This window comes from Pyxicephalus adspersus, chromosome 3 (genome assembly GCF_032062135.1).
Source record: "Pyxicephalus adspersus chromosome 3, UCB_Pads_2.0, whole genome shotgun sequence".
NCBI lineage: Eukaryota > Metazoa > Chordata > Amphibia > Anura > Pyxicephalidae > Pyxicephalus > Pyxicephalus adspersus.
Window position 1 is genome coordinate 64,248,825 of NC_092860.1, and position 111,539 is coordinate 64,360,363.

General features: G+C 39.8%; 2 protein-coding genes across 5 annotated transcripts; one reads left to right on the forward strand and one right to left on the reverse strand.

The window, feature by feature from the left end:
* Positions 1–34,584: 34,584 nt before the first annotated feature.
* Positions 34,585–47,244, reverse strand: MOB3A (MOB kinase activator 3A). 3 transcript variants are annotated; one of them, XM_072404952.1, is made up of 4 exons: positions 47,125–47,244; positions 41,240–41,739; positions 36,345–36,547; positions 34,585–35,104 (listed from the first exon to the last, which is right to left on the reverse strand). In XM_072404952.1, exons 2-4 carry the CDS (start codon positions 41,655–41,657, stop codon positions 35,075–35,077), a joined length of 651 nt encoding a protein of 216 aa, XP_072261053.1. In that variant the 5' UTR covers positions 41,658–41,739; positions 47,125–47,244; the 3' UTR covers positions 34,585–35,074. The 3 variants fall into 3 exon arrangements, with proteins under 3 accessions (XP_072261053.1, XP_072261054.1, XP_072261052.1); XM_072404953.1 differs by having other exon boundaries at positions 34,585–35,100; positions 47,016–47,171; XM_072404951.1 differs by having other exon boundaries at positions 47,016–47,170.
* Positions 47,245–53,211: 5,967 nt separating this feature from the next.
* Positions 53,212–102,067, forward strand: BTBD2 (BTB domain containing 2). Of its 2 annotated transcripts, none has more exons than XM_072404955.1 (10): positions 53,212–53,316; positions 61,745–61,864; positions 63,255–63,411; positions 69,970–70,075; positions 80,842–80,883; positions 82,464–82,661; positions 84,105–84,297; positions 85,114–85,201; positions 95,345–95,491; positions 99,975–102,067. In XM_072404955.1, the coding sequence occupies exons 2-10, from the start codon at positions 61,782–61,784 to the stop codon at positions 100,134–100,136; spliced, it is 1,176 nt and encodes a 391-aa protein (XP_072261056.1). In that variant the 5' UTR covers positions 53,212–53,316; positions 61,745–61,781; the 3' UTR covers positions 100,137–102,067. The 2 variants fall into 2 exon arrangements, with proteins under 2 accessions (XP_072261056.1, XP_072261055.1); XM_072404954.1 differs by lacking the exon at positions 53,212–53,316 and adding an exon at positions 53,340–53,848.
* Positions 102,068–111,539: the final 9,472 nt, after the last annotated feature.

Here is a 111,539-nt window from a genome sequence, read left to right on the forward strand (position 1 = left end):
CAAGATTTACCCACGGGCGGCTCCTCCGATCAGGCATCGTAAGCTTTTATATAGGCGCCTATGTAGAGGAGTTGAACTCGGTTAACTCTTGCCTAACAGAAAAGAAATAAGTCATTTTAAAATATGCTTTTTCTTAGCGCATATAGATGTTTTAAACATTTGAACAGCACAAACATTTTTTTTTAGGGCTCAGGGTAATATGTGTGCAATTAGAAAGCATGCTTTTTTAGGGGAACAGTGAGTTTCAATGCAAGCTCGCCAGGGTAAAGCTGCCGGGGGGTCCCTGTCTATCAGCTGGAGGGCTTCTCCCTGTCAGCTCAAAACCAAGCTTTCAGCAACCTTCTACTCATTTTTGAGCTCACTCACACAGACTGACTTGAGCTCACTCACCCAGACCGACTTTCTAAGTCTCTCCGCAGAGCTCCCTTACACAGACCGACTGTCTGTATCTCCGCAGAGCTCCTCACACAGCTCCCCTGTCTGTGTCTCTCCAAGCAGAGCTCACTCACACAGTCCACCTGTCTGTGTCTCCAAACAGAGCTCTCTCACACAGATCCCTGTTTGTGTCTCCAAACAGAGCTGAACTCACACAGACCCCTGTCTGTGTCTCCAAACAGAGCTGAACTCACACAGACCCCTGTCTGTGTCTCCAAACAGAGCTGAACTCACACAGACCCCTGTCTGTGTCTCCAAACAAAGCTGAACTACTGACTGAGCTCCTGGCTCTATGTTATATCCCAACCCTCAGTGCTTCTTCATTAATTACCTCACAGGTGAGAGTCTTCCACCTGCTACTTTACACAGGAGAGGAATCTTGGGCAAATTACTTAACATACAAGAGGAATCCTGGGCAAATATATCTCTCTTCCACCTCCAACACTGCCTTGGTGTCACATATCCCCCCCCCCCTTTGCTCAGGTCCATGGGACTGAGCAACTAACACCAACAGACAGTGCACAGGTGACAACGCCTCTGCGTTTCCTTGTCACTGCGTTTCCTTGCCATTTTCTCCCTGTTCGGGTTCATCCACTTCAGAGGGGCATGATCAGTGACTAACCGAAACTTCTGACCCAATAAGTAATATTTGAGTGATTCTAAAGCCCACTTGATGGCCAAACACTCCTCTACCACTGCGTAGTTCCTCTCATGCTTATTTAGTTTCAGACTCAAGTAAAGCACAGGATGCTCCTCTCCATTCATATTCTGTGAAAACACTGCCCCTATTCCTGAGTTAGAAGCCTCTGTCTCTACCACAAATTCTTTTTTTTTTAAAGTCAGAAGTCATCAATACTGGTTGGGAACAAAGAGCCCGCTTTAGAGTATGAAACACCTCCTCTGCTTCATTGTTCCATTTTATCACCACCGACCTGCTTCCCTTGGTGAGATCAGCTATAGCTGCAACATTGGGTATGAAGTATCTATCATACCCAGTAATCTCCAGGAATGCCTTCACTTGTTTCCTATTTACAGTCTGGGGCCAGTTCTGTATGGCTTCAATCTTGGCATTTTGGGGCCTGACTACACTTCTCCCAATGTACCCCAAGTACTTCGCTTCTTCTAGACCAATGCTACATTTCTTGGGGTTCGCAGTCAACCCTGCTCTCCTCAAATCCTCAATCACTGCCTGTACTTTAAGTAGATGTGTCTCCCAGGGCTTTTCAGACAAAACACTCTGTTCTGAGCGACCAGCTGTCTATCTTTCCTTTTCTAGGCAAAACACACAACTAACAGACTTTGTAAGAGCAGTATCAACACCGCTGCTCATTTTGCACACCGCACAGCTCCCAAACACAGTGTTGATGCTTCCATTTACAACAGATTTGGTCATCTCCTCACTGTCATACACTGCTCTCTTGGTCTTATCAACCACTCCAATTATTCGCTTAATTTACTACACTCTTCCCACACCGTTTGGGAAACAGGGACACTTTAATTGGCTTCTTTGGACTGTCTTATCTTCTCCAGGATGTCTGGAATAAGCCCCTTCAATTCATCTATTTCCTTCTGAATTTTCTCAGTGAATTCATTTGCAGCTTTTTCCAACTGCTCTTGAAGTAGAGCCCCTCTTTTCTCTAGGACTTCAGTAGACTGTGTGAAGTGAGATATGGCACTATCGTGCTTGCTACTGTACTGGTAGGCCAAGCCCCGTTACAGAGTGCCAACTTCTTCCTCTTTCTTTTTTGTCCGTTCATTGTCTTCATCATCAGCCTCAACCTCTCCTTCCTTAGCCACCATTGGCTCAGCTTCTTCATCCTGCCCTTCAGGCTGTTCTTTTGTCTCAGGTGAAACAGGGTAGCATCCATAAACTTGGACTTAAATAAAAGGAAACTTTTCCCTAGCCAACACAGGCACACATTCAACAGCTTCCATCTCAGATAACACAGAAGTATCCTTGTCAGTCACTACAGGAATGATTTCTTCAACTTCAATCTCCATTAACACAACAATACTTTCTATAGCCTTTACTGCACATGAGACAGGGACACTTATTTCAGCATCCACTTCTTCACCGGAGACCACTGTAATTGGGACACCACCTCTGGATTCCTCTGGTTTCTCACAAGCTGCATCTGAAAGGCTGACAAGGCTGGCAATTTTCTCTTCTTTAGACTCATCACCATCTTCCCTATTTTCACTCTCTTGCTGCTTGGCCTATTTCTCCCTATCATAAATAATTTTCTGTACTCCTTGAGCCTGTTCCATATGTTCCCTAATAATTGGCATGACTTCTGAAATCCTGTCTTTGTCAATACTTCTACTCCTTGTTTTTTGTCTTTCCCCACTACCTTCCTTACTTGTATTGGAGTTTCTTGATTTTCTAGCAGGTCTTTCCTTTACTTCCATTTTAGGTTAAAGCATAGGTATAGCCTCAAACTTTTTCTTATCACTTTCAATCTCACTGTTCTCTTTCTGTGGAGCTGGGGAAGGACTGGAGCTAACTTTCAAACTAACTGTCTTCTTCATTCTCAGTCTCTGATGCTGACTCATCTAGGTCTCCTGCCATAACAGAAAATGGAAAAGGAGGGGAGCTATCTGCTGATACCTCAACTACCTCCTCTAATGATGAATCCTCTAATGGTTCTGGGCCTATATCAGAGGCTGTCAATATATGCAGTGCACCTCTTTTTAGTTCCAACTTGGACTCCCATAATTTCAAAAAATGTGGAAAATCTTTCCCAAGAATAACCTCATGCGTTAGTGCTGGGACTAATCCAACTTTATGAAGCACTGACCCATAGGGAGTTGTAATATAAGCAAGGGTTGTCTGGCATTCACATTTATCCCCAGGTACACAAGTCACAGTGAACATTTCTGAATTACTGTCAGAGAGGCCTATAAGGCCTGCTTTCACCAGAGTTACTACACTCCCTGAGTCTAGCAGCGCAGTCACACTTTGATCATTCAATTTTTAATTCACACAAATGTTTTTCCACACTGTCTGAACCTGCCGCAGTACTCACCACCTGCGCAAACATAGACATGCGGTTTTTCAGAAAGGCAACATCACATTGCATATGTTCAGTAGTTATACGACAGTTCACTGCAATGTGTCCCAACTCCTTACTAGTGTTGTTGTTTGAATTCCGGTGGTCCTTATGTTCGACCCGAATATGGCTGTTCGAATTCGGGTCGACCCGAATTTTGCTGCATTCGACTAGCAGAATTCGGCACTCCCACAATACACTCAAACACTGGGCACCTCCCCCATGATGCACAGTGCCCTCCAATGACAGCAGGGATGCCCCCTCCATCTTTGTTGTGGCAGACAGCTGATTGGCTGTCTGTCACTGCATGCCACACAGGCAGCCATTGGCCTACATATGGCAAAGGCGTGCCTGCATTTCCCACTCCTGTCAGAGATTTTGCTGATAGCAACACAACCTCTCTGTGCTGCTTGGCTTGCTTTCTTTGTCAAGTGAAAAAAAGTGCTTTACTTTGTTAGACTGTGTCACACTCACACTATTAGTCAGATAGATTGTTGGATTAGACTGTATTTGTGCAGTCCTGAAATCTACTGTACTCAGATAGGAAGAGTGTTTCACTGTTTGCTAGAAAGATAGCTAGATAGATAGATAGAAGGTTAGAAGCTAGAAGGCTAGAGGCTAGAAGGTTAGAAGCTAGAAGGCTAGAAAGATAGATAGATAGATAGATAGATAGATAGATAGATAGATAGATAGATAGATAGATAGTCAGTCAGTGTGTTACATACACGCAGCCAGAGGCAGGGTCCCCTCGCTGACTGCGTGCACAGTATCACCACACTTACATCTAAACACAATCTAGTTATTAGATAAGGTCTAATATGAACACACATCCAACATTAGATGAACGATGACTAGCATCAAGTAGGGTAGCGCAGTGTAGATTAGAGTAGGTCCTGCCCTTAAGAGTCTACCTTGTCGTGGTGGGCAGTCTTATAATCATTTGTCAGGAAATGTGTCACAGAATGGGAGACGCAATCATTTCCCGCCAGTGACTTTAATTTTTGGCCAGATGATTAAACCAAAGGACTCTTGATCATGGCTGACACAAAATAGAATATGTTAAAATGTTAAACATCCAGCAATTTAAAGTAAAAAAATCACATAAATGAATTCTTGTTTACTATGTTTTTTATTTTTTTTTTAAATTTGCTATTCTCCAATCAAATATAAATGGCACAGAATACTGATACTTTGTATTTATTAAGCGCCCCCCTCCCACACCATTCTAATTCTGTCCATATTTCCACACAAAAAGCGTTTTTTGCATAGAAATTCATTTTACATTGTAGGCCTTTAATTCTTATGCATAACTCACCATAATAATTTCAATATTTAGTAAATGTAATAATAAATTTTAAATAAAAAAAATCACACAAATCTGTTTAAAAAACAAGGTAAACCTGTAATATAACTGTACAGTAGAATGTATAATATTTATATAGTATTATATTAGTAATTATCTATATATATAAATATATATATATCATAATAATTAAATATATATTATTTAAAGATTTTTTTATTGGACTCAATACAGCTATTTTGTATTAAATCCAATAAAAAATTATTTGAATTTCCCGCTGCTCCTCCTGCCTGCACCGACTTCACCGGTAATCCCCAGAGAACGTCTCTGCTGGCTGAAGAAAGAAGAAAGCAGGATGCCCGGGGAGTAGAATGGAACAAGTTATGTGTTTTTTTTTTTTTAATGTTTTATGAAACCCCGAGTGTGACTTGGGATTACCGTTTTTTGCAGGTAAAATTCACCCTGAGTCACACTCAGGAATACCATTAGAGGGCTAATTAATCAGTTAAAAATGTAAAAGGAACTAAACTCTGAAAAAAAAGACGCGCAGAAGGCAAAACTGAAGGAATACTATATTATACTGTAAAATAAAGGTTCATGAAAAACAATGTACCTCTTTTAGACATTTAAAACTGGAAAGGAATGAATTGCTCAGTAGGTTAACAGACTGAGCATGGCATTAGAGGTTGAGGCCATCACCCATATGGACAGTGTCGAAGCTGTAGCTATCGGAGACATGAATGGATCAACGAGATTCCAATCCGTACCAACTATGTAGCGAAACCACATGAAAGGGAACGGGCTTGGCGGAATCAATAGGTCAAGAAGACCCTGTTGAGCTTGAGTCTAGTCTGGCATCTAGAGCTGGGTACTGGGCAGTGGGCAGGTGGCAGCAGTAAGAGCCCACTTTGTCTCAGTGCCCACCGCCTCCTCCTACTGCTGCTCTGCCTGTACTCTAAAGCCTGTGTATGGCTTGTAACGGAGCGGTGAAACCTGGTGGCTAATTTTTGGACCAGAGGAACCCCCTCATGTCCCTCTCTGGCTGTACTTGGAGACCGTGTAAAATCCTGGTATGTTCCCTTGGCCGCCCCATAAAATGGCCGTGCCAGCAACAGCAAAAAGACTTCCTTATTTTATTTTTACTTGTACAGTGTTGTGCAGAGATGGGAGAGTCTTGACATGTCTTTTTAAATGTATTTATAGGCTGTAGAAGCTCTCCACCGACCCGAATAACAACCGGAATTTTTCACCCATTGACTTTAATGGAGTTCGAATTCGGCAGTCGACCACCCGAATAATTATGCATTATTTGGCCGAATAGCGTTTGAATCGAATAGCGACCTAGTCGACCAACACTACTCCTTACACCGAAAACATCTTATAGGCCCATTGTTTAGTCCAAAATTATACACCTTGTTATACACCTTGGGCTTTCCTGAGCCCACAGTCTCATTATCTTCTGTTCTTCCCCAGAACAGTCTTACCAGGAACTCTTGGAATCCATGGGGTTGAGGGCTGAGAGTTATTTAGAAAATCCTCAGCTGCAGAGTATCGCTCCACCAGATCCACAAGCTGCACCACTTCCTGCAAGACTGGGCTTTTTTATTCATGGCCTCTCTCAGGGTGGTTAGCTGTGCAGACAGTAAGCGGTTGGCTTCTTGCTGGATTGCATTTGTGCGCTGTTGTTCTCTGGTTGCCTCCTGCTGGGCTGCCGCAGACTGTATCAGGGCCTTTACCGCGTCATCCATTTTCAGACTTTATTGTGTTGCATGCATCCTCCACCACTTGTGAGGGGTTACGCTCAGGATCGCCTTTGATGGGGTCAAAGGACACTTGTCTGGTTCATCCAACTCAGATCATAAACCAAGTTCACAGCCTTGGGCTGGCTTGCAGTCAGGTTTATTGAAAGTTGCAGATAAAATAACAAAAACAGCAAAAGAAAGCCTTGCCTGTCCGGCACTTACTATACATCAGACATCCCTGTCTATCAGCTGGAGGGCTTCTCCCTGTCAGCTCAAAACCAAGCTTTCAGCAACCTTCTACTCACTTTGAGCTCACTCACCCAGACCGACTTTCTGAGTCTCTCCACAGAGCTCCGCAGAGTCCACCTGTCTGTGTCTCCAAACAGAGCTCTCTCACACAGACTCCTGTCTGTGTCTCCAAACAGAGCTGAACTCACACAGACCCCTGTCTGTGTCTCCAAACTGAGCTGAACTACTGACTGAGCTCCTGGCTCTATGTTATATCCCCACCCTCAGTGCTTCTTCATTAGTTACCTCACAGGTGAGAGTCTTCCACCTGCTATTTCACACAGGAGAGGAATCTTGGGCAAATTACTTCACATACAAGAGGAATCCTGGGCAAATATATCTCTCTTCCACCTCCAATTCTGCCTTGGTGTCACAGTATATATACATATAGAAAATACTTTTAACATTAAATCCTCCATCTTTATTTTATTTTTTTAATTAATAGAATATCTGTTTACTGGTGAACAAATCTAAAGGATCATATCAATCAATGATTATGAAATGTCCAATTGCAAAAAAAAAACAAACATCCAATTTTGACAGACTGCGCAAGTGCTAATTGCAAGTGAATTTCTATCACTTGTGCGCTTAAAATTTGAGCATATAGAAGGGTGTTGTTTAACTTGCTTTTTCCTTTTGTCTTTTTTTTTCTTGGAGGGCCAGTTGTTTTGTGTGTAATCCTAATTATTCTATGTTGCTGCATTTGATACTTTGCTTACCCTTTAGCACAATAGCTTCTTTTTTTTTTTAACTTTGAATGTTTTAATGTCCATTTTGCAATTTTGAAGTCAATGTTAATGCTATGTTACTGTGTTTGTGGCCATATTGTTTGATTGCAAAATTCTGCCTTTATTACCACTTTTCAATGTTTGTCCTGCATAAATATTTTCTAGTCCAGTTTTCTAGCCTTGATAGGCCAAAATTGCATATTGGTTTGGTAAGTATTTTTTAAAGCAATATTTGTTGGGCCATTTTTGAACTATTTTGCTTTACATGAAAGTGTGGGTTTACATGTGTTTTGTTTGTTCTTTTTAATTTTTTGTCATTTAGTGTAAATTTTAGTGGTGTTTTTTTTTTTTTTTTGGTTTTGATGTGTTTTTATATTTTATTGTGACCTTTTAGCAAATGTTTCTTTTGAATAAAGTTGTTTGTGAAATGTTGTCGCTTGTTTTTTGGGGGTTTGTTGTTATGTGATCTCCTTTCCAATCTCCCAGGACACACAGTTTAAAAAGACAATTGTGATTGTTTTTAAGTTGTTCCGTTCTCTGAATTATTTGTAAGGCTAAAAGCAGCACATATGTCTTGTTAAAACTCAGTTGTTTGATGCGCATAGTTGTGCACCAAACTTCAGAAGCGTGTAGCTCATAGTTGTGCGCCACGGCGGACCCACTACGTGCGCCTGAACGGTTTTATCAGTTGAAAAAGGCATCGCACTTTTGCACAGTCCTCATTAAGGTAAGCTTGTATTTTTTGTGTATATTGCATGTTTTGCTTCATATGCACTCATGTATGTATAGATATGAGTGCACATAAAGCAAAACATGTATTTATGCATTTAGATGTGTATACATATACATAGAAAAGAGAAATTATAAGAAATGGGCAAGGAGGGCTTTTTGGACCATATAGCTTCAGATTGAAAAGATTGCCTATTTGTTCCTGTGATTTCGGATATCATGGGCTTGGCTACAAGCAACATTCATGGAGGATATTGCTTCTGGTGAAAAGAGGAATCCACCTTTATGTGCTTCTACTACTAAGCTGAGGTGAGTAAGTCAATTATATATAGTGGGTCAAAATCTAAAATGCCATTCAAATCTGCAAAAACACCCTGAAAGGATGGAAAAGCAAGAAAACGTTTGGCACAAAGTGGATTTGGCCCTGGAAGTTTGATATACTAGTACTATTTGTTTTGTGTAAACACCTAAATAAAGCATACACTCCAGTAATTATGAGCATTAGGTTAAGCAACAACACAACATCTGTTCATTTCTAAGAGTGCGAGACCCTGCTTGTGAGCTTGGAAATCAATGTGCTTTGACGTTGTGCTTGGCAACCTGGACCTCCTTCCATCACCATCAGGTGTGTTAGAATGAGTATGCAACTCAGCTGGACAACTAATTGACAACCAGTTTGGACAGCAAGTGGAAGTGTGCTTGTATACAATAGTGCTAAGATCAGGCAGCACAGCACAATGACAACAAACCTATAACACAACTAAAAATGAACAGAAGAGTTGTGTGAGGATAAATCAACATGAATGCAAATGTCAGGCTATAAAACAAAACAAACAAACAAAAAAAAGAGATAAAATTAATGACAATTTATTCAGAAAAGGAATATGTACATAATACATTCAAATACCAATATGGGACAAAAGCAACGAGAGGGGTCAAGTAGAAGTTTGGTGTGGAAACCATGCAGACATTTGTACTCAATACTTGTGGAAAAAATGACAAAACATTGCTGAAGAACTGCTAAACTACAGACACTGGCATTACAAACCAGGCACTTTAACATTGCAGCAACAGATGAAACTAACAATCATGAGGATTACAAAAAATCACATCAATGCATACCATCCAAGCAAACTTACTTACCAACACACACACACAAACCAGTCCAGTTAAAATAGTACTAATGAAAATGCATATGTATTTATATACATTTAAATGTATTTTGACATACACAAGTGAAATCACTAAATGTTCCTTAATACATGTATTATAACATGTTTGCCTATAATCCTTTACTAAAATATTTGATTTCTCTAAAGTCAAACTAAAATGAAATTTTTATCAGGTCACAAATGTTTGTTCACATATTTTTTTACACTCTCCTATTGTGTGATGACATATTTGAAACTGCCACTTAGTATATATCCAGCTTGATAGAAATTAGTTTGCAGTGTTGCAACCGAAAGAAAAAGTAACAAGAAGTGCAACAAATGTAACTATAAATGAAGCAAGTTTGTGATTGAGTAGAATGTAACATAAAGTAACACTTACAAAAAAAACATCAAGCATTAAAGATTCAAACTGACCTGTAAAATGGACTGGAGATGTGCACAGAACAGGGCGCAGGTGTGCCCTAATCAATTGCTATCACCTCATCATTCAGGTTAACATTTCCTTCTGAATCGCTCAGCTGAAAATTAATCACCTTAATTGGCGTATTCGAGATCTTTGCAGGAAACCGGCAGGCAAGTTCACTAGAACTCGGGCCCGACTTGCGCTAATAGAGGTTGTTGACCGGCATGTACATAAGCGCATTTCATTGATGAATCAGGCCAATTGAGTTTAGGTCTGCTTTAAGGAGCAGACTTGCTACAGGAGCACTGTGTGCAGACAAACAGGAACATGTGTTCAGGTGTGTCTTGTACTGCAGACAGAAGTGCTCTGAGTCTGTCAGGTTCTGTGTTTGCTGCAAATCACACACCTGGTGGAGGATATGAATGTTAAGTTGATCTGTTTAGGCTCTGTGTCAAACAGCCATCGTTCAACATAATGGGTATGATTTATAAAGCTCTCCTAGGCTGGAGAGAATACACTTTCATCAGTGAAGCTGGGTGATCCAGCAAACCTGTAATGGATCTGGCCCAGGATTGAAAACATTTGCTAACAAATAGCTTGATTTTAGGAAATCCATTCCAAGTTTGCTCAATTACTCAGCTTCACTGGTGAAAATGTATTCTCTCCAGTCTTGGAGAACTTTAATAAATCAGGGCCAATGTGTGTGTGCAATGCTGACAATTGAAAATGTCTCTCTATGCTAAATACTAGAAATCAAAATTTGATTCGCCTAGTGAAAAGAACCAGTCTTATGGGTAGAAAAAAAAAAAAAAAGGACAAACGAGGTTGTGAGTTTGGACCCCTTGTTTGTGTTACACTTACATTGTCAAGTCAGGTTAAAAAATACATAAGTCAATAAAGTTCAACCGTTAGGAAAATAAACATATCTCAGATATAAAACCCTATGGCCATAGTTGATCCAGAGGAAGACAAAAAACCCTGGTACACTTTGCTCTAACAGGGGAAAAAATTCTTCCTGATTTCATGAGGCAATTGGATGTTTCCTGGATCAATAGTCTCTGTTATCTATACTTTAAAGCTTTAATACCCAGTTATATTCTGTGCTTCTAAAAAAGCATCCAGATTTTTCTTAAAGCAATCTATAGTAGTTGCTGAAGTTCCTGAGGGAGCCTATTCTACATTTTCACAGACCTTATAGTGAGGAATCCCTTCTTTACCCGGAGTTTAAACTTATTTTCCTCCATACACAAAGAGTGCTCTCTTGTTCTTTGTAACGATCTTAAAGTTAATAGTTGGGAAGAGAGTTCTGTATATGGACCATTTGTATATTAAACAACAAGTTTCCATGCAAAACAATATATCGCTTTTGACATAAAAATACTGATATAATTAGACCACCAGGGAGGTTAAAACCATTTGCACATGAAAATCAATGACTACATTGAAAATAGAATGGAAATAAATCAGCATGGAAACTTTTTCAAACCTAGACTTCAGGTGAAGAAGTCATGGAATATAATCTCTTGACAGTTGCGTGGCCAATGCACTATGAGCAGGTTACATAAACAAAAGGTGCTCATTTAAGTAAAAAGCTACTTCTAGACATGAGAAATTGGAGCCAATGGTTCTAAAGGAAATGAAGCCACAAGAAATTCAAGATGGGATTCAGGGTTTGGAGAGTTATGATGATGTTTCAGAAGACATATATATGACTAAATATGAATAAATGTTAATTTTTTTTGTTCAAGAATAAATGTCAATTATTGTTCCTGAAAAAAAAGCATCCCCTGAAAATAAGCTCCAGTGCATTATTTGGAGCCAAAATTAATATGACACTGTCCTATTTTGGGGGAAACAGGGTATTAAGAATTGTATTTATGAATGATTGTTTTCCATTTGATGTTTGTAGTTCAGAAACATTAGTGCATTACCTTACCATTGAAACTTCTTTGAAAGTCTAAGTATATTGAAAATGTATTCATTTCACATTGTGGTGATATTTATTGTTAAAGGGTTTACACATTGTAGACCATCTGGTAATTTGTTGTAAACAAAGGGGATACACTAATATGAAAATTGGGACAACTCAGTATGCCTTATATGGGTGAATGGAACAGAACTGAACATTATGACTTCTTGGTAAATATTAAGGGTAAACCTTTTGAATAACCAACACTATAAATGAGTTGATTGTATTTACTAAATTGTAATTTTTTTGTTTATTTTTTTTCTTTTTTCTCCCGTCTCTTCCTAAAAATACAATAGATGTCATATTATTCATTTATGAAAGTTGATCCTTCTGATAAAGCCAAAGGGTGAAACACATAAAGGATTCAAACTTTAAGGACCTTAAATTCAGAGGCATAAATATATTATGGAAAAAAAATTTCTTGGATAGCCGGATGTAGCGCAATGTTCTTCTTGTAATGCTTTATACAATTTTGATAAAAAATACATTTTATGATTTTTAGCTGGATAGAATAAATTTATGTATGGTCCCTATAAAAATCCAAAATTTTAAAATTAGGTTAGAATTGATAATATAGGGATGTGGTACCTGAAGTTTATTTCCCACTTAACATTAAACCCCTTTCTTTAATAAATGTTGAACTGAAAATGTATGCAAAGACTGAAATTTTAAATTCCTTCCATGATTCAAATTGTTTTTCACTGAAACACACACAATTGTCTTATTGGAACTGTCTTTCCTACTGCCAAGAAGGAAAATTCATATTTTCTTGCTTTCAATAGATGCTGAGAAGGCATTCAAATGCCTGAACTGGAATGACTTACAGTACCCTACAGCAAGAATCCCCTGGTCCATGGTACTCTTTCCAAGGTGGTCCATATTAGTAATCGCACTGACTTGTGATTGCATGAAGCAGGATGTAAAGTATTAACAAATAATGTATTTGTTTTCTGCCAATTATAAATGTTCAGCAAATTCATATGCACAGCTGACTGAACAGTCAAAGTAGACACAGCAAGCCCATTTTTATTAAAAACTGTTTTGAATGTTAGCAATGATGGTCAAATTTGTTCATGTTTCACCTTGATCTGTTTCACTGAAATCTACTTGCTAGGAGGATGCTCCCAAAAGTCCTCAAGAATTGAGCTAAGTTATTTTTACATTTTATTTTTCAGATTGTTTTATGACTAAATTGGTACCAATGAATTGACGCAAATGTTACAACATCACTTCAGGTAAATGAGTATAATTTGGACTGTGAAGAAGAAAGTAAAAGGTTTGCTAAAGGAACACATAGCACACATCTACCAAAACAATTAGGCTACGTACACACGTCAGATGATTCTCATCCGATTCTCGCTTTAGGATGTGGATAGTATCGGATGAGAATCTGATGTGTAGAGCCGTTGCTGTCATTCATGGATCCATACTGGCAGATCCACTAACAACAAATGACTGCGATGCAAATGAAGAGGAGAGAGCGCAGCAGGGTGCCACTCACTCTCCCCCCTCCCCTCTCCATAGAGCTTGTTAATGCATATTTCAGTCCTTTTGGATTGAAGAGAGATTGAAGTTGTTGTAAGCCAATCTCATTTTTTAATGTGAAGAACCTTAAAAAGAGTTAACTGGGGGGGCGTGGCTTGGCGGTCTCAGAGAATGGCTATGTAAGTCCTTAGTTCCGTCGGCACCGGCTTCTTTATTCAGCTTGCGGGCACCCTACTAAACCAGAGATGGGCAAAGCGAAGAAGCTTAAAGTGGGGAGGCTTCCCCCCACCCCTGCACAGCAGCAACCCACTTCTCAGCCCTCGATTAGGGCTTTTATCGGGAACGATCCGGTGGCTTCACAGCCTCAGAAGATGGCGCCGGCCCGTGCGGAGGATTCTTCTGAAACGCGCCAGACTGAGGCAGCAGTGGTCTGAACCGGCATATGGAACGGAGGAAGACAACACAGGAGTGAGTCTTTATCCTTCTTCAGGAGACTCAATCTCCTCAGGGACACACAAGGCTGGGGGGATCTCTTACTCTCCTGAGGGCCCTTATACCCCCATGGATGATACCTTGCCGGCAGCATTTAGACCTTGGGCTGTCCCCTCTCCTATAGGGAGGACAACCCAAGACCCCCATGATTCAAAAATTTCTGGTTCCCCCGGGCTGAGCAGGGAGGAATTCCCCCCTTGGGCCCCCCTTCACAAGCATTTCGTCACTCTGCAGGGAATCCCACTGCTGGATTGTGTACAGCAGTAGCCCCCCCTAAGTGCCATCAGCAAAGGCCCGGTCTAGTGGCTGATGAGCTGAGCCCTCCATGGCAACACTACCTGCAAGTGTTGCCCACCAAAGTGGACTTTCAGCAGCTAATACCAGAAGTACAAGTACAGGGGATGCAACTGCAAGTCTTGGGACTATCACTTGAAAATAAGGGATCTTTATCGTCATTTAGAGCAGCGGTCCCCAACCTTTTTGGCCCCAGGGACCGGTTTCACGGAAGGAAATTTCTCTGAGGACCGGGGGGGGGGGTGCATAGAGAGAAAAGAGAAGACATACTCTGGCGTCTTCTCTTTATTCTCTGTGCACCTCTGCTGCTTCAAAGCGATCACATGACATCTGACAGCCAATCGAGCTGAATGTCATGTGCTCGCATTGCTTGTACACAGACTACTGTGTACATTTACCGGCATCTCATACAAACACCGCTGCGGACCACTTCCGGTCCGCGGATGGTGGTTGGGTGCCGCTTCGTTTTCAATAATGGATCATGTACTCGCGGCCCACTGAAAACACCGCCGCGGACTGGTAGTGGGCCGCGGCCCGGTGGTTGGGGACCGCTGATTTAGAGGATATGGATATTAACCACCTGAGCGTTACACTGAGGTCTAGATTTCTGTACCAAAAGTGATCCACTGTTTTTCATGAAATTTTTTTTTTAAATTGTAGACTTGTAACTTACAGAAATATGTCCGAACAGGGGTTCTAGTAGATAATATGAATATAAAAAATGTATTTACTTTTATTTTTTTTTATTTTTTTGTATTGGATTGGATACCGGAGTTTGTATTCAATTCAATACAAAATGAGCGTTTGAATTTACCAGTTATGTACTTTGTATTAATTTTATATTATTTTGTATTGGACTGGATACGCAAGTTTGTATCCAATGAAATACAAAATATTAAATTTGAATTTCCAAGTTATTTACTTTTTTTTTATTTTTTGTATTGGATTGGATACGCAAGTTTGTATCCAATCAAATACAAAATATAAATTTGAATTTCCAAGTTATTTACTTTTATTTTATTTTTTTTTATTTTTTGTATTGGATTGGATACGCAAGTTTGTATCCAATCAAATACAAAAGATAAATTTGAATTTCCAAGTTATTTACTTTTATTTTATTTTTTGTATTGGATTGGATACAGGAGTTTGTATTCAATCCAATACAAAATGACAGTTTGAATTTACCAATTACAAACTTTGTATTTATTTGAATTATTTTGTATTGGATTGAATACAGGAGTTTGTATTGAATCCAATACAAAATGAATGAATGAGTTTCTATTTGAATTTCCCGCACACGCGCTGACGTCATCACTCACGCAAGGAGGAGCCGTCCGGTTTTTTTTCTCCGCCGGACGGCTTCTCCCTTCAGAGATCATCCGGCGCTGGACGAAGACGGACGTGGACGATCAGCGGGACCAGGTAAGATGCCGGCCGGTATCTTGTGTTCAGCCGGCCGGCGGCCGGCATCTTACTGGTCCCGCTGGCACCCGACGCTGGAGAGGGAGATCGACGGACGACGATGGACGGAGGACGACGCTGGAATAGGAAAACGACGCTGGAATCCTTACCTCCATGGTCCCGCTGGATGTGCACAGCGGGACCATGGAGGTAAGGCTGTGACAAAATTACGGGGTTAACCATCCTAGCAATTTTTTTTTGCCCGACCTTCGTACGGGCATACCGGCTAGGTGGTTAAGGGTCGCAGGAATAACAAATAGGGTCTGTGGCTTTCCAGAGGCTATCCAAAATTCAGATTTGAAGTTGGTGCCACAAGACTTCTAATCGTCTTCTGGGTTGCCCATCTTCACAAGAGATCGGAATACTCGTGGCCTATGGAGCCTTGCGGCAACCTGCTTCGGCCATGAGACCACGGGATGTCTTTTATCACATTGCCGATGCAGCGTTGAAAGATGAAATCATGGCCGCTGCAAGAAATATGCATAATCTAGAGTTTGATGGGGCTCCTTTGCAGCTTTTCCAAAATGTATCTTGGCACACCTTGCAACAAAGGTGCCTTTTACAACCACTTCTTACTACCCTTCAGGATAATCGTATCCCCTACAGATGGAGTTTCCCGTTAAGCCTGACAGCACGCCATGATGGGAATTCTGCTGTCCTACGCTACCCGGAGGACTTGCCTGCTTTTTGTCAGGATTTGGGCATCGCTATGCCTAGGCTTCCGGGATGGGAGCCTGAAGACCCTCTGGCCCCCTTGCCCCCACCTTGGCAGGTGGCTACGTCTAGGAAAAGACTCAGACACAGGGTTCGGTGCCTTCTAAGTGCCTAGTGTGTTGCTATCGTTTCATTTCAGAGATGGATGCTGTAACCAACCAAACAAATATACAAATATATTATCAAACCATAAAGGAAGAGTAAAGCATTACATATAAAAGACAATGACGGAGCATAGCAATACACTTTACTATCCCTGGTGTATAAAAACATCTGACAATATTGTGCAGCCATCAAGTATATTGAACATCCTTAAGAAAACATCTTCCTGAAAAAAAAGATCACATTCAATCTCAGTTCCGTTGGTCACCAGTTTTTAGTAATTAATTGAAGGGAGTAGAAAAGAGAAAAGAAGAAAACGAAGAAATAGAATAGAAAAGGAAATAGGCTAGAGCAAGAGAAATAAGAGGAGGGGAGTGGGGGACTAAAGCAGGGTGGGGGGTTAAGTAAGGTGGGAAGGGGGGGGTTTATGTGGATATGCCCATGAAGCACTAGGAACCTAAACCGGAGGATGGAGTAATCTTATATAGTCTGCCAAACATATACAGTCGTCCCAGTAAAACAAGGAGGTTTAGCCCTTGATTTCATAATCTCTTCCATAAATTGTGTATCGTTCACCCTGGAAATCCATTGCTGTATAGTAGGAGGAGCAGATTGCTTCCATATTGGTGGGATACACGCCTTGGCTGCGTTTAGTAGGTGGCGTAGCAAAGAGGTTAATAGCGTTTCCTCCACAGTGTCGACACATGAATCAGGGCGAGCTCCGGTTTATCGGTGGAGATTTCTGTTAGTCTCAAAATGATCTCTGCCACATCTGACCAGAACGGGGTCAGAGCAGGACAGCTCCAGAAAATGTGTAATAAAGTGCCAGTGTGCTGCCTGCACCTCCAGCAAATCGGATTTGTATGTGGATAAATTTTTGTTAAACAGTCTGGAGTCCTATACCATAGTGTAGCATGCTGTCCTTTTGGTCATTCGTAAATTGAATGTTAAGGTCTCTCTCCCATTTAGTTATGAAAGGTGGGTCCGGGGTAACACGGAACTCCAACTGCAATTTTTATACATATGAAAGCACCCCTCTTAGTGGGTAAGGACGTAAGGATCTGTATCATATACTCCCAATTCACTCGGTTAAACATCTTTTCTGCGTCAGCCGAGAAAATCAAAGAAGGAATTTTGTGTGTGGTGGCATGATGTATCAGATTCAGCGTTCTAGTGGTGTTATCTCTTGCCTTCCTCAAAGGAAGAAACCTGCTTTGGTCTGAGTGTATGAGGTTTTGGAGTATGGGTGCCAATCTACACACTAGGATACTGGAAAACAGCTTGACATCACAGTTCAACAGCGATATCAGTTGGTAACTTGCACAAAATTTAGCATCTTTATCTGGCTTAAGTATAACTGTTATGTGAGCATTGGAAGAGTCGGCCAGTAAGGGGTAGTCTGGTGAGAGCGCATTAATTGCGGTTAGAAAAGGGCATGTAAGCTGAGGCAGAAATTATTTTTCAATATGCCAATGTGAACCCATCGGGGCCCGGAGCCTTTCCTGTGGGTGCTTGTAGTGCAGTATGGCTGATGGGAGCATCAAGTACGCTTAGAGCTTCCTCCGGGATCCTAGAAATGCAAAAGGTATGTAAGTAGTCCTGAACACTCGCAACAACAGAGTCCGACAAGACACAAAAGCACAAGCCCTCATTGTCCTTATTGCTCGTGCCAGTGCCCTCCCACATTTATTGCTATATTCATGGAAGAAGGCCCTACATTTATCAAGCTGAGACATAGCCTTGGAACAGCACTGTAGATTGATTTTCTCTCTCAAGGCCAGTAGCTGGGCCTCCATTTCCGCCTAGTGACCTCGCTTGTGTCTGGACTCTACGGCGTGTAGAACCTGAAATAATTGTGTTAATTGTAACTGACGCTCTTTTTTGAGCCTATGGCCCAGCTGTATCAGTATACCTCGCATATACCACTTGTGTGCCTGCCAAATGGTTAAAGGACTGGATACAGATACCCCATTTCTATCAAAGAAATCTATAATCTCCTTCTCTAAATAGGGACCAAAGTTTTCTGAAGCCAGGAGTGATTCGTTGAGGCGCCAAGTGCCTCTCTTGGAAGAAGAAATGTCTGAGAACAGTGTAATTGAGATCAGGGCATGGTCTGAAAAGGTAATGTTACCTATCTTGGAGTCTTGTACTAGGGGGGTAGTATCATGTTTCACCAGAAGAAAATCTATATGTGAGTAGGTTTTGTTGACCGGGGAATGGAAGGTGTAGTCACGTTCATTAGGGTGCTGTATTCTCCAAACATCCGTAAGCTGTATTCCGATATAGGGAGGGGGAAAGCACCAACAAAGATACATTATGTTAGGTATTGAACAACATATAAATATATCTCTGTTGTGCAAAGACAGTAGACCGTGCGTCCCCTTCAGAGGCGGTATAGAGGCCGATGGTGTTCTAAGTGGCAGCAGACCACAGTGAAGTGGTTATTCCTGCAACAAGATCAGCACCACTGGCAATTCTGATTAGGCCCTCCATCCAAGGGCACTGTCACAGAGACCCCATCCACCATAGGTATACCAGCCAATCAAAAAAAAAAAAAAAAAAAAAAAATATATATATATATATATATATATATATAAAGCGACACTATCGTAAACATTGAACATCAAAATATTTAGTTATATAGAAAAAAGGAGTATGAAATATATTAGCCACAGAAGAACTATTTGGAAAGTGGAAAGGGGGTGGGCGATTTCCTATACTAGTGGCACACGAACCACTATCTAATGATCTCCGGGTGATGCGAGCAGCTGCAGTAAATTCCGGGGGTGATGCCAGCAGGAAATCGCCGCTGGCATCACCCCCGGAATTTACTATTGGTGATCGCATCTGCAGTTAGATGTGATGCATTATGCAGAAATCCTGCATGGTGCATAGCATCTAACTGCAGATGCGAGCAGCAGGGTGGCGGGGATCCTTTTAAATGCCCGGGCGGCATTTAAAAGCAGATTATTCTGTAATGTGCTTTTAAATTTCCCGCCCGGCCACGCCCCCCGACGGAGAGGCGCCCCGGCATTACAGCGGGTTCGTCCGATCGTCGCTGGAGCGCGGGGTTGAGGTAAGGGGGACCACCAAAGTTACCCCGAGTGTGACTCGGGGTTACTGCTTTTTGCTAGTTTTTTCCACCCCGAGTCACACTCGGGATTACCGCCAGAAGGTTAAAAAAATATAGGCATCTTAAACAAAGAAAATAAAATAAAGTGGCAAAGTTGGTCTGTTGGACATCAAATAGATCTTGAGCAGCCCTTTGATAGTGTGAGATATATATAGTTTCAGGCAGCATTATAGATACTGTATGCGCGCTAAGAAGTGCAGTAAACCCCACAGCAGTAAAAGCAAAAATTATCGGATGAAATCCCTTCAAGGGACTTATCCATAGATAAAGAGCAGCAATCCAATTATATACACAATAAGGGGCATTCCAGAGCAGCACAGCCCATTCATGTGGCATATACCTATGCTGTGTAAAAGCATCAACTGCCCCCAAAAGGGAGATATATGGTCAAATAATAGTCAGAGTGACCGCATGCCGCATAGAAATAGTTAGCACCATAGCACTAGCCACAGCCTCAGATAGATCCAGGGAGTCCCGCTGTTCAAAGGTACAGGCAGTCACCTTTCCATGAAGTAGAGAGTTATTCAACAGACATTTGTCAGGAAGACCCAGCATTTCTCCATAGAAAAAAATTGCAGTTAAAATAGCTCAAACAAGCAGGGTCTCAAATATTACGGATCACTTATACAGACCAGCAGACCCACCAGGAAGGAGCCTGTGAGGTACAAGACATAGTGGACATCCTGTTCAAACCAGCGTGACATTTTGAGAATAGTGAGATTCCAAACAGCGTAGTACAATCTAACAGTTCAGTACACAATCATCAGTGTGAAAAACAAAACAAAAAAAACACATGACTCAGGAGGTCTGTAAAATTAGCAATTAGCATAGGGGTGGTAATCAAGCCCCATTAGACATGGGCCCTGATCTGCTCCGTATATCCACTGAATAGTTGCGCATAGACCTCCGGGGAGTATCTCTCCTGCGGTTCCACTGCAGAGAGGCCGCCTCTTCTGTAGGGAGATCCAGCCAGTTTGGTAAAACAATAGGCTCTACCCCAACATGGAAAACAGTGCTGGAAGTTGCGTATGGCGATGAAGTGCAAATGTTTCACTACCCTTCGTGATCAACACATGAAACGGGTGACCCCCATCTATAAAAGGCTCCAGCAGAACGAATCAACTCAAGTAATGGGCCCAGTATGCAGCACATGAGTAAGGTTTGCGCTGAGACATCTGGTAACAATTGTATACTTGCTCCATCAAAATGTACAGGGCTGTGACACCATGCTTTCCTTAGTATTTCCTCTTTCAAATTGTAATAGTGAACACGACATAAAGCATGGTTAGGGAGGTTGGAGTGCCGGTCTTTGACACTGCGTACTATGCGCACACAGTCAAGTTCAATGGCCGTGTCTAGTGGGCGATTAAGAAGCGTGTTAAAGATTGCTGTCACAGTGGCACGTAAATCAGCATTAGCCGTAGCATTCGGGGGGACCTCTGAGGCGCACATTGTTGCAGCGACTACAATTTTCTAAGTCGTCAGTATAGAGCAGCAGGGAGGTAAGTTGTGATTTGACTTCACCTATAGCAGACATAGAAGTTGTACTGTGTTAGTGGAAGTCTCTAATACAGTGACCCTGGATTCAACAACTGCCACCTTCTCCTCCTGTGTCCAGCTCCTTGCAAATGGAACTTTCAAATCTAGAAACCATGGCTCTAAATCACTGAGTTTAGGCAGGGATGTGAACATCTCCTCCAGCTTGGTATGTGTAACATATGCCTGCTGTGCTGAGGTAGCTGGGCCAGGCTCTGAGTGATCATGTTCCTGGGACTCTTCATGGAACAGGGCTGGACTACCTGACAAACTAGGGGATGGCGGTCTTGCCACTTGTTAGGCTCATTCCTGCTGTCCCCTTGCTGGTATTAGGGGGAGAAGGACGCTATATTGGGCACCACGTGCTATATTGGGCACCTGGTGAGCTATTAGAGGGGAAATAGCAGGTAAGAGCGTTGTTCTTACCCGCCCGCTTGGATTCCGGCGTCTTCCTCCAGCGCCGCATGCGGTTTTCAGGTAGAGAGCTAAAGTGTGGAGGCTGCCCAGACTAGATACACAAGATGCAGCGCGAGCTCGGAAAGGAAGCTGCCTCACGCCACCATCGCATAGCCACGCCCCTTGGATGCTGTTTTTTGCTGCCACTTTTTGTTCTTGTTTTGCCTTGACTCATAATGATAGAGGTTATTGCTGTTTTCTTTGTGATTGCACTAATACCGCTCTACTGCATATGTTTACTGCAGCGGAATTTAAACTGGTTTTCCGTGATTGCACTGTAATTGTTCTATTGCTCCTGTTCACTGCAGTAGAATCTATGCTTTCAGGGAATATTTGAATGACAATACTGTTTGTACTTTGTGGATTATCTCAGGGAGTGCTGTAATTTGTCCTTGTATTACTCAGTTAGTTGGTAAATAAACAAATGCAGTAAACAGACAGGGTTTTTTGTGGCACAAAAATTATATTAAACGTGAATTTTTTCCAATACAAATCTGAATCAAAGGATTGGTATTTACAGTTTTGATATGGTACTACCTTGTTCCTGGAGGTTCTGTACCTGTTTGGCTAGACAGAGGTCACCTACTTGGTGATCTAGTCACTTTTCATCATATAGATGAGCGTTGAGCTGAGCAGTGTGTGCAGATAACCCACGAAATGCGAGTGTTTTACACAGCCTTGTTACCTGACGCGTTTCGCCCCCCTTGGGCTTCCTCAAGGGTGATGCTACGCCTAATGCTGCTCAATGTACATACTTGTAGTTTGTCTAGATGATACAATAAGTATTTCATGTTAGTAAATCGGTTAGAAATTACAAAATTTTTGACATATTTTTTCTTCCTTAGGCATAGTAGAAAATCATATATCTAGTATATTTTTTACATCTGGATATTAAGAGATAAATCTATGTGCTGTACATGCAATTATTTTGAAAACATTTGTATGTATGGAATTTGTATGACATATAAGTAAAAACATTTCTGTTGTCATTATAATCAATCATTACAATCAATATCTAGTTTTTAGTGACAATGCAAAATAGCCATAGTAGTCAGTATATTGTGTCACATTCAACATATACATATACATTCTCTTGTCCTGTTATGTCATAGTAGGGGGTATTAAACTGTGCATATTTCAAATTGAATATTCCCTTAGAAAATACTACCAAATAAAAATACACACTAGTAGGACACTTGGTTTGTTTACTACTATTGGCAAAATATGTACATAGAACATGAGTCAAAAGGCAAAACTTTCATGTTCCTTCAGAGGATATGATTATGCTCATAGAATCAAAAGGGGAGATGCTGTCCCACAAGGTTTTTAAGAAAATACCAAATGCCTCCAATATAGAGGGAACTCATTCAGGCTTGCCCCATAATGGGAGGACCTATAATAAGTAAATATGGTAATGAATATCCTAAAAGAGCATTGTTTAAATTATATTATTTTAGTATATTAAGTGTATACAAAAATGTCTTATGCTATGAATCGGAGCAGTGGAGACCCCAACCACAGTCTTTTTAAACTCATGAGAAAAAAAGCATGACAGAGGAGATTCCCGGAGCCGCCTCTATAAAGACAGCGTTCCAGAAGTTCTCCCTGCCATGTGCACACTTCTCACGTGATTGACTTGTCGGGTGTGTACTCGGCTCCAGAGACTCCCTTTCGAGTACACCTTTCATCTGACGTAAGAGAGGGAGGGATCCTCCGCTCTGTATCCTGGCTTATTGGCAGGTCACTATGCATCCCATTGATGCACAGTGATCGGCAAAGCGCGTTTATCCAAAGGAATAAACGCATACAGGGATGTGACATGGTGGGAAGACATTGACAATTTAAAGCTCATCGGTAAAGAATACTGATGCTCCCGTCCCCGCAAGTCAGGATGTATGCAGGGGATCCTCATCCGTTTTTTTTACTCGGCTGTTATTTTGACCTGCTGTTTTGCCTATATTCAATGCTGATTTGCTGGAGGTCATTGTTATTTCCCTATTTGAACTATAACCACTGTATTGCCCTTATATGCTGTAGTGCTTTTTATCCTCTTTTGGATATTTCATACCTGCCCTACAGCCCCTTAGGGGAGTCTTATGCCAGGCCTGATTTAGGTGGGCCTGGTGGGGGATCTTCTCCTGGGGCCAATTTACCACTTAACAGCCGGTGTGGACCGCAATATCTTATAATGTTACACTGGTGGTTTGGTGATTGTTCTGCAGACCGTTGGGTTCCCGATCCCGCTGGGAGTGTTGGTGTTCTTGCCAGGTACAATTGTTGCCTGTCCGCCTTGGAAGAGGCACAGGTACCGGCGGGTGACGAACACCCCCGCCGCCGACTGCTTCAGTTAGGTTTATTGTATATGTTTTTGTGTTTTTTTTTTCTATTTTTTGTTTTAGTGTGTCTCCTTCTCAATTTACCCCTCCATCCCACCCAATCCCCTCCTTTCTCTATAGCAGATGTCAGTCTGCAGAGGTTGTGTTTCTGCAAGAGACACATTTTGATAGTTCGGGCACCTTCAACTTTGCCTCCCAATACTACCCTGGTGCTCATGTGGCTAACTCTCACTCTAAAAAGCGAGCGGGGGTAGCAATTTTGATTAAGGACTCCTTTAAATTCTCCCTTATCCATTCAATTATTGACCTGGAGGGCAGATTCATTATTTTACATGGTACCTTACAAGGTGTCCCTTTACCTATGTGCAATATTTACGCTCCCAATGCGGGACAGCTCGAGTTTCTTACTAAGACGTTGGCCCTCTTACAAGAGTTCACACATACTTATCTGATTGTTGGGGAAGATCTTCTCCCCGACTTAAGCTAGGATGTCCACGTTTATATCCCCTCCACCTCCTGTTGTGCTGCAATGTTCTAATTTTTTTAGGCAGCTTATAAGACGTCGTCAGCTATATGAGGGCTGGAAAATCCAGCACCCAACAAGCAGGCAGTTTACTTTCTACTCCCCTCCTCACCAAACCCATTGACTTTATATTTATTAATTTATCACTATTGAGGAATAGTGTTCCTGCTGATATCCACCCTATTTCATAGTCAGATCATGCCCCGATTACTTTGGAGGTTCTTTTTGCTCCCTCTAAGACTAGAGTCTGTCATTAGATGATGAATGATTTTCTCCTCAAAAACAAGGACACCAAATTGTCCCTTACTACAGGTATACAAAACTACTTTGACGAAAACAAAGATTCAGTAATGCATACTTCCACTGATAGGGGTAAATGTGTGGCCTTGAGCTCCTGCCTTAAAAGGAAATCTAATCTGCAGCGTGCCTTAACAGAATAGGCACTACGGACTGCAGAGAAGCTCACTAGTAGAGTGTCGCTGGGCCTCCTGCGAGAGGTGATCTCCCTCTGCTCCAAAATTAGTGCCTTGGAGCTGAGGTGGGTCAGCTGGATGATGAAGCGAACTAGACAGCTTTATTATCATAAGGGCAACAAGGCAGATATGCATTTGGCAGGCAAACTGAGAAATGCACAAACTAATTCCTCTCCCATGGCCATCAAAGACGATAAGGGGATAATGTTAGCCCTGCAGGTCGTGGGTCCTATCTTTCAGGTAGAGTAACCCCACTACCTGTGTTCCATGCCTGAGTTTCCTTCCTGCTGGAGACTTGCTCTGGTGTTTGAGCTGGCATGGGTGTGTCTCTCTTAAATCTATGAGGTAACACATACACGCCCTTTGTTTTCTACAGCCTATGGCTGGATCTCTGCAAGTATTTAAAGGCACCTCCTACTACAGGAAGTTGCCTGAGCAATCACAAGGTTTTACCCTGTGTAACTCCTAGTGCAAAGGTGTTTCCTCTGTTTGCTTTACTGTGTACCGGACTTTGTTTACTTACCCTTGGCCTGTTTGCCCCCTGACCTCGGATTATGTTTTTGGACCTTTGCCTGATTGCCGCCTGACCCTGACCTCGGATCTTGTTTTTGGACTTTGTCTGATTGCCATCACCCTCTTGGCCACGCAAGCCCCTCGGTGCTTGCACCAAGTACCCTGACCCCTCTGGTCAGCTGCCACTGAACTGGGGGTTGCTCAGCGCGTGCATAACAGATAATAAGGTATGACCCATCCCAAATTGCTTCCTGTTTTTAACAATATTATACCCAGTTATATCATATGGTGCAACAGGCGCAGAGTTCCATGGGTTCAACTTTGCAAGCCAAAATAGATTCCTATTTTCTGAGTTGAATCCCCCCCAATTAACCCCCCCCCCCTAGGGTTCTAATTCTGTCCAAATATCCATGCAAAAAGCATTACATTTTTTTTTGCATGGAAATTTTTTTTACATTGTAAGCTATAATTCTTAGGCATAACTCCCTGAAATATGTCCAAAATTTAATAAAAAACTTTAAATAAAAAAACACAAAAATCTGTTAAAATGTATTTTTTAAAAAATAGGTAAACATGTATTAAAACTGTACAGTAGCTTGTATAATATAATTATATATATATATTATAATAACATTTCTTTGTATTGGACTCAATGCAGCTATTCTGTATTGAATCCAATACAAAATTATTTGAATTTCCCACTGATCCGCCCGCCAGCACCGACTTCCCTGGGAAACCCCGGAGATCGTCTCTGCATTGTGCGGCTGAAGATTGATGAAGACGGACATGTCCCCAGGACCTGGGGAGACCCGCAGGACTCCGGGGGACTACAACAGAGCAAGGTAAGTGTTTTTTTTTTTTTTTAGGTTAAAGCTACCCTGAGTGTGACTCGGGAATACCGTTATTTGCAGGTAAAATCCACCCTGAGTCACACTCGAGAATACCGCTAGGAGGTCAAAGACAGAACATTTGGACCAGCCTAATAACCCCATCACCGAAGAGGAAATCTCGAAGGTTATTTCCCACCTCCCTTCACATAAAGCTCCTGGTCCAGACGGTTTACCGTATTTATATTACAAAACCTTTTTGCCGAACTTACTCCCCCATTTGTTGGATTTGTTCAATGATTTTCTACAGGGTAAACCTATTCCAGCCCTTAATGTCATGCTCCTACATTACTGTAATACCCAAACCCGGTAAGGATCCGATGGATTGTACTAATTATAGGCCCAAAGCATTACTCAATTTGGATCCTAAAATTTATTCTAAGCTTCGGGCAAGTTGACTTTCTAAATTTTTACCGTTCCTTGTACACAGGGACCAAACAGGTTTTATCCCATACCGTCATGCCAGTGATAATACTCAATAAGTAATCAATGTTATAGACATCCTCAACAAACGCCTTTGTTGGCCATTTGTTAATCGTCTTAGTTGGCCATTCATGTTCTCCACACTTACTAAAATGGGGTTCTCAGGACCCTTTGTTAGAGCAATTTGTTCCCTTTACAGTTGCCCTTCAGCCTCCGTCATGTTGTCTCATGCCTCCTCTACACTATTTCCCAATAAAAATTGGACACGACAGGGATGCCCCTTGTGCCCCCTGCTTTTTGCTCTCAGTATTGAGCCACTTGGAGAGAGAATATGTTCCAATCCCAATATTCAGGATGTTCCAGTGAAAGGATCCTCTTACAAAATCTCGCTATACGCGGACGATGTCCTTCTCACATTAACACAGCCCCTTACCACTCTCCCAAATTTGTGGACTCAACGCCTTTAGCGCTGTTTCAGGCTATATGGTAAATTCTTTGAAGACAGAGGCTATGCCTTTACATATACTACCTTTACAAGTTTCAGCATTGCAGGACAGTTATCCTTTTAAGTGGCGGGAGCACTCTCTGGGTCAGGGGTCGGGAACTAATGGCTCGCGAACCAGATGTGGCTCTTTTGATGGCTGAATCTGGCTCGCTGCCAAATCTTTAAAAAAAAGGTATAAGGGGGCGTGGCCTGCACTCCACGAAGAGAAGCTGTGTTCTAAGCCTTAGAATACAGCTTCTCTCCGCAGAGCGCAGGCCACGCCCCCCTGCATCGGTGGCCCACGTGAATGTGATCCGGGTGCACCGTTTTTCATTCCTAAAAGCTGCCCCCTGCTCTGCTGGGTGAGTCCTCATCTTTTGTTTGTGGCCCCATCGAGGTACTAGGCATATTTAAGGCACTTTCCACCAGTGGCCGAAAATTGAGTCCCCGGCTTGGGCCTAACCTGCCTTGATGGCCTGTAAGGGTCCATCCCACCAGCTACACCCGCAATTGGCTACCCTGCCTTCATTACCTCTGCCCTGCCCCACGGACCACTACCTGGGGTGGTATCCTCCTCACCTCAGTCAACTAGCTGGATAGCTAAAAGAAAAAAAGATGAGGAGTATCGTACTTTTCAGCAGGAATGGACAGAGGAATTCGCCTTTGTGGAGAGAGCAGGTTCTGCAGTGTGTCTAATATGCAATGATAAAATTGCATCGATGAAACGGTCAAATATAAAGGGGCACTTCGACACATGCCATTCTACATTTGCATCGAAATATCCTGCAGGGGACAGCAGGAAGCAAGCATGTCAAGAGCTACTGTGCAGAGTGCAAGCTAGTCAGCAGCAACTCCGTGTTTGGACCCAACGAGGTAACTGGAATTCAGCTAGCTTTGCTGGTGCTTTAGCAATTGTGAGAAACAGAAAGCCATTCACAGATGGGGAGTATGCCAAAACATTCATGATTGATGTTGCCAATGAACTTTTTGACGACTTTTCAAGTAAAGACAAGATAATCAAACAAATAAGACATGCCTCTCTGTCGGCAAGAACTGTTCACGATCGTACCATCATGATGGCATATCAAATTGAGGCAACACAAGTTAAGGACATAAATGCAGCATTATTCTTTTCTCGCGCTTTGGATGAGTCAACAGACGTAAGCCATTTATCCCAGTTCAGCATGATTGCAAGGTATGCTGTTGGTGACACACTACGTGAGGAAAGTCTTGCTGTTTTGCCTATAAAAGGGACGACAAGAGGGGAGGATTTATTCAAGTCTTTCACTGAGCTCGCTAAAAAAAAAAATCTACCGATGGATAAACTTATTTCGGTGTGTACTGATGGTGCTCCGTGCATGGTGGGGAAAAACAAAGGATTCGTAGCGCTTCTTCGTGAACATGAAAAGAGACCCATCCTAGGTTTTCACTGCATCCTACATCAGGAGGCGCTTTGTGCTCAGATGTGTGGCGAGCAGCTTGGTGAGATGATGTCGCTGGTCATTCAGGTGGTCAACTTTATTGTTGTCCGAGCTTTAAATGATCGCCAGTTTAAAACACTGCTGGATGAAGTTGGGAATAATTATCCTGGTCTGCTTCTGCACAGCAATGTGCGTTGGTTGTCAAGAGGGAAGGTGCTCAGCCGTTTCGCGGCTTGTCTGAGCGAAATCCGGACTTTTCTTGAAATGAAAAACATCGAGCATCCTGAGTTAGCTAACACTGAGTGGCTCCTGAAGTTCTACTATCTCATGGACATGACTGAACATCTGAACCAGCTCAATGTGAAAATGCAAGGCGTTGGAAATACAGTCTTATCCCTTCAACAAGCAGTGTTTGCATTTGAAAACAAGCTAGAACTCTTCATCGCAGACATTGAAACAGGTCGTTTACTACACTTTGAAAAACTGGGAGAGTTTAAAGATGCATGCACAGCAAGTGACCCTGCTCAACATCTTGATCTTCAGCAGCTAGCGGGCTTCACATATATTCTCCTGCAGTCATTCAAAGCGCGCTTTGGAGAATTTCATGAGCGCACTCGTCTTTTTAAGTTCATCACCCATCCACAGGAGTGTGCAGTGGACAGCACCGATCTGAGTTACATCCCCGGAGCCTCCGTCAGAGATTTTGAGCTACAAGCTGCTGACCTGAAGGCCTCAGATGTGGGTGAATAAGTTCAAGTCACTGAATGAAGATTTGGAAAGACTTGCACGACAGCAAGCAGAGTTGGCGAGCAAACACAAGTGGAGAGAAATTAAAAAACTTCAACCCGCGGACCAGCTGATTGTCAAAACTTGGAACGCGCTTCCTGTCACATACCACACACTGCAGCGTGTGAGTATTGCTGTACTGACAATGTTTGGCTCTGCGTATGCATGTGAGCAGTCTTTCTCACATCTAAAGAACATTAAGACTAACCTACGATCACGTTTAACGGATGGAAGTCTCAACGCCTGCATAAAACTTAACCTCACCACATATCAAACAGACTACAAAGCCATCAGCAAAACCATGATGCACCAGAAGTGCATTATTGGTAAGAAGTACTTTATTGATTCATTAATTATTCATTCATTGGTTAGCAACAGCATAACATAAAATGCACACATTTACTTTTATTTAGTTTTAAACATATTGTATGGCTCTCACGGAATTACATTTTAAAATATGTTATGTTTATGGCTCTCTCAGCCAAAAAGGTTCCTGACCCCTGCCCTAGGTTATCTGGTTACTAAGATTACGGCTACCTATAACCAATTGTATGCTCGTATTTTCCCTCCACTGTTCCAGGAGATATGTAATTATCTGCACAAATGGAAGGGGCACTCATTGTCGCTTTTAGGACATATTGCGTCTGTGAAAATGATGCTTTTGCCCAAGCTCTGGGTTCCTGTCCTGACCCTGAAAACACTGCAAGCTGGTTTTCTGAGTATTATTTGGGTGCAAAGGCGACATAGATTGTCTACATTAGTGGTTTGCACACCCAAAGAATTGGGAAGTCTGGGGGCCCCAGATCTGGTTAAATATTAGGTGGCGACTCATCTTCGGTATTTGCCCTCATGGACTATGTTGTTTCCCCCCAGTGTATGCCGGGAGTTGGAGGAAGCTTGGATTGCCCCACTTCATCCTAATGTGATGTTATGGAGTTCCTATGTTATGGAGCAAATAAGTCTAAGTTTGGTCTCTCCTCTCATGCCTATGTACTTACATCCAATATACACACTCCTGTATTACCCAATAGCCTAGCCAGAAAGATGTGGCAACCAGAGAGAAAAGGCGCTATTCCATATTCTGAATATTTTACACGCGGTGAAGAGACTACTCTCCTTTCTACAGGATAAGTTTGACCTCCCACAAGCCTTCTTTTATGCATACTTGCAGATCAGGCATTATGTCCTTTCCCTTCAACAATCCCCTAGATTTACTGAAATTACTCCTTTGAGAGAATATGCGCTGATGGTCCTCATGCCAAGGGCCTTATTTCTTCCATTTATCGCCTTCTCCATGTGTCTGCACAGGAGGGTTCTGGTACATTTCTTAGTTCTCCCCAGCCTGTTTTTGGGGGGCGGGCCGCCCACCTGCAGTGATTATTCCGCCCAGCACATTTTCAGCAGCTCTGAATGGACACCAGAGAGGCTGCTCTGCTCCCTCCGTTCTCAACTGATAAGAGCTGATTTTTGATTAGAACCGGGCGGAGTAAGGAGAGCACAGCACAGCTATGAGGAGATCAGGACACAGGCTGCCCCTCCCCCTCTAATTGCTGTGCTGAGTCTTTTGGAAAAAAGAAAAAGTAACATCATGCAATGTCTCCGCCCAGTGGCGGAAAACTGTGTCATAATGACTTGAAATTTTCAGGGTCCACAGGGAACACCATTCACAATTTCAGCATCACAGCTTTTACAAATGATGTAATGAATGATATGGGGATCAGAATTGTAAAATCTTGTGAAAATACAACATTGGGGTTGCAGTATAAAAAGCAAGTGCGCCTGGGAGTCCTTAATCAAAAATGCAAATTGGGGACCCCCGGGGCCACTTTCATAGAAAGGAGGCATGGGGGCAAGGGCTCCTAAATTTTCACTTATCTCTCACAAATCTATAACTGTCATACTATGTTACCCGTCTGCCTCTCGTCTGAACAAAGACGAAAATGTAGGTGCAGGGGGTGAGGGCAACACCTTTTGATAACCCCCCCACACTAAAATTTCATTACTATGGCAAACGCACTGCCCATTTCTAACACTGGAAACCCAGTGTTTCTCTGAAATGAGGAGGTGTAGGAAACTGAAAATGTGTGGGGAACATCTGTGGATAACACCCCCTAAAGTTTTATCACAATGGCATCATTAATACATAAAAAACTCTGCCCATCAAAACGAAATTGGGGTTTAGTTACTGGTGGGGTAAATCATGGGGCAGCGTGCTTTGATGGGCAGAGTTTAAGTAATGATGCTATGGGGATGAAAGTTTGGGGAGTGTAAGCCACAAATGTCCCCCACTTGCCCCTTTAATTCTGTTTATCTGCACCTCTCTGTTCTAGAAGCATTAGGGTTCAAGAGAAGGAAGCGGACCGTTTGATGGGCAGAGGTTTTTATGGTATAATGATGCCAGGCTAATTAAATTTTAGGGGTTTATACATCTGCTCCCCACTTGCACCTACATTTTCAGTTTCCTGCACTTCCCCATTCCAGATAAATTGGGGTTCAAAGAACAGAAGCAGAAAGGACAGCATAGTATTACAAATATATCTTGGTAAAAGGTAGGTAACATATTTAGGGCCCCCACCCCAATGCTTCTTGCTATGTAAGTGGCCCCAGGGGTCCTTAATTTGCATTTTCTTATAAAACAGCAACCCAAATGTTCAATTTCCACAAGTTTTTAAACTCATGATCCCCATATTTTGAAATCCTTGAAATTAAAAAAAGAAATGTTGGTTATTAGTGGCTCCCCTGTGTACCCTAAAAATTTTAGGTAATTACAACCAACATTTTAGGAGATCTGAAAGATTTAAAGCAATGAGTTGTTAGGCTGCAGAACATGACAAGCAGACTTTACACACACCGCTATCATACTGTGGGTGGATAAATTTCACAGGAAGTTTTTGTTTTTGGCAGTGATGAGGGGGGCACTGGCTGCCCTGCCCCCATCTGCGATCACCTGCATGATGCTCTTTGTGTTACCTAGGTATAGTGCTAGGAGGTGACATCTGAAAGTAGGCTGAATTCACACTGGCAGTAGGGTCACATTTGCTGTGTTTACCCCTCACTTACCTCTCACCAGGAATCTCTGCAGCCTGAAAAGCCCAGAACTTACCGCCTGTTACCAATCCTAGGTGTCAAGCAGTTGCCAAGTAGTCACTGAGGAGGAGCATTTTTTTACTGCTAATGTGAACTAAGCCTAATTTGTTAAGCCACATTTATCACACACTCAACCACACTGACACAATAGCGGGGGTTACTGGATATCTATGGCATAAATAACTAGGAGCTCCAAATTTTTCCTGTCTAGCCCCGCCCACTTTTTTTTACCACCCGGCTAGTTTCCCCCCACCCAGCTGAAAAAAATTTCTGGGGAGAACACTGCATTTGCATATATGGATACTTGGGAGGCCATTTTGAGCCGTACACTGAACTGAGTGGTCAGAACTTTGGGAGGTGCGGGTCCCAGCGTGGGACTCTGGAGCATGTCTTCTGGTTTTGTCCCATTATACATAGTTATTGTGAGAGTAACCAAGCTAATCAGAGAGGTGACCCAGCAACGGTTTTCCTTTGATCCACTCCACCACCCTTTGGGATTGCCCCTTACGGGTCTCCCCAAACTCACATGTAAGCTCATTACACATATTTTGGTGGCAGCACGTACTTTGATTCAGACCAAGTAGAAATCCATATCGCCTCCCTCTTTAGAGGATTTGCATACTCAGATTCAGGAAGTCCATTTGATGGAATAATATTCTGCTCCGCAGGAATAGTGTTGCTACAGTTGAACGGGTCTAGGAAATCTGGGATGCTTTTTATGCTCGATTACAGGTTTAATGTGTTAATTTGATTTTTGAGCTCCTCTCACTCATCATCTCCTTGGTGGCTCCTTTTCATCCCCCCCCCCCCCCCCCAACTTAGCTAATTGTCATGTTTACAGTTTATGCTTTTTCCCTTGTTAATGTTTTATGTATATTGGATTTTCACTGTTCACCATATTTGCCATAAGCGAATGTATTGATTATGCTAGTGTGCTACTAATATTCATATATGTTATGTATGTTGTTCTATCTGATGTACCAATAAATATAAACAGTATACAGCATGGTTATGTTATTTTATGGTTTTCTGAATGTATATCAAATTTGGGGTTAAAACCCCACTAACTAAAAAAAAAAAAAAAAAAAAAAAAAAAAAAAAAAAGGTAAGTAACTGCAAACAAGTAGACCTGAATTCTGCTAAAAATTCTTTGACATTGTTCCCACAAAAGTGGCTTATTTGGAAAAATAGGACTGCAAGCTTAGAAAAATCAGATTTGAAGCTGTGTAACCAATAAGGTATCACACTACAGTCTAAGGTTGCACAACAGAGTTTAGTGTCAAGACCATTACTTTTTAGTTAATTCTTTGTTATCTACTGGTAATAAAGTTTGGGATTTTTGTATTATTTATGTATTTGCAGTCGACACAACACTATCTTTGGGGAGTAAAACTATGTGAATCAATAAGGCTTTAACACAGACTTTACGCCTTACGAAGGCCTACAAAGCATTTATACAGCTTTCAGCAAGCTTCAAACAGCTTTCAAATTAGGAATGATACAAAGAGATCCTAATGGAAGTGCTGACTTTCACTTTAACAATCAGTTAGCAGACTTTAAGTAGTTAAAGTTTACTGAAGTCTTCCGACAGCTACTTTTTTTTTGTCAGTCAGCCCTCCTATAGAATAAATTTGGAAATGTTAAAAAAAAAATATTTTTTTTTTAAAGGTTTCAAGATGTTTAATGCAGAACTTAACCCATGAGACTTACCTATCCATGTTCCAATGCAGGGTACCTCCCTCCCTCCCAGAGACAATCTTCACCCACTGTGACCCACGTAAGCGGCCATGGTGGGATGATGCAACTCCTATATTTTCATTCCTCCCCTGCACATGCCAAAGAAGCCAGGAGTGCCAGGTTTCTCAGGCAACCAGAGCGCCCGCTGAGCGGCTTACCTTTGTTGTCAGACACAGGGGGGGGGATAAGGCAGGTAAGACATTGCCTGTTCCATTCTGCAAAATTGACCATTAGTTCCACTTTAAAAGCTTCTCAAATGCTTTGGGAAAGCTTGCTGTACAGTCTAGTCTTACATAAACCAAACCCCATGTAAATAAACCCTAATGAAGAAAACCTGGTTGCTTATGGAGCAAGAAACCTATTTTCCTATTAAAATAGGAGTGGAATCAAAAGGAACATAATCTTGCACCATGCACCAGAACTACCACTAAGAAAAACATCATCTTTAATAAGCATTTCAGTTTAAGAACTGGAAAGAACTCGGAAAAGGGTACATAAATGAATAAAAGTAAATAAGAACTACAGGTACTAAAGGTACTGAGTAAATGAATTAAAAAAACAACAACATGTAGGTTAACATGTCAGGTATGAATGGCAGCAAACATGCTAGAAAATAAGTGAAATGTATGTGATGAAGAAACCTGAGAAGTAATTCACACATAGAAGTCCCAAAAATACAGGTGAAAGTACGGTTCAAAAGGAAAATTTGAAATACAAAGTTAAAAAAAATAAAACCTGGGAGTGCACATCAAAAATAGATTTAAAATATCCTATATAAACATTGATTTAAAAGGGCAACAGCCCTATCCAGTGTGACCCATCGTTTTGCAGAAATATAAAACTGCAGCTGTTAACAGGTTTAAAAGGCAACACAAGTGGCAAGAACAGGTGATCGAAAAGGTTGTTCACATCTTAATGACACATCTTCAATGTCATTTCTTTCTGTGTTAGAGGGGAGAAAAAAAAAGAAAAAGAAAAAGTTTTAACTAGGAATAGTCAAGAACAATTGAATCCATGATCTTAAACAACTATGAATAGATCATATACATATGAATATATAATATACAATTGAAACCCATGTACGAATAAAAAGCTTTGCTGCCTCAAAATGCTAGTCTCAGGAGATTTCGGTTCGACTTAAGGAGACAAAGCCCTGCCTCTACCCAAGATGGCCACCTCCACTAAAAGACAAACTGCCAAACAAGGTTGATCTTATCAGAGATCTTGTTGATGGATCCTTTCCTAGGTTTACTTGTGCTGCAATACTAGTTACTACAGTGGCAGTAAAGACTGAAGGGGAAACCTGCAGCCTTCTGGGCTACTTGTACACATGACCAAGATCATCATACATTTGCAGGAAGGCAAATCACCTAATCTCGCACCTGCACAGTGCATGTTTGGGTGACTTTAGTAAGAACCTGAAAGAAAAGATGGCCGCACTCACTGTCAAACACCAGAAAGAACAGAGAAACTTTAAGAAACACTTTAAGGACAAGGACGCTACAGTACATATGTTTGTTTTCTTTTGTGTAGGTATACTTTTAATCTGCTAGGAGTAAAAATTTGTCAATTTGACAAATATGGGTCTTATCTGTAGTGTTATTTTGTCCTAAATGGCTTCCTAGAGTTGCAAGTGTTGTAAATACACAGGGTAAAAAAAAAAAAAAAAAAAAAAAAATCTAGTCCGATTTTTCCTAAATTTTTTTGTTGCATTTTCCTTACTGTATTTTCTAATAATTCATTCTTATATATATTTATATATATATATATATATATANTATATATATCTGAAATAAATATAAACATATCCACCAATTTGGCAAGGTTATGGGATTACTTGCATTAATGTGAAAGTAAATGTTCTCATACCCATGGCAAGTGGGAGAGCCCCAAGTCTCAGTAGTACAGTTAGACATGCAGTTCTGGGCCTATACAGATTTAGGTCAACAGAGATCATAGTAAACTCAAATTAGATTTCCCACTATGTACATGCTAACACGATGCTAAAGAATTGCCTGGATGTGGCTACTGGTGTAACTCATACTTAAAGTAGACAAAGTTGATATTCTGATTATTAGAACAGCTGCAGTGGTTTCTGGACAGCTTTAGCAGATCATCGATTTTAAACAGCATTTTATTTATGCAAAATAGAAAAAAAAAAACATTTAAATTTTGTACTCACCAATGGCTCCAATTCCTTGGTATCAATCAGATTAAATTCTTTTACAAAATAATAAAAATGTTTGTAGCATGTATTTACATGAGCCTCTGCACCCATTTGGATAATTCTGTCAAAGTGATGAATATAGACATGAACAAAGACCCGAAAAAGCCTTGACAGAATTTTTTTCACAATCTGCAAAAAATTTTTTGGAAAGGGAGTACCTGTCAAAAGAATAAAATAAAAATGTAAATGTAATGTAAACATGTTTCCACACTGTATACAGAACCACTCAAATAAAAAAAAACAGGCTATAATACATTTCACATAAATGGATATATCTCCAAGAGGTACATATTTAAATCTATATAAAAACTTTTCTGAGGAAAACCAAAAACAACACAGAACAAATATTTTAGTAAATCCTTGAGATTAACATTGTCAAACACTAATTTGCACATACATTTCTCTATTGCAGTCAGGGAACTAGTGTGTATAGAGAGATTTTTATTTCCCAAGCAAATCTGAAATACGGCATTTTTAGTCAACGTTTGCCTTTTATGGCCAGCAAGAGTAGTGGAACTATTTACAAGTGTATCTCCACCCACTTACAACAAACTTTCAAGTTCAGTCAAGCTCCAAATTGCTCACATTAGTGGAGGAAATCCAAAACAGTGTCCCGTCAAAGCCTAAACTAGCCAGATATAAATTAGCCAAACTAGCATGTTCTCCTGCACATAGATGCTGCCAAGTTTTGATTGAATTGTTTAGGTCCAAAGTCCTAGTGTGTTTTTTGCACATCTGGAGAAGATGTAGCTTTGCTGTTGGTGATAGTTTTTATTAACATCTTATCTTGACTGTCAAGATGTAGATCTTTAACACAGTAAGAAATATTTTGGAGTCTTCAAATCCAAATATATTTTTCAATGGTAGTGATTCCAATGGAATGTTAGAAAACTTCAAATCTGACATTCCTTCAAACTGGAGCCTCTAATGTCTCTCTCAACACAAGCAATATGCAATGTGGAGTCTTTTTTTTTTTTATAACCTTTAGAGAAATATTTGTTGGTTCGCTATTTTGGCAGCAACTTCATTGCAAGTTGTGTACAGGTAGTCCCTGGGTTACATACGAGATAGGGACAGTAGATTTGTTCTTAAGTTGAATGTGTATGTAAGTTGGAACATGTACATTGTTTTATTAAATGCAATTAGGACAGATCTTTGTCTCAACATATTATTAGGGAGCGTGGGGTCAGTTACTGTATAAAATCTTCACTGTGAGATAGTCATAAAGCAAAAAACAAAAAAAAAAAAAAACTTTATGGAGCCCAGACATCCATTAACTTCTGGAGCAAGCTTTGCTTTGATATGCAAAAAGAAACAACTGCAGAGTTCGTCATGGTCATTAAAGAGTTACAAGAGATTGCAGAACAGCAAACGACTTTCTGCAAGTCATGTGAACTGCCCCTCTCCCCCATCAAGCCTCTGTCCTGCACAGGAGCTAGCAGGGAAGCCCCGTTCATATCTAGGAGTTGTCCGTATGTCGGATGTCCTAACTCAGGGACTACCTGTATATTAACATGAAGATTAACTACAAAACCTAAAGGATCCAAAGCAATTCCCTTTTAAAAGAACGTATCTTCTGGTAAAGGCTTTTTCGTATCCGATGAATCCACAGCCACAACCCAGTGCTACAAAAAAAAAAAGTTTTTCCCAAAAAGTTGAACCCTCGTTGGAAATTCTGTACCTTTGTCTTTATCAAACTAGTGCAATGTGACCTACTTATTACTTAGTCAAACCTTTGCTTTCAAGGAAATCCCCTACCGATAGGCACTCCCACTACAATTGATGTTCAAGTACAAAAGGAAGTCCTTTTCCTTTACAAGAATTTCAGATGCCCCCCCCAATATACTATCATATTGGGGATACCTCTTCCACATATTGCCTTAAATTAATTTTGGAAGAAAACTTTCAGGCAGGTTCCCTGTTAGGTAGAACACTAGGCAGGGCTTTTCCCTCTCTCCTGTTTGCTCTGGCAACACATCAACCATCAGAATACGCAGCTGTCTTGATATCATAGGCATACCATGTGGAATGGCGAAACACAATTTTGCCTTATTTGGGGACAAAATTCTAATGTACCTCACCCCTGATATCCAACGCCAATTTATTTAGGATACTGAACAAGTTCACGGAGCAGTCGGGATTACAGGTCAACCACCCCAAATCGATGCACGTGAACATTAACCTCGACCATGCTCTGGTGTCCTAGCTGAAACTGGCTAACGCACAACCCTACTCAGCTGTTCAACTATGGCCCCCTATTCAAGCAGATTTAGCCAGTTGGTCTTCCTCCCCCCGGTCCTGGTTGGGCAGAGTCGAGGTGATAAAAATGAAGGTGCTTCCTAGAGTGCTTTATTTGTTCCACACACTCCCTATCCCCTTACTGCACAGGTATCTAGACCTACTTCAAAAATATGTCATGGAGTTAATTTGGGGCCATAGGGCGAGTCACATAAATCGTATCTAAATGCTTAACCCCCCCCCCCTCCCCCACATTACTATCCAGACAGCGTGGCCTGACACAGGAGTTGCAATCTCAAACCTTATGTGGATCCCCACCCTGAGTAAAGACCCAGAATTACTTGCCCCTCACTATTCTAGGACTGGGATAGACAAACACCGCCCCGAGTTGTGCTCTGCACACTGGCTGCTTGCTCAGCTTTGGGAGAACCTTGAGTTCCCCCCTAGGATGGTCCGTTTAAATGGTGGCTAAATAAAGGCTACTTAAGGTGGGAGACTGACCCTTGGCAGATCAATTTTGAGCTTAGACCACCTGATAAAATCCAAGGAACTGCCCCCTCTTGAGTTTTTCTGCGATGCTCAACTCTGTCCTTTAGTGTGTCCCAAATTGGCTTTAGAACTTCCACCATATACTAAGACTCCCTTTGAAAACTCCGGCAAGACCTTAAATAACTCCATAGGCTAGATATCTATTCTATATTCAGGGCCATCGCCCTCTTCCTCCAAGCTGAACATCTTGGGAAACAGACATGCAGACCTCTTGGGAGCTGGAGGTGTGGGCTGAACTAGCACAAACCATATCCAAGATATCCCACAATAAAAGTGTAATAGAAATGAACTATGAAGTCATGCCACAACGATACCTACCAAGATTACTCAGTTCTTCCCGGCTCCTCCAGCCTCTGTTTTAGAGTATGCGGAGGGGTGGGCAACATGGGCACATCTGGTGGTCATGCCCAGTAAAGCAGGAATACTGGAAGAAAGTCTTCCAGCTAATTTCAAAGATACTACTACCTAAATTGTTAAATAGTTGTGTAATGATATGCCATCAGCGGCAAGAACCTCTCTGGAAAAGCCTAAAAAACTCCAAATATCTTGCATGCTGGGATATCAACAAAACTGAGCTGGATAATGGTGAACAACAAGCACACCTGCACTCTCAAGGACACTCCTCACACTTTTGAGCTAACATGGAAGCCATGGATTGATTACTCTCCCTGACATAAGCTGCGTACACACCTGCAATTTTTCTCGTTGGAAAGGATCTTTCACGATCCTTTCCAACGAGAAAAGACTGCACGATGCATGAACGATGCTGTACATACAGCACCGTTCATGCTCTATGGAGAGGGGAGGGGGAGAGCGACGGAGCGGCACCCTGCTGCGCGCTCTCCCCTTCCCTTTCATTAGGATCGGTCGTCGTCCATCGTCCATGGATCCGCCAGGACGGTCGTCGGACGACGACCGACTGTACACACGGCAGATTTTCGCCCGATAATTGGCCGATACCGATTATCGGGCGAGAAAAATTTGCCGTGTGTACGCAGCTATAGACTCTCATTCCCCCAACACCCCCCCCCCCCACACACACACTTTCATCCATTGTTATCCCCTTCCCCCTCTCTTTTATGCTACCACTGGTTTCTTTGTTCATTTTTTTTCCTGGGTACTTTGCATTTTAAAGTTTTATATCGCCTGTGACCTGTTCAACTGATTATGTTGTAAGTTTTTTTTATGCAACAAGTGTAATTAACCCGTTCCCCCTTCCCCATTTTATTCTTCATTAAAAACGTATTGAATTAAAACTAGTAAGTTTGAGAGTCCCCTGTCCTCCCTGAAAATTTCAAGTCGTTAATAAATGCCCTAAGGGAAAAAAGAAATCTCTAACAAGGATGTTGGCCAGAACTACAAAGGAAAAAGGATTTGTGGGTGTTTGTTTCAGATGATTGCAAAAAAAGCAGTGTGGCCAGGCATTGGAGAAAACAAACAGACAGAATTCCTGATTCCTCTACATAGAATCTATTTAGAAATTTGTGTCCAGTAATAAGAGACTTCATTTACAAAGATACTGATAAGACGGCATGAGTCCCGAGATTAGTATTAAAAAGGGGTTTAGCTGTAGAACAAAAGCTCACTTTGATGATTGCTTTAACTAAATGATGCTTCCTTTTATAGTGGTTTGTGGTTGGGAAACTCTGATTTAAGGGGCAGTTTGTGCAATTTTTCTTAAGAAGCAAATTAACTTCGAAACTTGACCTTCTTCCAACCTGCTTTAGCAGCCCACTATTTTAAGCTAGAAGTGCAATTCAGTTAACTAGTTTTATATAAAATGTCTATTAAAAAATAAATTAGGTGTATTAACACACTGTAACCAATGCAGGTTCGATTCTTTATACTCAATCAAAATGCTAATTAATATAGTTCAAAGCAATTCTCAATTAGTAAAGATAAGAATAATTTAAAACAAAATAAGATAGAGTGATGCTAAATACCTGACCTGCAAAATGAGGTTCTGATTCTATACTTAATATGTAGGATTTTATTAAATTTTTATAGCAAACATGAAAATCAACCCGTCTATGGCCAGCCCAGGGGGAAATGCAACAACTTACCAACATTTGTAGGGAACAGTCCTTCATTGTTTATTTGAACTTCTATCCAATCCATCAAAAGATTCATGTACTCTGGTGCAGACAATGCAGTAGGTTTTCGATATCGGTTTTCATCTTGCCACCTATATTCATATTTTGGACCACCAGACATAACAGGACATACCTGCTCAGTACAGCTGTCACTAATTGTACCATAAATAAGATTGATACGGTTGAAAAAATCCACAACATGAACTGCCACCCAGTCATTTAGGTCTTCTCCATGTGGTAACTGAACAGCCAACTTCAAATCTAGACCTGCATTGAGGGATGCTTGGGCTTTCTTATGCAACTCAAATCGCTGTGTACCTGGCTCAAACTTCCGCTTTGGACGGAATGTTCTGTCTTTGTTAAATACCTGTTTGAGGGGATTTGACATGGCAGTGAAGGACTAACCCCTTTTTGTTGCGTCAGCTTTCCAACAGACAGTTCACAATGACCGAGTACTTATAGCTTCCAAACTGAAAAAAAAAAAAAAATATAGTGGCTGTTAGCCTAACCAACTGTGTGTGTGTATATATGTGTATATATATATATATATATATATATATATATATATATATATAATAAGCATATTACTCCTACATTGCACAATATTACTTGATTTGGTAATTAGGGCCTCGAGTAAGAGGGAGTAAGACACCTGGATGAATGGCTACCATGGCTACCAACAAAAGATAAGTAAAACAGCACATAGGAGTGGATCCTTGTGCCGTTTAATCCTCTATCAGTTTGAGATTTACTTTGAGGGGGTATATAGCAACTATAGCATATAGCAACTATTTTTCAGAATAAGATAATTATCCAAATGTGTGAGCTTCATGTTTAGACAGTCGAAGCCTGGGTGCTTGCATCAACAAGGGTCTAGCCACCACTAACTTAGTACAACTTTACCAAAGCATGACTTATAGGAATCTTGCAAATCCACAATACAGTTTTAATTGCACAGAAATTCAAAGCAATACATGATAATTACATAAACAAATATTTTGAGTACCACCTCCTCCAAGGTTTTATTAGACCTAAGACTTGGGAAGGGAGAGAATACCTAAAACAAATAAATGCAATTATGTTAAAAATAAAAAAAGTAAATACACTTCAGTGTTCTCCCCAGAAATATTTTTTCAGCCAGGTGGGGGGAAGCTGTAGCCAGGTGGTCAAACAGTGGGCAGGTCAAGACATAAAAAATGTAGTGCTCCCAGTTCCAGGTATCCCGTTATTGTGTCCATTTTGTACCTCCCCCTATACGTGTTACAACTTTATTAAGCCTGCCCCCTCCATATGTCCCAGTTTCCTATCTTTTTTGTATTATGCCCCAACTGTCTAGTGCCCATGTATTTTGACCCAACTTCCTAGTGTTCCATGTTTTGTTAAGAGTGTATGTTACAACAAAACAGAACAAGAAAAGCAGGGTTATCTTTAGCGAGTGGATGTATTAAAAAAAACTTGCAAAAAGTGGTAAGGCCAGACAATACATTTCCCCAACTCTTAGTGGCTGTTGTCCATGATCCCTTAGTGGAGTGGACAGGTAAAGTTGTCTTGTTTTGCCTACAAAGCTTCTTCGGGGGATGTGGAGATGGAGAAATATGACTGTCGCTAACTAAATATTACTAAGAAAATGTCATATTACAAAAAATATGTAAGCTGTACAAGAAATCATTTCATGTGTTAGTGTAATATAAATGTGTTTAGTATATGCCCTCCAACATTCAATTTAACCCACAAGGGAAGGTCTAAAGCTAAAAGAAAATTGAGATATATTGCAATGCTATAATACTAATTTTTTTTTACATACAGTATACAAAGATAAGGTTTGATGAGGGTAGAAGGGTTTGTTTATGCGGTTTCTTTTGTACACTTTTTGAATACACCTACTTGCCAAAAAAAACTGCTTTTCTTTTTTTTTCTGTTTTGTTGTAACATATTTTTTTCTGCCCTCTTGGCAGGAATGGCAGAAACCATCCTTTACTTAATCAGCATTGTTAAGAGTGTAATCAATTGTAGTATTGTAATCAATGTAGTGTAACAAGTTAGGCTTGGGCTAGGTACACACGTGCAATTGTTCTCATTCGATAATCAGCTCAGGGTCGATATGGGACGAGAATCTTGCGTGTGTACAGCGCTTGTCGTACATCGTCTGAACGACCGCTTGGCGGATCCACGGATGATCGTAAAAGAAGTGAAGGGAGAGAGAGCGCAGTGAGGTGCCACTTCGTCGTTCTCCCCCTCCCCTCTCTATAGAGCAGAATGGTGCTGTATGTACAGCACTCGTTCATGCATCATGCAGTCGTTAGTCATACGAATATTGCATGTGTGTACATAGCCTTAGTTCACATTAGCAGTAAAAACTGGAATTTATTCATACAATTATTAGCCTTAGTTCACATTAGCAGTAAAAACTGGCATTTAGTCATACAATTATTGCACGTGTGTACATAGCCTTAGTTCACATTAGCAGTAAAAACTGGCATTTACCACTACTAAGTGACTACTGGGCATCTAGGATAGGTAACAGGTGGTAGCTGACAGGCTTTTTTTTTAGGGTCTAACAGTTTTTCAAGCAGCAGTGCTTCCTGACCTGAGGAAGCAGTAGACGGAACCTTACTGCCAGTGTGAATTCAGTCTAACTTCAGCTGTTACCAATAGAGCTATATCAAATAAATTGGAAAATCACAAGTGCCCAGCAGAAAGGCTTTGGGAAGAACTGTGCACTCCATGGAAATTGTTGGCTTTCTCAACGTATTTCAAACAGACAAACATTAGATCGACTTAATATTACTAGCGTAGCATAACATGAGTTAAGGAAAACATTGGACTGTTGAAAGGCAAATCTTTTGACATATCTGTACGGGGGACATGGTCTGCCGCTCTGGCTGGTCCGCACCCTTCTACTGACCCCGCTCGGGGGAGCACCGGCCAGAGCTAAGGGCCACCAAAATTTTCACCGTTGGTATAAAACACAAGCAACAAAACTAAAACGGAATAATACCCTTTGTTAACTGAACACAAGAGCAGGTTCTGACCAGCTAGCTTGATTTACCTGTTCCAGTCCATCTTTTAGCATGCCCTACAGTTTTTTGTTTATGGGAAGGGCATTTTGTTTTTTTTAGCAGCACTGCAGATCTAGCTATAATCTAACATTGCCTGAAATGGCAGAGATATGAAGAGTATATTCTGCTAATGGCTGTCAGTCACAGCACTATTTGCAGGAAAATCTTCCCTTTGCATTACTTACAGAAGTTTTGGAAACCGCGATATCATTCCTAAACTGATAAGGGTCAACCACTTCTCTCAGTTTATGGACTTTGGGTTACTGAGACAGGAGTACTGAGGCAGTTGTAATTTAAAAAGTGTGTACTTAAAAAAGCATTTCTACATGAAATTAGAAAACTGCTAATGTTACCCAACAGTGCAGCAGCTCTGTTACGGTCCATTTTTTGAAGGTGTATTCAAACATTATGCTTACCTAAAGCGGATATGGATATGATGTAGGTGTGCTTAAGAAAACCTCTTTAAACAAAAAATTCCTACTATTAAATGTATTATGGGTAGAATAAAACATAACAGTTATACCAATATAGTGTTCTTTGTATACATTTCAAGGTATTCCAATTATAAAATATTTGGGTCACCTTTGTTGGTGCTACTTCTCTACCATTGTTTTGCCTAGTCATGAGATGCTCCCAGCTCATATTTACATTTGTAGTTGTTTTTTTGCTAAATGTCTACCTCCTAGATTGTAAGCTCTTCTAAACAGGGTCCTCTCATCTCCTGTGTCACTGTCAACACCTATTTAATGTACAGCACTGCATATTATGTTGCCACTTTATAAATACTGTTTGATAATAATTCAGTTGTGATTTGTTGGGCTACCTGAACTTAATACACATTAATGTGTGGCAGAAAAAAATACACTACTACTTTTTGGATCTTGGTATGAAAGGATATTTATTCTCACTTCCTTTGGCAGACTACAAGTACCAAAATCCAACACTTCTGCCCCTGCTTAAAGAGGACCTTCCACCTATTAAAAGCTACAACCCGCTATGCCAAGCAGTGTTCCTGTAGAGGAGGTCAGTTTGAGGAACATCATCATTGGCTTTTTGGCTATTTGTAAGCTTTGCATTGCAATCCCTCCACTGACCAGAAGTGGATATAGTAGAAGGGATTCCCTGAAAACCTGAAAGATTTTTTTAACCTCCCTGGCGGTCTAGTTATGTCAGTATTTTTATGCCAAAACCAGTAGATTGTTTTGAATGGAAATTTATTTTACATTGTAGGCCTGTATTTCTTAGGCATAACTCACCGAAATATATATATATATTATTTACTTTGTATTGAATTTATAGTAATTTTGTATTTAATTCAATACAAAAAAAAAATAATTTGAATTTCCTGCTGCACTCTCTCGCATGCACCAACGTCTCCGGGAACTTCTGGGGAACGTCAGTGCACTCGCTGGGGGAAGATCGGAGGAAGTGGACACGGCCTGAGGATGCAATTCTACGGGCAGGACGCCAATGGGATCAGGTGTTTTTTGTTTTTTAATGTTTTTAGCTATCCTGTGGCTGGGGGTTACCGCTCAGGGGGTTAAGGGTCACCTCATGTTAAAAATGGTTGAGAGGCTCCTGTAGATAATAAACACATATGCTGGTCCACTGGTCCTTGTAAACCAGCTTTGCCTTGCTTGAAGAGAAATTCCCAGCAATTATTTTTTCCATAGTCCCATCTTGGAGTTAGAAACCTTCCTGATATTCACAGCTGGACATATAAAGCATTGCATGTTGTAGTCTGTGCTGAAGCCTCCTGAGATGCAGGACATTGATTTCTCAGGAGGTTTTAGACAGCTAATGTCATCTTAATCTAGGTGAGGAATATGGAAGAAGGAGGGAAGGAGTCATATATGAGCGAAAAGACAAAATTTGGTATAGGTTAATAATACAGGTATAGGTCAGAGGACTATCAGGTCAGTGTGATGCTGACTAGAGCATCAATCCTAATATGTATTCCAGAATAAAGTCTACTAATTTAGGATGCAACACCTTCTTGGTGCAGGCCAAAGAACAGTGGGCAGACATAGCAGTCTCAATGAGTTGGTGACGCTATATGGGGAGGACAGATATTATGATCAGCAAAACACAAAAGTAATTTAGGAGTAAAATGAACAGGGAGCCAGTGGCTGCAACAACCACGTTTAGCATTTACAGACTAATACAACTACAACAGAAAAAAGTACTAAACTAAAATGTATGTCTTCAATAACAGCTTATTTAGATTTTTGCCTACTGCATTAAAGATTGCATCCTCAATGTTAACATGTGAGAGCTCAGTGCAAATGAATTAGCTGGTAACACACCAAAACTTCCAAGAAAATAGACACATGTAATCTTTTCCAAAATAGAACATGGAAGTTTTACTATTGTGGTGCGCTAAATGAGGACATTGAAAATACATGGTAAAGCAGTATGGCAACACAACGCACTTCAGAAGATAAATGTGTTTCAGCCCTTGGGGAACTAATGTCATAGTAAATAATTTACAGTACTCTCAACTGTGCAGTATTAATAACTCAAACTTCACCCACAGCTGTCAAACTAAGTCACAACACACTTCCTGCAACTAGCCTTTGCAATACACACATATTCGAGGCTCTTTGGCCTAGAAATCTACAGTTCCGTATTACAGGGTAAACAACACATTTTTACAAGTAAAGCATCCCTTTCCCCCTCCTCATTACCCCTAGCTGCAGAGATAGCTTTTTCCACATTCAGTCAAACCGTTTAGTCGCAAAGTAAGCTCCTCTGTTCCAAAAGAAACCGACTGTGTTCTATACCAAACCTTCTCACCCAAGCATCTCTCTGTGAAGTTTTGAGGTGTGACTTGAAACTGCTTCCGCCCGAGCTTCCTTTTTTTTCTTTTTTATTCTAATTGAACTCATGAGTCCTACACCTCCCCTCCAGCTCCGCCTCCCGCCTGTACTGTCATCGGATGATTTAAAATGGCAGCAGGAAGCAACGCTATTGATGGGTGCTTGAGCTTCTAGAAGTCTAATACAAGCAGCGGTATACATACGTTTAGAGCTACATGACTACAGTAGATATGAAATCTTGGACTGTTGAATTAAACTGTAAAGCGCCACCCACAATGGGAATTAAGGATAATGTATTTGTATCTATTTTGTTCCCCTGTTTATCCAGCCAAATTTTGTTTCGGTTTGTACAGAGGAGGGTAAAAACCGGTCAGGTTTTTTTTTTCTTTGCTGTCTGCATCATGCTAAAGAGATTTCATTTTCTGTCCTAAAGTTGGAGGAAATGAAAGGAAATCTCTCCAAAGTGAACACAATTTTTAGCGCATAGAGAGGTCACTGAACCAGATGTTACTCTAGAGGATTTTATCTCAACTACTTCTGTGATGACAACTCAAAATGTTGGATTGTCACCAGGCCAAGAAAGAAGTGTGATAATCCCCAGCATAGATACTGGGAGCAAAATAAACTCTGCTTTTGTCTGCTTGTCCTTTGTCAGTACTTGGGCACCATAGCACAAATGATTGGATCCTCATGCTCCTTCTCCTCCCCACGTGTGCCCCATTGTACAGAGACTGAAAGAGGCTTATAACAAGTCAAATTTCAGCACTTACTCCACTTCATTTAAACAATTTACCTTCTGCACACATAAATTAACATACCTTTTATATCTCCCGGGAGTTTGGCTTTATGTTAACCCCATTGAACTGATTTATTGAATTCATATTTTTGGCAATCAACTGACTTCATATTTAAATATAAGACAACAAGAATAGAAGTATGCAGATGTTTTTCAAACAGGATTCGAGTAAAGTTGAGTAAGTGGTAGTGGTTAATAATGAGTAATAAAGTGTGCTGAGGACCGCAGCTGTGGAAACTGTTTTAGATTAAACGTTGCCACATTCCACCTAAAGATAGCTATACTCCCAATTAAATGAGCTCAGATTTGTTCTAGATTTCCTATCTCATAAACTGCCTAAACCTTTCCTAATCCATGCAAGATGATGAACAGACCTCAGAGTTTCTGAATAAGAAAAAAACTGAAAAGGTGACCCTAATAGCCAAAAGCCTGTAGTTCTGATACTAATATGGCTGTAAAGATGTGTGTATTGCTTGGTCCAATGTAGAGCATTGATTGGTAAACAAGAAACTCCAAGAATATATAAAATTTTGGTCTCCACATCTATGGGTGCTTCTGTGACATCCTTGATCACTGCAATCAAGGAGGCCCCAAAAAGTAGATTTTCTAAAAAAAAAACAAAAACAGAAGTGTCACAAGAGAACTTTTTTCAGTGGTACAGGTATAGAGTCATTGTGGGCAATTACCGGTAACTATCTTTAGGAAGGCATCACATATGTATTTAGGTATTAGGACCATTTGATTCCCTGTATCAGTCATTTTCTTATAAAAAACCTCCTGCCCACTAATCCAACCTGGGACACAAAGGTATGGGTACAAATTAACTTGAGAGCAGAACCAGCTGTTAAAAGTAAAAGCTTGAACAATGTTTGTTTTGTTTTTTACTTTTTTGGGGGTTGGTGCCTAAAGGATGCAAAATCAGCCCCTGAAATAACCTTAATTTAAACCTTTTTAAGATCCTGTAGATGGGCCGACCATTTGCTTCTTTAGCCATTCTTTAAAGATTGGGTAAATTGCATAAAAGCATTTGCCAGCAAAAAACACAGTATCATGTGTTCTACTCTCTAGTGAGGAATTATCGAACTTCTGAGTTTAAAAAAAAAAACGTTGGTGAACACATATCTGTGAAAGTACAGCGTGTGCCATTTTCAAATGTGTTTAATCCTGCTATGAGGGTCTGCAGAGTAGCTTTGATCATACTGTCAATAACTTTCCGATGACTAAATCTATCCGCTGACAAGATATCAAGTCTACATGTAGTGGCTGAGACAATTTGATACCTGTCTCTCTGAATTAGCCTTATTAGATAAAATATATATACAAATAAAAAATTATGCAAATTATCAATATCTATTATTAATTAATAATAATCTGCAAATTGTTGACCAGAACAACAACCAGTTGATCGAAAGATGTATCGACTTTAATACAAATCACACAGAACACAAAAATGTAGGGGCATACTTGGATTTTCTGAAAACAAATGCAACATTACTTTGCTCCATAAGGAAAATGTTTTTCAGCAAGAAATAAGGGTGCTGTGACAGTATGTGTTTCAGAACATAGTACTTGTTTCAAAAGATCAGAGGGGCCATATCATCTACTGACAGATTGTTATAGCAGCTAAAAATTCCAAGGACTGGGACAGGTACTTGATTTTTGCAAATTTAACCAATAAACTTAAATGGAACAATTTAAAAAAGAGTTACTGCAGATGACTGGCAAGTCTACACAAGGTAGGAGACTTTATGCTCTTGCCTACAAGAGTGCTGAGTCAACAAGTCACTGCTGTGCAAAATGTTTCAGGTTAAATGTTGTTTCACCTATAATATATCTATACTCCTGAATAAATGCACTCAACTTGTTCCACGTTTGGCAGATTTCTCACCTTGCATTAAGTTATCTTGGATGATGAAAGGATTTTTGGTCATATCTTTTTTGGCCAAGGCTCCTGGGGTTTTCTCTACTATCACCACTGCTCAGCAAGGCTTTGGCTTATGGTATAGGTGCTGGAATGGAAAGAAGTATGTTAAGCTGTCCTCAGACTGAAGTAACTTCATCAGCCTTTACTGGCATTCATTGGGCGTCACACTGTTCTGGGACTTGCCTCTAGTGTTAAAACTACCTAGTGGCACCCTTTTAAAACCAATGAAAGTCTGTAGTCTGTGGAATATAATGATTTCTTGGATTTTCAAGCTTTCTTTGTAGCAGTTACCTCAAAGAGAAGGGTATCAGAAATCATGGCATTGGGGCTTTAAGTGCCCTTCTTTATTGTTAACCCAGCGGGTGTGTTTCTTAAACTTGCTGTTGGAGTCAAGTCCTACCACATAATAATATGATTGGTCCCACCAGATACAGGTACATGTCTTGGATGATGCTACAGGACCACATTAAAGTTATGAAAATTTTTAACCCAAGGGAAATGAGAAAAAAAGCAGCTATTTCTAAAGGTCTTTGCTGAAAAAAGGTAGCCAACTGTGGCAAATAAAGTTGCGTGAATTAGATGCTTGCAAAAATATGAGTGCACATTAGTACATTGGCTTGGCAACAGTTGTGGTTTTCGGATGAAGATGTTTAGCTTTGTACTTGAAAAAGTCACTTCTAAAGCAAGGTTTCCTCCCTGTGATTAGCTGTGATTTGCACACATTTTTTTTCTGGGGGTTAGTGGAGTGAGGAGAGCAGAAGGTGTTTGGGGCTCTGGGACTTCAAAAACTATTCTTCAGCGCATGTAATTTATACATTTTACAACCATTAAATGGCTAACTAGTTCATCTTGTAAGCAGACATCTAAGAGGAGTCAGTCCAAGATACTGCAGGACGTGGCTTTATTTCCATGGGATCATTTTTAAAGCTATGGAGTCTTGTGGCTGTTATTCCTGGTTTGATTCCCTAGATTAATTCCCATGTTACACCTAAATGTTTGTACATGATCACAAATTAAAATTTAGAAAAAAAATTTAAAAATACCACATGGCTTGAGCTGATGAGATATGATTCTCAGAGTATGAGATTATTAAGATATTAATTAAATTAAATTTATATTGGGTTGTTACCAATGTGTAATTTTAATTTGTAATTGGTGTTGGTTCTTGCCTTTGCTCAACATGAATTGTGTGAGCCCCCTCTATGTTGCTTATAATGATCAAGATAAGTGGATAGGAGAGAAAGAAAGAGGTTTGAGGCCCCAATTATTGGTGCAAAAAAATTGAATTGTGTATTTTTCTATTCAAAATTGGTACATTTTTATTGTAATAATAATATTAATAATTATACAATATTGGTTTTATATCATATGTCCTGTGTCCTGTTACAGTAAGAGGGTTTGGCTATTTCTCCTAGACATAAACCTTTCTGTATCAACGATGGTTAGTTGCATATAATAAGAACGGTTAAGGTCACGTAATTCCCGACGCGTTTTGCCAACTTAGCTTCCTCAGGGGTGTTAATTATCACAATTATCTAAATAAATAAGCATACATAACAAGAAAAGTAAATAAGGAAATCGGTTCTTTACAACGGTAATAATATAAGTACATGTATAACCAAGGTGTATGTGTGCAATGTAGATAATCTTTGAACATTTTCCAATAGTACATATGAAGACAAAGTATATGATCCGTTTCATATTATCATAAAATACATAAATTATGGTTGGTTTTTTTGGTCACAGTGGTTTATATTTATAGAGTAATACTGTAGCTAGGTATAAAGTGTGTATAATATATAAATATATATATATATGTTTTATATAAAGTTAACACTTTATATACTGTATTGTGGAGGAGTTGATGTGGAAATGAATCCAGTAGATATGGAAATGTTATGGAGATAAATCTGGTAGTGTGGAAGTAAGTCCAGGGGAAAGTGTAGAAGGCTGGTGTCCCCAGAGATTCGGCTGTGTATACCTTGTAGTGTAAGTATTAGGTTATTAATAACTTGGGAGGGGTAAGAACATGGAAGTTCGGAAAATAACATGGTATACACTTACCATTTGTAGTATATGGGCAGAGTATAAGAATATTAACGTAGAGGGTCACTCAGTTCTATGAACCAATTTTCATCTATAAAGTAAGTTTGTAGGTAAAAATAAGTCGTAGCATACCGGTAAATTAATGTAGGGTGATTATGGTATAAACTCCAATTGCAAGTCTTACCTAAACTTGCCAAGGTAAAGACATCTTGTTCTCAGAACTATATTATTATTGATTCTAGATCATGAGAAGGGTACCTACAGGTAGAATGGTACCATAAGAATACAATGAGGGTCATAGGTGCAATTATGTAATAGTAAATACTGGGAAGGTTTAGTTACCTTAGTAGTTATCCTTGGGTAGAGAGGATATGTGTAGGAATACCTAAAGGTAGAGATCAAAGAAAGGGATGTGAATCCTGCTGAAAGTAAAGGCATAGCTGATGGTGGAACCAAATAAAACTGGAGGTGTGTAATTTACCTTGGGTGGAGGAAGGCATGAAGTATGTAGTCCAATGGTGATGACCAGCAGTGTAAAGGGAGAGAGAGAAGGAAGCCTGCCATAAATGTTTGTTTGGGGCGGGGTTGTATGGAGTGCGGATAGCATGCAGACTCCATACAGAGCAGGGACATGGAGATATCCAGATGATGCTCAGGCTCTGTATGGAGCAGGAGCAGGAGCAGGAGCAAAGGGAGAGGAGTGGGCGTGGCCTGTGCAGCTGCCCCTGAAATCAAGAAAGAAAAATATAGTTCCTATTTAATGTACAGTGCTGCATAATATGTTGAATTCAATTTTGTATGCTACTGTTACAGAAGTAACTTTTTGTCAGGTAAATCATTGCAGGACAGGATATGAGGCTAAATTTCTCTAATGTAGCCCAGGATAGCACTAGAAAACTAACAGGGATTGCAGCCCTTTCCAGCTCTATCCTACACCTTCAAATTTCAGATTTTAAATAGAAGGGGCAAAAAGTAAATATGGTGTGCACAAATGAGAAAAGTTTGTGTGCTTTTATTGGTTACATTGGAAATCTTTGGATATGTAACAAGAAGGAAATTAATAATAAATAATATTGGGGTTCAGTGCAGTTCAAACATCATTTTAATATTTTACAGGCTAGAGACTATAAATTGAATGCGTGCATTACAGATGGTTTATCTACGGACAAATTAAAACATTGACACTTATTACTGCTTTGACAGTCAATGCTGCATAATGAAGAGTAATCGTGAGAAGTTTGTTATTAGCACCAATCAGAGAGCCCTGACCTTGGACATGTGATCCAAGATGGAACCTGGAAGACTAACAGGAACTAAACCAAGAGGCTGCAGTTTTGGAGATCTACGCCGCTACTTGACTCGCCAATCAACAGGCCAGACCATTTACATCTTGCGTAGTCAAGGTCACAAGTTCCACCCATACACTATTTTATGCCTGAGCTTGTCCTGTCACCATAGCGCTTAGGGCCACACCGCCCCATGCGGCGCTGCTACCAGGTTTTATTTGTTGACTGCTATTGGGAACTTCCAAGTATAACCGCCTCCTGCCGCCCACAATAGCCTTCCCCTATCCAAGATGGCGGCAGGTGGGAATAGTGGCCTTTCGTTCCCCGGTGTAGTGAGCAACAGCGCCCCTAGCAATCGCGGTGGGACGGCGTCCTCGTCGTATAACTACAGCGGAGGGGCAGCGATTTCCTCCCCGGGGAACCAAACTGCATCTGCAGCGTCTTCGACCGGGACCTCGCCTCCAGCGGGTCCGCCTCCGCCGCTGCCTGCGGCTGCTGGCCTCCTGCACCGAGAGCCCGTGTATAATTGGCAAGCCACTAAGACCACTGTACGGGAACGTTTCACTTTTCTGTTCAACAACGAAGTGCTAAGTGACGTGCATTTTCTAGTCGGGAAAGGACTCGGCAGTCAGCGGATCCCCGCTCATAGGTATATAATTGGGCACTAAAGTGGTAACCGTTCGCTGTGTTGTATGCACTACGTTGCTGCTGCGTGATGTATCGCCCATCTTTTAATCTGAATTCACACTCCGATAGATTGCAATGTCATTCTAGCACAATGGAAGTCCATGGTGACAGGGTCGTGCAAACTATAGATAAGGAAATTGTAGAGCTTTCTGTTTGCTGCATGTCAGAATTCCAGCTGTGTAAGGTGACACTCGAGGCAAGTTAGGTGTGGGTCATCTCTGAAGTAATGTTATATGGATGCAGGTCATACATGAGGCACTTCACTATATGGCAGAGGTGTTTTTAAAGCTACATCTTTTAATGACTCTTGCAATTGCTAAACTTTCCCTTTCATGCTGATGCTTCAATTCAGGGTAATAATGTATATATTGATACAATGCATGGTAATGCACAGGTGCACAGTGCACCTCAGTACCATTCATTCTAAATAGTAAAATAGTCACTGGATGAATTACACTGTAGTATTTTGCCAACATACATGGAACAAATTCCCAATTTGAGCAGTTTATGCAATTATTTAATCATATCTGCTAAAAAAATTGACATGACATGATTATTATTGATGAAGAACTTTGATTGGTCAGCTTAAAATTTCTTAAGATCCTATATGTATCTGTTGGATTTTTAAGACCTTTACTGTACCTTGTTTTTCACCTGTTGCTTTGTGCGTAGTAATATTTTGGCTGTGGCGATGAAGACAGAATAGGAGCACAGAGCCTTTTGGGATACATAGTTACATAGTAGGTTAAGTTGAAAAAAGACATAAGTCTGTCACGTTCAACCACTAGGAAAATAAACATATCCCAGATATAAAACCCTATAAGACATAGTTGGTCCAGAGGAAGGCAAAAAAAAAAAAAAAACTGGTACAATTTGCTTCAACAGGGGAAAAAATTTTCTTCCTGATTACATGAGGCAATGTGATGTTCCCTGAAACAACAGTCTCTGATTATCTTTACTTTAAATACTAATACCTGGTTATATTCTGTGCTTCTAGAAAGGCATCCAGCTTTTTCTTAAAGCAATCCATAGTAGTTGCTGAAACTACTTCCTGAGGGAGCCGATTCCACATTTTCACAGACCTTACAGTGATGAATCCCTTCCTTATCCGGAGCCTAAACTTCTTTTCCTCTGTAATGTCCTTTGTAATGATCTCTAGGTGAATAATGGGGAAGAGAGTTCTCAATATGGACCATTTAAATATTTATGGAGGATGATCATTTCCCCCCTAAAAGTCCCTTCTCAAGTGAGAATAGATTCAGTTCCGCTAATCTCTACTAATAGCTTAGCTCTTCCATTCCTTTTATTAGTTTAGTTACCCTTCTCTGCACTCTTTCCAATTCCACGATGTTCTTTTTGTAAATTGGTGCCCAAAACTGAACTGCATATTCTGGATGTGGTCTCCTCTTTTAATACAAGAAAGTACTTTACTAGCTTTAGATATTGCATTGCATGCTGTTAGGTCTATGATCTACCATAAACCCCAGATCCTTTTCCATTTCTGACTCCCCCAAATGAATTCCCCCTAGACAGTATGAAGCATGCATGTTGTTATCCACATGCATAACTTGACATTTATCTTTAATAAATGTCATTTGCCGCTTGATCAAATCTGTACATCAATCAGTACATCCAGGTTTGCTTGTAGATTACAGACATCCTGTATGAATTTAGTACTTACATAGTTTGGTGTCATCTGCAAACAGAAATGGTATTTTTAATCCCAAACTCTATATCATTTATAAAGATGTCAAACAGTAAAGGTCCTAATTCTGATCCCTGGGGTACACCACTAATAACCTTAGACCATTCAGAGTATGAATCATTAAATACAACTCTCTGGATGCGGTCTTTAAGCCAGTTATCTATCCATTTACAGATTGACTTTTCTAAACCTTTTGACCCTAACTTTCAAATTAACCGTCTGTGGGATACGGTGTCAAATGCTTTAGCAAAATCCAAGTCAACTGCTATTCCACTGTCTACCCTTTTACTTGCTTCATCATAAAAATAGAGTACTTTTGTTTGACAAATTCTGTCTTTCTTGAAGCCATGCCGACTATCACTTTCAATAATATTTTCCAGCAGAAACTCCTCTATGTTGTTCTTTATCAAACTCTCTAGGACCTTTCCAACTATGAACTTTAAACTAACTGGACTGTAGTTACCTGGTAATGACTTTGCTCCCTTTTTGAAGATAGGAACCATATTGGCCTTGCGGCAACGCATACCATGCCAGTGACTAAAGAGTCCCAAAAAATTAGAAATAATGGATTTGAAATAACCAAGCTCAGCTCTATGAGGACACGTGGATGTAATCCATCAGGTCCTGTTGCTTTGTCAACTTTAATTTTTCCAACTGTTTCTCAATCGTATTAATTTTGAGCCATTGTACTCATTTAAGGCAGTGCCATTGCTATTCTGAATTTGGACTTGAGCTCTGCCATTTTCCTTTGTGTACACAGAGCTAAAAAAGGTGTTTAGTAAATCTGCCTTTTGTTTGCCCCCTGTTACCAACCCAGAGACATCCTTTAGGGGCCTACATGCTCAGATCTGATCTTTTTGCTATTATATTTAAAACATTTTGGGGGGTTTGGCTTACTTTCCTTTGCAATCTGTCTTTCATTTTGAAGTTTTGCACATTTTATCTCCTTTTTACATCTTCTGTTATATTCTTTATAGTTTTCAAACGATGAAGGTGATCCTTCATTTTTATATTTTTGGAATTTCCTTTTCTTGTTCCTTATGGCTTTTTTAACATCAGCTGTGAGATACATTCATCATGGATCCCAGGAGGCTTCTAACTGCTCCTTCTGCCCATGCCTGATCTCACGCATGGGCAGAAGGCACTTTTTCTTCAGTCAGAAAAATGTCGATTTCACGCATGCGCAGAGATTGGCACACTTTTTTTTTCTTTTTTGCATATATGTCACTCAATCTCTGTGCAGTGTGAAATCTCGTGATGTTGAAAGAAGACAGAAGAAGGGCAAAGAAGATGGCGGCACAGAGGAGGTTACCTCTGTCTGGAGGGGTCGATGGATCCCTGATTGTAGGTGATTGAGTTTTGTTTTTTCACTTATATCAGGCGATCTCATGCATGCACAGTAAGATCAAGCCACCTCCCCTATTACAGTGGCTATGTCACCCGATCTTGCACCTGCGCAGTGAGAGATCAGGTGACGTAGCAAGAAGACTAAAGATGGCGCAAAGAAGAATTCTAGGACGGCGCAGGATCAAATCGCGGAAGGTCCTTCGCCATCAAGGGGTTTGGGGGTTTAAAGGTAAGTGTGAGTTTTTTATTTATTTATTTTTCCACTTTAGTTCTGCTCTAAATTTCAAGGAAGTGTTCCTCGCAGCCCTGTCAATTGTCAGACTCCAGAGATGAAAAGAAAAAATTATGCACAAAAATATAAAATGCATAACGCCAAATCAGAATCTACCTATCCTATAAGATTTGTCTCTGTAGAGATTTCCCATAGTTCCATGTCCTAATTGGAAGTGAAGACAAATTCCTCAAATATACATACACATACAGGAGTCCCTACCCTAATTGGACTATAAAAAAAATAAAAGTTTGATGGGGTTGTGCTTTAACAAATGATTATTAAAGGGAAAATTTTCTGTTAGAAATTTGGGGGCTAAACATCCTTCTCAGAAAATGCTAGCTGCCATGGTCACTTGCTAAAATGCTAGCCCAGAGAAAGTATGCAGATAAGAACTTCTGACTCTACATACTTGCCCACTATCACCTCACCCTAACATGCATAATATAAACAATACATAAAATAATAAAACAACCAGACACATGAATGTGGAAAAGTTTTGGCCACGGCCCTTAATTTGGGTTTTAAATAAAATTTACCTTGAAATTTATAACTCATAAACCTTAAACATTGTATAACCAACATTTGTAGACATTGAAGACTTAGGTTTCATAAATAAATAAATCTACCATAAATAAATAGACCTAAATCATGTAAACCACGGCCACTCATAAAGTAGGCAACATTACATAATAGGCCTAAAAACCATTAAAAACCAAACAGAAGGCCATGTTAAATAGTATAAAACAGTGTTCGCCAAACTTTTGGTGGTCCGCGGCTCTGGCCAGTGCGCCCCCGAGCAGGGTCAGGAGAAGGACCTGCCAGACCTGTAGACCATGTTACCCGTACAGAACACAGGCTCAATGAAGTGGGTGCCATTTTCAGATCTGCGTTGGGAGAGTGAGTGGGGATATGTCATCATGATCTCACTATGGGGGTAGTTCCCCTTAAAGTGACACCTGGCTCCCCGCACATGCGCCGTCCAGAGCCAGCAATTTTAGTGGTCCGCGGGGCCAAAAATGTTGGCGACCTCTGGTGTAAAACACTGTCCACCCACAATACCTCCAATAAAGATAAACTGCGGGAAACAAGCTGGCAGCTTGGGATTGTAAGTGGAAAACTGCCACAGGTCCAAACATCTCTGTGTAAAGGCTAGCAGATGTCTTAATTGGATGTTGACTTTTTCAGCCAAAGTGTTTTGAACTTTGCCAAAGAACTTTGTTCAACACAGTCGTCTCTCCACTCAGCTTCTTCCCAGCCAGTCTACCCTGAAAGAAAAAAGTACCACTCTAAAAAACAAATGGGGTGAGATGGGGATAAGACAATCCCATGTGGCTGCTCTTTTATTTTTTCGGCCCTTGCATTTAAATATGCATACTTATTCTGGGTAGATGACTTAGACAGGGGTGCCCACACTTTTTTGGCTTGCGAGCTACTTTTAAAATTACCAAGTCAAAATGATCTACCATCAATAAAAATGCTAAATATATTTTTTTATATACAGTTGGGTCCATAAATATTTAGAGACAACATTTTTTGAATTTTGATTCTACATTACCACAATTAATTTTAAATGAAACAACTCAGATGCAGTTAAACTGCAGACTTTCACTTTTAATTCAGTGGGTTGAACAAAAAGTTTGCTTAAAAATGTGAGGAATTAAAGCCTTTTTTTTTACACAACCACTTCATATCAGGAGCTCAAAAGTAATTGGACGATTGACTCAAAGGCTATTTAATGAGCTGGCGTGGGCAATTCCTTCGTTATGTCATTATCAATTAAACAGATAAAAGGCCTTGAGTTGACTTGAGAGGCAGGGGGGTTGCTTGTATGTGGAAAGTTTTTCTGTGAACAGACAAAATGTGGTCAAAGGAGTTCCCCATGCAGGTAAAACAAGCCATCCTTAAGCTGCAAAAACAGAAAAAACCCATCAGAGAAGTGGCAAAATCTACAGTTTGGTACATCATGAGAAAGAAACAAAGCACTGGTGAACTCAGCAACGCCAAAAGACTTGAACATCCACGGAAGACAACTGGTGGAAGATTGCAGAATCATTTCCATGGTGAAGAGAAACCCCTTCACAACAGCCAACCAAGTGATCAGCACTCTCCAGGAAGTAGGTGTATTGATATACAAGTCTACCATAAAGAGAAGACTGCATGAAAGTATATACAGAGGATGCACTGCAAGGTGCAAGCCACTTATATGTCTCAAGAATAGAAAGGCTAGATTGGACTTTGCTCAAAAACATCTAAAAAAGCCAGCACAGTTCTGGAAAAACATTCTATGGACAAGATCAACCTTTACCAGAATGATGGCAAGAAAAAATTATGGAGAAGGCGTGGAACAGCTCATGATCCAAAGCATACCACATCATTTGTAAAACATGGCGGAGGCGGTGTGATGGCTTGGGCGTGCATGGCTGCCAGTGGCACTGGGACACTAGTGTTTATCCATGATGTTGACACAGGACAGGAGCAGCCGAATGAATTCTGAGGTGTTCAGAGACATACTATCTGCTCAAATCCAGCTAAATGCAGTCAAACTGATTGGGAGGCGTTTCATAATACTAAAGCAACCCAGGAGTTTATTAAAGCAAAGCAGTAGAAAATTCTTGAATGGCCAAGTCGGTCACCTAATCTGAATCCAATTCAGTATGCATTTCACTTGTTGAAGACTAAACTTTGGACAGAAAGGTCCACAAACAAACAGCAACTGAAAGCCGCAGTAAAGGCCTGGCAGAGCATTAAAAAGGAGGAAACCCAGCATCTGGGGATGTCCATGAATTCAGCACTACAGGCTGTCATTGCCAGCAAAGGGTTTTCAACCAAGAATTAGTTCCTCAAATTTTTATGCAGTATTTTTTGTTTAACCCACTGAATTAAAGCTGAAAGTCTGCAGTTCAACTGCATCTTCTGAGTTGTTTCATTTAAAGTTAATTGCCGTAATGTACAGAACCAAAATTAGAAAAAAAGTTCTCTGTCCAAATATTTATGGACTTAACTGTATGTGTACCGAGTACTGAAGCTAATGAGACATTGAATGGCAGAACATTGCACAGACATTGCACTACAAGACTATAGTGACAGGAAAGCTACAGTTCACATGTCATAGGAGAATGATGTGCTGCACATGAAAAGCAGGGCTCCGCGATCCACTCACATTCTTTGCGATCGACCAGTAGATCTTGATCGATGTTTTGGCCACCCCTGTCTTGTTTAGAAGTTTTTTTTTTTTTTATAAAGAAAAGCAAGTTGGCTACCTATTCTTCCGCCTAAATGTTAAGAGGGTACGAATACAATTGTCCTTTAAAATGAAAGCCAGGCAATGCTCATTAAAAAAAAGTTCTTCCTGCCCCACGGAGAGGTGCCATCTTTTTCATTTTTAAGTGGAAGAGCTATAATGTTGACATAAGACTGCGGATGACTTGCTGTACTGGAGAAATGAGTGCCTGATTTCTGCCATTTGGCCATTGATTATTGCACAATGAAGGCTTTACAGGTGGATTCCAGTATGCTTTATTTGCTAATATGCTACAGTAAATTGAACCTTGTGCTTTGTAACCAACATGAACATGACAATGCAACTCTTTTTTTTAAACTTCTTTTCACTATATTTTTTTCATTAAATTTATATTTTTTTGCTCTACTAACAGGAGTTCAAACAATTTTTTTTATAGTTGTATAATAAATTACATTTAATTGGCCAAAGCATTGTGTATAATCAGTAATGGCCTTTTATGTTACATTTTTTTTGCATATCGGTTGTTTGACTTGCATGCATGCACTTAGTTGTGGTTCTACTAGTTTTCTAAGATACTAGTTTTTAAATCGGTGGTCGCCAATCTTTTGGACCTCGCGATCCACGGAATCCAGACCGTGCATGCGCGAGAAGCCGTGTGTCACTCAAAGGGGAAGAAACTTCGCCCAGAGTGATCCACCCCAGCAGGATCCTTCTCCTGACCCCGCTGGGGGGAGCACCGGCCTGAGCCAAGGCCCACCAAAATGTCCCTGCAGACTACTGATTGGCGACCCCTGCTTTAAAGTGACAGAAGTGGGCCATACCTTTACATTATTCGTGTAACTTTTGACTTGCAGCTTCCATCAGAAACCTGTGTGAAAAGGTGACCGCACAGGAACACATCTGGGAGATGAGGGCAGAGTGTTTTTAACCCTTTAACAAGAGGTATCTAAAAATGACCCTTATAAGCAGCGTTACCAGGTATTTTAATCTAAGTTGCAGATTTCTTTAGAGGATAACTGTGCAGCCCTGCTTTTGAAAATATCCTCACCAGGTCCTGTTCTGCCTTCGCAAATGTGGCGCAGCCACATTTTTCCAGTTTACATTGTTAAAATGAAGAGCAGTGGGGATATTTTCAGAAGCACTGCATTGAGGGAATCGCTGTATTAATTTAGGGATTACTTGTCTCTTAAAGCTTATGGGATTTTAGTTTATAGGGTTTATATATAATTCAATAAATGGTTTTAGCTTGGTGTACAAGTTTGCACTATGATTTTTTTTTTCATTCTTTCAGGTTTGTTTTGGCAGTTGGAAGTGCTGTCTTTGATGCTATGTTTAATGGTGGTATGGCCACAACATCCACAGAAATTGAGCTACCAGATGTTGAACCAGCTGCTTTCCTTGCTCTTCTAAAGTAAGTAGTTAATGTTTTTTTATTTGCTAGTTTTTTATTTGCCAGTTATGCTACCTTTAATAATAGGGTATGTTTTGTTATACCAGGGGTCGACAAACTCCGGCCTTTAGGCCAGATACGGCCTAGCCAGTAGTTTGTTCCAGCCTAACGCCCCCCTGGTAGATCCAGCCTAATCCCGGCTGGCAGGGGTTGGCAACCTGCAGCTCCAGAGCCGCATGCAGGGTAAGGGGACATTCCTTCTCCTCCGTATGCATTGAGGAGGAGAGGGATTTACTTTTAGGGTCGTTCCCTCTCTTCTGTATGCATTGCGGAGGAGAGGGTTTTCCCTTTAGGGGCATTCCTGTTGTGGGGCGGAGCCATCAGCACAGTAATCAGGAGAGAGTCCAGCCTAGTGTGCCTTTTTGACCTCCTATAATGGCCTAGTAGTCAAAAAAGGTTGCTGACCCCTGTGTTACACAAATTACTTAACTTCCTCATGGTATGTGAAGAGATTTTTGGTTTGAACCGCCTTGGCGGTATTCCTGAGTGTGGCTCAGGGTGAATTTTACATGCCAAAAGAGGAAAAAAATATCCTACCTGCTCCCCTCAATCCAGTGGCGTCCTCAGGGAAGCTTCTGCATCACATCCCCAGTGTGATCGATGTGATGCGTGAAGTGTCGGTATGCAAGGGAGACGTGGCATGGCGGCAAATTTAAAAGCAGATTACACTGTAATCTGCTTTTAAAACATTGATCACAGTGATCATTATAAAAAAATATATACAAATAATAAATATTAAATCTAAAAGTTTTTTTCTTGTTATTATTGTACCTTTTGTTTGGACAAATTAAAAAAAAGTTTTATTTTTCATTTTTAATAAAGTTTTTTTTTTTATTTATATAATATTATAATTTATGATTTGTGTTTCAAACTTATCATACCCCGGACTTATTTCTAAGAATTACAGGCTTAAAATAATATAGACTGCCAGGGGGGTTAATTGGCCCAGTGTTCCATAATCCAGATGACTGTAAGTGCTTTGCCTGTATAAAGTCAAGGGTATATATGGCCATTACTGACTTCCTACTGAAAATTCTAGGTGCTAGTTATACCCAATATTTTGAATCACTGACGTGGATGAAGTGTGCAGCTAGTGAAGTCAGAGTTCCTGATCTGCCTATTTTTTTTTAACTCAAAAAGCATGGAAGATATTGCATTGCAATGACAGCCAGATAACTAGCATTTTCTGAAGGGCTGCATTAAAGCTTAGATTGTTCAATTAACCACCTTCCCTAAGTTTCTTAACCTCATGTATTGTCATTTTAAAATTGTGCTTGGTTGTAAAGTAACAAAAGCACTTTTTTTTTTTTTGTAACATTCTTCATCCTAATTTAAATACATATTTTTTGAGGTTCCTATATTCTGATGAGGTTCACATTGGGCCAGAGACTGTCATGACTACCCTGTACACAGCCAAGAAGTATGCAGTGCCGGCACTTGAGGCACACTGTGTGGAGTTCCTCAAAAAGAACCTTCGGGCTGATAATGCTTTCATGTTACTTACTCAGGTATGTGGCTGTGGGGCGGGCGGTCAACATAAAATGATTACTGTAAACCTGTCATGAGAACAACCCAGTTGTTTGGTAAACAGCTGGCAAGCTTGTTCAGGAGATCTGCAACAGCTGCCCACACATTTCTCTTATGACATTCAAAACCTGAACTTGTCCTCAACCAAAAACGAATGGTTGATTATTGCCCTTTTTTTTTTTGTGTAGTATAGTGAATGAAGCAGTGCAGTGAAGAAATAAAAGTATAGGTGCAAACGTGTTTTAATTTTACCTGCTTACGACTTAGGAATTACATTTTATATACCACAATGGTCTGGGTCGTAAATGGTGCACCCCAATGTTAGGTTTTTCAACTGTTACTTTTTAATTATTTTTATAAACTAAAAAAAACAAGGTAAATCAAATTGGTTTGTTGGCTTAAGAACTGACCCTCTTGCTGCTTCTTTGCAGCTCTTAGTGGTTTAAAAATGTAACTAAAACAAGCCCCAGTTACTCTCAGTTAAAAAAAAACAAAAACAAAAAAGGTCCACATGTATTGGTGCTAAAAAAAACAGGTTTATTCTTGTTTTTTTTTGTGTACTTTTTGCTGCATATTTTTTCACATATACAAATGGGAATTTGTGGTGGTGCATTGGGGAAATGTGCACAAACGTGTAACAGCATGCAAAATCAATGTCAGATAGGTTTGAAACTTGGTCAGGACATTGAGTCCTGTGCATTGCAAGGCGAGACGCTAGCCATTTCTTGCTGGTCAATTTTTAATTGATGGCAACTGATTCTCTGTTAATGAACAAAGTGCTGGGGAACGCATTTTTTTGTTGAGTTAGATCTTACACTTGTTTTTTACTATTTTTTTGGGTGGTGAATCCAGAAATGACCCCGGGTATTTGCTATCATATCCAGTTTTTACGATATGCGGTACCCTCCATTTTTGTCAAAAAACATACAAATTTTACATACAATGAAAAAAGAATGAAATAATAACTTTGAATGTACTGTATTTAAATTTCTTTTGTTCTGACAAAGGATTTATTGTTACTCTGACTTTTTTTTACAGTAAAACATTTGAAAATTAATCGGGTAAGAGGATAAGGTAGAACTTTACGCTTATAGCTTTTCCTGGAGTGTTCAGTGTTAGGGCAATCCCACCGGATGTTTCAACAATGGTTGGTCATCATATGTACATCCCATCTACCCTGATACCGGCCTTCCATGACCTTCAAATCCTGGTGGAATCATTCACTTTGCTCATCAATGACTTCACCAAGGTTTTCCATGAAGTAAGAAAGATGGCTATGCAGAAAATGCACCTTGATGCTCATATTGCAACCAAGCATTTTGTAGCTCTCCAAGAGTTTCTGAACAATTTCTGTTTAATTTTTTGCTCGTGTGTTTTTAAGAAAGTTCTTGACAATGGCTTTGAATGATAACTCAAGCATTCTTTTCGACTTCTGACATTGTTCTGATGACATGTTTATCTTTGATGAGCTGCTGAATCTGTGGACCATCAAACACACCGGCCTTTATTTTTTCAAATGAGGCTAGGAAATGCCAAAATGAGGTACTTGAAACAGTCTCCAGTTGGCAAAGCTTTAACGAACTGCTTCATCAGACCAAGTTTCATGTGCAGAGGCGATTTTCTAATATTTCTATCAACAAGTGGCACATGTAGAATGTTTGCATCACCTGGTTTTAGGGCAGATCTTGGAGGCCAATTCCTTTCCACCCAATACCTCTCACAACCTCTGCTGTCCCACATGCACAGAAATCTGGGATACTTAGTGTGTCTGCGTTGCTGACCAATAAGGAAGCATAACATTTTAAGTTCAACACAGATGACCCAATTGTGTTGGTGATATTGCAACAACTCAATGTCTCTCTTTGTGTGCATATTCTTCACAAAGAGAAACTGAATGGCCAATCGGGGCTAACCCAAATATATTGCCATTGTGAAGGAGAACACACTTTAAGCTCTGCTTTGAACTATCGATGAATAGTTGCCATTCAGTTGAGTTATAGATTGGAATTCCCAATTCCTCCATTAAACCAGGTATGTTATGGCAATACACAAAGCCACTGTCAGTTCTAAAGTACTGCAGAAATGCAATTTCTCTGGTTCGAAAGTGGGATACCTTTGTTCCTCTTTCATGTAAGTTTTTCTCAGGCAGTCTTGATGCTAGGAGTTCTGAAGCCTTCTTCGATACTCCCAAATCACTCAACTCATGCTGATCAAATCCCTTACAAACAGTCCTCTTCAATTTTAAACTCCATCATTGTCACCTAGTTTATCACCATAATCATGTTCTTCAAGGGTAGTGTAGAGCTAGGAGAGTAGTCTAAAGAAAACACGCACCGGGATTTCAACTAAATGAGCCACTGGGCCTATAGCCGATGGTAGACTAGGATACTCTTATGTTACATTTATTTTTTTTGTTATATCCTGAAGTTTTCACTATACAAAAGTAACAGTCACTGAAATGATCTCCTAGCTCTCGCCAAACCATAGATATACCAAATGGCATCTTATCACGTGTTCCCTTTGTCCACATCCGTAAACCCTCGACACACTGTTTGCACACCTAATGAGGTGCCCAAGACTTATCTTGATCACCAAGTTTAACTTTGAAATATGCCAAATAGGCTTGCTCTACAAATTTGCTAATGTTTACCCTTTGACTGGGAATGGTGAAACTGCCACAGATTTACAAAATGAATCAGGGTTGTTTAGGCACTTACGACGAGAAACAGCAGAGCCAGACATGATCTGAAAGAAAAAAAAAATACGTGTGTAAGTAGAAAAATACATTTTGCTTAATCACTACGTAGAGCAGCATACAACCTCTAATCATACTTTCTTGTGTGTAAATGAATAGCCTATACAAATCCACAGTACAGTAATCGCATTAATAGAGAGAAAAAACCTGACGTGATAAAAGAAAACTAACCATTTTCAGAATCAACATACCTATTTTAGTGAAAACAAGCTTAAAAATTTAAGGCAACAAAAAATTTGTTAAAAATTGTTCACCGGTGTTATCCTTTTCTGACATTTTAAATAGATATATTGCATTTCTCTTAAAGATGTATTGCACACTGTTTGCCTTTACGTTTGTTAATGACTTTATAATAAAGTCATTAACAAACGTAAAAGCTGGATGCACTGTTTTTGCAGAAAAGGTTGTCAAGTGCTTGAATCCTTAAATATGTTGGTCATACAACCTAGAAGTAAAACTGGTTGAATGAATGACTAAGAAACTTCTAGGTGTTCTAGTAGATCATGGGCATAGCAACATGTATTCCATTCTACAGCTTTTGGAGTATGCAAGATTATTTCTTTGTCTACAAAAACCTTTGTTTCCAATGTGCAATTTACTTTTAGACACAAATTCAAATTGGATTTAGTTAAACTAAAAAGAATGCTATAGAAGACCTTATCTATAAAAAAGGTGAGCTTAATCGAATATATTCATCCTTTCTGAAGAAACATCTAAGAAAAGAAAAAATGATGTGTGTGTGTATATATATGTGTCTGTGAGTCATAATAGAAAACAATATACTTACAAACCTTTGGATTTTTCACATGGTGGAGGGAAGCTGAAGCTGGATGGTCAAAAAGTGGGCAGGGCAAGACAAAACAAATTTCTTTTTTCCAGGTGTTTATGCAATAGGTATTCAATAACTCTAAATTTTAGGCAGTATTCTACCTACCCCCTACACATTGTTCCAATTTTCTAATGCTTTCTTAGTATGTCCTACATTTCCATCTTGTGTTATGCCCCATCTCTTCAGTGCCTATGTATTATTTTGCAAGTTGCTAGTCTTCCATGTTTTGTTACCAGTGTAATCACTGTAGTAGTGTAATACTGTGATGAATGTAGCATAGCAGGTTAGGCTTGGTTCACATAAGCAGTAAAAAAAACGGGTAAAAAAGGACACAATGACCACAAACTTGAGGGTCAGTGGAAGATGGAGGAGCTTTTTCTATTGCTGGGAAGTGCTGTGCTCCAACTGGTTTGTCTTGTAACTGGTTTAGAATAGGTAAAGGCTGGAACTGATTACCAAACTTTTCAGACTGCCCCCCTTACCCCTCAAATACAGTTATGGACATGTACAAATCTTTGTCAAACCTTCATCAAAAAAGTGATTTTGATATGATTTTAGAAGCGTGTGAAGAAAAGGATTCCTTGTGTTCCACATATTCACTCTGGCAAAACTATCAGTTTATATGCAATTATGTATCCAATTATGGAGTTGCTGGATAGAAAATATATTTGCAGTGAGAAACATTTTTCATGGGCAAGTTAATGATCATTTTGACTATAAAAGATGTTTACCTGAACGTCCCAATACACCTGGCTCATTAGCATCCTCCGTAGCATCCTTAGTTTCAAAGCCTCCTTTTCAACCTCAAGTATATTAACATAAGGTACAAAACAGAAGCAATGATCAAAATAAATTTAGAAATTGAGGCACTGGCATTGTGCTATATTTGGACACTTCCTGTTGTTTTCCTTCTAATGGTCTGTATTTTGGTGTGTCCTCCCCTTCCCTAAATCATACTTCAGGACTATTTGATTTGGTTACCAAGTATCTACTCAAGGAAAAGGGATGTTTTCTGATTTAGGTCAAGTCAGACCTCTTACCCACGTAAACAACTAACCGTTCTGGAATGTCTGACTCCTGAAGACTTTTTTTCACCAAAAAGAAGACATTGAAGCTTAGTAGTGGACACAAAATGCCAGATTTTTGCATTTCCCCTTAGTCAAAATGGTGTCAAATACCAGTGCCTGGACCTGTGGGAACTAATATAAAAACAAAGTTGCTACTGTTTTGTATCAAATAAAAGGGAATTCAGGCTGTGGGAGTTGCACTGTGTTTCCACTTAAGGCCAAAGTTTGGGATAAACCGTATCTTCCATGTCAAAAAATAAGTTCACTGTCTATTATCTGAATCATGAGATGTGGATGAGATCTTCATTACGTCAGACTGTCATGGAAACCATTATTGCTTCAATTTTAGCTGTTCAGGTCAAGAAAATGTCCCCAGAGGACCCAGAGTCAGTTGAAATTGTCTGAAAGCAAAGGGGAAGGAACGGACACTGCAATGCAGAACATGATTTTTTATCAGTGCAAAATTTGTAAGTGGTCTTTAATGTCACCAAAAAGCCTAGTTTTCATGTCCTCAGCTAATATTGAAAGATTCACCTAATACTGCATTTACTGAGGGTGGATCTTTTGTCACAGAAGTAAAACTACAAATTTTCTACCCTCCAAGCCCTGCCCCAGGGTTTCACTATTTATACTCGCCTTGTGAAAAAAACTGCTGTCCAGGACCCATGATACCTCAGCTGCCCGGTTTGAGGTATACCTGATCCATTTATGCAAAGGTACCCATGCTTACAAAAAAAATAAAAATTCTTACCAAATACAGTCAGAAGTGTACATGTAAGGCAGGCAGAGATATGGACACCTAAGGAAGGACATCACCAAGAAGGAAACCAAAGGAAAACTGTAGGAAAATCTATTTCCCTATGCATTGACATATTCTAAGAAGGGCTGCCTGGATCAGTGTGGGGACATTCCTACTACAAAAACAATCTTCTCCTTTTATTTTTTTTTTTTAATTTTTTTCAAGATTTGGATTTTGGTACAAAGGTGCTTTCATATGGTTCTGTAGGTCAGTGGTCGCCAACCTTTCCAGGTGTCACTCAAAGGGGGATAGGATAAACCTCCCCCATAGTGATGTCATGATGGCAAAACCTCGCCCACTCCCCCATCGCAGATCTGAGCCTGCGATTGGAGAGTGGGGTGGGTTGTCCAGAGACAAACCAGCCTATTTCCCTGTGCCTGGTATTTAGAAACCCAAGTTAATACCTTCCAGGGTGGTGAGCTCCCCTCTCTTTTATATTTTGTTTGTTTGTCATTGTGCTACTATCTGAAGGTGATGGCTCCTGGAAACATTTTAAACCCTCTGAAATGTTCTCCTAGGCATATGTTGGTGAGCAGAGTTTTCAGTTTTTCTTCATTTTTTTTCCTGCTCAGCTGGCAGGCTGTCGGAGGATTGGGAGTTTTTCACTCAAGAAACTCTAATATAACTGACAAGCCTCACCTCTAACTGAAAGTTTGTTACAGTTCAGATCATTAACTAGTTGTTGCTCACAGCAGAGCAAATTCAAGAGGTGCTGGAAATTCAGATTTTGGGTCTGGTATAGTTACTCACCACAGTATGCTGACCAATCTGCATAACCTAGATAGGAAAATATACTGTTCCTGACCCATGTACATTTTGTTTTTGTTTTTTTTTGTTTTTTTTCTAATTGTTTTGCCTTTAGCCAGAAAGGCAGTTACTTTGGACAGGGGAATGGCAGTTACCAAAACTTAAGGAGGTCGAGCCTTTATTGCAAACGGACAGCAGGTTTAGGTTTTTAAAGAAGATTTTGTTTGGCTATGAGCACATCCTTTTAGTTTTAGGTACGAAGGGTAAGGGTTTTAGATTTTACATCTTCAATAAATAGATATTGCATAATGATACGATTTTATTTCCCCCCCCCCCCCACAGGCTCGCCTCTTTGATGAACCTCAACTTGCAAGTCTCTGCTTGGAAAACATTGATAAAAACACTTCTGATGCCCTAAATGCTGAAGGATTTACTGACATTGATTTAGGTAATTTATGTGTGCGCTTTATTAAGCTCTTATTTAACCTGTATAGTGAGAACTGTCTGCTTTTATTGATGACTTCACTTTGAATAACCAAATTAAATTAAGCAATTGAATTTCAGAATAACAGCAAATCAACTAGTATTGTTGGTGAAAATGTAATCCTAGATAGTCTATATTACTTTTTTCTTTACTTCAATATAATATTATGCCATATAAATACTTTTCTATAGAAAACTCACACATACATTATAATTACACATAACCTGAGTTTAGGCTTTGCCACCTTATATACCAGAGTTCCAGATATTTTTTCTTCTAAATACCCTGTGGTATGTTTAAACATTGTCAATATCTCTACCAACTCATCTCTAGTAAACTCATAAACTATGATCTAGTGCAGTTCTTGAAAAATATCAGTCACATGTGACTATCCAAATCAAGGGTAGTGTTTAGCTGAAATTTTAGATCTTTACATCTTGATTTTATAGAGATGTGGGTCTATACGAACTGGGAAATGGGAAGTAGCAAGTCTTTGTTTTTTTCGGGAGTATACAAATACATAAACCTCCAACCCAGTTACAGAATATTCCTGAATACCAAGTATAAAATTGTACTATAGTGTCAAGGGATTCTGCAAGTGCTTAGATAATACTTAAAGAAAAATCGGAGCTAAAACCCTTAACCTGGTGCTTCGGCTCGAGCAGCCCCAGCAATTTCCCTCCATATCACCATTTCCCTAACCTCCTTATCCAAAAAATGAAAATCTATATATTATAATCAAAAGAGTTCCACTACTTTTTTAGAATTGCTGTGTACAATTCTCTGTGAATCCTAGTTATTGTATGAGAGAGGGGTCCCTCCTATTATAAAGTTGGCCAAAAGCCTCCCAGATTTTTTACCAAACTTGAAAAATTCTGCCTCCCTCTAGCCATGAGTGTGTTGATCATATTGTATCCCATGGTGCGTACACGAAGATTCTGTCATTAACTTTTATTGATTATATTGCCTTTGCACCTGCGCACATGATTCCATGATACCATATATCTCTCTTCCTAGAGATGGCATATGTCAATATTTTTCCCCTCCTGTACGGCCTTGGCTGTCTCCCAAAATAATTGATTCAATATTTACTGAAGTACATTTGGATATAACTTTCCAAGACTAAAAAACAATCAGTTGTAGACATTGTATTGTAATTAGCTGAGTAATTTTGAGTGTAAATTCTCACTGTAGAATGATTCACTTCAAATTGTTGGAATATGGCCCTCTAAGATTGTTGGGCAGCAGCAGTTGTTTGTCGAAGACTATTGCATTATAAATATGTCTTTATATTATAATGTCTTTCTTCCTTGCCATTGTGTTTTCATACACTTGAATGCTCCGGACCAGCAAACTGACAAACTTCTGCTTTTATAGAGGTTTTTGATCAATTAATCAAGTACATTAACTACCATGATATTGACTGGAGTAATGGCACTACAGGTACAGCAAAAGGGGGGGGAAATGTATGAATTTAATATAAGATAATTCTATTGTACAGTTTATAGAATCCCCAATTAGAAATTAATATTCTCCTCAAAGAACACAGAACACAAATGGGAATGTTTCAAGTCTGTTCTACACAAACACACTGAAAAACCTATTATAATGGGTAATGTTAAGGAGGCTAAAATTAAGCCCTATGTGTCTTACAGCTAATGTTAAAAAAGCCATAAAGAATAAAAAAAAATGCATTCCATAAATATAAAAATGAAGGATCACCTTCATCATTTGAAAACTATAAAGAATAAACCAAAAGATGTAAAATGCGCAATACTTCAAAATGAAAGACTAATTGCAAAAGAAAGTAAGACAAATCCCCAACATTTTTAAAAATATATTATTAGCAAAAAGATAAGATCTGAGCATGTAGGCCCCATAAGGATGTCTCGGGGTTGGTAAATGGGAGTAAAGGAAAGGCGGATTTACTAAACACCCAATGGCTCAAAATTGATATGATTGAGAAACAGATGGACAAAATTAAGGTTGACAAAGCACCAGGACCTGATGGATTACATCCACATGTCCTGAAAGAGCTAAACTCTGTTATTTCAAAGCCATTGTTTATACACAGGACCCCACAGACAGTTAATAGGCAATTTAGGGTCTATTGGTTTGGAAAATTCAACCTGCAAATAGATGGACATCTGACTTAAAGACTCCATCCAGAGAGTAGTGATTAATGATTCATAAAAAAAGGGGGGAAAGACAGTAGAAATGGGCTTTTTTACGGCACCAGGGACATTAGTAGTATAAAAAATCAATTGTAGGTTTTATTATTATAACCACTAAATCCATAAAAACAGGATAAAACAGCATTTACTAAATAACACACAGTACTAATAACTAGATGTTTTACAAACTTACATAAAGGTCATAAACTTGGGTCTTACCTCGACCCGTTTCGCCCAGATGGGCTTACAAAGGGGATATTGGAGACCCTGAAACTACAATCATGACTAATATGAGTAATATTACGGGGGAGGTAGCAATACAGTAATCTTGTCCAAGTATATTAGAGGTTTTAAAGAGTACTGAGATTAATACTGGAATGTGTACTTACTATTAGTAAAGTATTGCAGATCTGCCAATTCAAGAATAAAAGAAAATATCTCAATGATTGGTTGAGATGAATATACCACTCTTCACTGGGGTGCTCCAGTAGGGAAAAGGTTATATATAAAAATGTCACATATACAAAGTGAAATAGGACAACAATGAGAAATATTAATTTAATAATTAGAACGTAGAAATTCTTTCTTGGGTCTTGGATTTATATTATGAGGGTCTTGAGGGACTTCCTTAGTTCATATAACAATAATTGATGACTCTAATAGATAGAATATAGATTGATAGAAATTAAATTATATGAAGGAGACCCTAGTGTAATATAAGGGTGACATAATTTAGGATACTTACAATTACTAAGTGTGAATTGTTTAGGTTTCATATCTCCTCCAGGAGGTGGGCTCAGGATCCCCTGCCGATTGGCAAGGAATCCTAACAAGGTAGAGAGGAGACAGACGGCAGGTTAAAAAGATGCCGCCACCAGGTCTTTGCTGAGGCGACGGTCTCATGTTTCTTGTAGGACATAGACCGCATTAGGGGAAGCTATAGTAGTCACAAATTCAAAATAGGTCCATGTTTTTAGGGACCCTGGATTTGCAATAGTGTTGACGGATTACCATCATGTTGGATTTCTATAAAAAAAGGTTTGAATGAAATCATATCAATTCAGTCCCGGGGGATTAGTGGCATTCAGTCTGAATCCACTTTGTTTCTTTTTTAGGAAGGGCCTTGTCTATGTCACCACCTCTAATGTTGAGGGACAGTTGTTCCAAGACCGAAAAGGAAATAACTTTATCGAAATTATGGACCAAGTCAACATGGTGGCTTACTGGTGTCGTCATCCTTTCAAAGTTAATCAAATATAGTTGCTCTTATATACGTTTCTTAAGAGCTCTTTTAGTCTTACCAACATAAAATCTGCCGCATAGGCAGAAAATTATGTAAATAATGCCAGTCGATGAGCAGTCTATACGTTGTCTAATTTTATGTACCTGATTATTGGGAAGTATAAAGCTTGTTTGTTCGTTCAGCCTAAAAGATGTCGTAAAAAATGCCACTTTCTACTCTTTCTCCCATGTTTTGACTTTCAAGTCAGTCCATATTTGGGCGTAAAACGCTTCGGCACAAAACCAACTGGCTACCTACATTATACTTGTGTTTTCGATTAATGAGTCATACTCTGAATGATCTAAGGTTATTGGTGGTGTACCATTTCTGTGTTTGCAGATGCCACCAAACTATGTAATGAAATTCAGTCCATACAGGATGTCTATAATCTTCAAGCAGACCTGGATGTACTGTTTGATTGGGCAGCCAAGTGGCAAATGACATTCAACTTGGATAAATGAAAAGTTATGCACTTGGGGTCTAACATGCATGCTTCATACATTTGGGGGAGTCAGAAATGGAAAGGATCTGGGAGTTCTGGTAGATCATAGACTTAATCATGACATGCAATTTGTAAAGCTAGCAAAGTACTTGTTTTTTCAGACTGCTAAACTAATAAAAGGAATGGAGGAGCTCAGCTATGAAGAGAGATTAGCTGAACTGAATCTATTCCCCCAAAGAATCGTTTAAGGGGGATATGATCACCCTTTATAAATATATAAATGGTTCGTTAAGAGAACTCTCTACCCGATTATTCACTTCAAGATCATTATATAGGACAAGAGGGCACTCTTTGCATCTGGAGGAAAGAAGTTTAGGTTTCAGATAAGGTAGGGATTTTTCACTGGAAGTAGTTTTAGCAAGTATAATAAATTGCTTTAGGAAAAAGCTGGATGCTTTTTTAGAAGCACATAATTTAACTGGGTAATAAAGCTTGAATATAAAGGTAAGAGACTGTTGATCCAGGGAACATTCCTCATGGAATTGGTAAGGATTTTTTTCCTTTTTTCTTTTGCCTTTCTATAAAACAACTGTCTATAGGGTTTTTATCTGAAATATCTTTATTTCCCTAGTGGTTGAACTTGATAGACCTGTCTTTTTTTTTTTTTTTTTTTTTTTCAAATTTCAATTTGACTATATAACTATGTAAGTGCATGTGATTAGCAGAACCCGGCTGCTACTTATCCTCTTTATTGCTATAGAAATGGTAAAAGTGTATTTAACTTTTTACCTACTTGTGCTTTTTAATGTAATCTTTAACCTCCTGGGCGGATACCCCGAGCCTAGTTCAGAGTAAAAAAAAACTTGCTGAAAGCGTTTACCCCAAATTAGGCGAGGGGTAGCTCAAAATAGAATCAAGTGTTGCTTACCTGGTGCCGCTGGCATCCTCCAGTGTGCTGTCATTGTATCCTGTCCTCGGGCAGAGTTCTCCAGCACCAATGCCCGTTTCCAGCGTCGTATTCCTGTCTTCTCCTTCCCTCGGTGTACGTGTCCCTTGGCGATTTCAGTTGGCGGTGCATGCGCCGGTCGGCATGGCCGGAAATGTAAAATTTTGTATTGGATTTAATACAAACTCATGTATCCAATCCAAAACAAAATAATACAAAATAAACACAAAGTAAATACACAATTACAGTTTTAAAAATTACCAGGTAATCCCTGGATTGCTAGTGTGTAACACTGTCTGCTGTCTGCTATTACCTTTGCTGATCTTTGCCTAAGTTTGACCATTCTCTGCCTGCCTCCTGCCTTGACCTCTGCTATGGCTATAAGTTCCAGAAGGCCTGTATACACCCAAGATGTGTTGAAACAGTTCTTGGACAGCGAGAGCGATCTGGAGTTACTTGTGGAGTTCACTGATAGTGATGGAATGCCTGAAGACTTCTCATCTAACTCCGAGACCGCGAGTGACAGGGACTCCTTTGGAGGTTAGTGATGTGCACACCTGGTGCGCGATTGACACTCGTCAGCCCCAGCCTCTGCCCCCTAGGTTTCCATTTACTGGGGAGCCTGGCCTGAAGTTGCACTGTGAGCACAACCCCCTGGCCGACCTGGAGCTATTTCTGAATGGCGAAGTCAGACAAACAAACAGATATGCAGCGCAACAGCTGGCTGCTCCACATGCAAGATTGTCCAGAACCAGAAAGTGGGAACCTGTCATCCAAAAGGATATTTGGCTTTTTCTGGGCCTTGTTATTCTCCAGGGAGTGGTGGCAGAAGTATTACTGGTCTACCAACAAACTGCTTGCCACCCGTTTTTTTTGGTATGCCTGGATATCAATTTGGCCTGATCGTGAAATTTTTACATTTTACCCACAATAATGATTTTGATGAGACCACCCATCCTGCCCCCAAGCTCAAAAAAAAATTGGGAGGTTTATTAAATGATTATAAACAACTTCAAAACCTGCTATGTGCCAGAAAGGGACATTAGTGTGAATGAAAGTCTGATGGCATATAAAGGGAGACTGAGCTGGGTGCAGTACCTAGCATCCAAGGGAGCATGGTTTGGGATCAAATCTTTTATGCTGTGCGAATCCGAATCTGGATATATCTTGAACCTTGTCATTTATACAGGCAAAGGCACAAAATGTGACCCCAGATTTAGTTCCTTTGGAGTGGCAACGTCTTCTATCCTATCTCTTTTAGAGCCTTTGCTGAACCAAGGGTATTGTCTTACTACAGACAATTTTTATACGTCCCCTGAGGTTTATGAGTTCCTGATACAAAACAAAATGGATGTATACGGAACTGTTAGGGCTAACTATTGCGAATTGCCGGCCAATTTCACCGCACAAAAGCTAAAGCCTGGGGATCAAGTTGCCTGGCAGAAAGGAAAGATGATGGCTCTCTGATGGCATGATAAGAAGGATGTCTGCATGATGAGCACTGTTCACAACACCGCTGTTCAAACCAGAACAAGAAGTGGGAAAGACGTTCAGAAGCCCCAGGTAGTCATTAACTACAACTGCAAAATGGGGGCTGTTGACAGAGCTGACCAGGCCATGACTTTTATCCAGTTGTCAGAAAGCTACAGAGAAAGTACTATAAAAAAAAAAAAAATGTTTCGCCATCCAGTGGAACAGTGTCTGTGGAATGCGTACATTCTATTCAAAAATCAAAATGACAGGCCTGTACCCCACTCTGAATTCATATGGAAAATCTGTGAAGCTATATGTGTGAAACACCTAACACCAGAAGAGAATGCAACTTGGATGACGTGCTTCATACACGGTGCTCTTCATTTTCCGGAGTACATTCCACCAACCCCAAGAAAGCAAAAGCACACAAGAATGTGTGTGGTGTGCTGCTCCAAGAGAAGGGAGGACGGGAAAAAATCCGGAAGGAAACCTGGCTCTACTGCCCTGAATGTGATGTTGCTGCCCCCTCTTTTAAAATTTACCACACTAGGGAGGTGTTTTAGAAAAATATAGTACTATACAGTATACAGAATTATTGCATTTTCAGTAATTTTGATTTATTTATGCATTCTTGTTTAAGCTGATTTTTGTGTTTTTTATTTATTTTAATACATTTAATTTTTTTTCTTACACGATTGTGTGTTTCTAACTTTCTATATTTAGGATATCTACTAGATCCTTGTTTGTGCATATTTCGATAAGTTACAGGTCTACAATATATTAAAAAAATTTCAGGGAAAAACAGTGTACTGCTTTTGGTACAGAATTCCAGACATCAGTGAAACGCACAGGAGGTTAATAAATTGTGACACAATTGTGTCATGTGATGTCATGTCATGTGTTGCTGCTCATTTAGGTTTTATTGACCTTCTTTTAGAACCTGCTAAACACCAGATGTTTTATATCAGATTTTATAATGTCCTGATGTACAAAAACCTTAAAATTATAAAAGGGATTGCTTTCTTTTTTCATGGTTGTCTCTATACCAAAAGGGAGTTCCTACTTAAATGGTAATCCAAGAAAAGTCCCATCCATAAGGGTTTGGAGCAAGAAAAGCAATTATCCGTTTACTACTATAAAATGTTTATACTCTATAAGGTTTATACTTTTTTTTTTTTTTTTTTTGCTTTTTAACATTTAATTTTTTGGACACTGAGTAACATTTTCAAAAATATTCAAAACCCAAAATTGAAGGCACATTCTAATAGTTATCAGGTTGAAATGTAAATACAAAGTCTGCGCACAAAGAAATGTAAACTGATGGACAAAATACTTGTTTTTTTATGAGCCAGTGTGTAAATTCTCATTCTCTCTCATTTCTAAATTTAGCCAGTGGAAGGGTCAAATGTGTCATACCTCCCAACTCTTAAAGATGGGAAGAGAAACATTCTTTGGCTCCGTATGCAGATACACCTCTGCCAACCACCCTTTTTTTGTGAATCAAAAAAAAAATTATTTGCAAAAAATTTTTAAAGCAGCGTTGAAAACAAAGTAAGCAGGCAGGTTCTTTATTGCGGAAAAGGCAGGCATTTTTCTTCCGCAATAAAATTACCTGCCTGTTCATCTTTTGCAATCTACATTGAGCTGCAGATGCGTAGCTCAGTATACAATCTGAGAATAGCTGGCTACCAGAAATTAGGCATCTTCTGTGTGCATTGACATCATTTAAGGTGACCAGGGATCCCAAAGCCAAAAGAGGATGAGAAAAAGATGCCAGCGAAGGAGAGCGGAAAGGTAAGTCAACAACAAGTGACAACTGAGGAGCTGAAAAGATAGTCTGCCCTCCAAAAAAAAAAAAGACAGCTGGAAGTTGTATGTTTCTACATATTTCCATATGACAGTAAAATTTGGAAGAATAGGTGCTAACCTGTTATTCCAAGCTTTCCTGGATTACAGTAGAAAACGTGTCTTCACTAGGGGGTGGAGCACAGAATGTAGGTGGCGAACAATTGTAAGATCCTATTGTGTTACCTGGTAACTGAAAGACCTGAGAGAGCATTGCAACACAATCTTTTTTTAGAGTTTGATGTTAAAAATTACAAAGTGTTATCCAATCGAACTTATCAGCAATATTGCCTTGTTCAATTTTGGCCTTATTTGAACTTTAAAATATAACTATGGTCTCAATGTCTAAATACTATCTCTAATATGCAACATCCCAGCATTATTCATAACCATTCATTAGCAAAATTATTGCTTAACTTCATTATCTACAAAAAAATCAGTTTTAAAGTACCTATTGGTGTTTTTTTCAGTAAAACTAAAGGGTATGGGTTAACCAGAATTTTTCATGATATCTGTAAGCCTAGTCATTAAGTTCAAATTACATATCTCTACATTCCATACCCACTCCATTACCAATTACTGTGCATGACAGAGCACATCCATAGTTACTGTTGAACTTCCCTGCTAATCTTTGTGCAATGAAGCTGCTTATTCTGCAGAATGCACCATGAAATTCTCCCTGCTTACTACTGCTGGGTGGCAGTACAGATTCAGATAACAAATTAGCGTATTGCACAGCTGATTTTGCCTCACAGTTACAAACACACATCTAAAGGGGGGGGGGGGGGAGTCTTTCATAGAAAGCTAATTTGAGGAGGAGAGGATTCTATGTTATGTCAAACACTCTGTTATCTCAGTTAATTCACTTACGTTAAGGTGTATCTGAAAACACAACTAATGTAATGCACAAATATCTAAAACTATTGAAGATTGAAGAATAAATGAACAGATTCCAATTTGCAGACTTGCAAAATGACATAAAGGTGTCTTCAAAGACGCCAACAAGAGCTAACTCCTTAAACCTAAATTGGGTATCGGTTAGACGGATTCTTTAAACAAAAAAAGCTGTAGTGTATGAAAGTACATACCCCTGTAGAGTAAAATAGATTATTAACAAATTGTTATGTATTGTTTTTTGTTTTGTTTTTTATTCCCAAGGTTACCATTGGATCTGTTGTGCAGTAAAAAAAAATGGTAACAGTAGTACTCCTCATAGTTGATTTTCCGTCTCCCCAGTAAACTTCTCATCAAGCAGCCAGACACACCGTTTTGCTTCTCGGTTCATCGATAGGGGTCTCTGCCACAAGTTACTGTGTTGGTGTACACTTCTCACTCCTTCCCTTGTTGGAGTTTAACAATTTCCAGATTTAAAGTAGAAGAGATAAATGGGGAAATTTGCCAACAAGGAGAAGCTGATGGCCATTATTTGCAAATAAATTTACACAAGGTATAAGCGAATATTCAAAATGTTAAAGCCGAACTCCAGTCCAAGATGACGAGTTAAAAATAGCAAATCATCCCAACTACTACTCAGATAGTTAGGTCCCCTTATTCGAACAGCTAGCACAATGCAACCAACTTTGTTTGCTTTAGTCTTTCATAGATTTGCCTGTCTCTGACTGGAGAATGAAAGTAGAAGCAACACTTTAAAACGCTCTCTTCTATCCATTCCAATAGGTTACTTGTTAACTGGGTGTGATTGTCTTCCTGTGCTGCTTGGTCTCCACGCATTCCAGCCTTAATGTACTGGAACTGCATGTCAATTCAAATTATTGCTTGCACTTAAAAATACTTTTGAATCCTTAATGGAATAGAGATAAGTTGATTTACTATGTAATAGATGGGGATTATCGATCACAAATGTTTACAGCTTCATCAGAATAAACCTGATTAACCTGGAATGCAAACCTGTTTAGTATTTAACACATGGAAGTTAGTGTGTGGAGGCAGAACCCTGGGATGGAGAGCCACGTGTTGAGCTTTCAGTAAGCAGTTTGCTGGGAGATGGCAAAATAAGTTGATTTATTTTAAAACAAAACATGAGTAGAAATTCGTCGAAGCACTGTAAAGAAACCTCCAGCCTAGAATTTCATAATTTTAGATTGAGCTGAGTGGGGGTAGATGCTATAATAGATATTTACTGTCCTAACTGGGGACATTTAATTTCACTTCCTATAAGGAAAGAAAATAACGTGCACCAGGAACATTGTCAAAAACAGATTTTTTTTTTGTAGAACGTGAAAGGGTTAAATATCCTTGAGACCATTGGCTTGGATGATCATCCGATCATCCGTCTGAGAATGAGAAGCCAGTGTACCCTCAATGAACTGTAAATTCAGTTCACTGAATATTTGCAAGTCTTTACCATATGATTATAATATTCTTTGTAATGGCACTCTGCAATTTATTTGAATTCAGAGCTTCTGTTTGAGTATTGTTTTCCTGTGTTTGATGTACACTTGGAATACACTCCAACCAGCAACAAAATCACATTGATTAGTAACCAAAGCAGTTTAGAAGCTGTGTTTTAACCTGCTTTGCCTTATCTTTTTTTTTTTTTTTCTCTAGATGCAACATGTCCTAAGAATGTGTGTTTGGGTTGTAATCCAAGTAGGTCAATTTCAGCTTTTAGTTTCAAGCACTGTGTTCAATTGAATGCAGATTATTTAATTAGAATGCAATTCTAATCAATTATCCTTTTCTCATAAGAAAAAGCAGAAAATAGACTGGGTTTTTTTTCTTTGCAGCAAAAAGAAGCTCTATTGGGAACAAACTTTTAAAGAACATAACAGTCTTGTCTTGTGGTTCATACACTGTGTAATAGTATTTGGTCTTTACCCACTGAATTTCATGTGATAATAGACCAGTCAATTAGACATAGTAATCCCTATAAACAGTAAAAGCAGTAAAACGTCTTGTATCCTGACGCATTTCTCTGATAGGCTTCCTCAGGGGACATATAGAGAATATAGGAAGTTTCCTGCCTTATATGAGCATGGATGTGGCATCTGGTGGGTAAAGCTGCGCATGCGCAGGAGGATACTTTTGACCGCATGCACAGTGGGTGGGAATGAGTTCTTCTTGCCAGCACTTCTCTCCTCATGCCCACAGCTAATTGAGTCGCAATTACAAAAAGATCAGCTACTCAAAAATCCACGCAAAGGTGGCAGATTAATGGGGGAGGGTGCGCTGTCCAGCATACCAAGAGGAGACCGTGGCACACAGTATCGGCGGGAGGCTTTTCACATGATTGGACGCGGTCCCCCGCTAGTTGATGGGGATGGGAGGCAGGGGTAGGAGTAACGTGTAGCGAAGAGACTTTTAGGTGATAGTGTGTGAATAGTGGAAGAGGTGGGAAAGTAAGAATATGCAAGGTATGTGTGGTGGGAGAGGGTGAGCAGGAAAGAGGTGGAGAAGGGTGGGAATATACAAAGTGCATAGTTAAAATAATGTGGGTGCCTAGATTAGTTATAAGTCATGTGTGAGAATATCTGTGGGGTAAAGTGAGAGAAGTGTAAAAAATGATATGAATGGGATTTGGGAAACAGAGTGTAATGGATGATTATGTATGTCATGGAAACATTACAATAAAGTTTCACATAGAATATATGATGATGGTATTACTGTAAATGGATTAATATTTAAAATGCAAAGTGATAATATAAAAATGTACTGAATGACGTGTTGTACTCTGCATCTAACCAATGCTCAGAACTATGCTATTACTGTGTTTTATTGTTTGGTCTGACAAAATGTTCTCTATATACCCCTTGAGGAAGCCTATCGGGATATGGCACGCTCGTGCTTTTACTTGTTACAGGGATTACAATGCCTAGTTAAACTGGTCTATTATCTAATGAAATTCAATGGGTAAAGACCAAATACTATTACAGTGTTTATGTACCACAAGAATATTTTCTTAAAAACGTGTGTTCACAATACAAATTTTTTGACACACTTTTACTTTTACAATATACATTTTATATATTGGGGGCCGGCACCACCAAATATTAACGTGCGGTAGGATTGGGACCGTCTCCTTGAAAATTATCCTTTTCAGTTTAGTGCCTATTTTTAATCTAAATTATGCACATCTTGACTTGAGATGTCTTTTATGTTTGAAACCTATGTGAGATTATTTTTCTCTAAATGCCCTAAAGTGTCTCTCCTCTCTTCTGTTTCTTTTTCAGATACTCTAGTTGCAGTGTTGGAACGGGATACTTTGGGGATCCGCGAAATCAGACTCTTTAATGCAGTAGTTCGTTGGTCTGAGGCAGAGTGCCAGCGGCAACAACAACCAATAACCTCCGAGAACAAACGCAAAGCGCTTGGCAAGGCATTGTCTCTTATCCGTTTCCCACTGATGACTATTGAAGAGTTTGCTGCAGGTATGCTACAGTCATTATTTTGTGACTAGTGATTTAAATGACAACTCTCCCTTTTATAATTAATGACATCCTTTATATTTTATGGATTACTATCTATTCTGAGTGGCTAGGACTGTCTCCACTGCTTCCTAATCCTTGCTGGCAGAGTAATTTAGCATTTCTAGGGGACAAATTGGTACCCAACTGCGCTCATTCTTGCAGAAGGTATTTATTTGTACTTCAATAACTCCATTGATTTCATGAATGTCAATAAACAGAGACATTAAGTGCCAAAGTCCACAAATCGTTGACCAACATTAACAAGTACAGCCCACATGTGGCAAAATAACTCCCACTGCATTAAGGCTGCAGAAAATAAAAATGAAAATCAGTGCAATAAAAATAGTTAAAAGAATACAGGCAGTTCCTGGGATAAGGACATCCGACATACAGACGGCTTCTAGATACAAACGGGGCTTCCCTGCTTGCTGTGTGCAGAACGGAGGCTTGAAGGGGGGAGGGGTCGGTTTGCATGACTAAACACAGCTGAGGTTGTGGGTGAGGTTGTGGGTGATGTTGTGGGGGGGGGGGGGTGAGCTTTTTCTGCAGCCTCTTGTAACTCTTTAATGACCAAGACCAACTCTGCAGTTGTTTATTTTTGAATATCAAACCACAGCTTGATCCACAAGTTAAAACATACCCAAACTGAGAATTTTCACTTTACATAAAAGGGTAGACAACTCTTTTATGTTAAGTAAAAATTCTGATTGTTGTTTTTTTTTTAAGTGCAGCACCGTCCCCTAATTCTCAATAGTCTAGGCCAGAGGTCGGCAAACTCTGGCCTTTAGGCTAGATACAGCCTAGCCAGTAGTTTGTTCCGGCCTAACGCCCCCTGGCCAATCCGGCCTAATGCTGGACGGCAACGCGCTGCTCCGGAGCTGCAGGTTGCCGGCTGGGATTAGGCCGGAACAGATAAAAGAAATCTCCGGACCGATCGACTGCCCTGCGGGATTGAAGGTAAGTGTGATTGATTTTTTTTGTTTTGTTTTTTTTTTTTTGTTTTTGCCTTTTTTGAGTTTACTTCATCCGTAATGAATGTCTGGGCTCCATAAAGATATTTTTTTTTCTTTTTTTTTTTTTTTTTTTGTGATTTGTTTGTGATTTGTGCTTTGTTTGTGATTTACTCACAGTGAGGATTTTATACAGTAACTGGCACCATCCTGCCTAATAATAATATGTTGAGATAAACATCTGTCCTAATTGCATTTAATAAAATATTGTACCTGTTTGGACTTACATACAAATTCAACTTAAGAACAAACCTACAGTCCATATCTCGTATGTAACCCGCGGACTACCTGAAGAAGGCAGTTTTACATATATGCAAACTGTTAGTAACTAAAATAATAATTTTTTTTTTATGTGTGTTATTTTTCTAATTTAATTGAGTTTACTGCTCCCTAGGTCCAGCACAGTCTGGTATTCTCACAGACAGAGAGGTTGTGAGCTTGTTTCTGCATTTTACAGTGAATCCTAAGCCTCGAGTGGAATTTATTGATAGGCCAAGATGTTGCTTACGAGGAAAAGAATGTAATATTAACCGTTTCCAGCAAGTGGAAAGCCGCTGGGGTTACAGTGGCACTAGTGATCGAATAAGGTGTGTTCAGTATAAACTTTTTTTGACAAAATAATGTTGCCTGTTTTTTCCTTTCTCAAAGTCTTCATATGTGAAACAACTACTGTTGGAAGCAGGATCCAAATTAAGACACCTTTACAATTTTAAGAGTATGTATTTTTTTTTTCTGTTAAATTATTTATTATAGTTAATTGTACAAGCGTTCATATTCTGGTCACCGTTGTAATCTGGAAAGGCATTTGTGTAGCGTCTACTGGAAGTATACTTGGTACAGTGTAAAAAAGAAAAATGTAAAGAATGTTTAAAACGTTTACTGTGCTGTGGTTGGAACAAAAATGCCAAAAAACATTTCGCTGGTGACAAATTGTAAAACTACCTATTAATTAAGCTAGTTAAGAAACAGAATGCTGTAACTGCATTGCATATTGGTGCAGAAAATTGATTGAAAAAGTGTGGTTTTCTACTTCTTGTGGGACTTCACTGACACAGGAGGACACATGATTCAGATGGTGTTTTGTCAAATCGGTTTACAGTGGTGGAGGGACCCCAGTCATGAATATGATTGATTGGTTCCCAGGTTTGTAGCCAGAGCACTGACTGGCAGATACAGGGAATACTTCTGTGGATACCACATTTCCCTGTCAGTGTTATTCATGTATGCTTTGGAAAACTAAGTGTAAAACTTCACTATCAAGAACAGAGCTGGAATTTAGGGAGGATTGCAGACTTTTGTATGGTTTCTTAATTTATTAGAAACATTTTAGGTATTCTTGATAATAGAGGTCTTTCTGGTGTCTTAGTTTTGTTGTGGTAACATTTTTCTCTTCTAAATTTCAGGTTTTCAGTTAATAGAAGGATATTTGTTGTTGGTTTTGCATTATATGGCTCAATACATGGTCCCACTGATTATCAAGTTAATATACAGGTATGGTCAAACTCCATATACACATTTTTATTAGGAAATGTAGAAACGATGTGTTAGATCCACCTACTGCTTGTGTATGATGGTATCGCAAATGCCAATCTTGATACAATAGAGCTTCTAAAATTAATTACCTCCTTAATTTGAACAGAAAAACTTTTATGTACAATGAACGTGGCAGGTAAATTCAACCTGATGTTTTTCAAGTGATCACATGTTAAACAGCAGATATTACTTACTTACTTTTTTTTTTTTTTTAAAGAACTTCAGTTTTGTGAGATCTTTCTGAAACTTAGGTCTGCACCCATTCTGCTTTGCCTACTAAAATTCATGCCCTCTATAAAATTTTTGTTTCAATCAAGTTTATTACATTTTTATACCAGAAAAACACAATAAAAATATCCATAAAGGCAGAAGGGAAAACTTTATAGTAAGCCATTCACCTAAAAATGTCCGTTGTACCAGATCCAAGATATTATTTTTATATTTTATATATTATTATTTGATATTAACATCAAAACTTTCAAATGAGAGTACCAGTGCACACGTCATAAATATACAACAAGGTTAAGGCATTAATCTGAAATTATTGACCACATAGGCAGAATATACACAAGACAAGACATAATGACCTGAAAAGACTGCAACTGTGGATGATCATCTATATCGACTTCCTGATGAACATCGCTGGATTAAACGGGGTAGGAACCTTGGAACCAAACAGGTCCTTATTGCGTGGAAAGTCATGGCAGGTAAACAGAGTGGATGATGCCACACCCTCCATAAATGATCACCGGGAAGATCAAGGAGGAGTGAAATGTGGTAACCTTATATACCCAATGGGGGTGTAGACGAAAGCTCGGGTCAAACATCCTGGTGATGTATTGATGTCGATGGAAGGTGCCAATGAGGAGCTAAGAAAAGATCTGGCAAAACTGAATAAGTTCCGATTTTAAGGGTCGAACAGGAGAGGAACAAAAAGGAAATTGGACATCCAGAAGAATCGTGGCGGAAGCGAATAAAAATGGAAAACCCCATCCTTCAGTGATCTTCAGGAGTGGGAACAGGAGGGGGTGTAGAAAATGTCATCAGGAGGTCAGGTACCCTGTTAAGAGATGCAGAAAAAGCCATTCTGGACCGTGGAGTGGATGCAGTTACGTCTCTATGCATGAGGGAAGCTGCAGTCGGCCAATCTGGAAGCACAACATCTGGGAGGTCAAGATCTATCAGGAACTGAGGTAGGTCTGTGGGGTCACAAAAGATGTGGTTCTTTCCACCGTGGTAAACAATCAGATGGGAAAAAATCCCTATCGGTATGGGATGTTCTGTTCGCGCAGCACAGAGTAGTGGCTTGAGAACTCTTCGCTGACCGAGCGTATGCTTAGACAGGTCAGGCAGGAGTTGTAGTTGCCCTCTAGCACACACTTCCACATCCCCAAGTGGGACGTGCTTCACGGGCCTTGTTCATGTTATCTCCTTTAGTACGGGGGCTTCTGGTTCTATGGACCCTATCTGTTTCTATGTCAACATCAGATGGAATGTCCACTAATTTGGCGAATATGGAGGATGCGGCATTAGCCAATTCAGAGGTAGGTACTGTTTCCGGTAGCCATCTGATATGAATATTATTCCTTCTATTGCGATTTTCAGCCTCATGGCGTGATAGAATATCTTCATGACAAACAAGTTGCAAGAAAGCTCTGTGCAAGTATGCTGGAGAACAGCTGTGCTACTGAATACTTGTTGCAGGGCCTGGAACTCAGATTTGAAGCTAGCCTCCAATTTATTTATTGATATTTAACTGATTTAAATTATGCTTGGTAAGTGGAGATGTGCCTTCCAGTCCCATGTGCCCTCTTCTTCACTGGCTGGGTTGCTAGAGCCGCAGCTATCTTCCATAGAGGAGGGGAAGGTAGGGCTTGGAATGAGTGAAGCTGGGCTCCCCTGGATTACTTTGGCTGAAGGGGTGGAGCTGTTCCTGCTGGACGTCTAGGTGGGACGTGGATGTGTGGGCCTGGTTGCGGGTTCCCTCATCCACAGCTTCCTCCATAACATTAGGCCGCAGCTTCAAGGCCTGGTCCGCCATAGCTTAATTTGCAGCCTGGTCCCGTGTGGAGTGGTTATCGGCAGAAAAGAAGCCAGAAATCCTGGATTGCCTCTTGCAGGCTTGCCCTTGGGTGCTGTGGGTGATTTTAGGTCCCATGGGGCTGCAGATGGTAAGAAGAAATGTGCAATTGCTGGTGAATTCCCCGGGCGGGTGCAGGAGCTCTCGGATGGTGCTGCTACTTCCGCCATCAGCCAGCCACACCTTCATCCTCTATTTAATTCAATTATGAAAAATTTATCAGGTGAAGTGATTTTTAGCACAAACCAGTAATTCTCAACAATGGTTCTATGGAACCCTAGATTTGCTCCAAAAGCTTCTGGGAGTTCCTTGACCAATGAGCAGTTTGTGCACATCTGGTCAATTTAGGCACAACTAAACTCATTAGTGAGTGGTGAGCTTCGGCCACAATGGTGCACAGCATACCTGCCAATTATGGCACATACATTGTGCTGTCACCCTGCAGGTTAAGGGCCTGTCATTTACCAACTTACAATCTATCCCTCTGCAGAAGGACACATCCCAGTTTGTCGGCTGTGTTTGGATTAGGTGCCAGAGGTTCTCATCAGGTTGGGTATTCTTGGGGATGTGGATCTGTGTATGTTCTTTTTCATGGTAAGGCTGGGACTACGTGGACTGTTTTTTAAATGCTTTCAAAAATGTGGTAGAAGCGTTTACAGGCGGTTTTTCTTCTGCTTTTTTACACCTATGATGCATTTTGCTGCTATTTGCCGCTAATATAGAAGCGTTTATATCAGTTTTAATTTTAACCCTGGGGAATGAGTACAAGGGTACATCATTTCCTAAAGGGGTTAAACATATCCACATATACCAAGTTTTCCAGCAAATTTGCATTCGGTTTTTGAGTCTGACTAAGCATATTCTCGTTAACCAGGTACCATGTCACTTTCCTCTTCACTTGTGCCACTGTGGGCAGCATGCTGGACCACCAAGGCTTCGCCAGAGTCTGTCTCGTGGCTGTGAACACAGATGGTATAACGTTTAAATTGGTACTTGTAGGTATTTTGAGGACGTAAGAGTAGGAGTGCCCCAAATGGGGATTTCCAAATGCATCGTCCCAAGAGGGTATAGATAATTTGGTAGACTCCTGTCCAGAATCTCTTAATTTTGGGGCATTGCCACCAAATGTGGAACAGGGAGCCCGCCGATCAACAAAAACAGCAACCAGAACAACCTGGGCGGTAGGCTGCTAATCTAGTAGGAACCATGTACCAGCAGAGGCGGAGCCTATAGTTGGCTTCATGAAATGATACATTGGGGGTACCGAGGGCTGCTGCATCCCATATTTGCTGCCATTGTGCCTCATCCAATGTGCGCCCAATGTCCATTTCTCAAATGGAAATGGGTGCGAATACCCAATATTAAGCATGAATCTGTAGATCAGTGAGAAGAACACCTTTATCTAGGGGATATCTTTCACAGATGGAGTGGGGTGATTTTGCAAATTTTAGGGTCCTTTGCACATAGTTCCTGTGTTGTAAATATTGAAAGAATTCAGGTCTGACTTTGAGTGTCAAAGGAGTATACCCTGTTTATTGTTATCAAGTCTTTGATCCTTCCGAATCTTCGAGATCCACCATGCATATCCCTTGAGATATTATTGGTGGAATATTAGTCATCGTAGCTAATGTAATGTGAGGAGATATTAAGTTACCAGAGTCCCAAATCCTTAGGGAATGTTGGGAGATGGGGTCACTGATGTTTTTGCGCAGAGTTGAGGGGTCCAAAGCATTGTCAATAGCTAGGGGCTTAACCAAGGACGCCTCGATAAAGACCCAGAGGGGTGCACATGTAGCGGCATGGTATGCTGCTAAAGAAGCCATTTGAGCCACCTGGTAATAATGGTGAACATTAGGGACTGTGCTAGCCTTTAATGTGTTTTGGGGAAAGTATCCCTTTATTTGATAACGGCTTGCTCTACCGATCTAAGTGGAGAGCTAGGGACTGCCAGAGGGAGCACTCTAAACAAGTACAATAATTTAGGTTAATCCATCATGTTAAGAACAGTTATTCTGCTGAACTAGGAAATTCGGTACTTTGGTATAAGTTTTCACCATGGAAGTGGCCGCAATAAATTTGCGAAGTTGGACATAGTCCTGAATATATCCCTGCCTGATCTCATGAACACTCAATCTGCATTTCCTTATCAGTGGGAGCCTCTTAAGCTGCATACACACCTGCAATTTTTCTCGTTGGAAAGGATCTTTCACGATCCTTTCCAACGAGAAAAGACTGCACGATGCATGAACGATGCTGTACATACAGCACCGTTCATGCTCTATGGAGAGGGGAGGGGGAGAGCGACGGAGCGGCACCCTGCTGCGCGCTCTCCCCCTCCCTTTCATTAGGATCGGTCGTCGTCCATCGTCCATGGATCCGCCAGGACGGTCGTCGGACGATGGACGACGACCGACTGTACACACGGCAGATTTTCGCCCGATAATTGGCCGATACCGATTATCGGGCGAGAAAAATTTGCCGTGTGTACGCAGCATTAGTTTGCCATATCTGGGATTCAAGCTAACAGCCATCTATGAGGCACCCACTGATAAGGGAATGTAGATTGAGTGTGGAGGAGATCAGGCAGGGATATATTCAGGACCTGCGATTTATCATGATTGACAGTTAAACCAGACACCCTAGAAAAGTTGTCTAGTATCTTGGACAAATTTGGTATCGATATTGTGGGGTTGCTGATGAATAAAATAACATCATCCGTGAAAAGGGAAATTTTGTAATGGTAACCCCCTAACTCTAGGCCCCAAATATCTGAACATTCACAGATCGAGATAGCCAGAGGTTTCATGGTGTCAGAGGTGAGCCTGAATAATAGGGGATATCCCTGCCTAGTGCCTCGTTGAATCGGTAAGTAGTCCGAGTGGTAGCTGGCATACTGTGCAAAAGCTTCAGGGTCAGTGTACAGAGCCCTCACCCATTGGTCGAAATGTGGACCAAACCCCCAATAGTGTAGGTGATGTTGTAGGTATGCCCAGGATAGAGTATCAAAAGCCTTCCTAATGTCAGGGGACAGTAAGTCTGAAAAAGAAGAGGCTGAAAAATGTGTTTCCTGGGGACAAATAATGTCATCCTGCTGCGAGTGGAAAGCTCTGAATGCCTTGACCCTTTTAGCAGGGGATTTTCAGCCCCTGCACATTCAAACTTAATATTGTTAGTGGCATTTTACGTTAACACAATAAGCAATGCAAGTGAAAGGTAGTATACTGGCATCCCCTGGGGGTCCTGGTCTCCTGGGGAAGGGGTAACAGCAGATCTCAGGAATGTGGTGGAAGGACAGCACAACATAAGTACGAAAGGGGGGAGACAGAGAGAGACACAAAATTAAGTGCAATAGAACCTTCAATGGTATAAAATAACATGTAACAACCATCATTTTGATGGAACAAAATAACCTGCCCATACTGAGTGTGGCCCAGAGCCATCTAGTGAGTGCGCAATGACCACCACCCAAAAGAAGCCAAGCTTATTGTAATATTAAACACTCTCTAGGCATTGAGCATATACCATTACGATATGTAAACTAAAGATAAATCTTTTAAGATGTAAACCACAGTAACATCAATGAAAAAGCATTATAATTACTTCCAACCAACAGTGGTCTGGAGTAATGCTTTAAACCACTCCTGGGAAGATCAAACACAGGAGTTAGGAAGACAACCCCCACTACTCTGGGCCAGAACTGCGGGGTGTGGTATATCAAAGTCATCTGTGGGCAGGGAGAACTATAATAATGTGATCTATCCCTTTAGGAATGAACCACGTGGTACAGTGTCCAGGAAGCCCAATAAGGATAGGGGACTTTAAGCCCACAGCCACCAAACAGTCCAGGCATCAGGAAAGGCACAGTGTTTCTTACGAATCCTAGCGACACCAGGAAAATAGTGAGGCTGACATCCATTCATCTGCCAAAGGGGGGGGTATCCATTAGATCAGTGATTTTGGACCGTTTGCGTCACACTAGTGTACCGTGAGAGATCTTCAGGTGTGCTGTGGGTAAACAGACAAGTTAGGGAAGGTCGCCATGGTTACATGAGTGTGAGTGATCTCGGAGCCCTGGCTCAGTTCTGCCCTGCCTTACCTCTCCCTGCTGTTATCCAGAAGCCGGCTGCTACATTTATAGGGATGCTGGGGATGTCTTTCTGTGTAAGAAGGCTCCATGTAACAGTGAGGAAGGAGGCAGAGAGGGCGGGACCGCAGACTGAGGTGAGCACTGCTGGTTAGTAGTTTTTTCTTGTGCGGCACTTTATTCTCCTATGACTGGTGAGCTGTAGCTTTCCTGTCACTATGGTCTTGTAGTGCAATGTTCTGCCATTCAATGTCTCAATAGCTTGAGTCACTTCTGTAACATTTTTATTGTTGGTAGATCATTTAAAAAGTAGCTTGCAAACCAAAAAAGTGGGCTCTAAAGGTGTCATAGTTCCTGGCTTGTGATAGCACAGAACCCATAGTGTGACAAAGGAATACAGAGGCTGCTCCCTGCTTTCTCTGCTCTCTCTCTCGGCTCTCTGGTTGGGTGAGTCATATTGCAGTTATAACTTCGTTTTATGTATTTTCTTATAAATTGATGGCATATACTTGTTTTATTCTCTGTATCCGATATCTTGATTTCTAGTGGTTGTTAAAATTCTAACTTTCAGGGGATGTAAATATACATTTCTTTTTTGTAGAGTGTCTACTACATGTCACTTGACAAATATTTGACAAAGGCTTTAAAGCTGCCCCATTTTTTTCTAGCATTTTTACTCAGATCAATATTTGGGTATAACATGTTACTGGGTACTGAAGAAACCATGCACCATTCCAAAATATAACTAAATGGAATTGAGATTTATATTCTATTAACAGACAAGAATGAAGAGTGCAAAAATATACTATACATAAATATATATTTAGCATTTTTATTGTTGGTAGATCATTTTGACTTGGTCATTTTAAAAGTAGCTTGCAAGCTACTAATTTTTCAATGTACAAAATGTGCCGTGGCTCAAAAAAGGTTGAAAAACACTGCATTAGATCTATCAGGAAACAAAAAACATTCTGGGTGATTTTCTAGGGAAGAACCAACTTGGCTGAGCCAAACTTTAAGATCCAGGGGGTTCAGCAACTAAGGAGATTTACCAACACGCTATCTAAGCCAGTAGAAGAGCCATAGAAGATCGAGGGTCCAATGGTCCTTCAGGGTTCGGTTCAGAACGGCGGGGCCCCTCACTAATCTTTCTTTGTGAACAGGAACGATTCTGCGATGTCTGCGGACAAACTCGGTGTGCAGATGAGCGCCCAGCAGTTGTAGAAGCATAAGTTGTATCCGGCAGAGTAAAACCCAAACCCTGTAAGCACTTTTCCGCCTCCTCCGGCGCAGCAATGATATAGGTGATTTCTTTTGTAGGTAAAAGATAACTTGAATGGCAATCCCCATCTATACCTAATGTGTTGCTGTTGAAGCACCTGCAGCCATGGTTTCAGTGCCCATCTCTTTTGAATAGTAGAGAGGGCCAAATCTGCAAACATTTGGTAGTCGTGGCCTTAAAGACTAAGCGGTGCTTTCTTGCGAGCCGCATGCATTAGGCGCTCTTTGGTCTTGTAGAAGTGAAAGGAGACCAAGACATTGCATGGCAAACCATTTGGTTGTCGTTTGGTGGGAGCTCTGTGGATGCGGTCAAGCTCCAGCTTATCAATCCGAATCATTGGGCTAATTCTTGCAGTGGTGCCGTGACCCTGGATGCAAGGTCAACAATTCTGAAATCCCCCAGATCTAAACATTAGTACGGCGTGACTTGGTATCCATGTCTTCCAGCTTGTAATGAAGGGTTTGTATCTCCTACTTTAGAGAATCTATATCCTCGTGCCCCTATAGAACAGTTGTAGTGTCGTGCAGCCTCCTATCTAATTGTAATGTGCGGTGGTAAAGTTCCCTAATGTCCTGGAAGAAGTGATCCACCAGCTTCTTGAACTGTAAATCCAAGGCTGCATGGAGTTGATCTTATCCAGGATGTTGGGGGCTGCTAAACTGTCATCCTTTTCTGGGGTTGGAGAGGGGGGATATATTTGGGAGCCATGCAGAGATCATTAACACTTACTGTGATTGGGTCCTGAAGTCACGCTGTCTGCTGGGCTGCCGTGCGCCATTTTGGATGCCGCATGCTGCAGTGCTGCTGTCTTGTTTAGAATACTGCATCCTCTGGTGCTGGGAATGGGTGCCCATCACAGGCTTTAGGCTTGTGATCAGCTATTGCTCAGTGCTTGCTGCGATAAGAGGTGGCTTTCTCAAGCAGCTACCATTACCGAGTGCTGTATATGCACACTCCTTATTTACCTTTTTTACAGGTTATCCGACCATGAAAGGATGATTCCCACAGCTGCACTCAGAGATGACCACAGCTACGGGACTTCTGATAATGTGGGATCACTGTAGGGCAAATTAGGACAGGTTTCCCCATTCACCTATTAGCGCTGATTGGCTGAGAAAAGGTAAAACCCTGATGGCGCCTAGCAGAGCAGTGTCCCTACACAAACTCTTGATTGCTCCTGCAGCCCTAGTAGGGCTGTGGCACATGTTCTGCATCACAACCTCTCTCTTGATTGGATGAAAAGGTAAACACTGATGACCATTACAGCCAATCAAGGGAAAGGTTGTATAAGGCCACTGCTCACGATATCCCTAGTGGAGCTTCGGCACAACACCTGCCAGTGTTCCGCTATGGCCACCGGATGCAGTGTCTCCACACGACCTTTCTTAATTGGCTGAAAAAGATAAATACTTTCAAGCGTTATCAGGGTTTACCTTTTTTCTGTTAAGTACTTAAAAATCAATCTCATATAATAAAATGTAAATACCTTTAACCCTAAATACTGGTCTCATTATTTAAAAAGTATATTTACCTACTGTTGTAAGTAAAAGTGTGTGTTGATTCCAAAGTCCTACCAAAACGCTTGTAAACGCTCCATTGCTTTCAGTGGAAGCTTTTATAAGAAGTGTTAAAACACCTGTAAACGTATGAAAACAGCTATAAGTGCCTTAATTGACATTAATGAAGTCTTTTACTTAAATTTTTAAGCTTTTTTCAACACACCAAAACCTGTGGGTTTTTAGGCATTTTTGCACGCTTTTCCAAACTTTTTCATTTTTAAAACGCAACAAGGAACCGTTATCTTAAGGGCTCAAAAATGCACCTCAAGTAAACTCCCTGGTGTAGACCAGTCTGTTGGAATGCATGAAAATTTCCAAACATGGGAAACTTTCCTGTGACACTGGGCCTTTAGTGTAGTAGGCCAAGGTTTCCTTCTTGCGGATGAGCTAATTGTAATGTTTTTTTGTTTTTTGTTTTTTTGCCCTCTCCTTAGATGAGTTTTGATAGGCTTCCTATAGGCTGATAGTGTAAATGATTATGAATCTCAGGATGCTCACTGAAATGCTAGCCACTTGTCTATCACTGACCAGCAATGTAAGAGGATTTTTTCCTATTGACAATGATGTTAATATACTGTGAGCTCTAAATATTTTAATTATTGTCAGGGTTCCATGAGGACCTGAAAGTTGCTAGCGATTTGTTTCTATAATCTACACTGCTTGATAGACTTTTGGACCAGATGAGATTTATGCCTCAAAAGTCCACCAGTACAAATTTTAGGTGACTATTTACACACACTTTCTAACAATAAAACATTCTTCTTCCTCTTTACTTTTGTTCCTTTTTTTAGGTTATGCTTCTTTCTAATTTTTGTTAAAAAATAAAAAAATAAAGTTTTGCTGTGCTTTAAAGTTCATAATTTTCTTAAACAAAATTACATGACTACATTTTAGTATGTGTGAAAAAAAAGGGTAAAGTGTTAGAATAAATTTAAGAGTTAGGATGTGTGGGACCTAACAATAAAAAAAAATAATCCAAGTTAAACTATACTAGCCTATGGTTCTTTGTGCTGATACCTAATGGGCCTGTTTATTGTAAAAAGCAAAAGCAATAAACTAAAATGTACTTGTGTTTGTTTTCTTTTGGACTTCTTAGATTATTCACACAGACAGCAACACTGTGCTAGGACAGAATGACACAGGATTTAGCTGCGATGGTTCCTCCAGCACATTCAGGGTGATGTTTAAAGAGCCTGTTGAAATACTTCCTAATGTCAACTACACTGCCTGTGCCACACTAAAGGTATGCTTCCCCTAACGCTTTCTAAAAACCGAGATATCATTGTTCCAAATTTACCCAAATAGTTGGATTATGTATGTTTTTTTGTTTCTCTTGGAAGAGTTGTCAGTTTTTGTACTTGGCATTATGCAGACATTCTTTTCAGTAGAATGCTTTCAGCATTATTTTCCTTATTTTTCTATTGTAATGCTGATAATATATTATGTAACAAAAAGGACATCTCAAAATAAACCTCCAGACCCGCTGGGTGTTTGTCATAATAAATGGTTGCATTCCTTGCAGTTACAGCAATAATTGTTAGATTACTGCTCCCCAAAATAATTATTTGGAAAGCAGTGCAGATTTCCACTGAAAGGTATTGTAGGGATAGTTTCAGAAGAAAGGCTGTTTGGTGTCTGCTTAGATTTCATTGTTACTTCTTGTTCCACTAAACCTAAGGGAAGAAAAACCACAGTTATAACGTGGTTCCGTCCTCACTGCTATTACAGGCCTATCATTACGTTTTCTAACATTATATAAAAGAGTAGCTACCCCTTTCATACTTACTGTATAATGTACATTTTTTTATTATTTTTTTGGGGAGCGTCCTCCTTTCCATCTTTACTACCACAATGATACCACTACTGGTTATCACCTGTTACTAATCCCAGGTGCCTAGTGGTTGCCAGTAGTAAATTGGGAAGTGACTAAGCCTAACTTGTTACACTAAGGATTACACTGTTAACAAAACATAAAACACTTGGAAGTGGGGTCATAATACATGGGTACTGGACAGTTGGAGCACAATACAAAAAAGATGGAACATATTAGAAGGGTAGGCATTAGAAAGCTGAAACAAAGTATAGGGTAAAGGTACAAAACGGACACAATAATAGGGGTTACTGGATATTTATGACAAACTGGGAACACTAAATTTTTGTAGTTGATATGCCCCACCCAGTTTTTGACCACTTGGATACAGCTCCCCCCACCCCACCTGTCTGAAAAGAAATTCTGGGGAGGACACTGGCGTAGACTTGCCCCTAAAGAACTGATGTTTATTGCTTTTTCTGTAACAATCAATGAGTCCTTTACATCTCTTTACTGGAATTACATCTCATTAGTGGCTTATCGCAAAGAATTGAGGACCAGCACACAGGTGACCCTGTAGACCAGGGGTCAACAAACTGTTTTGGCTACTAGTCCATTTTAGAAGGTCAAGAAGGCACACTAGGTCGGACGCTCTCTCGAGTCCTGCACTGATAGCTCCGCCCCCCACCAGGGCTTGAAGAGAAATCCCGTGAAGAGAAATCCCTCTCCTCCGCAATGCATACGGAGGAGAGGAAACGCCCCTGAAAGGAAATACCTCCCCTCCGCAATGCATACGGAGGAGAGGAAACGCCCCTGAAAGGAAAATCCCTCCCCTCAGCAATGCATAAGGAGAAGAGTGAAGGCCCCTGAAAGGAAATCCCTCTCCTCCGCAATGCATACTGAAGGAACGCCCCCTGAAAGGAAATGCCCCCTTACCCGAGCATGCGGCTCCGGAGCCGCGGGTTACCGACCCCTGCCAGCCAGGATTAGGCTGGATCAACAAGGCTACATCTGGCTTTGGTCAGCTCATGTTTTCCAGCTGTGTTGATGGTCCACATATTAGTTGTCCACTACTGAAATGTGGTCCACCAACAAAGCTACATCTTCATTGGCAGTTTCTCCTCAGACACATGTTTGATGAAATTGATCCTGGTGCAAGTAGAACACTGCAATAACATTTTTCAACAAATACATATTTTGGGAAAATGCAGGTCCAGACCTAACAAACCTCCAAAAACCTTAAATAAAGTTAGCTTCCTTCACCCTCTAGACTCCCTGTTCACTGAAATACAGTTAGGTCCATAAATATTTGGACAGTAATAACTTTTTTCTAATTCAGGATATTTCTGTACATTACCACAATGAATTGTAAATAAAACAACTCAGATGCACTATCACTTCATTTCAGGAGCTCAAAAGTAATTGGACAAATTAAAACGCTGAAAATAAAATGTTCATTTCTAATACTTGGTTGAAACCCCTTTGCTGGCAATGACAGCCTGTAGTCTTGAACTCATGGACATCACCAGATGCTGGGTTTCCTTTTTAATGGTCTGCCAGGCCTTTACTGCAGCGGCTTTCAGTTGCTGTTTGTGGCCCTTTCTGTCCGAAGTCTTCAACAAGTGAAATGCATACTCAGTTGAGTTCAGATCAGGTGACTGACTTGGCCATTCAAGAATGTTCCACTTCTTTGCTTTAATAAAATCCTGGGTTGCTTTGGTTGTATGTTTTGGGTCATTGTCCACCTGTATTATGAAACGCCTCCCAATCATTTTGACTGCATTTAGCCGGATTTGAGCACGCAGTATGTCTCTGAACACCTCAGAATTTATTCGGGTGCATCCCCGTGCCACTGGCAGCCATGCACGCCCAAGTCATCACACTGCCTGCGCTATGTTTTACAGATGATGTGGTATGCTTTTGATCATGAGCTGTTCCACGTCTTCTCCCTACTTTTTTCTTGCCATCATTTTTGTGAAGGTTGATCTTGGTTTCATCTGTCCCAAGAATGTTTTTCCAGAACTGTGCTGGCATTTTTTAGTTTTTTTTGAGCAAAGTCCAATCTAGCCTTTCTATTCTTGAGGCTTATGAGTGGCTTACACCTTGCAGGTGCACCCTATGGATTTACTTTCATGCAGTCTTCTCCTTATGGTAGACTTGGATATTGATATGCCTACCTCCTGGGGAGTGTTGTTCACTTGGTTGGCTGTTGTGAAGGGGTTTCTTTTCACCACGGAAATTATTCTGCGATCATCCACCACAGTTGTCTTCCATGGACGTCCAGGTCTTTTGGTGTTACTGAGTTCTCCAGTGCTTTTTTCTTTCTCATGATGTACAAAACTGTAGATTTTGCCACTCCTAATATTGTAGCAATTTCTTTTTTTTGTAGCTTAAGGATGGCTTGTTTTCACCTGCATGGAGAGCTCCTGTGACCGAATGTTGTCTGTTCACAGCAAAATCTTCCACATACAAGCATCCCCCTCAAATCAACTCCAGGCCTTTTTATATGCTTAATTGATAATGACATAACAAAGGAATTGCTCACACCAGCCCATGAAATAGCCTTTGAGTGAATTGTCCAATTACTTTTGAGCCCCTGAAATGAAGTGATTGTGTAAAAGAAAAATGCTTTAGTTCCTTACATTTTTATGCAGTCATTTTGTTCACTGAATTAAGTGTGAAAGTCTGCAGTTCAACTGCATCTGAGTTGTTTCATTTAAAAATAATTGTGGTATGTACAGAACCAAAAAAAGAAAAAAGTTGTCTCTGTCCAAATATTTATGGACCTAACTGTAAGTATTCCCTATACTTAAGCTTTTTCCAAACTGCAGAAAGCTGACCCAACTATTCCCACTATTCTGATGGCCCCAAGTCCTGGTACTCATGGAAACCATTTCCTGATAGTCACCCACCTTGCCCTTCATGAAGATGTTCTTTTGACCTTGTCCTATTTTTCTTCACAAGGTGATTGGTTCTTTCTACAGTAATGCCTTCTCCCACATTTTTTCCCCTTCCCACCTGATAGTTTGTTTTTTGCTCTCCCCCTCTTTATGTAGATAGAGCTGTACTGGTAACAAGTGAAATCACCTTTTTCTCAGACATATTTAGTTAAGCATATTAAATAGCTGGCAAACCTGTCAGAGTCCGTGTTTGGATAAGGTGTTCTGCCACCCACACAAAAAAAAAAAAAAAATAGAGCAAGTGATTGAAGTATTTATTAAAAACTGGTTGGCTCCTGGTACAGAACCTTACATGCATGCATAGACAGTAGAATGTATATGTAAGTTTCACTTCATACCTTGATTTTGGACACAGTGGGTTCATGTAATGATATGGTGAATGTGTTGCTGTACTGCCTTGAAGAAGGAACATTGTGATGTGTTGACAAGTTGCCTTGATATGTGACAATTTCCTTTTATTTATAAATTTTAATGCTGTAAAAGATAAAACCACTGTAATGACTGTCTGTTCAAATAGGCAGGCAGGAGAAGTTTTTGCTACAGCTGCACTGTTTCTACAGTACAGTGTGCAATATGGTAGTCCCTTGTTCCTCCATTCCAAACAGACCATACCTAAAGGTTAAATTTTGCTACTAACTATTCTTAAGGCTGACTTTCTGTGCAGGAGGGACATATCATGTGAGTGTGAGGCTAAGGTGTCTGTGTTTTTTTTTTTTGTTTGTTTGTTTTTTTTTATCTTTCTAGTGACTACTGATGTACCTAATTGTCTACTGTATAGTCTAATAACTGCTACTAAAAATAATTTAACAGTGAGCATGAAATCTCAGTTTTCCTGTTTTTAGAAGAGAAATTAGAAAGGTTAGGACATGGAACTGATAACATATTTCACTGTGTTTTTTGTGTATATAATACTTGGGTTTGAAAACTGAATAAACAAGTTCTAAATTCTATTTTAGGGACCAGATTCCCACTATGGTACAAAAGGACTACGAAAAGTTATTCATGAATCCCCTACAACTGGCACGAAGACTTGCTTCACATTTTGCTATGCAGCAGGAAATAACAATGGGACATCAGTTGAGGATGGACAAATCCCTGAAATTATCTTCTATACATAGGATGCATAATACAAACTTCTCAAGAGAATTATAGGCACAATACCCTTTCCTTTGGCTACCTAACAAGTCACACATATGCCCAAGGAAAGTACTGTTTTGTAGGAGAGTAAAGTGAGCTGGCATTACCGGTTTTCATTGGGGGTCTGTGACCCTGTCATGCTTTTATGCATCCCTTCTGAGGATTGAATAGCTTTCAAGATTTTGCCAACTTCATTTCAGCTTGAAATTTGTACAATTCCAGAAACTAAGAATCGGCCTACTGACACCTAAAAAAATATTTGTAAATGGTATATACTAGTGGTGTTTCCAGCCTCTTAGCATTAGATGGGATAAAGGATCTGGCTGCTCTCACAAACTCTGCTTGGAAAACTTGCATTAGTACATTAGACATACTGAAAAGACTTTATTTTCTTATGTGTGAGTGATTGTGGCACAGTGCTTGGTTTTGATTGGTAACCTTTACAAACCACCTCATACCTGATCCAATCCTGCAAGGACATTGAAAAGGGATTGCAACAATTTCACACCTACTTCATGACCATTTCTTGCTTTTTGTTGAATGTCTGTTCCTGTTTTTTTATTTTGTTCAGCATTGATGATAAAGTGAATATATAACAATATACACCCTCACTATAGTGGCTCAGTTGTACTTTGTATACAGAAGGTTAACAGCCTGGGATCTGGACCTTCCTTTTTGATACATATATGCATCTCTATACATTTACAGTTATTGGCTCATGTTGTGTTTATCTATTTTTCGTGTCCAAACAGGACTTTTACCAAGTTGGACCTATTCCAAAGGGGACATATACTGAGGTACCACTGTATTTCAGAAGCAGTGTATCTGACATTCAGCACACATTCCCTGATGGATAATTTTCAAGGTGCATTCTAATGGTAGTGATTGATTTGTCACAAAAGAATGTTTGCTAAATCTCAGATTAACTTCTTTACAAATAGGCTGCTAAGTGTGGAATGGCCTAAAGTTTACCACACTTGTTGGTATGGTGATAGTACTAATTTACAACTTGTTGTTCAGGATAGATCACCTGAGGGGATGGCCCCTGTCCACTTGAAGAGCAGAAAGATTTAAGGACTTTTCAGGGCTACCCCTGTCATTTTTTGTGGTTCATTGTTTTTGTGTGGTTTTGTTTTTAACCCTGGGGTCAACTGCATGGTACGTCCCCCCCTTTCCCTTTTCCCCAATAAAGCTTGAAGATTCCCTGATTGCTAGCCACAGGGGAAGAGGTGTAAGGCTGGGGTGGATTTGTGCCATATCCCCCCCTTTTCCTTAGGTGTGATCCCTAAGGGATTTGCTGGTTGCCCCTGATTTCCCCATTCCCCTCCCCCCTTTACCCTTTGTGGTGGGGTACTGTGCCCAGGTTGTGCTAGTCTCCTGCTGTGGCATTCCTATTTTACTTTTGGTAAAGCTGGGCCATAAGAGGAGGGGGTGTGTGTGTGTGTTTTGTTTTTTTATTTTGTTGCTACTTAGTGGTAGAGGATGATTGTGCCTAGCATGTCTGTTCCATGGTGCTGTCTCCAGCATGGTGTTGACTCTGAAGTCCACATTGTTCTGGCATTGACACTTTCCCAGTTCTTGTCTGTATCTGAACACTCCTTTAGCAGCTAATTCTTTTATCAAAAGGTTCTTCAAACTCTGGTTTGAGACTGAAACTGCCTAGAGATCTTTTTTTCCCCTCTATGGGACTTTTAGTTGGGTTTGGAGAGGCTTGCATGCCCTTCTTCTTTGAAGCTATTTTAAAAACTTCAATAAAGCACTTGACTATTAAACATATTTCTTTTCTCCATCACATCAGCCAGAAGAATCTGGGATTTTCTGTTTCAATAAATTTGTATTGATTTTCAAAGTATTGTATTAACCAGTATCAAAAAACAAGATTAAAATTTAATAAAGACAATTTTTGTATATATATTTATGAGAACAATACATAGGACAATATATAAGCAGACATACTGATAAAAATAAATAAAAAAAAGAGAATAAAATATAGTCCTTTAGATGTTTGATATTTCTTTTGGGTCAGAAATAAAGTCTTCGGTTGATGATAGTATAAAGTCTCAACATAAAGAGGAGGCAGGTTTTGGTAGAAGTCTAACATCCTACTACCTATAGTTGAGGTCATATTGAATAAAATCTGATATTTGTTAATATACACAAAATCGTAAACAACATTTATGGGCAGTGGAAAATTAGGATCAAGGTGGGGATTGGGGGTGTCCGGCTGGGGATATTTTAAGAACAGTTGTGGTTTCCTATTTTGTGAAACCATGGCTTTACTTTTAGTAGTTGTGGATTAGAACTTTGATTTAAATCCTTAATAATGACCAATCAAAATTAGTAGGTAAAAAGTGTGTGTTATCCATAGTTCCTATATTCTCTGGTGTTTATCTTGTTTATCATGTAGGTTAGCAGACATCTTTTCATTAGTTGGGTACCATAACGTTTTTTTTTTCACCTCTGTTATAGCTGAACTCCACAGGTCCACTTGTTTAGCTGCTGTAAAAACAAATTGTAATATTTCAATTGTATATTGTATAATTGTAAAGGTATATACTATGTTCAGGTTTAACATTGAATAAGGCTATCTTAGGGTCTTTTGGTATAGATCTTCCGAGTTTTGTGTAAATTAATTTAAATACATCATTCCAAAATTTGTATTTGCGGGCATTACCACCAGATGTGTAATATTGTACCTTTATTTGTTTGTACATCCTCTAAAGCATATTTAATTGGAATTGGCTGAAAATTTACAGTCTCGTAAGTACCATATACCAATGCATTAGTAATTTATAACTAGTTTCTGTTGTGTTACTAGTGGAGGAACATCTGGTTATGTTTTCCCATATATGTTGCCACATTTTGGGTTAAAGTTTGAATTGTAAATCAGTTTCACAATTTGAGATGTAGTTGTGAGGTTTGGATGTTGTACTTTTTAATAGGGAATTATAGATTTTTTGTTATGTTACCTTTTGGATTCTGTAGTAGTCTGAAAATGTTTTCAAAATTTGGTTATCTTTAATGGATTAGGTGTATTTTTACAAGTTTTCTGTTACATAATGTTTGATTTGTAAATAACAAAATCTCATTGTGTGGAATAATATATTTTTCTCGTAAGGATGTAAAGCTTCTGATACCTTGTATAGATAGCATATCATAGACCCTTTTCAAATTATGTGTTTGCCACCATTTGAAAGTCAAATAACTCTCATAACTTCATTCTCATAAGCAATTTTTCCATTATTAAGGACTGGGAGACAATATTGTCCTCAAAGAACACAGAACAGAAATGGTAATGTTTCAAGTCTGTTCTACAAAAGCACACTAAAAAATATATTCTAATGGGTAATAGGTTTTATTTTAGCCTCCTAAACTTATGTGGCTCACAGCTGATGTTTAAAAAAGCCATAAGGAACAAGAATGGGGCATTCCAAAAATATAAAAATGAAGGATCACCTTCATCATTTGAATATTATAAGGAATTTAACAAAAGATGTAAAAAGGAGATAAAATGTGCAAAACCTCAAAATGAAAAACAGATTGCAAAGGAAAGTAAGGCAAACTAAATAAATATAAATAATAGCAAAAAGATCAGATCTGAGCATGTAGGCACCTTAAAGGATGTCGCTGGGTTGGTACCTGGGGATAAAAACAAGGCAGATTTACTAAACACTTTTTTTTTAGCTCTGTGTACACAAAGGAAAATGGCAGAGCTCAAGTCCAAATTCATAATGGCAATGTCACTGCCTTACCCCTCTAGCGGTATTCCCGAGTCTGACTTGGGGAAGATTTTACATGCATAAATCGGTATTCCCGAGTCAGACTCGGGGTACCTAAAAGCAAAATAAAAACCCACTTACCTTGTTCCGTCGCTGTCCCCCGGCGTCCCGCTGGTCCTGGGGATACGCCTGCCTCCTCCAATTTCCAGCTACAAGCAGAGACGTCCTACGGGGTTTCCCAGTGACGTCGGTGCATGCATCAGTGCGGCGGGAAATTCAAATCATTTTGTATTGTATTCAATACAAAATAGCTGTATTAAGTCCAATACAAAGTTAGACATGTGTCAGTGAGTTATGCCTAAGACTTATAGGTCTACAATGTAAAATAAATTTCCATGCAAAAAATGGTACCGCTTTTTGCATGGAAATTTGGACAGAATCAGACTGCTAGGGAGGCTTAATGAGTCACAATGGCTCAGAATTGATATGATTGAGAAAAAGCTGTGAAAAATGAAGGTTGACAAAGCACCAGGACCTGATGGATTACATCCACGTGTCCTCAAAAGAGCTGAGCTCGGTTATTTCAAAGCCATTGTTTCAAATTTTTAGAGACTCTAGTCACTGGCAAGGTATCTTCAAAAAGCGAGCAAAGTCATTACCACGTAACTTCAGACCAGTTAGTTTAACGTCCATAGTTGGAAAGGTCCTAGAGAAATTGATAAAGAACCACATGAAGGAGTTTCTGCTAGAAAATAATATAGGTGATAGCAAGGCTTCAAGAAAGACAGAAGTTGTCAAACAAACTTACTCTCTTTTTATGGGGAAGTAAACAGTGGAGTAGCAGTTGATATAGTGTACTTTGCTAAAGCATTTGACATTGTACCCCACAGACAGTTAATATGCAAGGTGAAAAGGTTTAGAAAAGTCAATCTGTAAATGGATAAAGAATTGGCTTAAAGACCGCATCCAGAGAGTTGTAATTAATGATTCACACTCTGAATGGTCTAAGGTTATAACTGGTGTACCCCAGGGTTCAGTGTTGGGACCTTTACTGTTTAAAATCTTTATAAATGATATAGAGTTTGGAATGCAAAGTACTATTTCTGTGTTTGCAGATGACACCAAACTATGTAATGGAATTAATTCCATACAGGATGTCTATAATCTACAAGCAGACCTGGATGTACTGTTTTGATTGGGCAGCCAAGTGGCAAATGACATTCAATATAGATAAATGTAAAATTAGGCACTTGGGCGCTAACAACATGCATGCTTCATACTGTCTAGGGGGAATACATTTGGGGGAGTCAGAAATGGAAAAGGATCTGGGGGTTCTGGTAGATCATAGACCTAATCATGGTATGCAATTTCTAAAGCTAGCAAAGTACTTTCTTGTATCAAGAGGATTAGACTGCAGAGAGGGAGACATAGTCCTGCCCCTGTACAAAGCATTGGTCAGACCACATCTAAAATATGTAGTCCAGTTTTGGTCACCAGTTCACAAAAAGGACATTGTTGAATTGGATAGAGTGCAGAGAAGGGCAACTAAGTTAATAAAAGGAATAGAGCTCAGCTATGAGGAGAGATTAGCTGAGCTGAATCTAGTTCCCTTGGGAAGAGACGTTTAAGGGGGATATGATCACCCTGTATAAATATATAAACAGTCCATATAGAAAACTCTCTTCACTCTTTGCGTCTGGAGAAAAAGAAGTTTAAGCTCCGGATAAGGAAGGGATTCTTCACTGTAAGGTCTGCGAAGATGTGGAGTCGGCTCCTTCGGGAGGTAGTTTCAGCAACTACTATGGATTGCTTTAAGAAAAAGCTGGATGCTTTTCTAGAAGCACAGAATATTACTTGGTATTAGAGCTATTAAGTAAAATAACAGTGACTGTTGATCCAGGAAACATCCTATTGCCTCATGGAATCAGGAAGGAACTTTAATTGTAAAAATGTGGTACAGAGAGGCCTTCATCTTTCTCAATTGAAACATATATGGTATATTTAGAGATGTGTGGTCTACTATTTCCCCAGATAAAGTTCAGAATCACTCTTTGAATTATTTGCATCATTCTGTATACTATTCGTAAGTAATGAGGAGGAATGAACATCGGAAGTATCTTAAAGGGATATAAAAATTTAGGTAGGAGTGACATTTTTACTGCCGCAATACGTCCTAACCATGAAATCTGCTATGTTTTCTAGGTTTCTAAAAGTAATCTGGTCTGACAAATCAAGGCAAGGTAGGCTGCAAAAAGTGATTCATAAGAAGCTGTGATATATATGCCTAAGTATATTAGTTTTGATCCCAACTAAATGGAAAGGCTTCTTGGAGGTGGGTAACCAATGGGTTTGATAGATTATTATTTAGTGCTGAACATTTGTTGTGGTTAATTTGGAGATCCGATATTTTCCCAAAAGTGATTAAAGTAGTTAAGAGATTAGGTAGAGATGTCATGGGATTGGATAGTATCAGTAAGGCATCATCAGCAAATAGACTAAGTTTATGGGTATATCCTGCATATTCCAAGCCTTTAAAGTATGGGTGATTTTGTATTGCTGGAGCTAATAGTTCCATGGTTAAAGCAATAAATGGAGTGAAAGGGGACACCCTTGTCAAGTACCTCTAGAAATATGGAATGAAGAAGAGCAGAACCCTAGGTATTGTATTAATGCTTGAGAGGGAGTGTACAGAGATTCAGCCTAGTCGATAAAATTTGGTCTAAATCCCCATTTTTTTTTTTAGTATATATAGTAGATAGGGTACTATATGTATGATACAGTAAGTACCGTATCAAATGCTTTTTTAATGTCTAAGGCTGCCAATAGAAAAACTGGACATTTAGACATTTACTGGTTTCAGCTAAATGTATGAAATTGATCAAGTGGGCTGGGACTTATCCATCTATTTATCCCTTTATTAGGCGGGTTGCCATTATTTTATCTGATATATTTGCATCTAAATTAAGAAGGGATATGGGTCTATATTTTGACCAGATAGAATTATCTGTATTAGATTTAGGAAGCATGCAAATTGCCCCTATTAAAGTATCTCTTCCCATTGTAGATTAAGATATTTTATAACTGCCTTGATCTCTCACTCTGTGATAGACTCCAAGGAAAATTTAAAGTTTGAAGTATTTTAGGTAACTGAATTGTGAAGAAAAATGTTTTGGTTTCAGATGATTCAAATTAATTGGTGTCTTTGTAAAATTGGGACATATGTTCACAATATTTTGGGGGGTTGCTTGTCAATTTATTAGGACCTATTTTAAGTTTAATTGGTTGGAAGAAGGGGTTTACTGTTTTGAGCCTGTTAGCAAATAAGGAGTTAGGTTTATTGCCTTTAATATAAAATTTGTGTTTAGTCCACCTTAACCTCCTGGGCAGTTAATTTCTGATTTATATGTCTAAAACCGGTACATTGCCTTTCATGAAAATATATTTTACATTGTAGGCCTGTAATTCTTAGGCATTACTCGCTGAAATATGTCCAATATTTAACAAATGTAATAAATTTAATTTTAAACTTTAAATAAAAAAACAAATTTTTTAAAACAAGGGTGCATAAATAATTAAAAAGTACTGAAACCTCTAATATAACGGTACAGTAGCGCATATATATATAATGGTATACCACCCTTGTCGGATCACCTTTTCTGAGTTAAAAGGTACTCTCGGACTGCAGGAGAGGTTTAAGAAATGAAGCACACGGGACAGTGGATAAAGTTTAAACTGACCCGCAGTCACTTTTAATAAAAGGTTGCATAAGATAAAACAAACAAAAATAAATCCTAGCCAGTCGGGCACTAAATAAACAGCAGGCAGATTCCTCTCTACTAGTTGGTGGCTAACCCATCCAACTCAACACAAAACGTTCCAACAACCTTTACTCACGTAGTACAACAATGGTTTTCAAAGGCAGCTTTCCTGTGCCCCAGGTCAGAGAGTGCTGCCTTCCTCTCCTTCCCTTTTTACCTGCTGCTCACAGCTGTGCAGTAATTAATGGCCAGACAAAACCAAAATCGTCCTGGATCAGAACAAAAAAAAAATCAGTTGTGCATGACAAATGTATTTAATTCAGATAAGCAAGTGTTCCTAGAAAGTATTTTAAAATTGTTTGAGTAATTTTTTGAAACACCTTTCTTAAAAGTTAGTCTTTTTAGTAACAAAATTTTTAAAGTTAACTTTTTTTTTTTTCTTGATAGTGTTTTTATAACTTTTTACATTTGTCTTAGATATGTCCAAAAACAGCTGCAAAATCATATCTTTAGGTATAATGAATTGCACTTTCTGCAGAATGCCAACCCTTTTATTGCCACTGATGTAACTATGATGGAGCAGTTTTAGGTTGTAAATGAGGGGTTTTCTGGCATTTAATTTTGTTGTTATGCTTTTCAGGTTTTTTGGCGAAAGCAGAAGTGATCATTTTTACAGCCCAGAATTCATTTGGTTATTCATAGCACTTCATAAGCACTAGACCATAGCAAGCTATGCCAAAAAAGAAAATGTAAGGAGATAAGTGAAATGTACTGATTGATTCTGGCATTATTGCTTCAAAGAATGGATGTTCCCAGCATGTAGATCTGCTGATCAGGTACTGTGTGCTTAATTGCTTTTTGGCCTTCACCCAATGCAAATCAAGAATCTATTTAAACTACTGCTGCCTTTGGGGGAAAAAACACCTGGGTTTGCTGTGGCATAACGGCATGTATTAAAATTATAAAAAAAAGTAAAAATGTATTTAAAAATACACTTCACCTATTTATAATTTTAGGCATCTTCATTTTTGATCTTTTTCATGGACATACAATTTATTAAATTTCCAAGGTCTCATCTTTTTATCTGATAACAATTTAGGAGATTGTTTGCAGAAAAATGTGATTTATGATTAGTCTTTGCTCAGCATTTAAACAATAATTTTTGTTCAGAAATATATTCTCAACATATATATTGTTTAGAAATATATTCTCCAAAAGCCATTGCTGTGCAGAATCTTTTTGGTTTTGTTTTTTGTTTTTGTTTTTTTTAACAGTTAATGCATTTTATTCTGCATGAAAAGTAGAAGAATTGGTCTGGCAGAAAAAAATTTACAGAACTAATAGTTAACTATAAATGTAATAAATTTGAATGTACTGTAAAGGTAGTTTTTCATAATCATTTACTGAAAAACTCTTGAATAATTGTTAAATCTGCAATTAAAAATACCTTTCATGAAAAAGGTAAACAGTAAGTATACTAAAGCTGAACTTGATGCAGAAGAATAATTTTATGCTGTCAATGTTATACCTGCTTGGAATTGTTTTTTAGAAATATCCCCTGCATTTAGCATTGTTGACCATCAAGTAAAGTAATAAAAAAAAGCTTTAGTTGCATCTACTATATGTATACTGAAAAAAAGATAAGTTAGAAGCCACAAACCAGATCTATAGAGCCTATTTAAAAATGCAGTCCTACCACTATTTTTGGCATTACCTACTCTTCTTTTTGACTTTACCGACACTTGCAAATAAAAAAGAAATGGCACAATTATAATCAAGCTTATCTGGAGGTTGTAACACCAGATTAATTCATGAGCTGCTTGCTGCTGTCTGTGCCGGGTTTGGCACACACACATTCAGTTAATATGTATAAAGGGTGCTGTGCCTTGAAGAACTTACGGGTATGGAATGGATGGTATGTTTTTGTGTGAAGAAACTTTTGATTGTAACCTTGATGTTTTTTTTTTTGTTTTTTTCCCCTAGGTATTAACTTTTTCTCCTGCACTAGTGACATGGTTTTATAGAAATTCATGGCAACATTACAAAGTTAAGTACATGTTTCGCAGCTGAAGTGCAAAAGAAATAATGTGCATATTGCAGGTGTGTGTGTTAGAGGGGGGAGAGGGGAGTAGGATAGAAGGATAAAATAGCATCCCATTCTCCACTGCACACAATCCTGCCTACATTCGTGGCCTTCTACCTGTGATCGCTTAGATTAGTTTACCTTAAAGAAAACACTGTTCATGTAGCATTTAAATGCAATTGAAAGCAAAACCAAGAGGACTATGTCAACTTTTCAAACAGTTACAAGAATTTATGACAGTCATTGTGTGGATGTGCCAATATTATCACAAGTCCTCCACAAATTTGACTTATATGGCAGGGTTGCAAATTAGCTTTGCTAAAACAAACCTTAAAGACTCTGGGTCAAAAAAAAAAAAAAGGCGTGGTTAGATAAGACCAAAATCAAACTATTGGGCCTTCGCTCATCCAAAGATATACCAATACAGAAGTGGTAGCATCCTTTTGTGCAGATGTTTTTTTCTGTAGCGAGGACTGGGGAACTTGTCAGAATAGGAAAATGGTTGGGGCAAAAGAACATCAAATTTTTCAAAAAAAAAAAGCCTGCAGCCCTCTGCCAGAAAGAGGTCAGTGGGACAGTGGTTTATCTTCCAAAGTGGCAATAACCTGAAAGACACAGCAATTTTGACCACACCACACAAAGACAGGGGGAAAAGCAGAATGTCTTTGCATGGTCTAGTCAAAGGCCAAACTTTTTAAAAACCATTTTAAAAATCTGTGCAATGATTTTTAAGATTTTGGTCCATCAATTTTATCATCCAATTTAACTGGGCTTGAACAATTCTGTGAGGAGTGGGCAACTATGTTGAGCTGTTTAAGGCATCTGATCTTCCTTGTATATAGGATTCCCCATTGTAAGCTGTACATTGCTCGGCCTTGCCACAGATGTATACACACTGTGGTGGCAATACTACATAGGCTTTGAGCTTGTAGAGCATTTCCAAGTAAGTCACGGTAATAGGCAGGATCAACAGGTAATTTTTTTTTTCCCCGTAAATTAAAAAAATAATTATGTTTATTCGCAAGTTTAAAACTGTGCATGCATACACACTTGCAAATCTGTTTAACTTTTTAAATTATTCATATTTCATCAATACGCTATTTTGCCTAGTCTGTTTATCAGAATTGGTGATGATGAAAGCGTGATGCCACCTGAGGGAAACCACAGAAAAGTGGTTAAAGCGTACCTAAACTCAGAATTTTCACTTTACAGACAACTCTTTTTATGTAAGGTAAAAAATCTGTTTTTTTTTTCTTTGTTTTTTTTAGGTGCAACACACTTTTTTCGTTTTTAAAAAAAAAAAAAAAAAAAAAGGTGCATCACTGCCCCCTAATTCTCCATTGCCTAGGCAATCAAGAATGAATGAGAGCACAAAGCCTCCCGGAATACCTACATCATCTATCCCAGGAGGCTCTTGGGTGCTCCTTCTGCTCAAAGGCAAATTTATTTCCTTCTATATTACCCAATCAGGGTCTGGGTCAGGTGACGTAGGATGAAGAACAGGAAAAAAGAGGAGAAAGATGGCGGCGCCCGGAGCACCTGATCCGGGATGACGCGGGACCAGATGCAAAGACAGCCCCGCATGGTTTGGACTGCCCTGCGGAATTGAAGCTAAGTGTATTTTTATTTTGGCACTTTAGTTCCTCTGTAAGTGTAATAAGTTATTTTCTTCTCTCATCTTTACTTTTTCCTGCTGTGTTTAAAGCCACTTGTTTTAAAAATGCAGCTCACACTTCCGGGGGAGGAGTCACCACGAGCAGACACACACACATGGAGCTCTGTTGGGTTTGGAGACTTGCATGTGTGTTTACTGATTCTGGAGAC

Coding starts and splice junctions, on each gene's coding strand:
- MOB3A (XM_072404952.1), bottom strand. CDS start 41,657: ATGTCAAATCCCCTCAAACAGGTATTTAACAAAGACAGAACATTCCGT. Junction 36,548..41,239: donor ACTGTTCCCTACAAATGTTG/GTAAGTTGTTGC, acceptor TTCTTTTGACAG/GTACTCCCTTTCCAAAAAAT. Junction 35,105..36,344: donor CCAAGGAATTGGAGCCATTG/GTGAGTACAAAA, acceptor CCTCTAACACAG/AAAGAAATGACATTGAAGAT.
- BTBD2 (XM_072404954.1), top strand. CDS start 53,490: ATGGCGGCAGGTGGGAATAGTGGCCTTTCGTTCCCCGGTGTAGTGAGC. Junction 63,412..69,969: donor CTTTCATGTTACTTACTCAG/GTATGTGGCTGT, acceptor CCCCCCCCACAG/GCTCGCCTCTTTGATGAACC. Junction 84,298..85,113: donor GGCACTAGTGATCGAATAAG/GTGTGTTCAGTA, acceptor TCTAAATTTCAG/GTTTTCAGTTAATAGAAGGA.